The sequence below is a fragment of the Siphateles boraxobius genome, unplaced genomic scaffold (assembly GCF_051911475.1).
Source record: "Siphateles boraxobius isolate OS27281-9 unplaced genomic scaffold, OSU_SipBor_1 1, whole genome shotgun sequence".
NCBI lineage: Eukaryota > Metazoa > Chordata > Actinopteri > Cypriniformes > Leuciscidae > Siphateles > Siphateles boraxobius.
The window spans coordinates 7,014,111-7,130,000 of NW_027508699.1; the positions used below are offsets into that span (position 1 = coordinate 7,014,111).

Here is a 115,890-nt window from a genome sequence, read left to right on the forward strand (position 1 = left end):
TCATGTTGAAAAAGTTTGGTGTGAATCGTATCGGTTACCTAACGTAACCTCTGTTCTCTCTAGAAGAGGGAACGAGTATTGCGTAAGTTAGCTTACGCTACGGGAAAGATTTATCTTTTCGAGATATTGAAGCCAAAAAATTATTCTTAATTTTTGTATCCATTGTCAACGCAGTGCAGCAGCTAGCAGACCTGGAGCAGGCTGTCTAGCGTGCTCATAGGCTGCCCTGCGGGAACTGCAGTACCACTGAGCCCGACGTGACGTCACCAAGGTTATAATATTTTTGCATTTTTCATTAGTTTTTATTTTTATTTCATTTTGACTTTTTGTTTTCAAATTCAGTTTAGTTTTAATTAGTTTTTAAAGTGGGTTTGATAGTTTAGTTTAGTTTTTTGAAAATGCTTAGTTTTAGTTTAGTTTTTATTAGTTTTAGTGTTAGTTTTAGTCTTTTTTTGTAATTTGGGTTATTTGTCAGGGGCAAGATTCAAAAAGGTCTGAAAAAGTATTGTGTAATAATAACTCAACAAATACATCATACAATTTCAGAAATATGTATTCAACAATAACACCAGTAGCTACATAAAATGTACATATGGGCAAATATGTAAACAGTCTACACAAGAATCTGCAGTAAGTGCAAAATGTGTAAGTGACCAGGACAAAACCTAAATAGCCAACTGACTAAAGTAGACACACATGAACAGCATGTATTCAACACATTTTTGAGCCAAACAAGACATCAGAGTGTCAGGAGCTCAATCTCTTTACCTCTACAAAATCCACACGCCGTACCAAAAATCTACACATCTTCTATATAAAATTCACACCCTATACAAATCTCACAGCTGTACAATTTTCACACCCTATACTAAATTTACCCTCTACAATACTCATCTGGATTGAAGCAGCAAACATTCAGTGTAAGAGTAAAAAAAAAAAAAACATTATTTAATATTTGAATCACAGCTTATATCGTGTTTTGACATCGACAACCCAACTGCATTTTACCTCAAACTTTCTAAAGAAGCCGCAATCGCTTCTCGGGTCGACATTAACACACTGACAAAATTGTATTCAAAATTTGAAAAAAAAATTATACCACTTTTTAATGTGTGATTGTGTAAAGGTGTTCACGAGATACCAACCGTTCACGAACTTGCTTTCAACGAACACTCGTTTTCATGGAGACGCGGTGTGCACGGAGGGGAGTGGAGCTATGGAGTTGGAGGGGCTGTGTGTGTGTGTGTGAGTGTGTGTGTGTGTGTGTTGGTGTGTGTGTGTGTGTGTGTGTGCGCGAGCATGTGAGAGAGACGCGTGAGTGACAGAGAGAGCGGGGAAAGGAAATGCAGCTGAACGAATTCGCTGCGGTTTTTTAAAAATTAATAACGAAACCAATATTTGCGGCCGGTGCGGCGGCCCAAGACATTGACAAAGACGAAAACTAAGGACATTTACTCTATAATTTTATTTTATTTTAGTTAGTTTCAGTCTTGGGTAAGTTACTCAAAAAAAGTAATCCACTACAAATTACTAATTACTACTTTAAAATTGTAATTTGATTACATTACTGATTACTGCATGTAAAAAGTAATCAGATAACTAATTACTTTACTTTCAAGTTACTTTGAAAACCTATTAAAACTACAAGAATAGACTATAAAGTGAAACTCAGTTCTTTCCGTAATTTAATATTGCACAATACAGACATCCCAAGTCTCCTGGAAGGTGATGCTGAGACCACGGGAAGAGGCGCTCTGTCAGATCGCAGAGGTTCCTGGATCTGACGCCGCCCTGATGGTTCACGTCTGATCGGACTAGAACATGGTGGTCCTGTATGAGCGGGAGAGAGCGCTTCAGTGCGTTCTCGACCGCTATCATTTCCAGACAGTTTATGTGAAGGAGCTTCTCCTGGTCTGACCACAGCCCAAAGACCGGTCTGCCCTCGAGGAGCGCACCCCAACCTGGGTTGGACGCATCTGTCAAGATGACCTTTCGGTACGAAACCGCTCCCATCATCACACCCCACTGATACCAGTCGGCTGTTAACCAGGGCTGCAGAGCCGTAATACAGGTCTGATTCAGTCGCAGCCAGCAGAGATACACGAGCATTGAGCCAGCGTTGGAGTGGGCGCATGCGCAGTAAGCCCAGCTTTCTCTGGAATGTCTTCAGAGGGATGATGCTACCCTTCTGGAAAGACGTGGCTAGGTGTCGAACACGGCACGCGCGCTGTGTCGATAAACGATTCGTCATGGCCACTGAGTCCAGTTCTATTCCTAGAAAGGAAATTGACTGACTGGGCAGTAATGAGCTCTTGGTGAAGTTGACCGTGAGACCCAAGCTCTCCATGTGACTGAGGATCACAGTTCTGTGAGGAGCAGTTCACTTCATGCTCATCTCTGCACAGACTCAGCCTCCGGGCCATATTGGAACATTGACGGCTTCACTTGTCTACAATGGAAGAGAGTGAAGGTGCATTGTCTATCTTGTTTTTTTTAATTTTTTTTTTTTTTTTTTACAGTCTATTGATTTGACTAATTCGAGATATCTCGGATTTAATTTCTTAGTGCAGTTATAATTGCAGATATCTCTAATTATCAATCTGACAAGTCAAATCATATAATGACTCGTTGAAATACAATTGTAACTATCTAAAATATATTTATAGTCAAACTATAGTTTTATATGCCAATTCCTCCTGCCATACACAGCCTCACTATGCAGCCTTAGGTACTGTAGTAGCCTATTGAATTCTTATGGTCAACTTTTGAGTATTGATGAACTATGAAATTTTAGTGCCATATTTAAGTTAAAGAACATTGTATTGTCATGAATACTTTACTATCAAAATAATATCTCTGGTCAGAAACCAGGGCACTTGGTGTAACTGGAAGTAAGGCCTCCAAAAATTTTTGTTTTTAGATACATTTGATTTAATTCATGATAACCAATCAATTAGATCCCAGATAAGGTGACATTGATACAATGTTGAGTTTTGATCCAAACCATTATTTTTGTTTGAGATTGATATTTCAATGTTTAAAGTAGCCTATGTTGGATCCGCATGGAAGCTGACAGCACATTTGCTGCCAGAATATATCATGTGAAAGTGCGTTTTTATCTGAATATAGATTACAAATACTCTTTTTGCAACTGTGAAAGAGAGTCTATTGTGCATTTAATTTTTGAATGTTCATGTTCATCTTTCTTTCGGCATGAGATGTGTACAATTTCTAAGTGTTTCATTTTATGTATTGTTGTTTCACTTTGTATTCTTTGCAAAATTTGGAAAAACAGAAGAAGTGAAATGTCAAGAGAACTTGCTGAATTTTGTAATTTTGAAAGTTCAATTAAAAAACAAAAGTAAAAAGTGGTTCAGGGATGATGTCAAAACCCAGAAGATTTTTTTAAATTGAGTTAACAATAGTTGAATACAGAGTCATAAAAAACACAAATCTTTTAAATGATGTATATATCAAAAATCAAACATATCGAATACATCAAGTATTTTTCAACAGCTAAGCTGTTTTAACAGCTTACTATTGTCCTGTATTGAGATAAGAGAATAGTATGTAGCAATATACTTTAGCAATGTACTTTGCTTTATGTCTATATGATATTTCCCAAATAAAATAAGAATTTTAACCGGTAGACTTCACCAGTGGTTTCCTCAATATATGGGGTTTTATAATTGGGTTTTTCAATTTATTCAGTAAAATAAGGTTGTGGAAAACATAGGCTACCTAACTTCACACACTCACACCCCAAACGTTCTAATCTAGTTACTAATTAAAAACATACATTTTTAAATAAATAACAGCTTAAAAATATGTGTTTTCTATATGGGTGTATTCAATATTTAAATTATATGCTATAAATAATTATGATATACAGTAAGTAAATAATAATTATTTAAATATATTAATATTTATTAGGGCCGTTTTTACATAATAGGGGGTTTTGGTTCTCATTTTGTGACTCATATAAAAGCCAGAAAAAAGGAGGGAAAACATGAACAGACACCTTCGTACAAATCTTCAGAATATCTGAATAAAACTGCAAAGTTTGGCCTCTGTAGTTTAGGCCTAAGAATTTGCTAAATGGAAATTTATTTTCCTCTCATTTTGAAAATAAAATAAACAAATAAATAAATATATAGATAAAGTGCAATAAAATAAACACTTACATTTGTATTTTGGATGTTTACTTTCCATTAGTCTCAAAGAGCACATGTGAAGAACTGCCGTACCTGAAAAACAAAATTATTTAAGGGTTACATTTAATTATTTTGTTGTTTCTTCCTTTAAATCTGTATGACGCTAAACATAAAAACTGAACTAAGAGAGAGAGAGAGAGAGAGAGAGAGAGAGAGAGAGCATCCGGGGATTACCACTGACTCCGCCTACATTCCGCTGATCCTCAGCAGCGCTGTAAATATGGCGGAGGTAAGAAGGAAATTATTTTAATTATTTGCCAAAAATAAATAACCGTTTATTAGCAGTTAACCGAATAAATATTTTTGTTAATGGATCTAAAAATTACAGTAATTCTTATATATTTCGTATTAGGTTGTGCGGTAATTTAGGTCGAAAGACGCGTTGAATTCTTTGAAATTTTATTTCTGCAAAGTTAATAGCAGTTAGCTCGCCTTCAGTTAGCCAGATACTCTATTATCACCTTACTTTAACGGATTACCGTACATTAATTATATCTGATATATTTACATAAACACGGACGATTGTGTTGATTATTTTTGCTAAATTCTGAAGTTATGGATATTTCAATGCCCAGATTTATAATTAAAAGAGTGTTCCCTAATCAAGGCTAGACAAAGTATTAGCTAACAGTTAGACATCAGACTTAACTTCCAAAGGCATACACACAGAGCATCTCTGATTCCTTTGGTTTTATCATGGATGTTTTAACCCTGGCCTACTGTAAGGTTTAATATAACAGAAGGCATTTTTGTTAGTGTACAAACTAAATAAAAATAATATAGATCCCTGAAAAAACTGCTGTAGTGCATCTTTTTATTCTGAATTATGTCTGCTTGGATGCCTGCCATACATAGTCACCCACACAGATATCTATCATTGATCATGGATCATTACAATTAGCAGATTTCACTGGTCATTTTGATAATTTAATGTTTTGCTTTATGGGAGTTTTACAGTTGATTTAAACACAGTCTGCATAAAAAAAGTTGTATTTTAAACTGTTATTTTAGTCCAGTGGTTCACAACTGACTTTACATGAGGACCCATATTTTATATCAGAAATCCAACAGCCACCCAACACAGTAACAACACTGTCCTCATAATCAAACCTGATATCTGTTAGTTATAAAAAAAGAAATTGTTCATCCAAATGTTACAGCATATATTTTTTCCCACTTCTTTTTAACTTTTTTGTTCTATTTTTGATTGAATTTGTAGCCCTCCTTGGGGAGTTCAAGCCCAGGTAAGACTGTTACTATTATTCTTATCATGGAGGGACATAGTCACGATTTGATGCCATGAGTTTTGGTTGGTTCTGACAATGTTGATTTTGACGTGTCAACAGAGATGCTGTTGCCTGATTATGATGATGATCAAACTCCTGAAGATGAGGAGCTGCCAGAGGGAGACACTAACTTTGGCAATGAGATTGAAGAACTCGCAAAGGTTTAATCTTATAATGATTCTCAACACGTTTCAGCTGTTTTCAGCAAGTAAAAAACAAAAAACAAACAGCATGTCACAAGGGGTTAGTTTAACTCAAAGGTTTTTAATATGTTTATGTAGATGCAGATAGCAGAGAATAAACTGGGTGTATGTGTGCGCCTGTGCGTGTGTGTTAGGTAGGTTTACTATTTGGACTGCTTCGTTCAGTATGCGAGTACAGAATGATGCGTCTACTGTGCAATGCCAGTGAGTTGTCCTGACACTTCTGGTATGGTGTGCGACCAGCTTCAATCTCCCTCTGAAATTAGTAAAATAATAATAGCAAGTTAAAAAGAAGGGTATAATACAAACTTTTTTATTAAATAAAAGTTCTGCATTAACAGTAGCAGCTGTTTTTCCACATGTGTTCTTAACTCTTCTCACATACAAGGGCCTATTAAGTCCCGGGAGTCACCCACATATTGATACGGAACAATATGAAGATATTTTTAATGAAATCTGAGTGATTTCTGTCCCTCCAATGACAGCTACGCAACTACCACTTTGACGTCACTTTAAAAAAAGTTCATAAAGAGATAGTAAAACGAATCAATATGAATTGAGTGTTTTAGTCCAAATTTTCTGAAGAGACACGATCGCTTCATATGATGAACAGATTTAGTTTAGGATATTACACATTTTATTCATATATAAACTGAACAAACATATTCAGTTAACTGATATAAACATATTCATATATATTTGAAACGTCTCACTCAATCATTCTTTGTTTAGGTCTATATTACAGCCGTTTTAGGCGTGCGCTTTATTTGAAATGCAGCATGCGATGTTGTTTCATAACTTTCAAACAGTAGAGCCTGTTCCTTTATATTTATAACAGCCAAAGGTCTGTGTATTTTTGCTTTATACATTTTAGGCTTATTCTCAAATTCAGATTGTTTTAGGGGGCGGGATTATTAGGCAATTTTAATCGGACAATTTGACCGGAGAGATTTAATTTTGTCGGACATTTCATTTTTTTCCCCCGCCAATGTCCGGTAATTACCGGACAACGAGCTTTTATACCATTGATGGGATAAACAAAATCGACAGAGTATGCTATATACAAGAACTGCCTGGAAGAAGTAAAGTGCACGGGTAATACCATGAACATTCAAAGCCACTTGCACCAAGTAATAAATTATAAGAATAAATTCTATTATATTTAAAATTTTCTTAAGGATAAAAAAATCTATCTTTGGTAATGCTATAAACTATTTGGAGAGTCCTTACACATTACTATAATATTAAAGGTTACAATTAACAACATAGTCCAAACTATTAAATTTAGTTGCTATTTATTTTTAGATATAATCTCAAATAAAAAAATGTACTGTAAATTGCACAATGCAGGTTTTGCATTAACTTCTATATCTAATTATAAAGTTAATTTTCTACTTCAATTCATTTTTTGAAATATAATCATTTACACAGTGGCTGTCATAACTTGTTTTCATGACAAATGTATTTACACATACATTAAATAATCAAGACATTACTAACAGGTTAAGTAAATATAATGAATATGCTAATATAGTGCATATACGAAACGCTTCTCTCTAGAGTTCATTTCTTCAGAGTCTAGCAAACTAACCTGATGTCGACACTAAATGCCTTAGGTAAATGTAATGATACGTGATATATTATTCTCAAGCTGTTTTATTGATATCTTTCTGCAGTTGAAAGATGTAAACAGATCAGCGCCTCTTCTTCTTCTGTGCTTTTTACTGGTAGCAAACAGCGTTGCATTGCCTCGCTCGCCCCCTTCTGGATCGGATTGCCTGTGACTGAATACATGTACCGTTACACCCCTAATGAATATACATTATCCCTTATTTGTAACCCTTAATAGACTTCTTTAAACGTGTTTGTTCATCTTGGCTCAAAGCCTCTTGCTTCTTCGCGGAAACTTTGCGTACTAAAAGTAAGATAATACAAGTTAACATCAAAACAATATTTTGTGTCCATTTATTTCCCAGACTTAGTTTTGGTATTGAGGCAAAAGTTAAATTGCCTTGCATTCGCTATACAACAATTGGTGGTGGTCACGAATATGACTTGGCAGATTTGAGGTTTTTGCTCTTTTTGCAGTGACTTTCTTTTTTCATGTTTTGCAGACAGTGTGAACATCCTCGATTAAGTTTCCCTCAGGCAAAATATGACCACACTTCAGATTTGGTCCTCAAAGAAGACTGAAAAGACTGTTAAAAAACAAGGTTGCATGCTGGACAGGATTTACCATGAGTTTTCAAAATCGCATAATCAAACACCGTTTTAATGATAATTAAATTTAAAACGATAATGCTAGAGGGATGGGACGATTACCGGTTTTACTATAAACCACAATAAAATGTACTGACGGTTAGTATTATTGTTGAAAATTTAACTATCATTAAAACCGTGTTTGATTATCGCGATTTTAATAACATAAATCCTGTCCAGCCAGCAACAGTTTGACACAGGCGCGCAATGTTGGTTTTTATTTTTATTAGAGAAGGAATGACGGAAGGCAGTGACCGTGCTCGGGAGATTTTTCAGCCTTTTAAGAGGACCAAATCTGAGGTGTGGTCATATTTTGGCTTTTACAAAAGTCCTGAGGGACACTTAATCGAGGATGGTTACCTTGTCTGCAGAACATGCACAAAGAAAGTCGCTGCGATAGAGGTAAACACTTCAAATCTGCCGAGCCGTCCTGTGTGACCATCACACACTGTTGTATTGCGAACAAGTTAACTTTAACCTAACTTTAAGCTAACTTTAAAGCTTCCGCGAGGAAAAGTTCGCAGCAAGACGAACGATCAAGTTCAAACAAGACTATTAAGAGTGACATTTAAGAGATAATAATGTATATTCATTGTACACTTATTACACTGAATTTTTTTTTTTTTTACCACGTAATTACGGGGACATATTAAATTGAGATTAATGTTTTAAATCTTACCCGTTAAATACATTTTGTACAGCGGACAAAACTAATCCAGACAAGATGATCGCAACAATATTATCAATCTCTAAACAATAAACCAACTCTGATTTCATTTTCAAAACAATCAAAAATGGTGACGCAAGACGGCAAGCTGTATTTGAATGAAATGAGACCACGCGTCCGTTATGATACATGGATGTGTGCTGGGTTATAATGCGTTGCTATTGACGACGGTCATTATAAGGAAGAAAATGCCACAGAATAGAATCTTGACTTAAAAAGTGCATAGAGCCGCTGGTTTTATTGGTTGTTTGTTGATTTTCAAATATAAAACTTGTTGAAATGTTTTCAGTGTGAGCATCAGTTCTTTTTGAACACTTTCATCTCGTTTTAACAAAACCGTGATAATATTGATAATCACGATAATTTTGGTCACTATTTGCATACCGTCCCATCCCTATAATGCTATAACTGTCAGGACATTTTATCGTGGTTTATCAAACCGGAAATTGTTGCATCCTAAAAGGTGCTCTAAGCGATGTTGGGTTGTCATCTTGTTGACGTTCAAAGTACTGTCAAAACGGCAACAAAATGGAGGCTAGCTAGACTCTCCCTCCTCCTCATCCGCGCTTTAACCCCCCAAATCTTTCTTGTTGGTTATTGGCTGGAACAGTTTGTAATGTTTCGTGTTGCTGGTTGGCCCTAGTTTGTTTTTGTTGCCATTTGTGGAGCCTGGGGTGTCTGAAGAGACTGCGTTTTTTTTACGGTGTGGTCAGGGGACAGGCAGCTAGCGGATAGTGAGGAGATGTTTGCTGTATGTGACAAAAAATGTTTTGGCCTAAAAAACGTGTGACATCACTTAGAGCACCTTTAATTAAAAGCTATACAAAAAAACAGATCCATATGACTTGACAGCCCCAGCCAGACCCCAAAGCACTACCTCCACTCACATACACAATGTCCCATACACGGACATTGTGATCTCGTTATAATTTTGAGTTTAAATGTTACAAACTGAATTGAATCAACATTGAATTGAGCGGAATAACGATAGTATTGTTTTTCTGTAGAGCTGATTATAGCTGAACTCTGAAGCTTGCATCATTGATCGTTATTTTCCTGTTAATTTCTGAAACTGATTTGAAACTGTATTGCATAAAGTGCTATATAAATAAAGGTGATCATTTGGGATCATTCTGTAAACTTGATTTCTGTGAACTGCAGGAGGGAGAAATGCCCATTCAGGAGCTCCTGAGCCTTTATGGTTATGCAGGCAGTGGATCACCTGAGGAAGAGGATGAGGAATATGAGGAAGAGGATGTGGATGGAGATGAGGAGGAGGAGGATGATGATGAAGGAGAGGATATGGATAATGATGAAAGCAGCAGAAGCACTGGAGAACTGAAGAAGAGCAAGGTCTGTCCCATAAGAAACCTATGCCCAATTATTCATATCACTTAAATGTGAGTATTAAGTAATATTATAATATTGTTGTTGAGCTCAGGATGCATACACAGCAAAAACTACCAGAACTTAAAATTGGTTCCCACATGGATTTCTAACTGGGTTCTCACAGCCCTGGAAAACACAAAGTCTGAAAATGTCATAGAAGTTAAAAACTTAAATGGTGAAATTTGGGCTGAAATTACCATTTGTCTGATCTCTAAGGGCCTGTTCACACGCCTGTTCACACACCTGGTTACTTCATGTACTTTTACTGATTGGATTGCCATCTGATTTGTTAAAACGGTTCCTTTTACACTTAGCCACATTAACGTTTCTGCAAAATAAATATAAATCTGATCTTCAATCCCTGCACTATATGCAAATTTAACAGAGTTAACCTCGACGAAAGCAACAGACATGCGTTGCATTTTATTTATCATCAGCTAGTTACAAGATAAAAGGCCACAATAGGATAGAGAGCGGCATCAGCACTGGTACAATAATTTAGTCTCACTACTTTTAATGTAGATCACTGTGTGTTAAGCTTCAGGATGGGACGGCAAACTTTCAGTTTCATTTGCGGCAATGTGTGTGTCGGCTTGCTGAAGAGATGCTCAGGTACTCAACCTGTGGCGAATGCCATGTGTGTTGCAGTAGCCTGTTATATCTGGCTACCAGGAGCCGGTAGCCTATAACACGCTCACGTGTTTATTATTACTATTTTGGAAGGAGTAAAATTTTCTTATGTGGCTTTAACAACCAGATGCATTTAAACTTGTACAGTTTCGTTTGGAATGCGTCTCAAACCACCTCATGAAGTGGTTTAAAGGGTTAGTTCACCCAAAAATGAAAATGATGTCATTAATGACTCACCCTCATGTCGCTCCAAGCCCGTAAGACCTCCGTTCATCTTCAGAACACAGTTTAAGATATTTTAGATTTAGTCCGAGAGCTTTCTGTCCCTCCATTGAAAATTTATGAACGGTATACTGTCCTTGTCCAGAAAGGAAATAAAGACATCATCAAAGTAGTCCATGTGACATCAGTGGGTTAGTTAGAATGTTTTGAAGCATCGGAAATACATTTTGGTCCAAAAATAACAAAAACTACGACTTTATTCAGCATTTTATTGTCTTCCGGTTCTGTTGGGGATCCGCGTTCACGAGTCCGCAGTGACGCTGATGACGTAAGTAGCTGCTGACGTGTATCTGGTGCGTCCGTGTATTCGGGTTCAAATAAATATGACTGGGCAAAAAAATGCAAGTCTTCCTCTGTGTGGAAATCCTTAGACATGTTTGTGAAGATTGTTTTGTTTCACCGTGCGTCTCCCTCAGACTGTAAACGAAGCTCGGGCGCACCAGACACACGTCAGCAGCGTCTTACGTCAGCAGCGTCACTGAACGCGGATACCCGACAGAACCGGAAGACAATACAATGCTGAATAAAGTCGTAGTTTTTGTTATTTTTGGACCAAAATGTATTTCCGATGCTTCAAAACATTCTAACTAACCCACTGATGTCACATGGACTACTTTGATGATGTCTTTATTTCCTTTCTGGACAAGGACAGTATACCGTTCATACATTTTCAATGGAGGGACAGAAAGCTCTCAGACTAAATCTAAAATATCTTAAACTGTGTTCTGAAGATGAACGGAATTCTTACGGGCTTGGAGTGACATGAGGGTGAGTCATTAATGACATCATTTTCATTTTTGGGTGAACTAACCCTTTAAGTGATCAGATTTAAATCCGTCTGTTACACCTGACATTTACACCTGGTGTTTTCACGATTGGATAGCTATCAAATCAGAGAAAAGGCATGAACAAGTGGAAACAGGCCTTAAAAATGGACGTAGTCAACCTTTATTTATTAAGCACATTTAAAAGAACAGAAGTTGACCTTAAATGCAAACTTATATTTTAACATATTGAAAGACTAATAAAAACCACTATTGATGGTCCTGATTTCACATGGTAAGAAAGACAATTGAAGAGTTTAGGGCCAAGCACAGACAATTCTTAGGCAGTGGGAAATACTCAGCAGTAACTGAGCACAAGACCTGAGCACTCTGATGATAGATTAAGGGTGAAGAAGGTCAAGAAAATGTTTGGGGCTTGTAAACAAAAAAAAAAATCATTTTAAAATCAACTGTAAACTTCACAGTTTATCTTTTGTAGAGACACCATTACTGGGGTTAATGTGGTAACTCTTTCTTGACCTGGTTAAAAGCTTGGCTGCAGCATTTTGGACTAGCTACAGGCAGGGGTTAAAGTGGGCCGGAATGGAAATTATTAAATAAATAGATTCATTAATCTCAACGAATCTCGCTGGTCCCGAGATGGACCGACTGGGCGACTCCCTTCCTCCCCACTGAAATGCACTCACGGTGGTTCAGCGCGGTAAAGTTAGTTTAATGTTCGATATTTCGCTGGACATTGTTTTCCCTTGCCACTGTTCTATAGGGTCGGCAGTCTTACAAAGATATCAATAGCAGGATTAGTTTTAACATTATGTAACCATTATCGACATTAAATATTCATTCAAAATCACCGTGCATTAATGCTGCATATTTATACCTGAGAATGCTTTGATGCGTTTCCACAACGCATGCCTAAGGGAACGTCTGCCAATTCCATTAACTGCGTTAAAAGTAGCCTATAATTTGCATTATTTAAAATTACTTTTCAAATTCCAAAGCTTTTAGAAGGTTCCTAATGACAACGCTGATCTGGTAGCCTTGAGTAAATTAACTTATCTAAGAAAATGATTCATAAAACTCATCAGTTGAGCCTATGTTTACTTTCTTCACTGACACAGACGAAAATGAAAAGACTATCAGTCAAAGTTCAGCTTTAGGAGGGGAAGAAATACGGCAGGATAAGGAGACTGAGAGAAAAAGAAAGATTAAGATGAGAGAGCAGGTATTGACAAATAATCTAATGCACACTGACATGGTTTTAAAGCTATTTATTATCCATTTTTTTGGCATTCAGAAGTCTTAAATTGCACATATGTAGGTCAGAGAAATCAAATTTTTCTCGGGGGACCATGCCCCCAAACCCCCCTAACTACCACACATTTAAATGCACGTGGCTGTGGGGGCTGTGGGATAATGTGGGCTGATGTGGCTACAATGCCAGGGCTCAATATTTGGCCCAGTGTTCAGCAATTTTAACATAGTATCATCATCAAATCATTGTTGATGGACCAAAATAAAACCATTAAAATATCAAGTAAATACGTATTGTGATATGTGGTGCCACAGTGACACTCTTGTCCCAAAAAGTATTGCTATACAACGATACTCAATATGTTGTCCCACGGTGAGTCATTTTTCCCTGTTGCACCTACACAAAATTTGAGGGTTCCCCCACCTACCAAATCCCACTTTAACCACTGGCTACAGGCATTAAAACGCATCGTGAAAATTAACACAAATCTGCTGCAGTGCATTTGTCACCATCTTATGTATATACTGCTGTGATCACTACCAGATTTTAAAACATGGAACTCGTATTGCCCTATTTGAGCCGGATATTTAAAAAACTGTCTTCAAAGGTATCGGTATCAAACATGATAAAGTGTTATAAAGCAAACTGTTCTGTTGATTTTTCTCATATCACATATGTGAAAAAACGGGCAGTGTATGCATATTGTGGTCCATTCATTACTCTATTGATCTATAATTAGAATTAGGTATGTTAATTAGTTAAATGGTTACGTTAATTGAGTGCTGATTAATCGATTTCAGCACAAGTGATTTTCAGGTTTGCTTGTTAAAAAGCAGTTCAGTGTTGGGGTGTTTCTTCATAAATAAAGCAAAGATTCACTGCAAACACTGTGGTAGTGCATGTACATACAATATAAAAAATTATAATGCTAACTAAAAAGTTGTAATAATCATTCTAATTCCATGAGAATAGGAAAGTCCACACCACAACTTTAACAATGATGCCACAGAGGAAGGATATCTTTAGAATTACTTTTAAAATGATTTTTTCCAGCTGATGAACGATAAAAACATTGACAGCTAATTAGAATCTACCTTGAGCTCAAGCATTTAAAGTTATTATATAAACTGTTGTGCAGAATTGAAAATAAACAGAACATTATTGTGAGTTGGTGTGGACACTAATATATTTATCATTATAGTTATTTTGATTGATATCGGTCTTGGTGTGAACAATTATCCTATTTATTTTTCTGTTTTCTCTTTATTTACAATAAAGCAGAGTGTAGTATCTAAACTGATCAAGAAAAAACAGTACTGATGTAACAGTATCGGTATCAGCAGCTACTCAAGGCTACGGTATCGGTATCTAACATGAAAAAGTGTTATAAAGCCATTTAACCATCACTGGACATTTCTAAAGTAAGGACATTCAATAGACAAGATTTTTTTTAATATCTGTCAAAATTATGGAGAGCATTTAGAATAATTTGGCAAGAAATTTTCAGTTAATTTATCTTTTACTATGTTTTAATGATTTTTTTCAGGAGGATGGAGCAAATGTATCCACAAGAATGGCGAATGAGAGTCACTCCGCTGAGAGTCGAGCTTGTGCAGTAAAAGCCTGTCACACAGCTGAACTCATACGATCACAGAACCGTGGCTACTTTCAGAGTAAGAGACATATAAGCTCCTCATTTGATTTGATGTTTATCAACATAATCTTTGAATTATACTTAAGTACTGTTTTTACGTAACATTTTTAGATAATGAAGTTGATGAAGAGTCAGAGGAGGATGATGACTATATTCCATCTGAAGACTGGAAGAAAGTAAACACTTTCATTATCATATTTTTAAAAAAAAAAAATTATTTACCATGAAATGTTTGACAAATGTGTATTTCTTAACAGGAAATCATGGTTGGTTCCATGTATCAGGCAGAAACACCATCTGGACTGTGCAAATACAAAGACTGTGAGAAAGGTAGATTTGACATATGCTGATCTATTAAAATAAAAAAGGGGGTTGGCAGGATTATACATTACTGCACCACAACAAAAGAAACACAACACAACACATTGTATTTCTCACGCTGAAAAACTATTTGTAATATATTTAATATGCCGCAGCGCCCAAAACTCTGGCCGCACCGCTCTCACTGTGGAACAGGCATGAATTCAAGCGCGTCTCCTCAGGTGTTGTTCGTCTGGTGTTGTTAGCCAATCAGAAAATAACACTATTGTATCTGGGTAACATTTAACGCAACAACCAATGACACCCCGTTGTCTGGGGTGTTTTTTTGTCTGCCTGACTATGTTACGGAAGCTATCTTATCCTCCGTTTATCTTCATGAATCAGGTAATGATTATTTGTCTTGCCTCAAGTTATAATGCAAATCGATTTGTAAAATTTGCAGATTTATTTATGGTAGCTTGATATTATAATATTGACGATATATGTTTATTATCTACCACTCAAACATTGCATTGAAGTATCATATAGATTCAGTAAAACGGTAACCAATAGACTAGGCTACTATAATGACAATGGCTTGTAAACGTGATCATCGCGATCATTTGTCGTTAGAAAAAAAATAAAACCCATGAAATTATATTCATATGACATGCTGAAATATATGCCACTCTACCTGGGATGAAGACATTTCACACGCAACGCAAGCAGAACACCTGCATGTGACCTCCTCCTACAGTGTTCAGAGCTATCATGGTTGTCAACAAATGCACGATGACAGAGTTTACGACAGTAGTAGAGGACAATACTGTTTCCCAACTGTAGGGGGACCCCGAGAGCAAAAGTTACCTGGTGTTACTTTAAATTGGGTTACAAAAATAGTTGGGACCAAATATTGAATGAATCCTGTGGGAAACACTGACAACAATGTGGAGGCAAAGAAGAGTGCATTCAGATAATTTAAAGCACAGATAGTTGTGGATTATCCCACTTATACTATGGTCATTTGCCAGCATTGACAAGTTAAAGCTAATTAACGTAATAGTTAAGTAATATGCTAACAGTTAGTAATATGCGACTATAGGCGGGTCCACAATGCGCGTACACTTTGTCCCGTAGATGGTCTGCTTGCACTTTAACCTTGCGCACGAGCAGATCCGTTCCCTCGCTAGAGAAGCGTTCAGTTTTTCCGCTTGCATATTCTGCCATGTAAATAGCGAATCCGCCATGGCGCGAGCACAACTGTCTTTTGAAGGGAATGGGAGATGAGACTCTGATTGGTCTATTGCACGTTACGCCCAAAACACACCCATTACTCTTTAAGAGAATAGGGACAACCTTTTTAGACCATGCACCGGGCGCGCTGACCATTTTTCCCTTCATTAAACTAGCAAATGCGGATTCGGACACGACCTAAGTGCACTTGCACTGTGCGCTTTAGATCATGCATTTAGATCCTTAAAATAAGGCCCCTAGTGTGCAGCGCGATCTCCAGTCACTGTGTGTGAGTGATGTATTTGTGTGTGCTTAAATAAAAGCAGCGCATTAATATAGAACGTGATTAAACTGTTTTAATGCACACCTTCAAGCCAATCAGAATCAAGTATTCAGACAGACCATGGTATACAAATGTTCACTGATGAAATGAAAACTGAACCAATCATAGTATGATGTCATTTTTTAACTCATTCTTTTTATTACAAGACAATTGGAAATGGTTAGCATTTTTGGAGACATCAATATGTTACGCATTCTTGTGAATGATATGCTTTGAATCCACAGTGTATGAAAATGACGACCAGCTGCTGTGGAATCCTGAAATCCTTCCTGAAAACACTGTGGTTGAGTTTCTCTCTGAAGCCTGTCGACGGACGGGAGAGGAGACAGGTGTAGATGCTATTCCAGAAGGATCCCACATCAAAGACAATGAGCAGGTACTAAGGACCGCCTCTGTAATTTAATTATAATAATGATAATATTGTAATTATTTAATTTGTACTCAAATGCTGAGAACTGTGACGTTATACACAATACAAATAGTGTTTTCTCCCCTCAGGCATTATATGAGCTGGTGAAATGTAATTTTGATACAGATGAAGCTTTACGAAGATTAAGATTTAACGTTAAAGCAGCCAGAGGTGAGCCTTACAAAGCTGTTACATGCCATTATCGTCTTTCATCTAATGTTTGAGGCAGTACAAATCGTTATGCATTTCAACAGACTAGATTTGTGCTTTCCTTTCACACTGACAGTGTTTCTGCTGCTTAACCGCTGTGGCTCTAGAAAATAATTTCTGGTAGGGATGCACCGAAATGAAAATTCTGGGCCGAAACCGAAAATTCTGGATTCACTTGGCCAAAAACTGAAAATTACCTTTTTAAAAATAATTATTAATTTCTCATTTTAAAATACTTTTTTGTGTAATTGTATTATTATGAGACTTTTAATTAAAAAAAAGAAAAATAATTAAATTCAGTAATTTTACTAAATCTGAATATAAAAAATACAAGCCAATGAAATAAAATAACCACACTTTTATTTAAAGTAACACCAAAATTGGACAGAAAATATATTGAAATTACCTTTTTAAAAATAATTATGAATTTCTTACTTTAAATTAGTTTTTTGTATTATTGTATTGTTATTAGACTTTTAATAAAAACAAAATAATTCAATAATTTAACTTAATCTGAATTTTAAAAATACAAGCCAATGAAATAAAATAACCACACTTTTATTTAAAGTAACACACCAAAATTAGAAAGAAAATATATTAAAATAATACTAGATATCAATAGGTTAATATCAGACTGTATTCATACAGTTCGATGCAACAGAATCAGATTTAACTAGGTATGCCCCCACTAGTAGTCGTTAATTTAAGCCTTTTTTTGACTAAACGCACATTTAAATTATTTTAATTACTTAAATAATGCGCGGGGGGGGGGGGGGGATGGGAATATATGCCTTTTCCGAGTTCAAGCGCTGTCATAAAGCCTGTGTTTTGATTAGTGGTATAAACTTGATTTACGTGGATATCACTGTAAAACAAAAATCACTGTTGAAAGATCACTGTATAGTGTCTGATAGAATTAAGGTGTACGAGGACTGTGCAGTTATAAGGACTGTCATGCAAAAAATTCAATATGTATAAACTGTAATTTCTTTTAATTGTTGGTAACATTTGTTCAGTGTTATTTTAATTGATTAATTCTGTAATGACTGACTTCTAAAAAACTGATCAGAATTTTAAAATGCACACAAATTGAATATAAGTATAAAGTATGTATTTTCTTTTAAAGAAACTGAATATGTTCCATACAAAAAAATCATTCACAATTAAAGTTTTAATCCATTGACAGCCTTAATCTTACATGTATTGCTTTTGTTTAATCTTTCTTACAGAGGAACTATCTGTTTGGTCAGAGGAAGAATGCAGGAATTTTGAACAAGGATTAAAAGCTTACGGAAAAGACTTTCATTTTATCCAGGCCAACAAGGTAGTGCTCATTTTATGGCATCATAATAACAAGTTTATTCCAATCGGCAAATCACTTCATTTGCACTTGAGGAATGTCAATCCATATTGGCCACCTTCACATTCCCGTTTTGTCATTTCAATGCTTATAAATGTTAAAAAAACAACAACAACAAAAATACCTGTGGGGCTCTTAAATGAGTCTAGCCGTCATCTCTGCTAAATAAGTATATGGGCCACTAGATATGGTAATTCAAACCTTTTGTTTAGCAAACCTTATCCATTTTCAGGTCAGAACTCGGTCTGTCGGAGATTGTGTGGCTTTTTATTACATGTGGAAAAAGTCGGAGCGGTATGATTTCTTTGCGCAACAAACTAGGCTTGGCAAAAGGAAATACAACCTTCATCCAGGAGTAACGTAAGTATCTCTAACATTTTTCCAGTCTTGGTGCAATAACAAAATAAGTTAGATCATTGTTAATGAACATTTTAGTAGGCTGGATTTATGCAATAGGACTGCACAATAATGGTTAAACTGATATGTTTATTTTTCTCAAATTATAATATTTAATTATAAAAACCTGCTCGCCGTCAGGTTTTGCGAGATAGCCGACAAATGCCCAAAATCATAGCAAATCGGTGCTTATTCACGTGAGTGACAATCACACAGTGTGAATGATCAAAGACGCAATCAGAGAAAATCGCCGATTCAAAATCCTGCTGTTTGAATTATATCAATATTTTAATAGATATATTTATCTATTAACAAAGCACAAGCATTTGCTTGGCCAGTAGCACATTGCAAAATTATTTATTCACCCCCAACGCAGAACATACAATCCTTGCTCCCTGCGTCTCCCCAACCATTTCCTCCTGCATGTTTTTCCTTTTATACTTTTCGCTGCAAATCAGCACCCAGACAATTTGGATCGCAATCTTCTTGCAGGCTATCATTTTTAATAACAATTCCAGTTGCGGGTTAACCCTCTGTGGTCGACAAACGCGCCGGCGCATTTTGCTCGATTTTTTTCACATAGCAGGAAAATAGACTTAAAATACTCTGTCATTTTTGGTCATACACACTTAAGAAATATAAAAAAATAAACTGTTGAATGTCTATTTTTTTATGTGCCCACTTACAATCGAAATAAAACATTGTGCTTTTGTAAAATAAAGAAAATAAACAGGGTGTGCTTTCTGTCTCTCCATCTCCGTTAACCTTTTTTCTGGAGCACGTCTCTAAACTTTTCAGCAAAAAAGACTTTTCTTTGAGACTTTTCTTCTCAAAACTCAGCGAATACTATTCACCCAAGCATGAGCAATATATCTTTATGATCATTTAAGTTTGTACTATTAAAATATCTAATTAAAAACTAAAATAAATATTCTCTGTTTATGTAATCTATAAAAAAAGAGAGAGGCGTCAGCCGATCTCATGATCGTTCTCTCAGCTCATTATTCTGCTAATGTGACACGCCCACGGACAGCGCGCGCTATTCAGACGCAAGTGATCTGAAGCGACACATGCAAACGTGTCAACGCCCCTCATAAAAGCGAAAACACAACAAATTTAATCATCAGATTAATGTACTTTTTCGTCTTGCGAGGCTGTGACTGTGAGGAGTAATCCTGGGACATTTACCTCAGAACATGTGCTGGTTTATTTTCATTTTGAGGAGCGACCGATCTAGCCGAGAATTGTTAGTAGCCTAAGTTTTTTATTCTTGTGCTTTGCTCTAATGTCTGTAAATGCAAAAACACTGTTTACATTTGAATCATGTTTCTGTGTGAATGAATTAACGGCACAGATGGGCGCTGTTGTTTATGTTTAGCCTACTATGTTACAGATGAAATATGAAAGACAACATTTCATAGTTTTGGATAGATTATAAAGTTTTTATTCTAAAATATCAAATAAGCTTTTGTCATCCAGTTTCTGCTCCTATTTTAAATATATAGTAGGCTATGTTCTGTCAAAAATAAACTCATCAACTTTGCAACATACTGTTCCAATGTAAGCTATATAAAAACTAATGAATCCTTAACTTTAAAATATGTATAATAATACTGTAGGATAATACTGAGGAATACTGTAGTAAGTTTTTTTCATTCTCAAGTGAATCGCGTTTCTGTGTGTGAATGAATGAACGGCAGAGATGCGCTGTTTACCACAACTCGCAAAAAGACAGTTTAAATTTGAATCGCATTTCTGTGTGTGAATGAATGATCCGCTTTTAGCAAACTATATTGCTATACTGAGATGAGTAAAAATCGACTGAAATAAAATGTATTTGTATAAGCAACGTATTAAACTGCAAATTAACATTTATATTTCTTATATAAACGAAAGACCTATGTTACAGACATATGTAAGACAACATTTCGTTGACTAGTTTTGGATAGATTATACATTTTTCCTCTAAAATATTTGCCACCTCAAATAAGCTTTTGTTTGCCAATTTTTGCTCATATGTTAAATAGCCTATAGTATGTATTTTATTAGTGTCAAATTTGGGGAGAGGATACATATTTCAAAACTGAAAATACAGTATGAGAATTAACTGCACAATTACTAGACATGGAAAAATATAAAAAAAAATGAGATGTGAACCAATTTGGTAGAATATATATATATATATATATATATATATTTATATATATATATATATATATATATACACACACACGTATATATTGCTCTTGCATTCTTTCTTGTGGCTCAGTGACACACCTGAATGAATGGCTCATTAAGTATGCGGGCCCCATTGTCTCCTCAGGTGTGAATCACTAAATATGCATGATGGTGATGAAATCATTGACGCCCCTTGCGCATATTGCCCTTTCAAACAAAAAGTGTCTTACAAAATTTAAATCAATGTATTGTTTTATGTGAATGATTAGGCAGGATGATTTTCACATCATTTTGAAGAAAAAACTCTAGGCAACGACATCCATTAGTCAAAAGTCTTGTGGACACATATTTAGTATGTTTTGTGGCCTTATTTCAGAAACTTTTTTTATTTTTTTTAATATCCATGCATAAACAATATTCCCTCAATAATACAAACATGTACATACATGTTGCTCACATATTATGGTAGCCCTGTTTGTGTTGAATAGAGTGTAATTACACCTTTGCCATTAATATGTTTATAAGCAACTGAAAAAAGCACAAATGTCAGGGCATGTCAGAACATCTCAAGGACCCCAAAAACCCCTTAAACCCCAGAGGGTTAATCCTTACGCACCGGTGATCTTGCGTTATTTCCTTATTACTTCTCGTGTGCGTTTGGTTGTGAAACGTAGTTTGTGGACCAGACAGAAGTTGTCGGTGATTCTTTCTTTTGTAAAGTCATGCAATGTGAAACCTCCTGTTGCTGATCCATCGTGCAGTGTGCACACAGCAGCAACTGAATGCTACCCCAGATAGTCGTGCAGTGTGGAAAGAACAGTGACCTGACTACTTTGAAAATCGTGGAGTGTGAACTCTGCATTAGTAAACATGTTCTCAATTCTCACAAAGATGCGTTCTGTGTCCTTCCATGTTCGTTCTTTCAAGGTCGCCTGTCAAAACCGAGAACACAGGTCCGTTCTTTGCGTTTTGGAATTCCGAAACAGCCAATGTCTTTGTATCATGTTGACAAAGTTTGGTGTGTATCGCATGAATCCTCTAGGAGCAGTATTTAAAAATTCAGAACCTGCAATTTTTAAAAAAATTACACATTAAATTCAAAATAGCTGACTTCCTGTTGGTTGGAGCTAATGACTGTAATTTAGATTTGTATTTTGTCCAGCTTGATGAGAAGAGTACAGAGTACAAGTACAGAGTTTGGTGACCTACAGCCAATGTAGGTCAGGGTTAAGGGTTAGTAAGACTATCACCACCACTTTAGTCAAAAGAGGGGGCTACAGATCCCAATGAGAATTCAGTGTTCAGTTCAATGAGAACTACGTACATATACGTGCAAGTATGTATATATATATAGATTCAAGTTTTGACTGAATTCAAGGGGGGCACGACGTGAGTGCAAAAGATCATGAAAATTCAAGCATGCCAAGCACCCGAAAAAGACATAAATAGACATAAACAGCATAATAATGTTTAATGTGTTGACATGGAAACAGAATATTTCAAAACCCTAAAATATTTTACATTTGTATCTTACTATATTTATTATTCTTCAATGCAAAATTTAATACTTTAAAACATGTATACAATGCCATGAAACAGAATATTTCATGTGTTATTCTTAAATGCACAAGGGATTCAGATAGATCTTGTATGCAGTGCAATGCAACAGCACATATTTTATGTTATCGCTTTAATGCACAACTAAATAAAACAAATCTTGTATACAATTTAATGCAACAGCACGTATTTCATGTTATATTTCAATGCACAACGGTTTAGGTTAGATTGTGTATGCAATGCAATGCAACACACGTTACCTCCAATGCATAAAATAATTAAAAATTAAAGGGATTCGGTTAGATATTGTATGCATTTTTTTTGTGTTGTTCTTAAATGCACAATGGAATATTAAGTTAAATCTGGTATGCAATGCACGAGTGCATATATGTTATTCTTCACTGCAAAACGCATTAAGTTACATCGTGTTTGCAATGCAACAAGCACATATTTTGTTTCACTTCAATGCACAACTGAATAAAATAAATCTCGTATACAATGCAATGCAACAGCACATATTTCATGTTATACTTCAATGCAAAACAGTTTAAGTTAGATCGTGTTTGCAATGCAATGAAATGCATCAGGACATATGTTATTTGTATCCCTTGAATGCACAACGCAAGGAGTTTGTTCTTGGAATGCAATTGTATTGTCTTTATGCAGGGCAATGAAACAGAATATCTTCTTTGTTATTCTTCATTGCAAAATCGAATACGTTAGTTCGTGCATAAAATGCAATGAAACGGCATATTACATGTGTTGTTCTTAACTGCACAAGGGAATAATAAGTTAAATTGGTATGAAATGCACGAGTGCATACATGTTATTCTTCACTGCAAAAAGTATTAAGTTACATCGTGTTTGCAATGCATATACATTATTGTAGAATACTTCTGATGGTTCATCAGCCATGCAGTAGTGCATGTTTGGCCTATTGAACAAAGTTCATTGTTTTGGATATGCTACATGGTTAGTCATTGGCTTGTTTACCCTAGATAGCATATTTTAAAGATGAGAAATGTAAATTCCAAAAGACCTAAGACTTCATAATTGTAAGCAACCTTTATCCAGACGTTGTGCTGTCGATCTCATTTTATTCATTTGGAATTAGTTCTGATGGACTCCACGTGCTTGAGGTACTCCTCACAACTGGACAAATGGACGAGGAAAGGAAGTAATATTTTGGATCATTCATTTTGATGCATTCAGTTTAGACAGCTTATTTGCGTCTCGGTACAGACTTCAAAACTTACCCCAGCGCTAGGAACGAGTGGATGGTATATCTACTGATGTCCTGGATTGCGTCTGAGGATTATATGCTTGTTTGGAACATTTCATTGTGGATTGTTTTCTGAACGAGGCACAATGTCATGCAGGGTTTACATAGGCTGTGTTCAGAATGCAGGTAAATGTGGCCCAAATCAGTATTTTTTGCTCAAATGCGACTCAAGTCTGATTTTGTCATGACAGTGTGAACAGTACAAACCACATGGAATTTGATCTTTTTAATACTGATATGGGCCACTTCCATATGTGGTCAGATGTTTTGCACTCCAAATAAATTCGTAATTCCTTACTTTAATAAGCTCCGACCTCCATGTTTACTTATGACAGCGTGCTCTGTGACGTCTTTTATTGTTATTTTGCTCGTGCGGGTCAGTCCAGGACTATGATCTGTTCACACTGGAATCTGATATTGACCACATTTAAAACAACAATGTGAACATATAAAAAAATCTGATCTGAGCAATAAATCGGAATTGAGCACTAAGCCTCACAATGTGAACTTAGCCTAAACTTGTTGAAAGATGAAGCAGCAAACCATTCGATAGCAGTCACATCACAAAAAACGTGAGTCATTTCTTAATGATTTGTCTATAAATAAGCATTTATGAATAATGTTTTCAAAACACTTACTCAACTCAATGACAATAGCGAATGGCATTGATAGTATAGCATTGAGGGTCAAAATGAAAGTTGCAAATAATAATTCATTGAGAATATGTAACTTTTTTGTGTACAAAACCCAAAGGAGTCATGTTGGCAAAGGAAAGGATCCTACTCCTGTAGATACTGTGCACCTAGTGCTCACCCATGGGTTTTCTATTTCTGATCTTGAAGTCTCCTGGGAGGTTTTTAATCCCATTTCCCTACAATCCCTTAAATAAATAATTCCCACCCTTAAACCCTCTTTCTGCTCTCATGATGTGACGCACCCTCAGTATTCTAAATCGTTAATAGAGTCTGTTGGCCCAGGTCTTTCCTGAGCAAATGTTTACTAAACTGGTTCTGTTCATGCCTGCCTAAAATTGGCCAGTTACTCCTTTACTCAAGAAGCCTTCTCTAGGCACATCTGTTTTAATTAATTTCCGACCTATTTCTGTCATTATCTCTAAGATATTTGAAAAAAGTGAAGTTGTGTCAACTTCAGTCATTTTTAAACAACAATCATATCTTTGAAGTTTTTAGTCAAGTTTTACGTCTTTTCACAGCAGTGAATTTGTGAGTTTTCAATGATACTTTAATGGTTACTATTGCTGGTGATTCTGTGGTTCTAGTTATTTTAAATTTGACTGTTGATTGCATGTTTCTTTAATCTAGATTAGAATCCTATGTGGGGCGATAAGGTTTCGTTCTTAACTGGTTTAAATCTTATTTATCAGACAGATATTTTTCTGTCAGGATAGGCAATTTGATCACCTCTGCTGCTCTCCTTAACTCTGGACTCCCCCCAGGGCTCTGTTTTTGCACCATCGCTCCTCTCTTTACATGCTTCCCTTGGGTTCAATTCTATTGATCTTTCTACTTCTATGCGGATGACACTCAGGTTTATCTGCTTAAAAAAAAACGACTCCTCGTTCTCGGCAATACAACCTTTGTTAGCGTGTCTGGATGAGGTAAAGCTTTGGTTAGCTAGTCATTTTCTATCTTTAAATGAATCCAAGGCCGAGTTATAGTTTTTGGCTGATCCGACAAATCTGAGGTCAATAACATCGACCTGTAAAATCTTTCTGTTTTTAATTCCCAGGGTGCAAACTACGGGGGGGCTCGGCTCCCCTTAATAAGACATGGGCTCCCCTGAAACCGTGATTCGTGAAATTTTGGGGGGTCTCAAAAAATATTGACTGTTTTATTTTGACGTGCAATTTCAGTTTTGTGTAATGTAATCCATCGTGGATTATTATGTGTAAAATAGCAAAAATATCATTCATTCATGCATGACGGCGATTTAAACCTAATTTACTTCAATAAAGATAACTATACATGCTATTCTTGTCATGAGCATCAAGTTGTGGTGGCGCTGCGGTGCAAATTCCAATCATGTTTAGTATATTAACTCAAAGATTCGTCGAAAAAATATAAACGTTGGAGGCCATTGATCTATGGACTAAGTCCTTGAAATCCATTCTGTGTTAAAGGCATGTTATTCCCAATTATGTGTTGTGGCTGGGTTGTTATAGGTCTACGTGACTCTAGATATCTTAGGCCTAATTGAACGGAGGAATTAAGGTATTCTTCTGTTGCCTGACGAGTAATTTAACCCTTGTTCAAGTGAACTCAAAGACAGCCTATGTAGCTATAGACTATTTATAGACTTTTTGTAGGTGGCTGTTTGCTGTTTGACTTATCAATTTGTGTCAATAAAGTATAATAGGGTGAATCCTGTATATAGTGCTTGCACAGTGCATACACTTGTAGCTGTTATGTATCTTTGGAAGTCTTTGAAATGAATGGGTTTCATAGCGCAGCACCGCACATTCTGCGTCCTGTCTGAAAGGCGCTTCAGTCCTCGGCACGCGCAAGTGCACAAACCCCCCAAAACAAGTGGGCTCCCCCAACGGACACGGTATAGTTCGAACACTGTTCCCAATGAGTAAAGAACTTTGTTTTTTTCTTGGATAGTCGGCTAACATTAAACACAATTTCTCTGTTGTTGCCTCTAGTTTTTTCAGCTTCGCCTACGATCTAAAATTAAACGCTTTGTGTCTGGAAAAAAACAGTTATCCTCTCCCATTCTGTGAGCTCTACATTGTTTACCAGTTCAATTTAGGATTGATTTAGAAATTCTCCTATTTGTGTATAAATACTCACATAATATAGCTCATATTTATCTATCTGTCTGAACTACAGTCCTTCGAGAAGTTTTAAGATCTGGTGATCAAAACTAACTAACAGTCCCTTGCTCGAGGCTGAAATGCTGAGGGGATTGAGCTTTTTCGGTGGTGGGTACAGATTATGGAATAGCTTGCTAGTACAGTAGCTCCTTCCTTGTCAGTTTGTAAATCTCTTTTGAAAACTCATGCTAATGTTGTTCTTTGTAATGTTTTCTATTTTTTTATTTGCATCTGTGGTTGTCATGCTCCAGTTCTATTATGGGATGAAATTAGACTCATAATTATTAACAAATGTATTCACAATTATCCATGAACTTGATAAATGTTGGGGATATGTTTTACTATCCACAACCGAAAGCCTTAAGCCCCTTTTCACACAGAGATTCCGGAAAATACACGGATAAAGTGACCTGAGATTTGACCCGGGTTCGTTTGACTTTGATTCATTCACACTGCCAGTGATTTTCCGGAATCGGATGTTATCCTTGTTCATCTTGCGCGTGTTCGCCTGTTGGGGAAGTCGCACTGACAGAAACAGTGACATTCCAGTTTAAGTTTCAAGGGAGTAAAGCCTGTTTATGCCATTTAGTAAATTAAATTGTGTCAAATCAATTTTGTTGTAAAGAAATTTTCATTTAAAAGCAGTGCTCATTCATCAGTGTATAATGTTACCATAGAGATGCGCGCATCAACCGTCGCCGAGCCCGCTGTTGAAGGTAACGATCATCCATTTATAATCACGCATAATAACACAGAATAATTGTAATTTGACCATAGGGTTCGGATACTTAAATCAGCTCTATGTGTGCGTGACATGAGCGCGCACAGCGCGTGTCTTCTCAAGGTCGTGCTTACCAGGTTGTTCATTAGAGCCGAAATGTGCCCAGAATACATGTAGGCTTTTAAAGTATTCCGAGCATTTTTAATTACTCGCACTCGCTTCTCGCCTCCTCTGCCATTGTATGCTACCGCGACAAAGCACACACGCGACAAATGACGTCAGAAAAGCGTCAGTATAACCGGTTATGGTCTATTACTGAACCGATACCGAATCGTCCTCGTCTGCATCGCGATGCATCGTAGAAACGATTAATTTCGACACCCCTAGCGTTCACACAGAAGGTGTTCTGGCAATTTCTCTGCAATTTCTCGGGATCAACGCGCTGTGTGAAAGGGGCTTCAGAGACATAGGCTTTTCCCCTGCAAAATTAGAGACATTTTTATGAATACAAATGTTTTTTTTTTTGTATTAGTGTGTCATAATTTACGCATGCAACAAAGAATATGTGCATTTGTGGATTCATAGACGTCTTTTCTGAGTCGATCTCATTTTATTCATTTGGATTTTTTTTCATTTGGAAAAAATCTTTCTTTTTGTGGTTTTCAAGCATTTCACAACTCACACAAAAAACTACCAATGAATACGCCTCGTGTTAATTATTAATGTGTGCACTACTACCCATCTATTTCCCAAATGCGCATTACTACTAGCCTGAGAACCACATGTTCATTTTCTCGTATTTGAGGCGTGGTTTACGAATGCCCAGAGCCGTTTATTGGGTGCTACGAATGTCTATCAAATGCGCCTGTACGTAGCTCATAGCCAATCGTTTCAATTATACCAGATGACGTATGTAGAGCGACAGAAATTAGACGAGGAAGAAGACGATGGGTCAAAGATTTATGTGTACACGATGGCGTGTATCTAACGGCCGTTTCACACCGCATGCGTGAGCGGCGCGTATTTTTTCCGGCGTGCATGTTAATCAATGAGTGCATTCACACCGGGAGCAGGAGTGGCGCATGAGCACAGCAGTGAAGCGGGGGTTTCGGCGCTGAGTCTATTTTAGCTGCACTGCTCGAGCTAAATTAAAGTGAAAGCACACTTTTGATGGACAAAAATAAATATGATTTCACACAAAAAGTGCCCAAAATGCACAGAATAAGCATGTCTAGTGAGTTTTAACAATAACTTGAATAGGCAAATAAAAGAAAATGAAGACTCAAAAATATTTATAGAAGATTTAGGCTACCCGGTAAAAACTTGTTTTTAATTATTCAGTTGGGGTGTAAACTAGCCAGAAAATATTATATATATATATAAACGTTCTTTTAGTTTATGTAATACACAGACAGCTACATAGGCTAGCACAACCCAAATCAAACCCGAGTGTGTGTTTTTTTGTGTGTGTTTTGTTTTTTATCCGCGGAGTTTGCAGTCTTGTAAACATCGAAAGTATGACTGAAACTAATAGATTGGAGCCATTTTCTGGGTTGTTTTGTTGTTTAACATTTATATGTGAATGTTGTACACCTCCCCAAAACAAACTTTCAAGACTATCAATGTTATAAATGACCAACTTCTAAAAACAAATGTATAGTTGTCTTTGTAAAGAATTATTGTTCGCTTATATATGTAGCTTTGGAGCCGTTGCCTTGACACTGTACAAACGCTTCCAGTGTGAATACTCTCGCGCGTCTGCAGCTGCAGTGACAATATAGTCACGCTGACGCGCTGCTCAAGTGCCGCTCACGCTTGCGGTGTGAAACGACTGTAAGGCTGCATTGAAAGGTAACTTCCCGTCTGCTGCCATGTTGGATCCATAGGTATAAACAAACTGCTTCGGTGTTTCGCATAGACGTCGTCATCGTCTTGCTGCTCCCTCCCCGTTCTGTGATTGGTTCCCTAGATGAGGCGAAAATCTGGACCATGGAATCCAGACTGCCTAGCAGCGTGAATAAAATCGTGCTGCGGCAAGGCAGCATTGGGAAACCCAGGCTACATTACTACATTTAAACTAATACAGGTCCTTCTCAAAAAATTAGCATATTGTGATAAAGTTCATTATATTCCATAATGTAATGAAAAAAATTAAACTTTCATATATTTTAGATTCATTGCACACCAACGGTCACATCACAGGATCAGGTCTTTTATTGTTTTAATACTGATGATTTTGGCATACAGCTCATGAAAACCCAAAATTCCTATCTCAAAAAATTAGCATATTTCATCCGACCAATAAAAGAAGTGTTTTTAATACAAAAAAAGTCAACCTTCAAATAATTATGTTCAGTTATGCACTCAACACTTGATCGGGAATCCTTTTGCTGAAATGACTGCTTCAATGCGGCGTGGCATGGAGGCAATCAGCCTGTGGCACTGCTGAGGTGTTATGGAGGCCCAGGATGCTTCGATAGCGGCCTTAAGCTCATCCAGAGTGCTGGGTCTTGCGTCTCTCAACTTTCTCTTCACAATATCCCACAGATTCTCTATGGGGTTCAGGTCAGGAGAGTTGGCAGGCCAATTGGTCACAGTAATACCATGGTCAGTAAACCATTTACCAGTGGTTTTGGCACTGTGAGCAGGTGCCAGGTCGTGCTGAAAAATGAAATCTTCATCTCCATAAAACATTTCAGCAGATGGAAGCATGAAGTGCTCCAAAATCTCCTGATAGCTAGCTGCATTGACCCTGCCCTTGATAAAACACAGTGGACCAACACCAGCAGCTGACATGGCACCCCAGACCATCACTGACTATGGGTACTTGACACTGGACTTCAGGCATTTTGGCATTTCCTTCTCCCCAGTCTTCCTCCAGACTCTGGCACCTTGATTTCCGAATGACATGCAAAATTTGCTTTCATCTGAAAAAAGTACTTTGGACCACTGAGCAACAGTCCAGTGCTGCTTCTCTGTAGCCCAGGTCAGGCGCTTCTGCTGCTGTTTCTGGTTCAAAAGTGGCTTGACCTGGGGACTGCGGCACCTGTAGCCCATTTCCTGCACACGCCTGTGCACGGTGGCTCTGGATGTTTCTACTCCAGACTCAGTCCACTGCTTCCGCAGGTCCCCCAAGGTCTGGAATCGGTCCTTCTCCACAATCTTCCTCAGGGTCCGGTCACCTCTTCTCGTTGTGCAGCGTTTTTTGCCACACTTTTTCCTTCCCACAGACTTCCCACTGAGGTGCCTTGATACAGCACTCTGGGAACAGCCTATTTGTTCAGAAATTTCTTTCTGTGTCTTACCCTCTTGGAAAATAATGAACTTTGTTCATTGAACTTGTGTCTGCAAAATCCAGAATTACATGAATGTGCATTATTTTGTACAAATAGAAAATTAGTTGTGAATAAAAAACTTTGATTTTATATTAATGTATCCTAGGTCAGAATTTGTGCATGCGTTTGTAGATCCGGTGACACGTGTGCATTCATTGACTCGTTTCTGTGACGCTTAATGCAGGTTTAGAAAGTGATATTGAAGCACCAAATTCAATACACACCTTATTAATTAAACATAGCTTACCTTGTATACATAAGCAGAAAAATATGAACCCCAAACACGCAAAGTTTCACATTGAATGTTTCCACGTTATAAAGAAAACGCTTAATGCAATGCATTAAGACAGTAGGCTAACATTAAAATGCCAAATTTGGCAAGCCTATACTTTATTAATAAAGCTTAAATTGTACAGGCAAGCAAATTAAATCAGGATATGAACACAACAGGAGAGGTTAAGCATTTTTCTCCCATAGAAAATGGTAAAAACCCTTATAAAACATGAAATATAGCGCGTTCCATTTTCAATAAGGTGTATACCGAGTTTTAATATCACCGTCTTACTGCATTAACTGCATCAACTGCGAAGATTTCACGTTAAGCTTTTTCTTTATAATAGGCTCAATGAGTGGAAAAGCCTCCCATAGAAAAAGCACATCTTATGCAAATTATGATACACTGATACAAAAGAAATTGTACAAATTGCTGCACATTCATTTAATTCTGAATTTTGCACACGCAAGTTGGAAGGCTTTTGGTTGTGGATACTAAAACATATCTGCAAAATTGATCAAGTTCATGGATAATTGTGCATGCATTTGTTAATCATTATGAGACTAATTTCATCCCATACACGTTGGTTAGTCTTGGGTCTGATTTAAACGTGCTTTATTAATAAAGAATATATTCACTTATAAGTGAACCTCAAGGAACATATTTAAATAATAAAAAAGTCAAAAATTGTCATGACTCCTTTAATGTGTTGCCATGACAACAGTATTTAAAACATCAAAAATATCTTCATTTTAAACCTGTACCTTACTGAAATAATTATAAAAAGAAATTCCCTTAGGAGAAGTATTTCACAGCATGCCATTATCAAACAATCTAAATTTGGGTTTCCCAAATGGGGGTAAAGTGATCTATCTTATCAAATTGTGATTATGAAAACAAATGCTGCGATTTAACCCTATAAAGCCATACATACTGTATGAAATAATATAGAATAAAATAAAAATAAAAAATTGTTTGTTGATACATCAGCCTTTTATGGCTAATATAGTATGACTTTGGAGCTCACAGTTTGTTTCATGACAATATGTCAGTCATCGTGTGGTAACGAAAATATAACTAGGCCTAGACTACTTGTTCTGAGCAGGTGTTGTCAGTGAACAGGCTGTTAAACTGTTGGCTAAGTTACAGACACTCATGAAAAACTGATGTTAATTATAAATATTCTGTTAAATATTCTCTAACAGCATCAAGTTGTCATTGTTTGTGTCAAACAAGTTTTGAATTTGTTGTAACATTAAAACAGGAGATCATGACTTACTCTGGGCTCAAAGTGATGTCTGGAGCTCCAGTGGCTTCCTCTGTGGGTGAACGAAACTTTTGGGCGCTGCGGCATATTAAATATATTATAAATTGTTTTTCTGCGAGAGAAATACAATGTGTGGCGGGAGTGCGTGACAAAAAAACGAAATGAGTGACTGTCACACTCAATGCGTGACACTTGAGCCCTGCACACACACAGCAGTGCTTATTGAACACACACACACACACACACGGAGCAGAGGGCAGCCATTTTCTGCTGCGGCACCCCAGGAGTGATTGATCGATCGGTACTGAGACTCAAACCTGCGACCTTCGGGTTACAAGTCCGACTCTCTAACCATTAGGCCACAACTGCCCCAAAGACATAAATATTTCTGTTGTAACTTGTAGTTTTGGTTGTTTTTTGTAAAGAGTGAACACTCTTGAAAGTAAGAGTCAATTTTGTGTCTGCTGTTTCTAAAAATAAGATGTGTTTGTGTTTTTTTGGGGTAGGGATTACATGGACAGACTTCTAGATGAAACCGAAAGCACTGCCTCCAGTCGAGCAGCCACGCCTCTTCCTGCCACCTCCAGCAGCAGCACCAGCCAATCAGAGCGAGAGGAGACTAGCGGCCACAACGGTACAGTACATGGTGTCCGTTTTTTACACAGTAAATTGAAATGCTTTGGTGCCTCTTTCAGGATATTTTGTAGAAATTGGGTTGGATTAAAGTTGTATGTGGTGTGTTTGAATCGTTTGTTACAACTATGCATTAAAGCCTGTCTCTGGTTCTCGATTCAGGACTCATCAGTCACAGCTCCAGTGCAGTCGCCACACAGATGTTGTTAAGTAGTGTGAATGAGCTGAAGAGTGATTCTGTTCAGTCAAACGGAGAATCTAAACACAGTCTACTCACAGATCATCTGGACTCCAATGGCTGTAACCTTACAGACACTCATAACTCAGACAGAAATGGCTCAGTGAATCACCAACATGACTGCCAGAGCCTAGACAGACCAACAAAAAAGTGCCGGACAGAATCAGAGTCACTGGCCCAGGTTGAGACGGACCCTTCCAGGGTAAAAGAAGACTGAACAAGACCAAAGGTCAGGCCAAAATCTTAAAACTGGGGAGATGGGACAGGGCTGTGACACCTCTCACCCTGCCCACCCTAAACCCAAAGCTGAGCTGCTCCAAAAACACCACCCTCCAAACCCAACCACAGCTGATTAATGATCCTTTTTCAAGAAACCATTTTACAGAGAAATGTATATTCTATATGTAATGGAATTTTTCTGATATTTTTTTATCAAAAAGATATTTATATTTTTTATTGAGACATTTTGACAATGGGTAAATATGCTGTACAAGCCATTATACGTAATACATGAGAATGAATGCTGGTGGGCGTTGTCTCTTGTGTTTAGGACGGGGCCAGTATGTCTCTAGGCAAATCAAGTTGTGTTTTGGTTTACATTATATACTAATGTTTCACTGCTCAGCTGGTTTGTGTAGCGGAGGCATACTGTGAGCTCCCCACAGATGTAGTAAAAATAAATAAGCCAATGGAATCACTCCTTCTAAGCTTTGTGTTTGTAAAGTGTCCAGAAAATTGGTTTGTTTGTTGTATTTTCTATAAACTGAGTGAATCTGTTTACTTTTCATTGTTTTTTTTTTGTTGGTGTTTTTTAATAGCGTAAAGGAAATGAAGCCCATTTTTGGGAGCATTATTTAGTCTTATACCTAAAGGTATCTAATGTTTTAGTCATTCTCATTCATTTCTCATAGATTACTGAAATACATTGAGGAATGTGTAATCATGACACAATGATTGATTTAAAACTACAACTGCCATAAATAAAGACGAAGACAGGTAAAACTTTTTTTTTTAAAATACTCCCGCGATTTAGAAATACTTAAATGTAATAAGAATATTCAAAAATGTTATAGCTCTAAAATGGGCTTCGTTTTCTTTGAGCAAAATATAATTTATTTATTTTGAAAATTGAAAATGATTAGAGGGCATGTTATTGACAGTACCCGTGGGCATTTCTCATTTTTTATGATGGTAAATGAGGCTCTTGTCATGTGTGTAGATTCGAATAGATTTCTTGCAAATGTTGTTTTGATATTCGCACTGCAAATCCATCTTAAGATTTTACTTTTTGTGTATTTTGTACATGATATTCAGAAGCTGTTTGTGAGAACTCAAATTCTTGCAAATAATGAAACTGGATGATTATACGGTTTGTAGTCAACGAACTATAACAGAATTATCAATAACAGTAAATTTAAGTAACACGTTTCAGCCAACAGTTTTAAAAGCAGTCAGAATTAATAGTTATATAATTCAAATCAATGCAAATATTTACTCCAAATGTATGAAATAGCCCAGGGGAATTTATGGAATATCTTTGACCAAAAACAATGTTTTTTTTTTTTTTGTTTTTTTTAAACTGTTTACTTTGTGGGTCAGTTGGATTTAACAAGTTGTACTTCTCTAGAGCCATGTTTATTGCAACATGGAAACTGGATCTTATGGCCACAGTTATGTTCATAACCACATTTTAATAATAATATTTGAGTATTTTGTTGACAGGAATTCACTGTAATACAGCTCCAGTACTCCTTTATAAACATGCACTCAGCTTCTAGAAAAAAGTTTGCTTTTACAACTCGTTCTGTGGAAGATGTTCATTTACACTTAAGAAATCATGGTGCTATATTTCCTCTGGTCATCTTCATTGGCTTATTTATTCTCATTTGTGTTGTTTGTCACCATTTGAAGAGTTCTCTTAGCTTCATGTATGTGACTGTAGCATTAATCTTATTTTAAATGGTCTAGACTCTAGAGTGCGATGTATGCACTCATTCTGATCGGAACTTATGCATTAAATACATCTTAAAAAGCAATGATTTTGGAATCCACACTGGTTCTTTACTGATGGTATTCTTGGAGTAGTGCAGAGAGGTGTTTATTTAAATCGATGAACAGACTTGAGTTGATCCACTGCCATATATCTAATATATGTTAATGTGAATTTACTGAGCAATGGAAATACTACATCAGAATGCAATGACGATTCCAATAGGGTCGCAGAAGTTTTCCTGTGTCTTCTGTTTTTTATTAGTACTTCTATGCAAAACCCTTATTTCAGTTTGGCTCTATTTAAATAAGAACAGAACAAACAAAAGAAAACGGATTTTGTTATTTCATCTTATTCGAATTTATAGAAGAGCTCAAATTAAAGGAATAGTTCACTTCTGTCAACATTTACTCACCCTCAAGTTCTTTCAAATCTTTGAGTTTCTTTTGCTGAACAATATATTTTGAAGAATGTCAGTAACCAAACAGTGATGGGCCCCATTGACTTCCATAGTAGGAAAAAAAAAAACTATGGAAGTCAATGGGGTCCATCAACTGTTTGGTTACCGACATTCTTCAAAATATCTTCTTTTGTGTTCAGCAGACGAAAGAAATTCACACGGGTTTGAAGCAACTTGAGGGTGAGTAAATGATGACAGAATTTTCCTTTACTAATCCTTTGAGGTTGAAATAATATCTGTTATAAACTCACCAGTCTGATGTCAGAGTGGTAATAATATTCAAAAAGGTCGACCAACAAACCTTTTTGTTATAAAAGTCTGGATGAAACCAGTCGCACTGAGACATTTCAAACATTAGTGTATGTCAAGTCACCTTTATTTATATGGCACTTTTTACAATACAGATTGTTTCAAAGTAGCTTTACAGAGATAACAGGAAAATAATGCAAAAATATAGAAAAAGAAAATAGCGTCACAGCCCAGCTTAAGTAAATTCAATGATTTTTCATTTTTGTTTAAAAAAAAGTTATTAATTTAGTTAATTTATATATATAGCCGCTCTGGAGAAAACAGTGATGCATTGTCCAGCTCAGTTCAGTTCTCATATAATGGTGTCAATCCAGGCAGATCAATATTATTGTTGAATATTAAATGAAATGTTAAATTTAATGTCCTCAACTAAGCAAGCCAAAAGCCAACGGCAACAAGTGTGGAAAAAGGCGATTCCTTTTCGATATGTGGTACATTCAGGTTTTTTTGTTGCATGTAGGCAAAGTTCATGGTGTTTTTATAACCTTATTATAACCTTTAAATCCAAGTTCAATATAAGCTCTATCGACAGCTTTTGCGGCATAATGTTAATTACCACACAAATTAAAAAATTTGATTCATCACTCAGTTGAAAATACAAATACTCCAATACAGAAAAGTTTTTAATTTTTTTATTTTTCAAAATTGATCAGTTCAATTTGAACTAAGATAGAGACATTCAAAATTCACAGAGACAAAAGGAGATGTTGATCTCATATCATAGCAAAGAAAATATTTTGTCATCCATGTAAAAACTTAAATAAAACTATTTTTTTTACACTTTTTTAACATTCGTCTTGCCAAATATCATTAAACCATTAAAAAATTATTAAAGAAATTATAGAAATACTGTGTATAATTTACATAATGCAAACAATCCATCTTGTTTTTTTTAGGGTTTAAAAAAAAATCAACATTATTAAATGTAAAAAAATAATAAAAAAATTCAGTAAGTCAGTTACCATGCCAACAGAAACTGGTTAATGAAAAGTACCAAAGTTGCTGAAAAGATTGCTGGTCACAGTTGCAGTCAAGGCGCTGTGAAATGAGACTGGGACTGGGTTCTTGACTCCCATGAGTATTATCAACATTCTCCTATTGTTCCATCAACTTGTTTCTATTTAAAAGACAACATTTTAAATGTCATCTCAAATACACTTATCCTTATTCAATAGTATTGAACAAAATGAAACCATGACATGGAAATTATGAGATGAATTTGAACATATCCTTGTTTTGATTCACACACAAATACACATTTTTCCTGCACTTACTTTTTTGTTCCTTAGTGAACGTGATGTGCGAGTACACAAGACTGCCAGCAATGCTATTGGAGGGAAAAGGTAAGAGACATTTTTTTTTATGTATGAGTTATACAGATTTACATTTTGAATACTAAATTTTGTTTTTATTCACATTTTAATATCTTAATTATTTCTTCTAAATTCATGTTTTCTGAGAAAATCCAGAATTTGTCAATGATCACCTTGATCATTCAAGGAAAATGACATCACATTTTCTTCACTGTCATTTTACAATAGACCTTTTTACCTGATGTTTAGGCCGATAAAGTTAACCCAAGTAAAGATGTAATCTCCACCAAACACCATCCCGATGTATGTCACTAAGATATTCTGTTGGGTTGGTTAAAGGAAACACAGAATAACTCTTAACTGATCATATTTAGAGTACACTTCTCAATCGCCAAGATTCAGTGAATAACCAACCTTGATACAGCCAACAATTGTAGTCGTCAAAGCGGAGTTATAATGTGTGCATAACATAATTGAGTACATGAGTATAAACCTGCCAAAACAACCAATGATATTAAAATCACAAAAAAGAAAATAGAATATCAGTTTTGACATCTCAAAAAATAACAAACAGCTTAAAGGTGAACTATGTAGTTTCTGCAACACGTAGTGGAATTACAAAAGTACAGCATATTTTGTAAACGCCCCTTTCGCACGTCACGCCTCCCCAACTCAAACACTCCAAACACAACTCTTACGGGTGCTTGTGAAGGCATGTCTCAACCATAGACTGTAAAAAACAATGGATGTAGCGTCCGTGACATCACCCGTAGGTTTCTGAAGAGCATTTTTGAAGCCCAAAGTGGGCGGAGCCGGCCGTCTACATCTTGGCAGCGTGTCACAGCGCATCCCTCCCAGATAGACAAAAATGGGCAAAGAGGCGGGATTAGCCGAAGTGATGTGAAGCTAACAGACAGCAGGAAAAACGGCTAGAAGTGACAGTAGCCGCAATCCACCTGTCACACCCTTAATTATGCAGAACTTTAAGGCTTTATATAATTTAAACGGATGAGTTATAAAAAAAATGCATCTCCCTCACAGTTGTCATGAAGGACAAAATTAGCTATTTAGACCAAAACCACTTTTTGTACCAGGCTGTAAACATATTTTTTCTGCTGTAAAGTTGGGCATTTTAACATGGGATTGACTCTCTTTTGGAACCTGTCTCTAGTGGCCAGTCGATGAATTGCAGTTTAAGTCACATCCGTGTTGGATTCAAGAGAGAGACCGGAAGGTTTCCGCTTGGTCTCAACAGGTAAATATAGACTACTTTCAATAAAAAGCTTTTAGCTGTGTTGCTATGTGTCATGAGTAAGCAGTGGAGTAGGATAACACTGTAGAGCGACTGTGACTTGTAAGTAAAGAAAAAGATTAGAAATATCCGACTTACCCCATGACACAAGACAACACAAACTGAATCACAAAGAAAACGTCGGTCCAACCATCATACTCCAAAGTCTGAAAATTCACAAGAGATCATATTTATTCTTTTTATTGTTTTTTTTATGTACATTTTTGTAAAAAAGTCAAGCAGAATTTAGATCTATTTTGCCAATTGTCCTTCATTTATCAAAACATTTAGTGTAATAAATAAATATGTTTATTTATTAAAATTCTTACTTTCTGAATGTCTCCAGTTAAGTATGCTAAAATCATAATGGGAATAATCATGAATAAAGCATTGTAATACAGCAGCCCATATTTTCCAAGTTCCTGAAATGCAAGGAAGGGGAAATCATTTGATAAAATAAGAGATAAATTAACCAACATTTTTAACTAGTCTTTATTTTAGACTAAAAATGGGTTAAAAGAATGGGGTCAGGAATCTGCTGCAGGTGCAGATGCCAAATATCATATTTACACATTGACAAGCATTCTAAAGTAACCATGTATTCTGTCCAAATAAAATATCTGTGATATTTGATAAAAATGAAAACATACATTTTGTAGACCGACTATTTGCCTGGGCTCGTGAAAGCATGAAATTGTGTTCCCCATATCCTACTATAGACACCACAAGCCTAAACACTACTCCCGGTTTCACAGACAAGGTTCAAGCCTAGTCCTAGACTAAAATGCATGTTTGAGTTGTTTTAACGGAAAGCAACTGGCACGAACATATCTTAAAATATGTCAGTGTCGTGGCTTTTTCTCTAGATGCACACCAGTTATGTTTTTTTCTAAGGCACATATATAAAAACTACTCAAATGTCCAAACTAAACTGGACTAATTCTGGCTTAATCAAAGTCTATGAAACCAGGCCCAAGTGTTTAATTCAGGATTATTAGGCCCTTTTTTTCCCAGTCATCTCCATGGCGAAACATGTCCTAATTTAACCGAATTCACCCTAACTAAGTAATAAATAAAGATGACAGAATGTACAGTTTCCATATACACATATTAAACACTTGTGTATCATAGTCTGAATACGTTTATACAAAAGGCATACTCTTTCTAAACCAGAAAAACTGACAGAGATATTGGAGTTGAAGCCTTGTTCACAAAACTGTTCACGCTGAAAAAGAATTGGCACATTCACGGCCATGCGAAACAGAGATCATGGGACTTTTGTTGCACACACTCTTGCACTTGTGTGGACATGTCAAGCATAAACTAGGCTTAAGGGTTAAATTACCTTGGAGTCCAGTTTTTGTTTCATATAAGCCCCATTTGCAGCAGTCAGAATGTTGTTAAGTGTAATGAACACATATCCATGGAGGTCAAAAGCTAAATCTGTGCTGTGAAAGTCAAATAAAGGCAAATTAATCGAAGTGACAAGCCATTTCTCAGATTTCAAAAGAACCGGCACTGTTCATAAATACTCCTAAAACACCGCAGAGTTGCGATTACATTCATAAACAGGTGAAAAGAAACTGGTTTTCTGTGAGGTCAAGGAATTAAATCTCAAATGCAATATTTTTATCAAGTTTGCATTTGAAGCTACCTTGCAGCAATAAAAGCTCCTAGTATCATGGTGAATACGGTTGCCTTTATGGACCATGAAAACGGCTTTCTAAAAATAGAAGAACAACAAACAATAAATGCAAGTGTAAATCTCAGATCTCGTACAACTTGAACTGGGTCAACTGCAAACTGATACAAAAGCAAAATCATACTGTGGAGACATACTTCAGGAGGTAACCCTCAAACAGCATTGTGAATAAAATGGAGAATCTCCTGAGCACAGTAAACATTGGAAGACTGCAAAAGAGATAACACAGCATGTTATATTATTGTACATTCAGTATATAATAATAACAACAACAACAGCTGTGCATGAAAGTTTACAAGAGTTTTGATGCTTTGTTTTCTTTTCTTCAGAATACCACACACTTACTTAAGTTGTTTTGTTCCAAACAGGCCTGTTAACTGATTTCCCACATACAGAAAGGGAAGTGGAAATACCTACACAGTAAATATTGTGAGAATTGAACTTACAGTGAGTATGTATACGTGAAAACTGAAGTATAGTTTGGCCTTGAGTGTGCTGAGACCTACCTTATGAGGTACATGCCTATCAAAATCTGGGAAATCAACCACATTTAATGATTTTGCTGCTCGCAGCACAACAACAGTTGCAAACATCTGCAAACAACATAATTAACTTTCATCAGCTACTGGAATCTAAGTGCTAAATGTATGTAATATATATGTTTAATAAACAAAATGCTTGTCACAGTCATTAAAACACCAAATACTGCAAGTAAGCCTACATGTGAGAATGAATTTAACAGATTATGAAAGCTAAGTGCTGAACATGTACATTCCACCTTATTTCTGAGAGCTATCGTTCTATTTAGGTGAATATTGAGCAAGTCAATGTAGTGGCATGTCACTAAACTAAAGTGCGGTTAATCTCAGAAAACCTGACAAGAAAATGTCTTATTACACAGTTGCTTGGAACATCCTGTGGTCAATCGCAGGATCAAGCAGTCAAATATTTGAGTACAATAAACAATCTACAGTCTCTCTCTATATTCAAACAAAGATGAGAAGAGGTAATTTGCACCATTTTTGTCTTGAAACAGCTACTGACTGTGACCTTTGACTTTAGTACTACTGTCATGATAAACATCTAGGCTAATTTTTGCTACATTTGCTCTAGTTAAAAGAAGAAAATGAGAAGATCGCTCAGAAGACCAACAAAACAGGAGGCTAAATTTACACACAAGTAGGCTTGGTACTTCTGGAAACTTATGCTTGGTACTTTCTACACATTACTTGATTGGATTGCAGATGAATAATGCATAATGAATAATCTAATATTATATTGTTTCAATGGACTAGTTATCTTAGCAGAAGCTTCAAAAGATCAGAAATGTACACAAAAGATCAGAAATGTAACAGCATGAGCAATACAATAACATTCTTACCTGGCCAATTCCCACTACTAAAGAGGAAGGAAATCTGAGTGGGAAAACACAGAATAACAGTGCACAAAATAATAAACATCTTATGAAAAGCATTTAGAGCGCTCATTTGCTCGAAACGATGAATGTCTAAATGTCCACACTGTCTATGCAAATAATTTTTCTGTTTAAAAGACTAAACATCATAATACGGGAGATTAGATTACTTTAGAGTAAAACAGTAATTTATTAACGTGTTTGCATATGTGCTAACAGCAGCTATGACCAAGCAATATGTCATATCATAGCAAAGGTGAGTAAGAGTACAAATCTTGCGTAAATCCATCACTATACTTTCTCGTTCGTATCTGGTAATAAAACACACCTATAGAATATAAATGTGCTGAAAGAAAACATGAATGATTCATTAACTTACCTGTAATTAGTAAGAACACTCTTGTTAATGACAACAATGACAAAAGAAGAGATTCCGTAGCAAACTGCAGCAAATAACTTCAAAAATAACGCAGATTTGCCACTGCCTTCTTTTAGCGAGACATCATCTTTTGCGTTATTCTGCGTATATCTCGCAGAGTGAACTTTTCGTATTTCCGCCATGTCTATGCTGTTTATTATCGGGAGAAAAAGTCGAACTACTTTTCTGCACAATAAAGTGTTCCCTTCACTCGTTCACTGACGTTTTAAAGGGACAGTGTTCCACGGACCATTTTTACATTTCCGGGTGTGGAACTCGGAAGCAGGGCCGTTGGGGAATCGGGTCCCTGGTACTGTTAATGCACCTGTGCATTTCTGGGGTTCTCAGAAGAGAATATCCTCATAGTTTGGTAAACTTCTATAGCAGTGAACAGGAAACTACTCAAAATGTCTTTTTTATTATTCCCATTTGCTCCAATAGCAAAAGAAAATATATAGCATTATAAAATGTGTATATATTTGATACGTTGACATGACATTTGATCATGTTGACAACTGTGGAAATGCGTCATCACAGTCTGTGAAAAGCTCTAAGATGACCCTGCTCAAAGCAAATTATAGCAGTGGAAAATTGCAAAGTATTAGGGCTTTTTCACGTCCATTCTACAGTGTTTTTTTTTATCCTAAGTACATCACCTTGTTGTAAGTTGTATTGCTGGCAGCAATATTGGCCATTTCTATACATAAAATTCTGTTGCAAATGTCACTGCATTTCACAGCTACTGCATTATTGCAAAACATTACTAGCAGTAGCCAGCAGGTGGAGCTAAAGCACCTCAAAGATGTATTGTACTTTAAGTCTTGCCTACGAAAAGATAAGGTTTAGTTATATAGCAGCCTATTTGTTGGCTTTTCAGCAAAAAATCAAAACAATGAGTCTGACACATGTAGAAACATGTAGAAGTACAAAAATATAAAACCTAAATTTGACAGTGTTTTACTATTTAATTTGACATTTTCTCACTGTATAATAAAGTTTTTTGCAGTGTTGGTCGTCAGTAGTTTTAAGTGATCCCCTGGTGGTCTTAAGGTCATTTTGTCATTGTGTTAAACTGAAAACAAGATTAAAAACTGCACACTGTTTCAGACCATTCAAAAATCTGGTGTACCCCATTTGTCTGCAGGATAAGGGCCCAATGTGGATTTATGACCTGTAAGAGGCAAAGTCCTAGATTCTGCTGCCTGTTTGAGGGAATGTGGCCCCAGACCCGAATTTTCACCTCAGTATCACTGCTCTTACAACAGCTCACGCTCGTCGGGATGTGTGATCCTGTCATGGGGGATGGGTGTGATTACTGTATACTTGTGCTTAGTGTTGCTGGAGGGTTTTGTTGGCACCCACCTTAAAGATCATTTGAATTTTGATGCCACCAAATGGATTTAGCTCATTCCTATAGATGTTTTAGAGCATGGATAGGCAACTATGGCCCTCGAGATCCACTTCCCTGCAGAGTTTAGATCAAACTCACCTGCCTGTAGCTTTAATAATAATATTGAAGACCTTGGTTAGCTTGTTCAGATGTGTTTTATTAGGTTTTGAGCTACGCTCTGCAGGAAAGTGGCTATCAAACAGTTTTGGTTATGACTGACTTCCATTTTATGGACAAAAAACACAAACATTACTCAAAAATATCTTCTTTTATGTTCCACAGAATTTGGAACGATATGATCATGGTGAGAAAAAAATATATGCTAAGTATACTTGCAGCCAGACTAATTCAGTATACTTCAAGTGTGTTAATGATTATTTAACCTGAAGTGTGCTATTTTGGAACAACAAATTTTGTACTAAGTATATTTTAGTTGTAATTAAATTGTAGTAAAGCATAACTTTAATGGTAGCCTATTTAGTGTACTTTTGAGTGCTAAATTGTAACAACTTCAAGAAGTATACTTTAAGTATATTCCTGTTTAGGGAATAATTAGATGTTTGATTAGTGATATTAAAGTGAAGTGTACTTTATTTGGGTTACAAGTACATTACAAATTCATGTCTTCGAAACATACAAGCAATATACCATAAGTGTATTATATTTGTGTAAAAAGTACTGTACTGTATACGTTCAATGCATTGTTACAATGATCATTTCCAGCACACAGTTAAAATAAAAAGTAAAGTGCAAATAAATACACTTTTAAAAAATAAACAGAATTTTTTCCTTCAAGTATATTTTTCCAAAATATATTTTTCAGAAAATATACTAAAGTACAATTAAATTTAAAGTGTGTTAAATATTGTATTGTGAAAACAGGGTAAAAGCAAGAGAGAGATTTTCATTTCCAATCAAGGTGAAAACATAGACTGGTGGCCCACTTTAGTTGGTGAGGCATTGATGTTGGAAAAGTGGAATTTTAATGAAAGCCTGTCATCTTTAAAATGTCCTTTTTCATCCACCAACTTGCTGATCCTCACCTCTTCTCATGACCTTAATATTCCCCAAAAACAGCCGAAGAGCCAAACCCAACTTCAAATCTGGTTAACAGCATCTATCAATCTTTAACTGGTAGAAAAATTATCACTGTCTTTACGCTCACCTGAATTATTTACACAGACGCTTAACGCATGTTATTGATTCTGCATTTAAGAGTCTAAACCTTGACCTCAACACAAAGCTCATTTCAAGAGGTCAAGCTGGCCTTTGTTAGTAGCTTTACTTGTATGAACTATCTCATTTTGTTTTTTCCAAGCAATGCAACCGATGAGATGTTTACCTAATTATTGTCCCTGTTCCTCTCTCCAAAGAGCCTGTGAGCTCTGTCATTTTCTGTAAGTAAGAGAAGTCTTTGCCCACTTGTGCCTCTGACATAGTTCCCTCATTTTTTTGGATGCTAGATCAGTCGCAGACACAGAAACTGTAGGAGGCGGGAGGGAGAAAGTGAGGGAGGGGGAGAGAGGGGGGCTTGAGCAAAACAACAGATCGCTGCCCTTCATCCCTTTGTGTCGACAGTAATAATCCATTTGAACAAGCCCATGCTCACCGCATCAATCATGTAAACAAACCTCAAACACACCAACTCTCTTCTGTTTCTCTATTATACTGTGATTTTTTGTTTTCCCTTATACTTTTTGACTTCAAAATTCAGAGAAAGCTATTTTGTTTATTTCCTGGGAAGAAAAAAAAATTGTTAATTATTTTTGCTTTTAGAATAAAAAAAAAGCATAAATGAACCATAGTTCATTTTACTCCTAGTTTACTTTGAAGTGTGACTTTTATTATAGGGCTTGTCTGTTGGCTTTTCCACTGTGTTGTTTACTGGTTGAGGACATTGGGAGTGGTGCTCAGTGTAATGAGGTCACACCCAGTATGCCCGTCCCACCCACCGTGCCATGACTGACACATGCTCTACTGCCCTGTTTACCACAGCAGAGCGACAGAGGAGCTGTCCTTGGTGCTGAGAGCGCGGAACGGTGTGAGCGGGTGCATGCGAGGGGGGGGAGAGGAGGAGGGTGGAGGCGTGTTCTTTGTGTTGTGAAGCCCGAGTTAATCTGCGGTGGCATCCAGTCAGAGACGAGCCCTACATCCGAGAACCAGCACTGCCGTGAGAGCTGCATCCTTCAAGAACAAAAACAAGGTTTCACTTAAGAAGGTCTTCACCTGAGTGTGCATGGTTCATCTTGGAAGACTCCAGGAGATTTTCGTTTTGTTTTGCGCTGTTGTTGGACTTTTTAAAAGTGCACATGGATGGGAGTTAGGAAGGATGCTTTTCCTTGTGATGTTGTTGCGCTCTTGCAGGTCTAGCATGTACAGATGAAGAGGAGAGCATCTTCCAGACTGGAGTTACGCACTGCACATTCCCAGCGGGCTGAAGGTTCCTCAGCTACAAGGAGCTGCAGAATTCATTCTTACTGCCTTCTGATTTTATGCCCGTGAATTCTACTTTGCGGACTGGAGCGTGACTTTGCAATGGCTTGAATCTTTTCCTGTTGGACTGGAGTTGTAATCTCAGGATATCAGTCAGGTTTTGTCCCAGGTACTTTTGGGAGTCTAATGGATCTACCTGAACTGGTTGACACTGTAGCCAGCAGGGACCTAGTTCCTCTGTAAGTACATAACTCTCATCTGAGCTCTTGGAACTTTACAATCATCCTTATATATAACCTTACATACAACCGTATGTTTTTAGATCTAACTTGCTGGATAGACCTTGTCTTGATGGGGTATTATAGCTACATTCTACAGACTGGCCTTAACATTTTACATTGAAGATGTCGTATCCATCTCTCTAGCTATTACCTAAATACATCTTTTGTGCTCACCTTTGGAGAATAGAGTCAACTCTCCTCAGAGGGTCGAATGCTGAACATATTGTCAAGTGAATGAATGAGGAAGGATAAGATGAGATGTTGGAAGACCATGATAGAGAATCTAGGAAGGAGACAATTTGAAGGGAAGAGATCCAAATTACTGGGTTTCTGAGAGGCCATAAACAGTATGCTTCAACCTGAATTGTGTTAAAGAAATATTGTTTGCAGTTTGCAAACTCAAACTTGCTACTTACTAACTCAAGCAAGGTCAGGTGACATTAAATGCAACAGCGAATATGAAATAGTCTATGATCAACACAAGTTGCTCTAAGGTCGAAGATACCATGTTCCAGAGGATGCTGGACAATGGTGGTGTGTCTCTGAGCTGGTAGTGCATTACCCATCTGGCTGCTTTAACCCCCCTTCCCCTCTCCAACCCCCTCCTCAGACACACACACACACACACACACACACACACACACACACACACACACACACACACACACACACACACACACACACACACACACACACACACACACACACACACACACACACACACACACACACACACACACACACACACACACACACACACTGCCCCTCACATGTAAACAAGCATGCCCAGATTCATGGATCACTCTGAAAATACTGACCTACATAATACCAAATGCTGTCTCCTCCTTCTCCTAGACTTCTGCAGATGTACAGTGCAAAAGACTTCACACCCACACACTCTGCATTACTGTATCAGTATGATTTTACGTGCGCACCCCCCCCCCAACACACACACACATATACGCTTACTTAAGGGTTACTCCAGCTCAAAAAACTGTACAGTACACACTGCAATAAATGCAGCACAAATGGCCCACTAACCAGTGTCCTGCTACCGGATACTTCATATTCCAGACTGAGAAGTGTATTGCTCTGTTTTCGTGTTAACCAGCTGTATACAATACTACAGCTTACTAATAAACAATTTCTTTGTAGATGTAGATGTGCTCCTGAGGCTTAGAGCAAGGCTCTCTGCATTTGCTGATGAAGGGAGAATCTCATTGACCCAGAATCCTTATTTATTCACACAATAACCCATTAAAATAGAATGAATGCCGTATGAATTCAACAGTTCTAAGCATATCATTATCATTGCATTATCATGACTCTAATAGGATAGAAAACAGAACTTTACCATCTATCTATCAATCTATCTATCTATCTATCTATCTATCTATCTATCTATCTATCTATCTATCTATCTATCTATCTATCTATCTATCTATCTATCTATCTATCTATCTATCTATCTATCATCTAAAGCATTATGATAATACACATAATGATAATTACAAATCAATAATTCAAATGATCACAATTGTAACTTTAATGTCACTGTTTTTATTTGCAGAATGCCCCATTGGAATGCCTGATTAGCTCTAAAGAGGAGGATTCACTAATGTTTTTGCAGTATGTTGAAGACTGTGGACTAAAGGCATATAACAGATTGGTCACACAGAGCATCGACCACGTGTGGAATGAGAAAAACAAGATTAACTTTCAGGAGAAAAACGACAAGAAGCGAAAGCAGGAAGAAGCCATTAAAAGGTAAGTGGTTCGAGATACGTCAGCAATACATGCATACGAAATCTTAAAAGATTGCTCATATAGCAAATACACTTACTGTTTTTCCTCAGTTGCTTATACATTTCTCAGATCACAGCATCATCTAGTCACTTTTGCACATTATAAAAGCAATTTCTCATTATTTTTAACAAATTACTATTTGTTAAAAATAAGTACATCGATGTACTTCAGTACGTCGATGCAATGGATTTCATACAATTGTTTCCTTCATTATCAATAGTCTTGATACAATACAATAGTGGGATGTTGTTGATGGCAGAAAAAAGACCATCTCCTCTTCAACATGTGGAGGTTGATTAATTTTCTCATTTTGACATATTTGGGGCTTGAACTTCATAACGATTTTCAGCCTTGGCAGAGACTTATGTCCAAGACACGCACCCACAAAATGGATAATGTTGCTCTACATTACTGGTCCACTCAATACAGTTGTATCAGTTTCACACTAGTCATTAAATAAAGTCTAGGTTTTCCTCTTAATGTCATTTTAGTCATACAAAAATGATTGTAGTCATGACCAAAGGCGTCAGATGCATTTTGACACTTCAAATCCATGGCCTTGATAACATCAACGCATGCTGTAATTGTGTCAGTGGGCAATTTACTGTTGAGTGCTGCCCTAGACCTGTTGGCATAGATTGCATCGATCACATTTGGCACTGTCTTCTAAGTGAAATAAAAGCTGAATGCTGTCAGAGACCTCTTTCACGCATTAACTACCTAAAAAGCTTTAATTACAGCTCTGACATGGCATTAGTTTGTGCTTATGGGGAATGCTGGCTATCATAATACACATTTTACTGCAAAGAATAATTTGCATGGTAAAACATGCACAGCAGACATGTTTGTCTTCAGCTGTGCTCATCTTTTAATGATTTATGCTTGAGTTTGGTTTGGACTTTTTTTTTCATTACAAACCAGAAAAATAATCAAAAGCAATTTAGGGATGAAGCAATTTGTGGTGAATTTATAGTTGTCATCCAAACACTTTGGGCCCTATTTTAAGGATCTAAGCACATGGTCTAGAGCGCACGGCACAAGTGCACTTAGGGCGTGTCCGAATCAACTTTTGCTAGAGGGAACTGATCTGCTCGTGAAAGAGGTTAAAGCGCACAAGCAGACCATCTACAGGACAAAGTATAAGCGCATTGTGGACCCACCTAAAGGCACACGTTACTAACGTGTCCTTTAAATAACAAAAGAAATACTGCGCCATTGACTTTAGACCAGGTTTCAGTTGGTCAATGGTGCAATCTATTTCAGTTGCCTCAAAATAGCAACGTGCCAACAATGCGCCTGAACACACTTCGTTTTTAGACCAGCACACCCATGGGCGCACAAATGGGTGCAAATGCATTTGCTATTTTAACAACGTGGCACAGGACGTGAAAATGATAACTGGGTCGGGCTGAAACTAGCAAAAAACATTTGCATTGTGCCTGGTGCCACATTGCACCGGGTGTATGATAGGGCCCTTTGGATCAGCAAATGAGACAACCCATCTAGAATATAGTCATGATCAAATACAGAGCCAGAAATGTACCCAACAGATTTGAGGTGTCCCACACTACCCAATGTATGATTATTCACTTTTTAGGTCATCTCAACATCTCTTGACAAACCTTCATTTTGCTAACTCTGTCTGTTGATGTCTGGTCCCAGTCAAAAATCTCCTAAATTAGGTACATTTGATTGGCCACCAGATGCAGTGTTTAATTAAATTGAGTCTTCAGTGAGGCCCTAATTTATGTAAGACACTTCACCTTTGCGGCTGCTTGAAACTGAAGAACTTTCACCAAAATGTGACCACAAGTCACACTTTTGGGCTATAAAGGGTATAGAAGAGTCATTACCTCCTGATATTGGTCAACTCCTGGTCTGCTTATCAGCTGTTGCTGATATAAAATATTCATAGCTGCTGGAGGATGAGGGCTAGAAAAAAGAATAGCTGGATATTTCATGAGGTATATAAGTGGGTCAATGAGACGACCCATTTTTACAGGAACTGATGGGAAGAGAGAGGAAGGAAAAGAGGGAGAGAGAAAAATCTGTTAGAAAGAGATTAAGTGTGAAGAGCGTGTTTGCTGGAAATGCGTTCTGCCTAGTGACAGCTGGAGCAGCCGCCGACCAATCAGATTGCTTCATTGCTCTGAGTGAGGTGGGTCCTAGTTCATTCTCTGCCATTCTGTTGGCGCTTCACTGTCTCTGGGAGCACATGGAAACTTTGTCTCACGTGCTAATTTGCATACAACAACTATGCTGTAAACACTGAAAAGCATGGACAGAAATGAATGTCAATGATGTTGTTTAAATTGTACTATGCAGGATTGAATGTAATGTATTATTCTATGTTTAGTATTTTAATATATGGAATTGCTTTTCTTTTTTCTATAATTTGAAAAGGCTGGAAAGTATGCTGTCCAGCAGCAACAGTGCACTGGCTTTAATGGCATTACTCTTTTACTGGCCAAGAGCAATGCGATAAATAATACAGTGCCACACATGCACACACACTAGGACTAATTCTCAAGCAGGATTCTGTCTTTTTTTTGTTATTTGATTTTCAAGAACTGTTTTCCTTTTTTCAGTCTGTTTAATTTGCCATGTTTAAAGGTAATGTTATTTCTGTCACTAAACAGAATTGGCAAAATAGTAGGTGTGTTCGACTTGAAGCGGCGCTGCGCAGACCGATCGGTCTATGACATATCAAAGTACCGCGAGTACACACCTAAAGTACACACCTAATGGCTATGGGGTCACTTAATATGCAATAATATTACTGATCTGACTGTACTAACACTGTTGTATGAGAACTGAACTGAGCTGGATGATGACATCCTTTTTTGCAGAACTGCTTTATAAATTAAATGAACTATTTTAATAATTAATATCTTTACAACAGAACTTAATCAACACTGAACTGACTTCAGCTGAACAACAGCTAGAATGCATCATTTTCCTGTTTATCACTGCTTTTAAACAATCTGTATTGTATAAAGCAATAACGGTGACTTGACTTGATATTTTCAAACGTGTTTTTCTATATACGGCCTCCATTGGTTGGATAAACAAATAGCCCCAAACTCAGACTCATCCCATTGGTGGTGTTGCGTGGCAATGTTTTGAAAAGTGCAACAGAGACCCAGTTTCTGTCAGGACCACTACCGTCAAATACGATTGACAATTAGCATACAGTTAGGATTGGCGTTATGGTTCTCTTCTGGCCTAGAACTCTTGCATGGATAAGAGCAGGGAGCGCAGCAATAACCCCCCTTAGGGTAAACAGAACAGAACCAACATGAATGTATTGCAGATATGATTAATTAATTTTAATGTACAACATAATCAGAGAATTGTAGTGTGATTCAGGGGGAATTAGAATGCCAAATCCTCACTGACAAGAGGAGGAGCTGGGGATGGAGAAGGGTAATTAGCTCCTGAGAAACGCGATAGCTGCTGATAATACTGAAGGAGCTTATATATGGATGCTGTGATAGGCGTCGTATTCCTATAGTTAGACGTGGATCAACTGAGAGTCAGCTGATGCGAGCTTGACTAACGTGACCTGCCAGAACTGATGCTATGCTTGATTTTTACACTGTTTGATGATGTTTGATCTTCCTTTTGATGTCAGAGATAAGAGTCAAAATGGGACTGGATGGAAACTTCAAAACACGTTTTGTCAATTTAAGTTCTAATGCAAAAAAACAAAACAAAACAAAAACAAACTGCAGCATGATTACAATTCTTCCTTCAGAATCTGAGAAAAAGATGGTGTAAAACTGCACTGAACACTTTGCTAAGAAGTATGGCATCAGCTATTTTTAACAGTAGGAAACTTGTCTTTGCCAAGCAGGAGCAATTACATGCAGTGCAGACAGCTGCTCCAACATCACTGTTCCTCTTCCTAATGAGAGCTTAATACCTGATCCGTCACGTGTGCGTGTGTGTGTGTGTGTGTGTGTGTGTGTGTGTGTGTGTGTGAGGGGACTGGTTGCACAGAGCAGCAGTAGCAGATTTTGTGTTTGGTTTTCGTAGGTACCCTGTTGCTAGGCAAAGTTAAGCCCCTGACCAATGAACCCTTCTCTCGAGACTCCTGCTGTTCAGCAGCTGTATGTACGGAAGTTACCAAGTTACACAAACACATGTTCATGCTCAGGTAATAGATGTACGGGCTTGAAATCAAACTAATTACTAGTAAAGTCATTCTCATTTGTTGGACAGAAATCTTTAGGGAATACAGCGAGCGAGAGAGAGCGAGAGAGAGAGTGAACTTAATGGAGACTTTTGATTTAGTACACCAGAAGAACCGAAGGATTTCAGGGCTACAAACCCAGTGCAGTAGAAACCGAGATATAGTAGGGAGGTAATAGGAAGCATGAGTTTAAAAGTTAAAATAGAGATCAAGGAAGATCAAAGATATATTTTCAAATGCAGTCCATAGAGCAATGGACATCAAATCCTATTTAAGCTTATATTCCTTGACAAAGTTAGTTGTTTTTTTTAACAACTTACTTTTTTACAATTGGTCTAGCTCCATGAAAGTGCAATAAAAATTCCCACTTAAAAAATCTATTCCTGCTATGTCGAAGGCCTTTTACTGTCTCATTACAAGTCGGAAGGGGTGCTAAACAGAAATCAATAGCTCTAAATAAGCCATTCATTCAGATGAGTAACTTCATCACAGATCTCATCAGAGTGTTGCTAATTGCATGCATAGACACATCAGCACAGAATGATTTACTAAGCAGCACTGTGTGGTTTAGGGCAGGGGTTTTCAGGGCCCCCCAAGGGGGCGCTAGGTGGTCCACTAAAATTTTCATTTAAAATGTTTCTTTTCAGGTTTATACATAGACGTACTCTAAAAAGGCAATTAATTAGTATTTTCATTTGTGAACATTTACAGCTGTATATATTTATATGGAGGGAGTCATCATTTTGGGGGGTACTTGACATTGAGATGCTGAAAAACTCTTGATTTAGAGAACTGTAGTGCAGTTGACTGTAATGTTTATGGGCGTTCTTTATCAGTTATCCTCAAAATAATTAAATAATCCAAAATATTATAGAAACAACAATGTTTTCTTTAATTCCTTGTATTTCTCTGTGTCATCTTGTGGATTACATACATTTGTTTAGTGTACAAACTGAATTTAAAATTCCATACTTCAGTATAGAAACTATAAAACAGAGTTTTCATACTCTTATTGTGAAATACAATCTAAAAATGTAAATATACTGACCGAACATCAATTAAATAGTGGCTTAATACTTTCACATATGGTAACACTTTACAATAAGGTTCATTACTTAACATTAGTTAACTACATTAGTTAACTTGAACTATTAATGAACTGCACTTCTATAGCATTTATTAATCTTAGTTAATATTAAATTCAACATTTACTTATACATTATTAAATCAAAGGTTGTATTTGTTAACATTAGTTAATGCACTGTGAACTAACATGAAGAAACAACGAACAGCTGGATTTTTATTAACTAACATTAACAAAGTTTAATAAATACTGTAACAAATACATTGCTCATTGTTAGTTCATGTTACATTAACTAATATTAACTAATACACCTTATTGTAAAGTGTTACCATATATCATACAATGCTGCTCTTGACTTCCGAATCCATTCATCAACTGTTTTATTCCTATATGTGTGGTCTCTTCTCAGGGGGGAAGAGGTGGTCGCCGAGGGTAAGCACCTGCGAATGGGCTCAATGAGCATGCCAGCCCCTGCGGAACACGTGTCCCCTCACCAGCACCAGCACCAGCCCCCCTGTAATCCGGGCTTCGCCGTTCGCTCCCAGTCCCTGCACTCCGTGGGAGGGGTGGAAGAGGAGGGCAGCCCCACATCCCGTAAGCAGCCCCCACCCAAGCCCCGGCGGGACCCCAACACTAAACTCAGCATCTCCTCTGAAGCTGTGGACTTCAGTCCCACCGGGTGTAAAGGCGATGATTCGGAGAGGTGTGACGGTAAGATGCCATGGTGTTTAATCCAAGCTTCACATTTCCTGTTGAGATCCACTGATTCTGTAGTTAATTATACACTTGCTGATGTTGAAAAATTGCTTCAATTGAATCTTGGCTAAAAGCAAACACACCTGAGTCAACTATGTGGACAGTACCATAATTTTGAATAGTCAAATAATGAAGCCTTTGCTGGACTAAGCTGTGCAAACAAAACTGTTGGTTCATAGTCCTCCAGGTGCAGGACAACATTTTTACACATTGAGCAAAGGTGTATACAGTTGACCCTAAAATTGTCTCCCAGTATTTCCTTTCAGTCACAGTAGGTGGGTTTGTTCTTGGTGAACTGTAAAGTACCTGCTAAATTACCATTTAGCCTACTATTTCCTGACCTCTCTCCACTCTTTTATCAATAAAGATGGCAAATAGGTCAAAAAAAGTAAAATAAAATATTTTTAAAAATATATATAAAATAAATATATAAATAAACACTTTATTTATTAATACAACAAATTGCAATGTTGCCTGGCAAACATAAAGGGCCCTATTTTAAGGATCTAAGCGCATTGGTCTAAAGCGCAAGGCGCAAGTGCACTTAGGGCGTGACCGAATCCACTATTAATCATTAGTTAAGCATTAGTAAACAGTTAATTCAAATACTGCACCATTGACTTTAGACCAGGTTTCAGCTGGTCAATGGCTCAGTCTATTTCAGTTGCCTCAAAATAGCATTCAAAAACAATGCGCCACAACACACCTCTCTATCAGACCAGCATGCCCATGGGTGCACAAATAGGTGCAAATGCATTTGCTATTTAAACAACGTGGTGAAGGACGTGAAAATGATAACTGCGTCACGCCTGGCGTTGCGTTGCGTTGGATGTATGATAGGGCCGAAACTGTTAAACAGCAGCATAATTAACTTAACTAAATTGTTTATTCTGTTCAGTTGGACATCTAATTCTTTCTTGAGCAGTGCTGTTGCTGCCATTTCATAAAAGCAATTAGCCATTTACGTCCATTGTTCTTGTGTCCAGCTGAAGTGCAGAGTATACCCATTCCACCCTTTCATGATTAACATATAGCAAAGTGATTGTAAATATGAGAGCAGTGTTGTGAATGAGCTATGAATTGTGGGGTTAATACAAGTGAGTTCTTTACTGTTCTCAACAACACCCACTCTTGTCATGTTATGTCAACACTGTCCCAGGGGAGATCCTCATGCAGATCTCAACAAGCCCATCAGTTTATTTCTATGTAGTGATTGCTCTCTTTTTGTTTTTAAGTAGTAAACAAGCATAGTGTGTTTTTGTGTTCATTTTAAGTTGTTGTTGAAAAGAACAAGAGATGCATCCCTTTCCATAGATGCATGTCATGCAGTATATGCAAAATAGAATTCTAGGCAAGTCAAGTCATCCTCATTTATATAGCGCTTTTAACAATGTAGATTTTTCAAAGCAGCTTTACAGAGATAAACATATAATTTAAGGTAACAGAGATTGGTTTAGTTTTATAGTGGTTCTTGAAAAATGTCAAGTTATTCTAAAATTCCAATTCTAAAAATGTTAGAATTGTCAAAAATGTCAATTCTAATGTTAATTATGTTTACGCTCATAGATACAAAAGCAGATCAGACTCTTTGATTTAATATTTGGTTACAGAACCTACGTCAAAGAACCAAAGCTGCAGGCTGCAAAAGTATTAAGTCGATTTATGTTTCTGCAGTACTGACGTATGCTGTGAGTTGCTTTTCGTCAGAATTTGAAGGGATCACAGTGTGCACGCAGATCTTCCTCAATGCCACGGCAACCAGCCCAGAGAAACAGAGACCCCCTGCTGCTCAACCAATCCAGATATCAGACATCAGCATCCACCAATCGTCAGCGAGGTGACAGGAAGTTAGAGCGCGGCAACAGCCAATGAGGAATGGGCAGGCAGCCAGCTCAACAGCGCTTTAGCCAATGCGCACCAAAGAGCGGGGGATGTCCCTCATTCAGAGGACAGTTGCGTTTTGAAGTGGGGGGTGGGGGGTGTGTGGGGGAGGGACCAGCGCAGAATTCATTCAGGAGTAGAGATTGACCTAGATTTAGTTCCCCTGGAGGAGAGGGGGCGAGGGTAAACACATCCACTCGTAGGTAGGGAAGAGGCAGAGAGAGCAGGAGGAAGGGCACATTCAGAGGCGTTGAAATGGATCTCAAGATCCACCAGACTTCACTTTCACTGAATTAATACACATATAGTCTTTTTTTTTCTCCAGGCATGCGCAAAGGGATTCACTGACTCCCAGAGAGAACATGAAAAATGACTTTAATCTGGTGCAATTGCACTCTTCCCTCTTTACACACCCACAAACCGTTTATGAGAAAATGTTCTCTGGATATGATGAAAGATGATCTTTTCTCAGTACTGAAAATCAAGGCATTTTGTCATTTTTATTCTCAGAGTGGAGTTGGAACAGTTGAGTTTGTGTACAAGATTATCATCTATACTTGTGTGTGTCACTTTTGAGGGAGTGCCCAGATTGTGTTTGCCGATGTGTGTATTTAAAAAACAGATTTTTTTATTGTATGTCATATAAAATATATTAATGTGTGCGTGTATGGAATTGGTGATAAAGTTTGTGACTGAATTGGTGCAGCAGGACCATCTGGCATCTGAATAATTGAAAGTAAATATATCATCCTATGTACAGATGACTTGAACTCTCTGCTACTATGCTAATCCATATATTTCTTTATGTTTTTTTCTGCTTACTCAGGATCACAAGGCTGCAGTGAGGACTGCAGGAAAGTTCCCCCACCAAAACCTAAAAGGAACCCCAACACGCAACTGAGCACTTCCTTTGATGAGTCTTACATCCGCAATCATGGTTCAAAAAGTTCTCCCTCTATCTTCTCAAGGGATAGCCAAGCCCCTTCTCCTCCTCAACCGCAGGGCCAACAGGCCTCAGACTTTGATGAACCCATCTACATTGAGATGTCTGGGAACGTGGGCCAAGAACCAACCCCTCGTGCTGAGGAAGATGAGCCGGGTGAGGCTGTCTATGAAGAGATGAAGTACCCTACCCTTGAAGAGTTTGACTCCCGTTGGGATCTTTTGAGCTGTCGATCGCAGTGTGCCACACCCTGCCCACCTGAGCTTGACATCCATGCCCCCCTGAGCCGTTGTACCACCCCTCGAGGCACGCCCCTCCTTTGTGACATCCCCGCCCCATTCCCCAACTTGTTGGCCCACAGGCCACCTTTACTGGTTTTCCCTCCTGCCCCTGCTCAGTGCTCGCCCAACACAGATGAGTCCCCACTCACGCCTCTCGATGTAACAAAGCTTCCAATGTTAGAGAACGGCTCTTATGGCAAGTCATCAATTTCTCTGGAACCTTCTGGCTCTGCCTCTACATCGCACCTAAGACGTGCCGAGAGGGAGCTAACAGCCACTCCTACATTAACAGTATCTGGGCGATCGTCGGCACCGCCGTTGCCCTGTGCCCTCTATAAAAGTTCCTCCTCTTCACACGGTTATCAGCGCAGCCACTCAGCCTGCCCCTCACCTGTCAGTATGGGCCGCTGCCTTACGCCCCTCAGCCTCATGCGCTCACCGCCTTTTGACGGCCCGTTTCCCACAGCAGGCCTTCCTCGCAGCGCCTCGGCCACACCTCACGGAAAGGCATCCCCGCCACAGGATTCAAGCTCAGGGGGGCGGCATCACGGATCTATGCAGAACGTCTCAGTGGCACGCTCACGGACGCCTACTAGCCCACTGGATGAGCTCACCAACCTCTTCACCACTGGCAGGAACATGCTGAAAAAGAATACCAGCGGCAGAAAGAGCAAGGAGCCGGGAGAAAGTAAGTGCGATTGTCTATTTCTCAGATTAATATATGTAGTCACTAATTTAGTAATTGTTCACTAGTATCGAAACCTTCAAACATTCGCTCAAGTGTATTAGTTACACAAAAAGACACATCATGCAAAAACATTCAGTGTTCAACATTCATGCAAAACACAATTTAATAATTACTTATTGTTAGTAGAATGTTTAAAATGGACTACCAAAATAAAGTGTTACTGCTTTGTTATGTGAAGACTGTTATTTTGGATTTTGTTCACCTGTGGATGATTTTGGGAAAATTGCAGGGACTGAGAGAGCTAGTGTGGGGATTTGAGTGAGTTGTAGGCCTATTTTATTATTTTACTCATGAAAGTCGTCCAAAGTCCATTAAATCCTGCGGGTCTATTATATTCACAATATATTTGTGAAGTTTCTAAGACACTCTGTGTTGGACCTAACACCTTGCTATAATTATAGTTATTCAAAGAATGACATCCATTCTGCCCTTGTGTTTTGGCATGCTTCTCTCTGCACAAAAGTTGAATCAGATTTTTACAGACTGACATAGATCATACAATTTAATCCAGAGAGATTAAGAGGCTAAAGCAGTGTTCATTCCCAAGACCTGCTGCTGATGCATTAAACCAGTAGCATGTTATTTTTAATATTTAAACAGTTCTTAACAACTGCTCTAAGAAAGCGCACCCCCCCCCCCCCCCCAAAAAAAAGAGAAAAATTAAGAATATGCACTATTTTTCTTTTACTTTAACTTTTTCTAGTTTTTATAAAGGTACATACATGTTTATTTGCATGTGGTGCCAGTTAAGGTAGTGTTTGTTATTAACTGTGAATATCTTCCATTAGAAGTGAATCTAGAGTTATCTAATTATGTGGGATCATATTGCAAGTAAATGGCTTACTTATATTTTCATAAGTTCAGAAGGCTAAAAAACAACAATTATAAAACAGACTCTAAAAGAACACCTCCTATCCATGGTAAAATCAATTTAATGCACAGTCTTTTGTGGCTTATTGCTTTATTTAGCATGTTTTTGCATCATCAATGCACTGATTGTAGCTTCAGAGCAGAATATTGAAAAAAATGTGATTGCAATCTCTCCATACATGTCAACTATCATTACTTAAAGGGTCATTCCACCGGTGGAGAAATGAATATGTATTGAAAGTGGGTCATATATGTAGTAGAATAGTATCATAAATTTCTAATTTGGGACCTTCTTGGCCGATAAAAGGCAGAAAATGACTTTTTAGTGCTTGTGGATTGTAGACAACAATCCCCATGGTGCATTGCAATGCTCAGCTCCGCAGACCACTCCCACTACAGTAGCTAGCTTAACTGCAAGATATTTGTGCAATGAACCTGCCACGTTAGTGTGTTAACAAAATGAAAATAAACTTACTTTACAGAAAGACGACCATTTGACCCTGTAGGCTTTGGCTAACGTTGCCAGTTGACCTTAGGTATTCTAAACTAGGTCTCCAGGACACCGCTATCCATATGGGGTGCAAAACTCGGGTGAGCAACAACACACACGTCCGTGTCATCCTCCGATTCCGTAGCACCGCTGGAATTCTCGGCAGCAGACAGACTCTTGTTCTGTGTCCATTGGCGCACAGTGAGAGCACAGGCAGCACCAATCTGCCCCAGCTCGAGCCATTGCGGGCTCCTCGTCCTCGTCTCGTCGGCTGTGGTGGCAGCAGCTTCAGCCGCCTCCGGTTCCTCCATAGCCCTCAGCTGCTCGTCGCTATACTGTGGCTCATAAAGGTAGCCACGAACATCCGTTTCTACTATAGCTTCGTCAAAATCCAGATCCTCCATAATGCATCCGTCTGCGTATTCAGTACCTTCGTCCATATTTTCAAAAGTTTTTGCCGGTGAAATCAAACGCACTGGCACTGATCTGATAGGTCTGTTAGCGCATTAGGTCCAACCCCCTATGGGCAGGTTTGAAAGGGTGGGAACTAGTGCTTGTAGTCTTCACAGAAATCCCCCCCTTTTACACTTCCTCCTACAATGACGTAAAATGACGATTTTTGCGTCATTGTAGGAGGAAGTGAAAAAGGTAAATAGAGGATTTCTCTCGTCTCAGGGGAAAATGAAAGAGTTTTGCAAGACCATTCAATAGTATGACTGGATTTCTAACAATGGAAATCTTAATGCAAATGGGTGGAGTGACCCTTTAATAAAAGTTACAAGATGTGAACTGTCATTTGTTAGTCATTGTATCTCACCTCCGGCAATACCTCTCAAATAAGGTCAGATTGTCAAAAAGGTCTTGATATCACTTCATCCCATTGAAGAAATGGTCCACTGCACTTCAAATGCAGAGGCACATTACTGCTCATCTAAAAGAGGACTAAAGGGTGGGGGGGTCTCCCTGCAGAGTCTCCCTCAAAGGATTTAAAGACCAATCCCAATGCAGGTCACGGCAGCCCCATTGCAGTGAATGTGTGAAGCTCTCAGCACTCTGTGGAATGAACGTGCAAAGCCAGTGAGAAGAGCTATACCTGCACAGGCATGTACTGTGCTAAAGAAAAAAAATGTAGCTTTTAACTTAAAGGAATGGTTCACCCCAAAATGAAAATTCTGTCATCATTTACTCACCCTCATGTCGTTCCAAAACCATAAGACCTTCGTTCATCTTCGGGACACAAATTAAGATATTTTTGATGAAATCCCACACACTATCAATACTTTCAAACGAGTATCAACATTTTATAAGCACCGTTTCGGTCTCATGACCTTCATCACGCATATACAACTTTCAAGGCCCAGAAAGGTAGTAAAGAATAGTTAAAATAGTTCATGTGACTCCAGTGCTTCAACCTTAATGTTATGAAACGACGAGAATACGTTCTGTGCACAAAAAACAAACAAAAATAACAACTTTGTTGAAGATTTTCTTCTCCTCTTTTTTAGTCTCCTACACTGTTGACATAGTAAACACACTGCAGCGCTTCCGGGTCCTACGTCAGAACGCAGGCTATGTATTGGCCAGCTCCTGCGTCAGCATCACATGCATGCGTCATGGAGCTCACGTGAACAGCAATGGCCAACTGGCATCAGCGTTTTGACGTAGAACCTGGAAGCGTTGCACTGTGGTTACTGACAAGAGAAGAAATCATCCAATAAAGTCATTATATATGTTTTTTTTTTTTTTTTTTGCGCACAAAAGGTTTTCTCGTTGCTTCATAACATTAAGGTTGAACCACTGGAGTCACATCGACTATTTTAACAATGTCTTTACTACCTTTCTTTGCCTTGAAAGTGGTCGGTGCGTTGCTGTCTATAGAGAAGTTAGAAAGCTCTCGGATTTCATCAGAAATATCTTCATTTGTGTGCTGAAGATGAACGATGGTTTAGTTGACACAATAAGGTCCACCATCTGATCTGGATATGGCCTGGATCCGGCGGATTACAGTAAACCTCGGAATAAACAGAAAGACTAAAATTAGCGTAGATGCCAATCTTTTTATGATGTATAGCGAGTACAGCTGATGTGTTATAGAAAGTGTTCCCGGTTCCGGCTGACTTAATTTATGGTAACACTTCAGAATACTGTTCCTTCATTAATGAATAACTACACAGGAACAAATGAGTAACACACTATTAACATTCAACTACTATTAACTAACAAAAAACTCTGATTAACAAATTGGTAAGTAATAGCGTTGTTGAATGTAGTAGTTCACTATTAGCTAATCAGTAAATAATTTATTTTTTTCATACCTCCCCGAAAACTACTACAGGTTCATAATTAACATGAATAATTCATAATTTATAATACAAGGTAACGGCAACCCACACTAGTAATGACTGTTATGTAGTTATGTAGTGTTACTACATCCTTCTAAAGGAACTACTAATAATTTGGATCAGCATTCTAAAGTGAAAAACATGATAACTACCTAATTTTGACTGAAGTCATTGTAAGCTTTTGAGTAGTTTTGAGAAAATAAACTTGAGTCATTACTAGTGTGTTCCCATGATCTCCACTTTAGAATACTGATCCAAATAATTAGTAGTTCCTTTAGAAGGATGTAGTAACACTTGATTCATTACTAATGTGTTACCATTACCTTATATTATACATTATGCATTATTAATATTAATTATTAACCTATTGTAGTTCTTAATAGTCTTCAGTGAGGTATGAAAAATACTGATTAAACTAAACTGAGTGACTGAGCACTATTAATTGGTTAATCAGAGTTTCTTGTTAGTTAATAGAAGTTACTAGAATGTTAATAGTACGTTACTCATTTGTTCCTGTGTAGTTATTCATTAATGAAGGAACGGTATTGTAAAGTGTTACCATTTTATTTGAGTTTGCTGGTGTTGCCTGGGGCCAGTTGCATAGCCATTAAGTTAAGTTAAGAACTAGTATGGCCACCTAGCAGTTAGCGGTTATCAGCCTTACGTTTCATTATCAAATTAGACTAATCAACATTTTTATGTAACTGACTTAAAACATTTATGAAACAGTCTTAAAGTAAAAAAAATGGATGACCAACTTGTAAGACTAGTCTTAGTGGTTTATGCAACCGGCCCCTGGCTGCCATGTGGCTTTTAGGTTTTTACCTGGTACTCATGAATTGTGTATCTGTTGTTGTCGGGATGGTTGATTTTGCCCATTTACATATGCCCTATTTGGGTCTTGCACCTGTGCTGCACCTGTATGTTGTATCATGCAAAGACTGTGTTGGCACAGTTTATGGCTGTGCTGATGCAAGAGTATCATCTGTCCTTCACTGTGGAAAAGATTGCGTGACCTATTTATGAACCCACTCATCGATTGTGTTGTAAGCTAAGAACACGCCTATCGCACATTTAAACAATAATACCTGGCATTACACAGAAGGCAGAGAAAGGTCGAATAGAAAGGTGTGTGTGTATACTGTACATAACAAAAAGGTATAGTAGAGTCATTAAAGGTATAGTTCATTTCCTTGTCATTTTGTCTACAGAACACAAAAGGACATTTTATTTTTTATTTTGTAGACGATTGAGACACTTTTTTCAAGAAGAAAAAAATGCATGCATGATTAGAATGACATGAGGGTGAGGAAATTATGCTGTTCAGGAAACATGTTAAGTTCAAATGCTTGTTTCTCCAAAAAACAATGCTGCAGCCAGTTATTCTTCTTTGAAATGTCCACTACACAATAGTATTTCAACACCCTGGGTTGCCAGCTGGCGGAAAACACTGTGTATTTGAAGCCATGGAACCCAGCAAATAACATGGGTCAGAGATTGCAGTTGCGTGTCGTCAATCTGGCAACCCGCATGAGCATTGAGTCTGAGGAGGAGGGGGCGAGGGAAACAACTCTTTCTAATATTTTTTTTGATTTGGATTGCTGTATTTATTTGGACTTTCAATAGCTGTCAATATTGCATAATGCACCTTTAAGGTTCGGTTTAGTAGAACAAGTTGACATGTACTTGCAAAGTTACGGTTGTCTGTTAATGTCTTTTGGGAGACCATAAAAATAAAGTGTTAGCAGATATTAAGCAGACAGTCTACTCGAAATGAGAGTTAACTGACATGTAGTTGCAAAGTTACATATAGTTAGTAGAATGTCTAAACGAGACTATCGAAATAAAGAGTTGCCAAATTATTTTTTTTGGAATGCACCAGTGTAAAGAGTTCAGCTTGAAATGTAGTCACTGAAATACCTGTAATGTTTTATCTCTTCTAGGTGAAACCAAGGGAAAGGGTCACAGTTCTGAGTCCAAACGGGAGCACAAGGAGAGGAGCCATCACAGCAAAGAATCCAAGCGAGATAAAGACCGCAGCGGCAATGGCAAGTCCTCACATCGACGGGACAGCAAAGACAAAGAGCAAAATGGCTTCGAAGCCTTATCTCGACATGACAGCAAGGACTGCAGCTACAACAACGCTGAACCATTACCCAGAAGGGACAGCAAGGACACTGGATGTAACGGCCCAGAGCAGCCTCACCGACACGAGAGCAAAGACAGAGGCAGTAGCGCTGAGGTACTGCCTCAACGGGACAGCAAAGATCACCGCAGTAGTGCAGAACCCATCACCAGACGGGACAGTAAAGACAGGACCGATCACCGCAGTAGTGCAGAACCCATCACCAGACGGGACAGTAAAGACAGGACCGAGCACCGCAATAGTGCAGAACCCATCACCAGACGGGACAGTAAAGACAGGACCGATCACCGCAGTAGTGCAGAACCCATCACCAGAAGGGACAGTAAAGACCGAGGTTGTATTGTTCCAGAACTCTTGTCCAGACAAGACAGTAAAGAACTGCTAAGAAATGGTCATGACACCAGATGTGACAGTCGAGAGAAAGTTTGCTATGGGATAGACCTTTCTCACAGACATGAAAATAAGGAACAGGGAAGAACAGGCATGGAAAGTCGACGGAATAGTAAAGAGTGTGGCAGGCATGGCACAGAATCTGGTCAGGACAAGGAGAAGAGCTCAGAGAGCAGGCAGGGGAGCAAGGAAAGAATCAGCAATGGCAGTGATGTCATGAGCAGGCGGGACTGCAAAGATAGGGGAGTACACACAACTGAGACTTTACCCTGGTGTGAGGCGAAAGATAGAAGCAACTATAACACAGAATCACCAAAAGCACAGGACAAGGACACAAGGTCTGGATCTTCAGCCATGGTGTCATCCAATCGATCCGGGCGTTCCTCCATGAGTCTGAATATGATGTTAGGGAACTCAAACTCTGGTAAGAATAGCATTTGTTTGACAGCTGGTCAGTTGATGTTGCTGATGGGCCAAATTCTGAATCCAGCTGTTATCTCAGCCTGATTAGCTAAAAGAGTGCTGAAACCTCTCTAAAATCAGCCAACAGATCAATCCCATCAGGCTGGGAAACCAGCTTTGGCTAGTTTAAGAAGTTTTTTCAGCAGTTTAAAAAGGTTTATCAACTGGTTGATGAGCTTCACTATAAATGTGCTAGCAATAACCAGCATAAATCAGCCTGGGCTGCGTTTCCAAAAAGCATCGTTAGCCAACTAAGGTCGCAAGTTTCGTCGTTATCAGCATAGTTTAACGAATCAGTGTTTCCCGAAAACATAGTTCTAATGAACATTCACAAACAGCATTGCAAAGTTGTGTGGTTGGAATGACAGCTCTAGACCTGTGGTTAAAAGCATAGTTTCTTGTTCGCAAAAAATCTTATCTTGAGCAAAATAAGCAAGACATCCAGTACAACCTCTGTCTTTTATTTAGAATACATACAAATGTCATTTACGTCTATTAGTTTGTCAAAAGTTTTAATGCACTGTTTTTGAAGAGTGCGCATGTGCGAATTAGTTCTACTTCTTTCTAGTATGTAAGAACGAGCCTAGGATTGAATCTAGAAATAAAGCAAAATAACTGAGAAAAATGAGAAATAGTCGTCAGATGCCATGTCAGTAATTTATAGCAAAACATCTAGCATTAATTTGAAACTCAAATAGATTCATTAAAAGAAGTTATGACTTCACCACCTGCGTGACATCAATACAGTTTCAGGAAACAGTTGGGACTAGCTAGTTGATTTCTTCAACGATGCATCGTACTATGGTAGTAAAGCAGCGAGTTACTTCGTTGTACGGGAAACACACTGATCTATTCTGGAACAGCACAGAAATTCATGCTGGTCAAAGCTAATCTTTTCAGCCGGAAAGACAATGTCATAGCTGATGTTTCATGCTCATCAGTTCATCTTTCCTTGCAGACCTGAAGACAGTTTCAAAGGCAGGATGGTCTTCTTCCACAGCAGTAGCACAATCTCCAATAAGCACACCTCAGAAACAGCCTTCAGATGTCCAACAGGTACTATCTTTATCACTGAACTTGTATTTGTGCAGCTGTAAAATAACAGACCTGACAACCTGTCTTATCCTTGTGTCCAACAGATGCCCCCTATGCCATGGTTGTATGGTGACAGCACCATGCTGGAGATGATCGAGAGGAAACAACGCCTCTGCCGGGAGATACGGTCTCGTCAACGGCTTCCTGACCGTAGCCCATGCAAAAAAGAAAGTCTGCCTACCATGCCCAGTTGGAAGAAATCAAATGGGGCGAAGAAGTATAGCCCACCTCCCTACCCAACTCAGACCACTGTCTTCTGGGATACGGCCATTTGACTTGGTCTTGTGAGCACTTTAGGGTCATGCTCTGCCCTTTATTTTCAGGCAGGGTTGAAGCCAATAAGAGTGTGCTCCCACCTGACGATGGGTGGGTGGGGTTCATATAGCAATATTTCAGAGGTTGTAGCTTATGAGGTTTTCGTATCATTGTTAATATCTAATATTTTTATACTCAGTGTAATTCCTTAATGACCTAGCATCAATAGATATTTTCTAAATAAAATGGAACATCTTTGCAAAGATTATGTAGAGTTAGTCCAATGCAATTGTTGTTTTTCCACCTTTAATTTATTTCCATTTTAATTTATTTATTTATTTTTTAACATCGCAATACAGAGTCAGTACCTTTTCATCAGTAGCTTTCTATTTCAAGACCTCTGGAAAGGACCTTTCTGTGGTATTTTAAACAAACTGAATGAACTCTATTTTACACTGGATGTTATGGAGATTGGATTAGGGCTAGCTTACTTCTCGCTGCCTTTCCACACATTATTAGATCATTTATTTGAATGTCTAATATTAAGAAATAAAAAGATCATGCATTTTTCAAAAGTCCTTCGAGAAGGATTTCATTGTTTTTAAACAAAATCTCATTGTTCTGCCTTTAGTTTCTATAGTGGTTGATTTCAGAGAGTATGACTTACTCTGATTAAAGTCAGGTCATTGCACATAGAAAAAGGGTAACATTTATTTTCTGTGTAAAACAGAGAATGTCTCTTTTAAGGGATGTTGTAACTGCTCTGTGTGTACATGGCGTGTGAAGAGCTGTAAAAACAAGGGGTGACCCTCACCTCTTTGGGTCTGTGGCAATAGCTGGCGGGTGCCAGTGAGAATCCTCCAAAGGAGGGTCACCCAGAGATTAATGACAATCTGGAATATCAAAGTTGTATTTTTTTGCATCTCAGCATTTATTGAAGAATTGTGTACATGGATAATTGTAAAATGAGAAGTTTTTTTGCGCAATGGTCTTGTATAGAATGACTGTGCCATTATTTATCATACGTTAATGGAGTAGATTGATTGGAAATTTCAGACAGACACAATATCTGTATTAGCAACACAAACCAATGACTGATAGCTCTCAGCTATTGTGTGTAGTACACATGACCACATGGTCTGGCAACTGGAATTATGCATAAACAAAGAGGCTGTACACAAGAGAGCTGCAATTCCACAATCATTTACCTGGATACACACAATTCTCCCTATACCTCAACCTCTCAGATCAGTTCAAGTGGTCATTCATTTGCACAAACAATGCAACAAACAAATGCAGCATTGCATTGCCAAAGTACTTGGATCTTGTAGTAAAATCCCCTCCCAATCACCTTCTCTCATTCCTCCATTTGACCTCCATGTTGGAAACTGATGCCTGTACATAATGTGTTGCCTTGGAGACCGGTACTCACTGTAACTGGGTCACATTGGGTGAGAGGTCGCGAAGACTGTAGACTATCCGAGGTAAAGGTATCGTGTCCCGTTTGCTAGTTTACAGGCGTTTTGGATTTGGGGGAGAAATAAAACTATTAAACAGCTGAAATTGCATTTGAGATCCAAAGCTGATCCAAGATTCGAGGTTAAGGGGAGCAAATAACCGAGGTAGTACTTGGTCTGCAGTCTCAAAAAAACATGGAGGTTCTGAGATAGTGTAGCCTGTTTGTTTGTATGTGTGCTATGCTATGCTGAATGCAGATCAACAATAAAGATGATTGTTTGAAATTCACTCTCTTGTGGCCAGAGGGTGCCGTTTGGAAATGTAACAATGTACAATCTCTTTGTATGTAAAATGTGCACTGTGACGGGTAGAAAGCCTATGTCCTTTGTCTTATGGCACTGAGTGTTCTCTTATCTGTACAGAAATGTTTGAAAAAGTATGCTGATTGTCACAAGAGACTTTTCAAGATGAAAAAAAATAAATATAAACCTCAAACTTCTGTGATGTGCTGAGTCTCTTTTTTCTTGCGTTAGCAAATCTTGATAAAACATTATGCCAATTACAGTAATATCAAAGAACATTCTTTTTGAACATACTTTTTTGCTCAGTAAGATACAGTCACTATTCAGTATTTGTGTACAGTGCAAAACTGACTTTTATTTTTACCCCTACTGCTGCCTTATGCTGTCACATTAGCTACAATTAAAATTCCTATTGGAACGATTGGATTGAGCAATGGTAAATGTGACCTTTACACACCACAGCTCGGAATCGTTTTTAGTGAAGGCCTTGGACAAAATCAGACAAAATCTTTTCCTGCTGCTCCAGACTGCCTGGTCACAGGTGAAACAATTGTGGTCCTGATAGTGATAGCAAAGATGGAAGTCTTGAATCTCTTTCTGATAATTCTTGAATAGATCAATGAAAATGCTTTCTTTAGATATTGCAGACTTCTTATTAGTGTGCCACACAAAAATACTTATATATACACACGAATTAGCTAGTGGTTGTACATATTGGAAATCAATGATATACCATGAAAGTCCTGACATTATGTGCATATGCACATGTTCTAAAGTTTTTGCAGTTCACATTTTGCTCAGGAGCTAAACGGTAGAGAGCTTTGTCTTGAATTGACATTGAGCTTACATTCCATCAGAGAGGTAAACAAATTAATTTTGGTCAAAATGTGGGAAGGAGAAGTGAGACTGAAAAATTTCATCAGAGCCTATCTCTATAGACTAAGATACTTTTCACTGTATACTTTTAAATTTTGCTGGAATTAGATGAAAAAGCTGTTTCCAAATTTACATGAATTGCATAAAAATTACTGGTGCATTATGGAGGAGCCTATCCAGATGGACACACTGGTGTTAATCTGGTGTTGGCTCTGCAATACCACAGCTGGAGTTGGTGCGTTGAACACTGCACAAACCTTGAGAGTCAGAAGCAGCTGGCATATTTAAAAACAGTATAATTCCAATAGGAGACTGACATGAGCTTGTCTGGCCTGAGCAAACAAATATATTATACCACATAAAAAAAATACCTTCATTTTTAGGCATATTAACATATGATAATATACATTCTAAGGCAGTGTTTACTTAAGATTTGGCACCCTTTTGATGTATTAATGTGAATTTGAATCAAGTTGGCCACTATGCCCACTGAATGTTGAATTTGGATTGGAATGACAGGAGGAGTTGTGATTCAGCATAACAATGGGTAACACTTTACAATAAGGTCTCTTTTGTTAACATTAGTTGACGAACATAAACTTACAACAAGCAATACATTTTTTTTCAGTATTTATTAATGTTAGTTAATACAATTACTGTTGTTCATTGTTTATGTTAGTTCACAGTGCATTGACTAATGTTAACAAATACAACATTTGATTTTAATAATGTAATAAATGTTGAAATTTACATTAACAAAGAGTAATAAATGCTGTATAAGTATTGTTCATTCTTATTTCAAGTAACTAAAGGAGTTTTGTAAACTCAAGTAACTATTCAAAATTAAAATTGACATCAGTACTGGATGAACATTAATATCATACCATAATCTGACAACAGAGGATAGGTTTTTTGTTTATTACATGCACATCACTGCAGAATATCATTCTAATCTTTGCAACATTTTGTTGCCATAGCCAACTTATTCCATCTTGCTTATAAGTATTTATTTATTTAATTAGAAGAGTTTGTATAAGAGAATTTGGATTTGGGACTGGGCAACTCTATAGGCTACTCTCTTCTGGCACAGAAACCATTGTGCCGGTGTTACAAACAATTGGCCACAGATTCACAATTCCAAAAAGCCGGCACCGTAAAAAAGTCTGAACCAGTATTGAAGCCCAAATTAAGTAAGACACAGTATGTCACTGTAAACCTTCCCAATGCATGATGTTGGTATCATTGTAAAGATGAAATATTTGTGGTCTGATTACCGGTTATTACAGTACACTAAAGTACACTAAAGTGGCATATAAAGTTCACCAATGTAACAAGTTTTGAACTCATCCTTTGATAACATATATGCTGACAATGATGCTTATTATGAGTTTAGCTATTTGACAGCTATACTCAACAAAAGGAACTTTTTCTTTTTTTTTAAAGAGGAATTTAATTATTTGTATGTCCAGAGTTCAGATAGGTTTTTTTTTACTTTTTTTTTTATTATTGTGACATTATTCATATTGCAATCATACAATTAACATGTCAGAGTAGACACAGTATATTTTTTTTTTTTCCCTTTATCCCTTCTTTCCCTTCCCCTCCTTTACACCCCAGTGAATTGAAGGTGAATTAAAAAAAGGTTTAAAAAAAAAAATATATATATATTAACAGAAGGAAATGTATACGTATGCATTCACACATACATACCCACGCACATATACACATATACATGTACATACATACGTACTCAGACGTATATCATATATACACCCATTTATTCATATATACCCATGCATACACATGCGTACATATGTACATCTCCATATACATGTTTACATACAGACATACAAATTTCCATATAACTGCATCATATATCCATATAGGTGCATCATATATCACAGAAATTACATCCATGCCTCATCTAATTACACAGGTCCAACTCCATGCTTGGTATTTATTTTTCAATGCATTTGGTTAGCATATGCGAACCATCTCATCTTAAATAACTTCATTTTGCCTCTCATCTTATGCATTATCATTTCATTTTCATACAGGTTTTCTACAGCCTCAATCCATTTATCCAACCTGGGTGGATCAATTTTTTTCCAACCTCGAGTTATTTGTTTAATAGCAGTAATTCTCAACACCCAGAAGATATAATAATTTTCTTTGTTTAACCCTTCCGGCTGTATAACCAGCATGACATGTAATTGTTCAAAATTAGTATTGTGACCACAGATTTGCTTAATTGATTCTAGCACATTAACCCAATATGGCTGGATTTTTGAACATGTGTAGAGGACATGAGCCAGGTCAACATTACATTCACCACACTCTCTCCAACAGTATTGTGTTTGATTTGTATATTTACAAATTTTCAGTGGTGTTCTAAAAAATCTAACCAATACTTTCCACGCATATTCCTGCCAATAAGGTGACTTAACATAGCAGAAAACATTTTTACATGCCTGACTCCACTCCTCTTCAGTCACTGTTATTCCAATGTCTTTCTCCCAAGAGTTCAAAATATTATTAATTTGATTATCATTATTATTATTTAAAATATTATAAATTTTGTTTTGAAGCTCGACTTTTCATAGACTTTCAAGATATGCTCCAAGATAGGACTGAGGTCTTGGTAAGACTGTATATTTGTTATTATATAGCTCCTTACTTGGAGGTATCTAAAAAAATGATTACTTGAAAGGTTATAGTCCTTAGATAGATTTTCAAATGTATCAACTGCATGATCTTTGAACATTTTATGAAATCCTGTAAGTCCCTTAGTTTCCCATATCCTGAAAGTCTCATCCATACGGTTTGGAGTGAAGTCTGGGTCTTGACTGAATTCCCTCAGGCAAACCATATCAGTTGATTTTATTTTCATAATTTTACATAATCTTTTCCAACTCTTCCATGTATGGTAAATAGAGTAATTCAAATGTTTTATCCTTTCTGCAGTTTGCCCTGAGAAGATTAGAGAGGTGGGTGAGTCTACCAATTTGTTCTCAATAGATTTCCATTAAGGATTCATTTTATTATTCATCAAAACTAAAATGCTTTTGACTTGAGCTGCATGATAATAAAGGCTCAAATTTGGTAGACCCAACCCACCTTGTTCCCAACTTTGTTGTAAAAATTTAAGTTTTACCCTTGGTTTCTTTTCATCCCATATAAACCTTCCTAGCATTCTTTCCCACTCCTTAAAGCATGAGCTTGTTAGATACAGAGGAAGGTTCTGAAAAAGAAAAAGAAAGCGTGGCAATACATTCATTTTTATAATTCCTATTTTTTCAAATATTGTTAGTGGCAGGATTTTCCAATGCGTAAAATCCGGCCTTAAGGAGTTTTCCAAAACTTTACAGTTACATGCATACAATTTATCAATTTCTCTGGAAATTGTAATACCTAAATATTTTATTTTATTCTGATCCCATTTCAACTTAAACTTTTTCTTAAATTCTGTTTGGAGATTGCATCCTATTTCCATGGCTTCAGTTTTAGCTGAGTTTAATTTATAACCTGAAATAGCCCCGTATTTCCCAATTTCCTCCAGAAGCGCCGGTAATGATTTATATATATCGGTTAAGAATATTATGACATCGTCCGCGTATAACGCCAGTTTATGTTCTTCATCTTGTATCTTAATGCCCTTTATACTCATACTTGTCCTTATGCCGTCTGCCAATGGCTCAATGCACAAGGCAAAAATCTGTGGAGAGAGCGGATCGCCCTGTTTTACCCCTCGTTTTATCTGAAAGGGTTTTGATAGCGAACCAATGGCTTTCACTCTGGCAGCAGAATCATTATACATTCCCATCATTAAATTAATGAATTTCTTGTGAAAGCCAAATTTATTCAAAACTACAAACAGAAAAGGCCAAGATACTCGGTCGAATGTATTTCCGCATACAATGTAAGTGCTATCATTTGTTGTTTTGTTTTTCTAGTAAAATCAATAACATTAAGGGTTCGGCGTACATTATCACTAAGAAATCTATTTTTGACAAATCCTGTTTGGTCCTGATTTATAATAGATGGTAGAATTTCCGAGAGCCTATTTGCCATAATAGATGTAAATATTTTCTGATCAACATTCAGAAGTGAAATAGGCCTATACGATGAGCATTGTTTTGGGTCCTTCCCTTCTTTAGCTATGACTGTTATAATTGCATTTTTCCAAGTATCTGGCCATTTTCCTGTTTGTAACACCTCATTAAACACTCTATTTAGAACTGGTACAATTAGGTATTTATAATCTTTGTAGAATTCATAGGTGTAACCATCTTCTCCAGGGCATTTCCCCAATTTTCCCTTTTCGATAATTTTTATTATTTCCGTTTGGTTTATGTTTTTTACTAAGCTTTCGTTCTGGGTTTCAGTCACAGACACTAGACTTAATTCATCTAAATGACGTACAATTGTCTGCGTGTCAAAATTATTTACTTCTGAATTATAAAGGTTTTCATAATAGTTCCTGAAACAAGATAAGATTTCTTGTCCCCCTCTCCTTGGCGTTGCATTATCCATAATTGTATTGATTACCGCTTTTTCTTTGTTCTTTGTTCTTTTTTATTTTGGAGGCTAAAATTCGTTGAGCTTTGGAGCTATTGTCATAAAATAATTGTTTAGCAAAAGTGAAATCTTTTACCAAGTCCTCCGAATTAATACTCTCTAATTCTTTTTTGGATCATTCAGTTCTTTTTCTATTATTTTATCCCTCACTTTTAATTCTTGCAACTTTTGTATTTTGTTCTCTATTAACGTTTGTTTATTCTCTCTCAATTTTTTCCTCCAAGATGAGTATGCTATTATCTCTCCCCTTAAGGTTGCTTTAGCTGTTTCCCATAGTAATACAGGATTTATTTCACTGTTATCATTTATATCAAGGAATGTTTTAATAACCTCTGTCATTTTTTCTTTAAACATTTGATCCATGAGTAATGAATTATTAAATCTCCAAACACTTGTTTTTAATGCCCTATTCAAATTTAGTTCAATGACTACTGAGGAATGGTCTGCCAATAGAAAAGGAACAATCTCACAAATAATCACCTTAAAGAGGTCATGCTTTAACATAAACAAATAATCCAGTCTTGAGGATACTTTATGTGCATCAGAATAAAAGGTGAAGGTTCTGTCCTTTGGGTGGAGATAACGCCAAACATCCAGCAGTCCCAATTCTAACTTTGCTTCCCTTAATAATTTAGCTATTGGTTCTGATTTGTGTTTTATTCTACTTTTAGTATCTATCTTTTGGTTCATCACTAAGTTAAAGTCCCCTCCCATTATAATTAATCCTTTAGCCTCCGACACTAACAGATGGAGGATTCTTTTCATGAGGGCAACTCCCTCTGCTGGTGGGTTATATACGTTAAACAATGTTACTGGTTGTAGGAACCAAAGGAACTTGATATTCAAATCAGTTTATTTGTTGTAAAATGTGTGCATGATCAAGACAATGTGCCTGTGTTAACTTGTGTTTCATGCTCACAAGCTGATCATCTTCTCTGATTACTTTGTATGGTATCTTTACTTGTAAGGTAAATGGTATGATTTAAAGTAAGATTAAGTCAAGTCAAGTCACTTTTATATAGCACTTTATACAATACAGATTGTTTCAAAGCAGCTTCACAGTAATGAACAGGAAAATAACGTGTTAATGTTGCAAAATTAATAATTATGAGAAGTTCATTTTGGTAACACTTTAGAATACCGTTCCTTCACTAATGAATAACTACACAGGAACAAATGAGTTACAGAAGTGGAAAAAAACTTGATAGAAAGCACGTCAAGGGGCCAGTTCTCCTGTGGCCGGTTGAACTAAAATAAAGGCATTGATAAATCATGAGGTAGAACATTAAGAAAGATCAGGGATTTACATTCTTTCTCGTGGTGAACTCAGAAAAAATGAAAGAGCTGCAAATATTCATTCTCCATTGTGCATACTTGGCAGGGTCCTAAAAGGTTTATTAGGAATGGAAAGCAGAGAATTATTCTACCGCCAGAGACTGCACGTGGTAGATCCTTTTCCTATTTAGCATCTAAACTCTTGAACAGTCTTCCTAAATTGTCCGGGAAGCAGACACAGAGTGAGGATTCAAAAAGAATCCTCCAAAAGAATGTCAGTTTAAATCTACAAACTCATCAGACTAAAAACACTTCTCTTTAACCTGGCATACACATAGAACATAATACATTTCTATTATTCAAATCAGTTAAATGATTGTTAGGCTGCATAAACTAGGTCAGCCAAAACCAGGAACACTTCCTATAACACCTGATGTACTCGTTACACCAAAAGAAGAATGGCATCTCCACTAATGTTAGTCTCTTTGTTTATCCCCAGTTTTACTGTAGTCAGCCGGATCCAGGCCGTATCCAGATCAGATGGTGGACCTGCGCCTGAACCCATCCACAACGCATCCCTGAAGTGTCAGCAGAGATTGTGTCAACTAGACTCTCCCCTGTGAAGGCCTCATCAACACGCCATTTGTTGATCCTCATCCCCTTACCGGTGTGATGACTCCGATCTACAACCAGATGGAATTGGATAAATATTGTGAAAGTTCTGATCCAATCTGACCTCTGACCTGTAATGCTGCCTGAATCATAATCATACACTATTTGTACGTTGGCCAGAGGAGGACTGGCCCCCGACTGAGCCTGGGTTCTCACAAGGTTTTTTTTCCCCATTCTGTCACTGATGAAGTTTTGGTTCCTTTCCACCGTCCCCTTTGTTGGCTTTTGGCTTGCTTAGTTGGGGACATTTAATTGAATATTCAACAATAATATTAATAATAATTATATATTTATTTTGTATAGCGCCTTTAAAAGTAGCTTTCTCAAAGCGCTTTACAGACAGACATAACAGCAGAGTAAGACAATGTAAATACAAAAAATATTGATCTGCCTGCATTGACACCATTATATAAGAACTGAACTGAGCTGGATGATGACATTACGGTTTTCACCAGAGCAGCTATATATATATATATATAAGTGAACTAAATTAATAACTAAAATAAAAAAGAAACATCACTGATATTCTTCTCAATATCAATATTACTTAAGCTGGATGTGACGCTATTTTCTTCTGGAAACAAACTTTATTGCATTATTTTCCTGTTATCACTGTAAAGCTGCTTTGAAACAATCTGTATTGTAAAAAGGGCTATATAAATAAATGTGACGACTTGAATTATTGTGTGAAGGTTAATCATTCCAATAGCAATTCCAGTGGCACAAGCACAGAATAAAGGTGTCTGTGCCTTCTAATGTAATTTATCTTATACATCAACTTACATGGCAGAAACACAATGCACATAGGCATGGTGAAGGGTCAAAAGGTCATGGTCAAACTGAGCATCAGAAAGGGGAAGAAATGTGATTTAAGTGACTTTGAATGTGGCATGGTTGGTGGTGCCAGATGGGCTTGTCTGAGAAACTGCTGATCTACTGGGATTTTCACACACAACCACCAGTAGGGTTTACAGAGAATGGTCCGAAAAAGAGTAAATATCCAGTGAGAGGCAGTTCTGTGGGTGATAATGCCTTGATGATGCCAGAGGCTACAATTCACACAGGCTCACCAAAATTGGACACCAGAAGATTGGCAAAACGTTGCCTGGTCTGATGAGTCTTTATTTCTTCATTCAGATGGTCGGGTCAGAAATTGATCATCGTTTAAATACCACAGCCGACCTGAGTATTGTTGCTGATCATCTCCATTATGACCACAGTTTTCCGATCTTTTGATGGCTACATCCATGTCACAAAGCTGAAATAATCTCAAACTGGTTTCTTGAACATGATGAGTTCACTAAACTCAAATGACCTCCACAGTCTCCAGATCTCAATCCAATAGAGCAGCTTTGGGATGTGAAGGAACATGAGATTTGAATCATGGATGTGCGGCTGACAAATCTGCAGCAACTGCATGCTTTCATGACGATATGGACAAAATATCTGAGGAATGTGCCACTGAAAAACAGGAGATCTACTGGGGAAACAGGTGGGAAATATCCTGCCATGAGGGAAGAGAGACTAACAGAGAGTTCAGATGAACAATTAGGGAAAGCAATGTGGACATCTAGTGGCTAACAGTACTCAGTGAGACAACAGATGTGATTGATAATAACTATATGCAAATAACAACAGTTTTAATTTTGGCAATATCATTTAAGAAATATCGAATATAAAAAGAGTGTTTGGTAATGACTGGTTACTATGAATTGCAATTAGCTAGTTGTGTTTAATAGCACTTTTCATACATGGAATGCAACTCAAAGTGCTTCACAAGCATACAATCAAATAACACAATCACACAATGTAAATATAAAAAAAAAAACTATAAAGGTTCAGCATGTAATATAAAGTAAATTGGCAATATAGTTTGACCTCAATATCAATATAAAATAAATAAGTAAAATAGAACATAGTACTGACTTACACACTTTGTTATTACAACACCATATTATTATATTGATAAGCAAATTTAAAAAGATACATCTTAACCTGCTTTTTAAAAATATGAATGCTAGTAGCCTCTTTTACTTAATCTGGTAGACAATTCCACATGTTTGGAGCATAGTGGCCAAAAGCAGTGTTTTATAAACTAATAAAATAACCTTAAAATCAATTCTTTGATGAACTGGTAATTCCAATGCAATTCAATTAAGCACATTTTATATACAATATCATAATGACATTGTCACCGATGTTAAGGCCAAGGGTTATTTACCACACTCCGGAGGAGCAGACACCAGAGGCAGACAACCAAGGTAAATTTAAAAGGTAAGTTTTTATTAAAATTAAAAAGGGATAAAAGCAGGGGCAGTGACGTTCGTGGCTGTGGCTTTGGTGCGATACGGGGAGGGGAGTGCTGGTAGGTACTCTTCCGTTCTTCAAGTAAGTATATCCCTCTCCTGGTGGCTCATGGGACGGGTAATGGCTCTTCTCGTCGCCAGACTCGTTGAATAAGCTCGTGGGACAGACAGTGACTTCTCGTCGTCAGACTTGTTGAATAAGCTCGTGGGACAGACAGTGACTTCTCTCGTCAGCAGACTCGTTGAATAAGCTCGTGGGACAGACAGTGACTTCTCTCGTCAGCAGACTCGTTGAATAAGCTCGTGGAACAGGCAGTGGCTCCTCTCGTCGTATGACTCGTTGCATAAGCTCGTGGGACAGACAGTGACAGATCAATTCGAAAGAATCTTCAAAGTTATGGGTCAATTTTATCCATCAGAAACTCAGAGAGAACACAGTTGTTTGATCTCACCGCACTCGTGCATAAATCACTCTTGTAAATCTCCAAATGTGTTTAGTTCACTCTTTCAGACACTGCAAACTCACTCTATCTTCACAGCGATTAATCAACTCGTTTCTCTTTTCTTCATAGGATGGATGAACCAAAGAATAGTGGACTCAGAAGATGAACATAGATTCAACGATCTTCCCAGCCGCTACTGTTACTGTCAACAGGATAACACACACTGCCCACAAACACAGGTTAGTCGTACACTGGTGATGAATCTTCACATATGTCTTTCTCCAAAAGGTGAATCATAAAAGGGGTGCACTTAAAGGTGGGGTATGTGATTTGCAAAACGGCCGGCAGATTTTGAAAATACACAACTCATAAGGTCCTACCTACTTCTCCTCCAACGCTGGCTCTGACTCCACCCATTCGAAAAACATGGACGCGCAATCAAGCACGAGCGAAAACTCAGATGCCCATACATAGATACAATCCCTCACATTAGCTTCCTCCCCAAACAGGTTGTTTAGCTAGCTAGTTCTACATATGGCTGGGCTATTACGTTAGAACAGCTACAATTCTTGTGCGCATATCGTCAGTAAAGACAGTTCCCTGATTAGTAGTAAATACTACAAGATAATCGGCTTCTCACCTGTCAAGCAGAAACAATGCCACAGCCGCATCTTTTGGTAGTCCTTCCTGGTCCTTCAGTTGCCGCCAACGCTGAAAAGCATCGCCTAGAATGACCCTTGTTTTAGACCTTTCTCTTTCGGCCGTTTTGTTCGCAATTGCTCTCTCGAAAATAGATTTCCTTTTCTGTGATGGTGTCTTGTCTGACATTTTCCAACCGGAAGCAACTATACCTTCTCCTTCTCTCTCTCTCTGTACCGGAGCGACTTACACTTACCGTGACTGGGTCACGAGCTTTGAGTATGCGCACGAACGGGACACGCGCGAGAGGGGGGTGGGGGGAGGGGTGCATGGTAAGACCGTTTGAGTGATGCATTCTCTGTCCAATGATTCTAGACGGTCTTGAAAATGATTGGCTGGAGTTTTTCGAGTCCTGCCCGTTCCACAGATGATTAAATTGCTTAATTTTCATTTCAGTGCTTCTAATTTACAGCCAGCAAGTGCGTCAGGAATAGGATTTCAAGTGATTTTGAAAAAATGGTCAAAAAAGAAAATCACATACCCCACCTTTAACTTTTCCTCGCTGAATCGCGTGAATCCTGCAGCGGGTTTCCACTCTCTTTCCTTCCAGTCACTCTCCTTCTTCCTCTGTGAAGTTTTCTCACTTACTTCATTGCGTTGCTGTTCGTGGTTTCTTTAAAAAGACTCACTTAATGAGCACGTCTCGGGGGACTCACCATAGAACACCGATCAGGTCTTAAACCTCTGCTTTCTGCACTTGTCACCGCTCACTGCCGCTGCTACAATCCACTCGAACACTCCTATAGAGCTTTCCTACTGCCAGAGCATTTTTTCCTCCTTCACTGTGCTTCAAGCCCCTCTCTTTATACTCCTTTCTCCCAGACACATGCTTCAATGAAGCGCTACTCACTGGCTTCAGCTGGCGCTTGTTATGGTCGGCGGTTATGGTCGGCCCTAGAAACGAGTCAACAATTTTTTGGTTCTCTGGGTTGTTCACCCGGTGACACCCTCCCCCACCGGATCTGTTCTAGTCCCGAGAACGGGTTCCAGACTCCCATTCTCCGTACCTGGTAGGAGGTACTCCTCGGGTCTCCCGTTGGGAGTGTCGAGTTGGGATAACGGGTTCTTCCTCCCTTGGTTCAGGAGTAGGGGCTCTAGGGACCACAGCCCAACCCACCCAGGGTGGTGCAGGGGCCACAGGCTCTGGCGGCACCTCAGTCTCTTGCTGCGGATAGTTGGGGCAAGGGCGAAGCAAGTTTCGGTGCAGGATTCTCACGGGGCCAGTCTTCCCCTCTGGCCGAATGGTATAGATGGGCTGGTCCGGCCTCTGTCGCTGCTCTATCACATACTGCACGGTTTCCCACCGGTCACTAAGCTTCCCCTTCCCCTGGCGCCGGTTATATCGCACCAGGACACCGTTCTCCGGGTAACAGGGGGGCCTCTCGGGCGGTACGGTCATACATACGTTTGTTCTTCTTGGCGGCCACGTCAAGGTGCTTGGACACCTTCTCATACGCATAGTGGAGTTGGCTATGGTGTCGTTGTACCCATTCGGTGGTAGTAGCGGGGGCCTCAGCCGCTGTTGCCCCGAGTAGCAGATCTGTGGGCAGACGCACATGCCTCCCAAACATCAGGTAAGCAGGGGCATAACCCGTAGTGCTATGGACGCTGTTATTGTAGGCCTGCACCAGGGCCGGGAGGCTGTCCGTCCAGTACCCCTGGTGGTCCGCATCCAGAGTCCCCAGTAAACTCAGAAGCGTGTGATTGAAACGCTCACACCCCCCATTTCCCTGTGGATGGTATGGGGTGGTGTGGGTCTTCCTGCATCCGTACAGTTGGCATAGTTCTTGAATGACACGGGACTCGAAGTTCGGCCCTTTGTCCGAGTGGAGTGTTTCAGGACATCCAAAGGGCTGGAAGACGTGCCTCCACAGAGCGTTGGCAGTAGTGGTGGCGGTCTGATCTAAGGTCGGTATGGCCCAGGCATACTTGGTGAACAAGTCAGTGATTACCAGGATGTTCTGGTAGCGGTCCGTTGGGCAACTTAAGGTCAAGAAGTCCATATCCACCATATGCAACGGGGCTCTGGGCCTCACCGGAACCATGAGGGTTCCAACTTCTCAACTTCCTCCCTTGCCAGACCGACCTCGACCACCTTTGCGCTCACTTGGCAGAAGCGGACCTCCTGCTCCTTCACCACCTGATGGGAACTCACTGGCGTAATACGGGTCAACTGTTGGTGACGATAGAGTTGGACAGGGTAAGTGTTCGTGTTTCTCACTTTCACTGCAATCCGGCCCCGACGGGCCACTGTTAACCCCCGGGCCACCTCGACGGCCTGACACTCCCAGTGAGGCTCGACAAGGACACACGCTTCAGGACCATAGGCCCGCTCAGGGAGACGGACCCAGACCACAACCTCACTCCGGGCAGGAATGGAGACAGCGTATCGACATTCCACTCGACCCGCATCATCCCGATCTTGCTGGGAGCTGGCGACCTGTACTCGTCGACAGTCGGTGATGACACGTTCCCACTCTCGCTTCTCGACTACAGAAGTGGAACGAATAGGACCAGTCTGAAACAGCTCTTCCCAACAGTCCATGGTTACATTCATCCCCAACAAGGCTCGATGTTCCCCCAGACTGGAGTCCCGCACAATCACTACCCCCTTCCGTGGGATCGTGGTGCCATGGATCTCGAAATCGGTCACCTGATATCCGATGTAGGGGATGTTCAGGCCATTCGCTCCTCGCAAGGTGAGCCAGGGGACTTCAGCCTCCGGTAAATGATGGGCATCGAACAGATCTCTGGACAGGCTCTTGGCAAACATGGTAACCTGGGACCCTGTATCTAGCAGGCACTGAACAGTAACTCCATTGACTTTGATCCCCACGAGGGGGCAACGTCCCATCAGGCCATCTCGTGGGGCTGAGCTTACAAAGGGGTCCATCCGGGGGGTCCCGACCACTTGACCCACAGTGGCCGGTCGTCCTAAAAACCCCCCTGCGAGTTACGTCGGGAGCCGCATTGGCGGCTATAGTGTCCGGGCTCTCCGCAGTTGTTACAGATCGGGCGCCCTTGCCCATCCCCCTGGAACTGAATGGTCGGCCGGTACGTCTTCCCGGATACCTCCCTCCGTCAGAATACGACCGGTCTCGGGGCAAAGGCGGGGGCTCTGGCCGTCCACAGCGGAACTCCCCCAGAACGGAACTCCCCCAGTCTGGTTGAGATCCTGTTCCAGGGCTAAGGCCTCTTCACGTAGATCTTCGTAAGTCAGGGCAGCGTCCCGTTGAAGCTGCAATCTCAGACTCTGTCGCACTGGACCTTCTCGTAACCCCAACATGAACTGGTCTCGTAATAATGTCTCTTCTTCTCCTAGACCATGATGCTCCCGACTCTTCAACCTGGAGTACTGTTCTCGTAGTCGCAGAGCGAATGCTCGCAGAGTCTGTCCAGGTCCCTGCTTACAGTTAAAAAACTGAGCCCGCAACACTGCCACGGGAGTGGAATCACCATACTGCCTGGATAAGAACTCAAAGATTGCTTGTGTAGTGGCTCGGACGGCTTCAGGTGCTGCTCAGACGGCTTCAGGTGCTGCTCGAACTTCTCTCTTCGCCTCCCCCTCGAGCGAATTCAGTACAAATTGTATCCTCTGGGCTTCTCGGAGCCATTGCAGTCCGGTCAGGTACTCCACTTGCGCTCTCCAGTCTGTCAAGCTCAACTCTGAGCCAGGCCCACCGTACTTCTGAGCCCACGGGACTCCCATAAACACAGATGCCATCGGCTGCCGGGCAGCTGGCAAATCCTCGTCCGCCATCCTGGGTCCTCTGGCCGCTCAACTCCGAGTGGTAACCCTGCCGACTGCGCCAAAAGTTGTGTCACCGATGTTAAGGCCAAGGGTTATTTACAACACTCCGGAGGAGCAGACACCAGAGGCAGACAACCAAGGTAAGTTTAAAAGGTAAGTTATTAAAATTAAAAAGGGATAAAAGCAGGGGCAGGGACGTTCGTGGCTGTGGCTTTGGTGCGATACGGGAAGGGGAGTGCTGGTAGGTACTCTTCCGTTCTTCAAGTAAGTATATCCCTCTCCTGGTGGCTCATGGGACGGGTAATGGCTCTTCTCGTCGTCAGACTCGTTGAATAAGCTCGTGGGACAGACAGTGACTTCTCTCGTCGTCAGACTCGTTGAATAAGCTCGTGGGACAGACAGTGACTTCTCTCGTCAGCAGACTCGTTGAATAAGCTCGTGGAACAGGCAGTGGCTCCTCTCGTCATCAAACTCGTTGCATAAGCTCGTGGGACAGACAGTGACTTCTCTCGTCGTCAGACTCGTTGAATAAGCTTGTGGGACAGACAGTGACTTCTCTCGTTAGCAGACTCGTTGAATAAGCTCGTGGAACAGGCAGTGACTTCTCTCGTCATCAGACTCGTGGAATAAGCTCGTAGGACAGACAGTGACTTCTCTCGTCAGCAGACTCGTTGAATAAGCTCGTGGAACAGGCAGTGGCTCCTCTCGTCGTCAGACTCGTTGCAGAAGCTCGTGGGACAGACAGTAACTTCTCTCGTCGTCAGACTCGTTGGATGAGCTCGTGGGACAGACAGTGACTTCTCCCGTCAGCAGACTCGTTGAATAAGCTCGTGGAACAGGCAATGGCTCCTCTCGTCGTCAGACTAGTTGCATAAGCTCGTGGGACAGACAGTGACTTCGAAGACAGAAACGGGGTACTTTACTAGCCTTCGCTCTCGTTCTAGGTAGATTAGAACGGCGCCGTTGGGAGAAATAGGGAGGCTGGACCTTCTTTGGCGTGGAGTACAGTGCTCGTGAACGGTGGCAAAGAGGTGCGTTGAGCTGTTCTCCTCTGCACCATACACACAGTCCCAGAGACCTGGACACAGCTGAGGGGACAGATCAATTCGAAAGAATCTTCAAAGGTATGGGTCAATTTTATCCGTCAGAAACTCAGAGAGAACACAGTTGTTTGATCTCACCGCACTCGTGCATAAATCACTCTTGTAAATGTCCACACGTGTTTAGTTCACTCTTTCAGACACTGCAAACTCTCTCTTCACAGCGATTAATCAACTCTTTTCTCTTTTCTTCATAGGATGGATGAACCAAAGAATAGTGGACTCAGAAGATGAACATAGATTCAACGATCTTCCCAGCCGCTACTGTTACTGTCAACAGGATAACACACACTGCCCACAAACACAGGTTAGTCGTACACTGGTGATGGCAATCTTCACATATGTCTTTCTCCAAAAGGTGAATCATAAAAGGGGTGCACTTAACTTTTCCTCTGTGAATCACGTGAATCCTGCAGCGGGTTTCCACTCTCTTTCCTGCTAGTCACTCTCCTTCTTCCTCTGTGAAGTCTTCCTCTCACTTACTTCGTTGCGTTGCTGTTCGTGGTTTCTTTAAAAAGACTAACTTAATGAGCATGTCTCGGGGGACTCACCATAGAACACCGATCAGGTCTTAAACCTCTGCTTTCTGCACTTGTCACCGCTCACTGCCGCTGCTACAATCCACTCAAACACTCCTATACAGCTTTCCTACTGCCAGAGCATTTTTTCCACCCTTACTGTGCTTCAAGCCCCTCTCTTTATACTCCTTTTTCCCAGACACATGCTTCAATGAAGCGCTACTCACTGGCTTCAGCTGGCGCTTGTTATGGTCCGTGGCCATGACAGGTAAACCCAGAGCCGGCCCGGTGTTACACCGGCATTTCTTCCTCCTAGAAACGAGTCAACAATTTTTTGGTTCCTGGGTTGTTCACCCGCTGACAACATTATATTGTTTTTGGAAAATGGTTAAATGTACTGACCAGGTTTTATATATTAAACTAAAATATGCTTTAATGTAATTTCCATTAAAACTTGTATGTCATGATTTGAAATATATTTTCTAATTACACATTTGTAACGATGATGTTGCAATTTATTACATTTAAACATATATTAATTTCTGGTTTTACAGGAATTAGACAGGGTTTAGATTAAACCAGTTTTAGGTTTAATAAGGACATCTAGTAGCTTTTATAAACGTGCCTTAGAAAAAAAACATTACTGGTGTGTGCATCTTGAATATCTAGAAACAATGCCACTGACATATTTTAATACATGCCTGTGAAAGTTCCTTTCAGCTAAAACAGCTTAAACATGCATTTTGGTCTAGGACTAGACTTGTCTGTGAAACCGGGGGTAAATGTAATGTAAAATAACACACTAAAGTTAAACTTTCTTAAAAGTCTGCTGTGACTTTTTGCTCTGAGCCAAGAATTAGCCTCAGATCATATTCAAATATGCCCACAGAGTAGTGTGTTTTCAGTTGCACATTAGCATTCATTTTCAAAAGTACCTGAATGACCCAATTCTTCCTCAGCGATTCTGACGTATACACATCCAAGGTTCGCCCTTTCAGCGCTTGGGCCCTAATTCTTCATCAAATGTATTATCTATATATGTATGTTATTACAAATGAAGTTGATGAAGGCCAAAACAAAGGAAGAGGTGCAAACTGACCAAAAGGTTCAAATCTTTTGTTGTGTTCTTTCCCCGAGTTTCACACTTCAACGTACTTTACAGCAGTTCTAAATTTGTTTGTCTTTGCTGAGAAAAAAATGCAACTGAATTTTAAAATAATACATTTCGTCTTTCTGCAATGCATATTCAAGTGCAGTGAACAAATTACCATGTTTTTGGAGTTTGCTATATATAATGTCAGGGTTCTGCCCTGGCTGCTTTGTCTGTGTTGTCTTTGTTTCATGTCTCTATGTTTGTGTTGTGCTTGAACATATGGCTCTGTCTTTGTTTGTGTTGGCCATGTGCTCCTCTGTTCCTGCCTCCTTGTTTCCTTGTACCACGCCCTCTTGTCTAATTAAGTCCTTGTTTGTCTGAGTGTTGTCACCTCTTCCTCATGTTCTCTGCTCCCTTGTTGAGTCCTCGTTTGCCTGAGTGTGTTCACTTGTTTCTTGTCTGAATGTGCTCACCTGTTCCTCTTGTTCTCAGCTCCCTTTATATGTGTTCTCTTGCCCTCATGTTTGGCCAGTTTTTTGTGCTACCTGTTACTTATTGCTCATGGTTCCAGTTGTGGATAGTGCTTGGATATCTTGTCTTTGTTGTGTTCCCTGTTTGTTCCAGCCCTTCAAGCTGCCTGCTTCCTCTCTCTACCAAGTTGCAAGACCGGTAGCAGTGACCAAGTAGCAGTGACTGATCGTGTGAGTCCATTTACGAGTACTGTATTATCCTGCCTTGCTCAGTGTTGGGGAGTAACGGAATACATGTACCGGCGTTACCTATTCAGAATACAAATTATGAGTAACTGTATTCCGTTACAGTTACAATTTAAATAGTTAGTATTTAGAATACAGTTACATTGTCGAAATCAATGGATTACATGACGATACTTTTCTGTTTCATGAGTTTATTCACTCTCTAAATAAATTAAGACAACTCCATGCATTTCCCAGAAGCCCCAATATGAAAACGAAAAAAAAAGCAGTTTGCGTGATCAGTCACAATGGAGTCGGAAGAGAACAACAGAGCCAGGGCAAGAATGCGTTTCTATCTTGGAAATTCAAACAGCATTTCACATTAAAGAAAGAGAAAGGAGAACAAATATAACTGTTTATAAGTTATTAGTTTTCAATAGTTATTAAATATACGTTTTTTGTTTTTGCCAGGGGTAGTCGTCTGCTGTAGTTTTACTGGTCACCTTGCTATTTTATAGTTGTATCAGGTAGGCTACCAGCTACAGGGCTGTAACGATATGCGATATGAAACCGAAATCACGACACTCAGATCCATGAACCTGTGTCGCGTGTGAGAAGGCAGAATCGCGACACACCCCTTCCAACTCCCAGTTATCCTTCCCGTCCAGATCCAATGCTAACACATCTTTAAATTACTATTAGTATTATTTGAAGTTAACATTAGGCTATAAAATACGTAGACCTACACCACAAAACTAGTTGCGGAATAATTATTTAAAATTTAGCAATTGCGTTGGACGTGACATTTGCAGTCATAACTTGAAATATAATACGTAGACCTACACCACAAAACTAGTTGCGGAATAATTATTTAAAATTTAGCAATTGCGTTGGACGTGACATTTGCAGTCAAAACTTGAAATATAAATTCTCAGAAAATGCATTTAATACGAATATATCGAAACGTCTGTTTGTATATCCATACTCCCTTAATAAAGGAGTCCAGACATTAGAAAAAAATCGCTCTACACATGCGTTTTATATTTAATATGAGGGAAATAAACATGCGTGACACAAAAAACATTTAACTTTTAGGCCAAATATTTTTTAGTAGGCTACTTCTGTGAATTAGTCTACTGCGCAAAGCAAAAGTAATACCGACCGGATGAAGAAGGGCTGGCTCTCCACAGAACATAAACTATTTATTTTATTCTTCTTGTTAGCATTTATGAGGAAAAAACAATGTTACGGACGTGACCACTCTGAAAGCGGCACTAAGAGACTGCTTTAAAACTTTCACAGAGACATCAAACAGATGCACAAAGCCTTTCTTTAAAGTGAATTTCGATTTGTATTAATTGTATGTTAATTTTAATCAATGTTTCATCAAACAAGTGCCTGGAATAAATAAATAAGTTCTAAATATAGCAGACAATAGATATCACGGCACGGAGGCGCCGGTGCGTGAACTGGGGCTAGTCTCATCGATGAACCGAAACTTAGCGTATAAGGTAGGCTATAGCCTACTTGCCTCACAAACATGTCTACTTTTAAACAGAACAACTCAAAACGAAAGAAAACAGACTGCTCTCTGTTTATGTAATCCGTATGAAATGTGCATTTCTCTCCGGCGCGTTCAATAGGGTGCTGCGAAGATCGCGAGTCAGCATCGTCAACTTCATCTTTGCAGCCGACACTAACAAATTCAGTCATTAGGCTACTTTTGCCGGTTCTTTGTGGCAGCTTTTAGGTGCTTTATTGGCAGCGCCACCTTTACATGTTACATGAACGCATCACCACCTCATCACCCCACCGGTGACAGCAACATACATAGTCTTTGTTCTTCTATAGCAAATTATAATATATTGCACTTTCAGGGAGACATGGGCCTAACACATTCAGCCAGTTGGAACAGAAAAACGCACCAGAATAGGCCTGTTTAGCAAGCAGGATTTGATGGCCGCATTCCTACACTTATAAAATGCAATTCAATGTGGAAGTAATCCAAGTATTCAGAATACGTTACTCAGATTGAGTAACGTAACGGAATACGTTACAAATTACATTTTTGGGCATGTATTCTGTATTCTGTAACGCAATACGTTTTGAAAGTATCCTTCCCAACACTGCTCTTGCTACATCCATTGGCATTGTGCTGCACATCTACCTCAGAACACCAGTGCGTTCACCTTGGGCTGGTCTCAACTGCCTCCCTCTCAAGGCAGGCATACACTGTGCGAATTTCGTCCGATTTTGAGCCGAATTCTGACTCGTGCGACTCTTTTTCGGGTCGGGCCGATTTTCAGCTTTGTCGTGCGTCGTTTGTCGTGCAGTGTTCGTGCAGTATACAAGGGGAAACGAGAGGCGATTAACCTCTCCCGTTCGGCAATCGTGTGGTCGGATGCATTTCTGGCATGTCAGAAATTTTGGTCGCTCCTCGTGACTATATCGCACAGTCGAAGCAGAGCTACGAACCGATTGCCCTAAACTCAGTGTTTTATCCCTCACTGCGCCTGCGCGAAAACAGATTTTAACCATTTCAATCTGCAGAAAAAAAAACGAAAAGAGGGAACTCTTTAAGTTCTGTAGTTCAAACTAGCTACAAATTACTGTTTGCTTACCTCCAGTTTGTCCAGTTATTAGGCCTACCCACGTCTTCCAAGCTGCGATGTAGCACCGTGCCTCTTTTATTAATTTGTTAAACAATGTTTTTGAAATAAACCTGTTTTTAATTTTCATTGACTAATTATTGCACTGTTCAGACATATTATAGACTGTTAATATAATTATATGCCTATAATTCATTGTAGCCTAATCGATCTAAATGTTTAGACAATTTTCAAAGAGGATCCTCATTGAAAATTGTCTAAAACATTTAGGTCGATTATAATGAATTATAGGCATATCATTTTATTATTATTCCTCGAGGAGTAAGCTTCTATGTAATATTTTATCATCCTCACAGCGCATTGCGGCGATGTGCTGTGAAATTATTGTGTGGCAAATTAATTGTAGCCTAATAGCAGATCAATTTAATAATAAAATTAGCCTTCCCTAATACAATAATACTAATAATAATTTAATACATAAATTGGAAGTGCCAAATCATCTTGATATTGATAACTGATGCTTGTTTTGACAATATCTCTGGATACATGATATCGTCTACCTACCCAGCACGGGGGTTTATCGCACATATTTCACACGTATTATGTGAGCAGTCAAGTCGCAGCTCGACGTTCGGACCGTATAGTGTGAGCACATAAATCCTGAGCTTTGGCTTTATATCGCATGCGATCTACTAGTTCAGTGTGAGTAGCTACCTTGCTGAAATCGCACAGACATCGCACATTGTATGCCCGCCTTCAGCTTGCCTGACATCGTGCTTTGTTCTCTGCCTTCTGTTTGGACTGTTATCACTTCCTCACCCACAATCTCTCGTCTTGTCAACTGTCTTTCAGTAAAACCTGTTAACACTCATTCTGCACTTGAGTTCTCTCTCTTAGATCCGTAACATTTAACTACAGCATCATATAATACCAGAAACATTGATTTGCAACTGAAATTAATCTAATTAATTTAGATCATTAAATATTAATTGTATTTGTGGTCAAAGTGTGGAGTACTAAATAGACAACATTTGAAAGAAGGTAGAAGACTTCTGAAATTTTGTTGAAGGTAGCCTACTGAGTGCATCTTTTGAGATTTTTAAATAAACCACATTAGAATGAGCTATACGAATTTTCATTCAGTTTAATACATTTGTCTATCATTTAATTCAACTGATCTTAGTGTTTATTCAATTAATCATTTATGTTCATAGTTTTTCAACTGGTTTGATTGTTGCAAACGTCCCGGGTTACGTATGTAACCCTAGTTCCCCGAAGGGACGGACGCTGCGTGAAATCGCAGTGGGAACGCCCTCAGCGTGACGCGTCTGAAGCATGAATGAAATCAGTCAATGGAGAGAATGAGCGTACGGCGAGTGACGTCATCGACCAGGAAGCTATAAATATCCCCTGAGTACACAATACGCCAGCTTAAAAGTTACTGAAGCAGCGACCCAAGGGGATGCCGAGAGTATGGTAGGACACGCAGCGTCCGTCCCTTCGGGGAACTAGGGTTACATACGTAACCCGGGACGTTCCCCTGCAGGGACTACCGCTGCGTGAAATCGCAGTGGGAACGCAATACCCACATCCCCATACGACCAAATCCCCGTCGTGTGTCATTAGGAGACACAAACCGACGAGAGAACCTGAGCCCCGGGAGTGGAGCTAAGATCGAGGGAATAAAATCTAACGAAAGTGTGCGGTGAGGACCAGCCTGCCGCATCACAAACGTCCTGAAGAGAAGCTCCTGAAAGAAGAGCTGTAGAAGCAGCCATACTCCGGGTGGAATGAGCCCTTACAGCCAAAGGTGAAGGCTGATGGGCCGAACCATAAGCAAGTGGGATGGCCTCGACCACCCACTTGCTCATCCTTTTTCTAGATGCAGGACACCCTTTCTTAGGTGACCCAAACAGACGAACAGTTGTTCCGATCTCCTCCACAGGGCAGCTCTGTGGACGTAAGCATCAAAACCCAAACTGGGCACAGCAAATTCATTTTCTCCTGGTCTGACGTCAGAAAAGGCGGAGGACAGAAAACCTGCAGAACTATAGGTCTAACTGAAACAGTTGGAACCTTAGGAACATAACCTGGTCTCGGAAAGAGAAAGGCCTTAACCAACCAGGAGCAAATTCCAGGCACGAGGGAGCCACCGAAAGTGCTTGAATATCTCCAATTCTTTTTAGAGATGAGATAGCGAGAAGAAGGATAGTCTTTAGAGTAAGAAACTTTTCCGAAACTTCCTCGATGGGCTCGAAAGGAGCAAGGGAGAGACCTTCTAAGATGATGGCCAGATCCCAAGCTGGTACCCTCGTGCGAACTGCAGGCCTCAGCCTCAAGGTGACACGAAGGAAGCGAGACATAAGTGGGTGTTTCCCGAGGGAACCTCCACTTGAAGGGGTGTGGTAAGCAGCTAAGGCCGCCACATACACCTTCAGTGTGGAGTGGGATAACCCTGTGGAGAGACGGTCCTGCAGGAAACCCAGGACTGTACCAACCGGGCAGTTAACTGGGTCCTGCTGGCGCTCTCCACACCAAGAGGTGAAAAGTTTCCACCTCGCGGCATATAACTTCCTCGTGGAGGGAGCTCTGGATCGGAGGATGGTCTCAACGACCTCAGCCGAGAGACCAGGATCTATGAGCTGGGCCCCCTCAGAGGCCAAGCCCACAGCCTCCATAGCTCTAGACGGGGGTGAAGGATCGACCCACTCGCCTGAGAGAGCAGATCTCTCCTGATCGGTATCTCTAGGGGAGAGCCGTTGAGGAGAGACACTAGGTCCGCAAACCATACCCGGGCCGACCAGAACGGGGCTATTAGCAGGAGACTGAGCCCGTCCCGGCGAACCCTCTCCAGAACTCCTGGGAGCAGAGCGATCGGGGGAAAAGCGTACAAGCGTGACCTCGGCCACGGATGTACCATCGCATCCAACCCCAGCGGGGGTGGATGGCTGAGAGAGAACCACAGCGGGCAGTGTGATGTTTCTCGAGAAGCAAATAGGTCTACCTCGGCAAGTCCGAAATGTTTCCATAGGAGTTCCACCACCTCGGGGTGAAGACTCCATTCCCCGGGCCTCGGCCCCTGTCTTGACAGGATGTCTGCCCCCTGATTTAAATACCCCGGGAGAAAAAAGCTCTCAGAGAAAGAATTTTCCCCTGGGACCATAGAAGGATCTGACGTGCCAGTTTGTAAAGCGGGCGAGAACGCAAACCCCCCTGATGGTTGATATAAGAAACCACCGATGTGTTGTCTGTCTGGACAAGAACATGGTGGCCCCTTAGGTCTGGGAGGAAGTGTTTCAGAGCCTGAAACACCGCCAACATCTCTAGGCAGTTTAAGTGCCACAGACGATGATGGTCCTCCCACAGACCCTGAGCCGGGCGACCATCCATGATCGCCCCCCAACCCGTGAGAGAGGCATCTGTCTTTAATTAGCATAACGCGACAACAAGGAGCTCCTAACACAGGGCCTTGGGACAGAAACCAAGGATCTTTCCACGATATCAGGGCGTGATGACACCGTCGCAAACTCACGATCATCCGAAGCGGATTTCCCCTCGGGGAGAATCCCTTGGTCCTGAGCCACCACTGTAACAGTCTCATGTGCAAGAGGCCAAGAGGTATCACGTTGGACGCAGCTGCCATGAGACCTAGCAGTCTCTGGAACTGTTTTACAGTGGATGACTGGCCTAGCTTGACCTGATCTACTCCAGCGAGAATCAAAGCAATACGAGCAGGTGACAATCGTGCCTGCATCGTCGTTGAATCCCACACTACACCTAGAAAAGTGGTTCTCTGTAATGGAGAAAGAACACTCTTTTTGGCGTTGAGCCTCAGCCCCAGTCACTTGATATGAGCAAGAACGACATCTCGGTGCCGAACCGCCTGTTGTTCCGATTGAGCTAGAATCAAGCAATCGTCTATATAGTACAGAAAGCGGATGCCCTGTAACCTCAGCGGGGCTATAGCAGCATCCGTACACTTCGTGAATGTTCGGGGTGACAGTGCTAGGCCGAACGGAAGAACCCGATATTGGTACGCTTCGCCCCCGAAAGCGAACCTCAGGAACTTCCTGTGTTGAGGGAGGATAGATACATGGAAGTAAACGTCCTTTAGAACTATCATGACAAACCAGTCCTCGGATCTGATTTGAACATCCCCAGTGACAGACACAGCGCCCTGTAACGTACTGGCAGGGAACAGCTGGTCTGGGCACTCCACAACCCTCCTCGGAGGGGGCGAGCGTCCCTCGGGAAATCGCTCGCCGAGTCTCTCTACGCCCTGTGAAGGCAGGGTTAGTAGAGCAGACCCCTGAGGGCATCGGAAAAGACAGGGCACCGTGTTCTTGTGCAGTGAACTCAGGTCTTTCACTATAGGGACCACCCTCAGAACCCTGACGTTCAGCCCGTCAGGACTTTTTCGACGCGGCCTTTCTGGCGACAATGACTGTCCTCAGATCAGTCCTGCCCCGAGAAGGCCGCGCCGGAGAGCGCCCCGCCTCGTCCCTCCAGTTTCTCTGCAGGGGGGCACGAGACGTGACACTCCGCTTCTGCTGTGCTCTTTTGGAAGACGAACTCGACGAAAGACTTTGCTCTGGTTGAACATTCTGCGTGACAGACACAGTGCCCTGTAACGGCGCACCGGCAGGGAACGACTGGTCTGAACACACTAGAACCCTCCTTAGAGGCGGCGAGTGTCCCTCGGGAAAGCACTCGCCAGACCCTTCTACGCCCTGTTTCGGCAGGGTTAGTAGGACGGGCCCCTGAGGGCGCCGGGAGAGACAGGGCACCCTTAAAGGGTTAGTTCGCCCATTTAAGACATGAAGTTGTATGCAATCCTTACCAGCACTATAGTGTATACACACTGACCCACTCTGTTGTCACCCCCCAGGTCCGAGTTCTGACCGCTGGAAGTTTTTGAATGAAGTAATCCCGGCTACTTTCCGGGGCCACAAAACTGTGCGTTTTTACGTGAAAAAAAGATTTGCGTTTCAAAGCTTGATTAATTTAACACAAAAAAAAAACACGCCGGGCAAAATTCATACCTCAGTTTTAATGCGGCACTATTTTCCTTCCGTTTCTATCAATCCGCGCTGCTGTCAATGTCAACTGGGGAAAGTTTCTAAAAACACCCAAATATAGCCTATGCATGCGCCTATTCATTCTTTTTCTCACGTGAATAGGGTAAAATTATTAACCTTTAGATATCACCATGAACATTACTGAGTTGATTACTTACATCAAGACAAACAAAAAAATATTACAAGTTTTTTGAAATTGTTTGTTAACATGGAGAAACGGTGCATAATCTAATTACATATGTGCTAATTTGCATAAATACCCAAACAGACCTAAACATTGGGTATAGCAGGTGAAAATGTCTTGTTGACATATAACAGTAAAAGACTTAATGTTAAGGTCTGAATGGAACCAATTTAGGCTACCGATGAACATTAATACATAGAGGCAGGAAGAAGTACTTTAGAAACCAGCCTTTATTAATTATTATTGCAGAAATGGGGTTTGGGCATTGAGTGCATTGTGTACGTAATATGATTTTTTGATCCAGACACTTTTTATTTTACCTACCTTCTGCATTCTCCTTACCCTTGTCTCCTGTTCTTCCCTCAGACTCATCCCCCCAGAAACAGTCCCACGGACCCAGCCCCAAACCCCATCTCTGCAATAATAATTAATAAAGGCTGGTTTCTAAAGTACTTCTTCCCTGCCTCTGAGGTAGAGGATACAAAATCAGTTCAGTTTGCTTCTGTTGCAATTTGTTCAACCCTTTTTCATAAAATGACTGGACTACAATGTCAGTTTCCTCCATGCACAGCTGGTTCGGGAATAGTTGCAGGCACATCCTCGATTCATGACCCTCTACCTTCCTCCATACTCTCCTTTCGTCAATCCAATTGAGGAATTCTTTTCTACATGGAGGTGGAAGGGTGTATGATCACCATCTCCATGAGCATGCCACCCTTCTTCAAGCCATGGATGAAGCTTGCAATGATATAACTGAAGAGCAAAGTGATGCTAGAAGGTTTTTCCCACAGTGCCTGAACAATGAGGACCTTCACTGTGATGTTAAAGAAAATGTATGACCAAATGTTGAATGCTGAAATGTTTTTTTTTATTTTTTAATATGGCTTTTGACAGTTTGTTTGAACCTTGAGTGTAACATCCATTGTGATGTCTGTGTTTTACAGTTCTACAGTAAAGTAACATTAATTCAGCACCGAGGGTGAATTGAAACCTGTACCTTGTATTGTTTGTATCTGAATGACCTGATTGTTAAAAGTACTAAGTTGAAAGAAGATCTACAGTAACTGTTGTGTTTTGGTGATTTAAACCAAATGTTCCCATTACATATCACAATGATCTTGTGTTTTGAAACAATGATTATGTGGAATGAAAATATGTGCAACTAGAATAAAAGCTTGAGATCAGGTTTTGAAAGAATGACTCACTGTGTTACAAGTGTGATCAGTTTAAAGTTTTGGACTAAGAGTTTTGAAAATGTGCACCTTACATGTGAAAATAGCAGAGGTGGAAAGTAACGAATTACATTTACTCGCGTTACGTAATTGAGTAGTTTTTTTGTGTACTTCTACTTTGTAAAGTAGTTTTTAAAATCTGTACTTTTACTTTTACTTAAGTACGTTTTCTTTGAAGTATTGTACTTCGCTACATTTGAAATCATATCCGTTACTGAGTAAAAAATAATAATACAAGGGGGGGGATCACACACTCCGGAAACTACTGAATTGATTGAAGGGCGGGAGAACAAACCCGAACAAACGCGCAAAAAAGGTGACGCCCAGCTGAAGCTGAAAGCTAAGCGCCAAGCGAATTATGGCCAGTATGAAAAGTAGAAAAAAAGCGTGGTTGTCCTCGAGGATAGATATCCAATTTGCAAAAAATGTGGACGCAAAGTGGCTGCAAAAAGAGGATATAGGACACCATCCCTCCTGCAGATAAAGGTATGTCCCGATTTACGTGATGCAAAGGGAATCCCGGAATCCAGTCATGAAAATGGAATTCACTTAATGCAGATGTCACGCAAAACATACAAAATAATGGATGGATGAATACATGGAAAGTAGAACTGTGCAATAAACTTAATCGCGACATGGTCTGTGGATAATTAAGCTAAGCAGAAAAATACTGCAAGTAAATATATAAGTTAACCCTATTTGTTCTGCTGAGCTGCGTTTGTCTACAACATAGCTACTCAAGTACTCGTGACGTTCATGGTGTTTTCAGCGTCTCACAAACAATTTGAGGATATGAATACATGAACATTTCCAGAGCTGCTCTGAGAGAACGCCTAATGAGCATTTTCATAATTTTATTTGAGAAAATCCATTGTCAAATACACTATTACAGGTCTTCACAACCCGTCAAAATAAAAGTTCGGTTTTACTAGGAGAAATTATGACAGAAATATATTACTATTCTAGGCATACAGTAGAACGTAGCCTACTTCTCCAAATAATAATAATAATAACAATAATAATACATTTTATTTGAACATTATTTATAGGAATATTTTTTTTTGTCCATGGTTTAATTTAGTAAATCTTTTTTTTGCAGCGCTTCCCCAAAAAATAAAAGGACACAAGTTTAAATTTACATTTGATTAGCCTACCACCGTTTTTGATAATATATTTGGATTAAATCATAAAAAGTAGGGGTGTAACGATACACAAAACTGACGGTTCGGTTTTCCCACGGTTTTGATGTCTCGGTTCGGTTCGGTTTAGAAAGCTAAAAAAAAAAATTAAACAGTGGTTTAATGAGAAAATTGTGTCTTTGTCAGTTTTTGCATTAACTTTACTCTAATTTGTTATTGAAATATAATAATTTACACAGTGGCTGTCATTTTCATTAAAGATATTTTAAACGTACTTTAAATAATCAAGATATAATTAACAGGTTAAGTAAAATATAATATATAGGATAATATTGTGCATTTATTTAGTGCAAGAGTTCATTTCTCTAGGAACCAACAAGTTGTGGACACTTAATCACTAGCCTGCTGAGGTAAATATAATGCTAGTGACAAGCTATGCAGTTTTATTGATGTCTTTGCGCTGATGAAACACTGATTGAGCGATTACACGAGTTATGATGCCTTTCAGTAAGTATACTGTATTTTTCAACATATCTTCAGGTGTCCATTCATGTTTATTCTGTAACTGAGGAAGAGATGATCGCGTTTACTCGCGTTTACTCGCGTTTACTCCGCGCTACCGCTACTGTTACAATCCGTGGTGACAGATAGTTTTAAACTGTGGGTACAGATTGTCAATTTACATCCATGTGGACAGATTGGTAAACTGTGCCTAGTTTTGTAAAACTGTGCACACGGTAGTTTATTTTTCTTCTGTAATGAAGCTTGGCTGTCCATCTAGTGAAAAATGTTGGTACTGCGGGCAAATAAAATCTTACTGAAAGCTCATTTTTTGAGATATCAACCTAAAATTTGGAACACAACTTCTTCAGATTTTTGGCTTACATTTTCTGGCAGTTTTAGAGTAAAATATATTTTGTAATATATATATTTTATATAAAATATAAATAATGATATTTTTACATTGTTCATTTTCATAAACTCAAACTTGTATAACTTTTTTTCTGTTTCACTTTCATAACTTCATAATACTTCATTTCAACATTAATCTGGCAAATGTCTTCTTTAAAACAAGACCAACCATAGGTCTATATTCGAAAGCATTCTTGAATTACAACCATTTAAGTTTGAATAGTGATTTTCATGTCTATGCGATAAAAGGGGGAGTGACAGTTAAAGGGTTAAACAATATTAAACTATAATATCTATATCTATAATATCTAAAATATAATTTATATATAAAAACTCTCCTACAGTCACCATCAGTCGCGACAGTCGCGACTCGCACGTATTTTCATTTAAACGTCACTCACTGACGTTTTCCTAACCAGAAAAAAAACCGATTGCCCTGCTCTGCCTCTGATTGGCTAGTACTTATTGCCATCTGGGTCAGAGCCAATTATAAGCAGGATGTGGGTGGGGAAAAAACTCTGTGTATAGGGAAAGGGGAGAGACAGAGGGAACAGGCAAGACAAACTCCTATGTTTAAATAACATATAGAAAATATCTGCTTGACAACGAGCTGAGAACAAGCCCAAATAAGCAACTACACTTTAGAAACAAGCCCAAAAAAAAAACGCGACCCGCGACTACCAATATTTGTAAGCGACTTTACAGAAAAACAAGCCCGAAGTCGCTTATAATAAGCGGACTTGGCAACACTGATTCCAGGTCCAATCAATTAGCCGGGCTGGGCGGGGCCGGGGTAGCTTGCAGGGCGGGGCGTGTTCGGTACGCCATGAGAGTATCGCCATTCGAATCGTGGGTTCTGTATCGCGGTTCTTCGGTTTGGTTCGAATATCGTTACACCCCTAATAAAAAGAAACATTAATTTTCTGAATAAAATACATTTCATAGGACAATATTATTCTTAAACATTTTAATAAATTATTAATGTTAAAAATAAGTTGTTAATCTAATTCATTATTAATTATCAAATTTAATTGATTAGACATGTTTTATTGAAATTTTAATAAACAAACAAATTATTTCAAGTTTGTTATAATAAAAGCATTTGTTCAACCAAAAAAAAATCCTGTTTTCATTAATTTAACTGTCATTTTAACTGATGATAATAATAATAATACCCATAATTTAATAATACAGTTTATTTATTTAACAATTGATTAATACTGTAAACCGTGATATTTTCTGAGACGTTACCATACTGTGAAAATCTTATACCATTACAACCCTACACGGGAGGGTCCCCCACCCCACCCCCGCTGTTAAAAAAGTAACTCAGTAACTTTTACTCTGAGTCAATTTTAAATGAGCTACTTTTTACTTTTACTTGAGTAGATTTTTAGACCGGTACTTTTACTTGTACTTAAGTAAAATTTCATTGAAGTAGTAGTACTTTTACTTGAGTAGAATATTTTATTACTCTTTCCACCTCTGGAAAATAGTACCAAAGCAATAATAAAAAAACAACAACCGTATATTGTTGGTATCAACATTGAGTGCAACATTTTGAGTCAGTTTTGGGACTCTGAACTGACAGTTCTGAAATAAGTGTGAACAATTTTGAGTCCTTGTGTGTAAACTTTTGCCTGCCTGTGTTTAGCGTTTTGAAACATAAGTGCATCAATGCTAAAATGCTATCTCTTTTAACTACTTGAACTTGTTTAATGTTTTACAGAATGATTGATTTATTAGATACATTTGTTTGGACTATTGAGAATTTGGTTCAGAGAATGGGGTTTAGTGTTTTAGCAATTCAGAAAAACTGTAACTGACAAAAGCACAAAGAAAATACTTCTGAATGAGGCCTAGCACTGTCTTGCTTCCCAGGAAAGATGTGATCTTGATACCATTACATGTCTCAGTTCAATCTGAATATACGCTTCTATGTCAGTGATACCTTCACACACATGCAAGTCACCCATGCCGCTTACACTGATGCACCTCAATACCAGCACAGATGTTTGCTTTTGCACCTGTTGCTGGTGAAAGACTGGATGGTCCCTTTTGTCTTTGGGACTGAGAACTATGTCTGTTTTTTCCCAAAATAAGCTGAAACATGGACTTATCTGAACACAGCACACATTTCCACTGTCTTCTAGACCATCTGAGATGAGCTCAGGCCCAGAGAACTCGTCGGGATCTCCATAAAACTGATGTAAAGCTTTCTCCTTGCGTAACAGATTCAAGTGGCATTTCTTGATGCAGCAGCAGACTGTAGGCGCGTTTCCATTTCAGATTTGCGCAAAACTTTTGCAATTTTTTCTAAATGTCGGCAAAAAAACTATTGTGAAATTACAGCGTTTCCATTAACTGATGTAAAACGTAATTTTTTCCTCTCGCGATAAGTCATTCCAAAAATCATGGCAACGGATGTTGGTAGGTTTATGTATACTATGGCCACTGCACTAGCCATTATTATTAATTGAAGTTGTGTGTTATCTAATTATTAATTATAATTGGAATAGATGGAATAGATGATGGAATAGATGTTGATGCCGTTGAAATACTGCAGCAGAGCCACAACATCTCAGATCATTATCTAGTCTCAAGTAAATTACATTTAGCCAAGGCTGCAAAGCCGACTCCGTGTTATAAATATGTTAGACCTATCACTTCTGCCACGAAAGATTGCTTTATCAATAATCTTCCTGATCAGTTACATCATCTCAGCATCCCAGATAGCTTAGAAGAACTCGATATTGCAACAGAAACTTTTAACTCTCTCTTTTCCAGCACTTTAGATACAGTTGCTCCGCTGCGCTTAAAGAAGATTAAAGAAAATAGTCCAACGCCGTGGTACAACGAGCACACTCAGGCCCTTAAGAGAGCAGCCAGAAAAATGGAGCGCAACCAGAAGAAAACAAAACTAGAGGTATTTCGGATTGCATGTAAGGAGAGCTCGATTGCGTACAGAGAGGCTTCAAAAGCTGCTAGATCTGCTTATTTTTCAACCCTATTAGAAGAAAATAAAAAAAAGCTTATAAAAATAAAATAAAGAAAATAGAAAAAGTGGCTAAACTAACGAAAAAGAAAGCTTCAAGCCCAGAAGTTTCCAAGAAACACAGCAGTAATGACTTTCTTCACTTATAAGATAGATAATATCAGGGGCAAAATTATAACTATGCAACCATCTACTACAGTATTGCATCAGGGAGTGCATTTTAGTCTCCCTGAGGAAAAATTTGATTAAAAAAAAAAAAATTTGACTACTTATTGTTGCTATAGGAGAAGAAGAATTTTGCAAAATCGTTAACTCATCTAAATCGACAACTTGTTAGTCAGACCCTATACCGACTGAACTATTGAAAGAGATGCTTCCAGAGGTGATAGATCCTCTTCTCAATATCATTAATTCGTCTTTGTCACTAGGATACGTACCAAAACCCTTTAAGCTGGCTATGATTAAACCGCTTGTTAAAAAAACGCAACTTGATCCTACAGAATTAGTCAATTACAGGCCGATCTCGAATTTGCTTTTTGTGTCAAAGATATTAGAAAAGGCAGTATCCTCACAACTGTGTTGCTTTCTTGAAAGGAAATGCTATCTGCGAGGATTTTCAGTCCGGATTTAGACCGTACCATAGTACTGAGACTGCTCTCATCAAAGTCACAAATGATTTGCTCTTATCATCCGATCGTGGTTGTATCTCTCTATTAGTGTTACTTGATCTTAGTGCTGCATTTGACACCACTGACCACAACATTCTATTAAATAGACTAGAAAACTATGTTGGCATTAGTGGAATTGCACTAGCATGGTTTAAATCATACTTTTCTGACCGTTATCAGTTTGTAGCAGGGAATGAAGAGATGTCTTATCGGTCAAAAGTTCAGTATGGCGTACCATAAGGCTCAGTACTAGGACCGCTGTTGTTCACTCTGTACATGCTACCATTAGGAGATATCATTAGGGAACATGGAATTAGTTTTCACTGTTATGCTGATGATACTCAGCTCTATATTTCTTCAAAACCTAACGAAACTTAACAATTCACAAAATTAATGCAATGCATAGCTGATATAAAAAATTGGATGACTAGTAATTTCCTACTACTAAATTCTGAAAAAACAGAGATTCTAATTATTGGACAAAAAATTTCCACACGCAATAACCTAGAATACTGTTTAAGACTTGATGGCTGCTCTGTTAAGTCTTCGTCGTCGGTTAGGAACCTGGGTGTGCTCTTTGATACCAATCTCTCATTTGAAAGTCACATGTCTAGTATCTGTAAAAGCGCATTTTTCCATCTTAAAAATATATCTAAATTACGTCATATGCTCTCATTGACAAAAGCAGAAGAATTAGTTCATGAGTTCATGACCTCAAGGCTAGATTATTGTAATGCTCTACTGGGTGGTTGCCCTGCACGCTTAATAAACAAACTACAGCTGGTCCAAAACGCAGCCGCTAGAGTTCTTACCAGAACCAGGAAGTATGACCATATTAGCCCGGTTCTGTCAACACTGCATTGGCTCCCTATTAAACATTGTATACATTTTAAAATATTGCTGATTACAAAGCACTAAATGGTTTAGCTCTGCAGTACTTGAGCGAGCTCTTAACCCATTATAGTCCTTCACGTCTATTGCAATCTCAAAATTCTGGCCAGTTGATAATACCTAGAATATCAAAATCAACTGCTGGCGGTAGATCCTTTTCCTATTTGGCACCAAAACTTTGGAACAATCTTCCTAACATTGTCCGAATGTCCGGGAAGCAGACACAGTCTGTCAGTTCAAGTCTAGACTAAAAACACATCTCTTTGGCTTAGCATACACATAACACATTATAGACTTCTATAATTCAATGTTAGGCTGCATAGTTTAGATCAGCCGGAACCAGGAACACTTCCCCTAAATCCTGATGTACTTTTTACATAATAAGAAGGATGGCGTCTACGCTAATATTAGTCTCTCTCTTTATCCTGAGGTTTACCGCAAACCGCCGGATCCAGGCCATATCCAGATCTGATGAAGGACCATCACATGGACACGACGACAACGCATCCCTGAAGTGCCAGCTTCATCAACACTGTGAAGACCTCATGGACACCTCAACAAACTCATCTCCATACCGGCGTGATGACTCCGACCCCTAACCAGATGAACTGGATAAATATGGTGAAAGTTCTGTTCCAATCTGACTTCTGACCTATTATGCCACCTAAATCATAATTATACACTGTTCGTTTGTTGGCCAAAGGAGGACTGGCCCCCTGAATGAGCCTGGGTTCTCCCAAGGTTTTTTTCTCCATTCTGTCACCTGATGGAGTTTTGGTTCCTTGCCACTGTCGCCTTTTTCGCCTTTATTCGCCATTGGCTTTTGGCTTGCTTAGTTGGGGACATTTAACATTTAATTTTGAATTTAACAATACTATTACAACTTTAGTTTCCCCGTTATATCTGTAAAGCTGCTTTGGAACAATTTGTATTGTAAAAAGGGCTATATAAATAAAGGTGACTTGACTTGACTTGACTAATGGTAAGGAAAGACACTTGGAGCGGCTGGTGTTTCTGGGTTTCTCGCTCATATCTGCTTCAAGGTCTTGATTGTGGCATTTCTTTGCGGTTTAGAAACCAGTATTCTGGTAATTAGTTATTTTGTCTTTTATGAATTTAATAAAGAACTCTGTCTGTCCAATCATACCGCGTCATCTACGTCAGGTGACCTGTTTCCATTGCAGTTTTGCAAAATATTTATTTTTCGAATTGCCTGAAAAACCACCTCATGCGAGCATAAATGGTAAATGGACTGCATTTATATAGCGCGTTTACAGACCCAATGGCCACCAAAGCGCTTTACATATTGCCTCACATTCACCCATTCACTCACTCATTCATACACTGACGGCGGTGTCAGCCATGCAAGGCGCCATCCAGCTCGTCGGGAGCAGCTGGGCTTAGGTGTTCATGGACACCTCGACACTTGGTCAGGTGGAACCGGGGATCGAACTACCAACCTTTCGGTTTGTAGACAACCTACATGAAGCACTGAGCCACTGCCACCCAAAATAAAAACTTGCGCAATTTGAAGGGTAATCGATTTGTGTTAAGTGACAACGGTTTTCCAAAGTTCTCTTGAGCCCATGTGGCTGTATTTAACAGAGTAGCATGATGGTTTCTCATGCAGTGCCATATGAGTGCTTGAAGGCTGCACTACATCTTGTCTTGCCTTACACAGCCTGGGATTTCTCTGGATCCCCGGAATCTTTTCACAGCATTATGAATGGTAGATGGTGATAGACATAATTTGTTTGTAATCTTGCTTTGGGAAATTTGATTTTTTAAATTGTTTGACAATTCTCTCATGAAACTTGCCACAGAGTGGTAAGCCATGCAAGCAAAGACTGAGATGCTCCTTTTATACCCAACAAAGATATTCACTTATTGATGAATATAAATTAAAACATTAAAATATTGGAAATAGGTTTTAAGAAAGGTTTAAGAAAATTAACAAATCACAGATTCTTTATTTTATTGCACTTTACAAAATGTCCCAAACTTTCAGGAAATGGGGTTGTATTTTCATAATTTCAATTAAATATTGTCTCTACAATGTATGTCACTTAACGACTTCAGGTCACTGTTACAATATCTTAGGACATTCAAGAGACCTTTCCACTGACAGAAAAACACCAGGAGAAAGATGGCCAGAGTTCTGCATGAGGACTGCAGATGTGAGCAGAGCAGTAAACTGCAATGTTCGTTAAGTAAGTGTCATGTTTCAATGTGTTTAAGTTCTGTTTTGTGATCTGGTTTCCCCCTGTCTCTGTGATTTTGGTTTAGTCCTGTTATTAGTTCAGTTTTGTGATCTTGTTCACCCCTGTCTTTGTGATTTTTGGTTTAGTCCTGTTAGTGTTTCCCCGGTCTGTTTAATTAGTAATTCCCTTCACCTGTGTTCTGTTAATTATCCTATTAGTCCCTGTTCATTTAAGCCTTGTGTTTTCCCTCAGTGTTTGTTGGTCGTCGTCCTTGTATGGTTGTGTTTTCCCTGAAGTTCCTGGAGTTTGTTATTTCGTTCCTGTATGTTTATAGAAATTATTTTGTAAATAAATCAGCTATTTTTGGAAGTCCTCTTGTCCTCGTCTTCAGCTACCTGACACTAAAAGGCCTAAGACAGTTAAAGGGAGACAGGAAGGATAACTGACTGTCCTTGCAGTGCCAATCACATGAAACCATATGTCCCACCAGACATAGATCAACTGCAGTCCATGAGATCAACTGCAGTCCATACTATTTAAGTACATTCAAGTGGCCTTTTATTTAATTGTCTTCATATTCACCAAGTACAGTTTTTAAAGGCATACTTTAAAGATTTCATTACATAAGTACACATTCAAAACAATTAAGTGCACTTCTTTTTTTCACAATGGAAAGACTTTGTGTGAGACACTAATACTTTTTTCAAGGAAAATAACAGCTATATTCCATTCCATTGTCATACATTATTAATTAAAATACAATGCAAACTACCCTGTCATGGCTATATTTATAGCTAACCGTGACAGCTGTGAAAATAAGTATGTGGTTCCATTTCCTTAGGATGCTGCTTTAAAATCCTATGAAATAAAAACAGCAATATTCCCAATAATTTGGAACAGAGCCTGTGACTGTAGTGAGTCATTTAAAGGGATCTTTGTTCCCCATGTTATTCCATTTCTATTCGTCAAATGTCTTCAAAATTTGTTCAGTTTATGTCTCAGTTTTTGAATCTTATGTTCATACAAATATTTACAAGTTTTAAATTTTCTATAAAAGCAGCTGAATGTGAGAGGACATTTCTTTTTTTGCCGAGTATATTGTGATGCTCCTCAATAGACATTATACAGCTATAAGTAACTTTGCAACTACATGTCAACTTATTCTAACCCGAACCCAGTAGTCTATTAATACTCTAAATTAGACTCTAATGAGAGTTAGTTGACATGTAGGTCCAATGTTACTTATAGCCAACAGAATGTGTTAAAGGGACCATCAAAATGAAGTGAAACCATACATGGATTTCTCGGCGACGTCATCACTGCTTGCGCACGCAGCCAGGGGGCAAAACACCCGCGGTTTTCGTACCGGAGTAAAGGGTTTCTGATGGCAGATACAATTTGATAGACGTAGGCTACCCTGCCATGCATTTGCAGTTAGCCGTAAGGATGTAACCAAGGCCCTTATGGACATACACCCAGGCATCAGGCTTTAATGCCTTGCCTTTGACTAGGGAGCACATCTGACCTCAACACGCAAAAATCCGGTGCAGCATCAAAGTATTTGACGAGCTGCACATGACCACATTGCACGTAGTTGTATGCATCAAGGGATTTGTACGCTCTAATCATTTCTCTTGTATACACACTTGGTGTCTGAATTAGACAATTATATATATATAAATATATATACATATATCAGGCCATACAATTGCTGGCCACTTCTTGTCATCCACAATCCAAAGATCGTCAGGTATTGCGTAGGGATCCGGCAAGATCTCACCATTGCTGAGAGTAAGTTTTTTAATATAGGCCTAATCGCCACAGTCAGAGGTACTACTTCCCACATAATCCATCGTCAAATCTTTGATTTACAGTAAAGTAACGTTATATCTGTGCAGTCATGATATGTTGCAGGTCGTAAAGTAACGTAAACAAGGTTAACTTATATAAAAGCAAATTCGGGCTCTATAGAGGCTATTACATTACTAACTTAGTCTAACATGATAATTCATTCATGCATCACAGTATTTCTGGATTTTGATTCGAAAACATTTGGACGTTTTACATAATGTTATATTAATATGAAACACAAACAAACAGATCCAACTCTGAAATTGCAGTTTATTATTGAGTCAACAAGAAATTACAAACAATGCGAAATCTACGTTAATTACAATGTTCTTTTACAGAACTCGGCATAACAGATACCGTTTTTTTGCCCCCTGGATGCGCGCGCATCCGGTATTGTTTGTATACAAGAAACCCTTGTATATATATACATTAAACACAAGCAGCAAATGGTCACTTGAAAAGAATAATGTTTCGTTATAATTTATTTTTCCCAGATGTAGGAAATAAGAACCTGTTCAAAAAAAGTGTTCTTTGACCCGTTTCCTAGTAACATCCATTTGCCACGATAGCCATCAAGATTTTATGACCAAGAAACTTTGGTAGGGAGGTCACTCTAGCAACAGATCAATGTGATGAGGGCCAATAAGTGGTTTATTGGGGGTCTTGCTTCAGTTGGATGAACTCTGTTTAAACAGCAGGAAAACACAAATTAACAAAGATGGAAAACAAGATGTTCCTGTAATTGAAGTTACATCTGACCCAAAGATACCAGCTGGGACCAGATTAATTTGTTAATATTTAAATTGTAAAACCTTTCAGTGCGTAACTAATTTTGACTCTGTATGGGAGGAGGCACCAGTATAAAATACAGTCCAGATAAGCAAGGAACACACTAAGGGAGCACATTGCAACAGAGAGGCTTGAACCAAGTTTGAACAAGCCACATCTTCAAGACAGCAGAGATGGCCTCCTCCCAACTTCACCTCAGTGTCTCTCTGCTCTGTTTGGCCATGACAGCAGGCTTCATATCAGGCGGTCGATCTCACATGGTCTTGAACTCAGCGCTTCAGGCATCTCATGGCACTTCAGCTGATGAAGAGGTAAGCTTTGAAGGTCACACTCAAAACATCAATGCATTTGAATAGAAGTAATACACCATCGTGGAAGCACATATCGCTGTTTTAAGGCAAATAAAGTATTGCAACCTGAAAAAAATACTTAAATTCTTCAGATACCAGAGAGATACTCCCTTCCAGAGCTCCAGTGGTTGCTCAGTAACCCAGACCTAGCATCCATCCAGTCTGACAGCCCATCTCTGGGATTACTACAGAGTGGACTGGACCTAATGAGGAGAGACAATGGAGAAAAAGAGCGAAAGCCAGGCTGCAAGAACTACTTCTGGAAATCCAGAACAGCCTGCTAACCACAGGCAGGCCAACGGATCCAAACCTGAGGCTTCCGCCACTATCGACACGCTGCCGATCACATGCTCATTCTCTTTCCTGAATCCACACGTCGTATGACATTCACTGTCTTTGGCAGGAGTGAGTCTGAGTAATTGTAGCCATTATCTGTGAAGTGTTCCTTAATCTCAGTATTATCTTGCTCTGAAGCATTGACTGCTTGCAATAAACAGAATACAGCATAAAAAAATGCTGGCCTGTGATATTTTATTTGCTGCTGGGATTATATATATATTAGATGTTACAGAGACAATCTAAGTTCTCAAACAATATATATCTATATATACATATATATACACACACACACACACACACACACACCATAAAGAACAAACCACATCCAACAGGAGTAATTGCATATGCAAAAGGAAGCTGTCTGAAAGAGATGTCTGGGTATTAACCCAGATTGGAGAAGGAAAAAAAACATAAAATCACAGCTGCCCAACTCACTGCAGAATTAAATGTGCACCTTGAGTTCCAGTGTCAATATTCATGGTCGGGCTGCAAATGCCAAACCTTTGGTCCAATGTTGCCAGCAGTGAAATCTTAGGGTGTGGCCAATCTGAACAGGAGTCTACCTGTTTTGTAATTCTCAGGAGAATTCCAGTGTGGAGAAGCCCCAGATCACCAAGAGTGTTGCATGACCAAAGTGAATCACAGGGATGGATCAGTGATGGTTTGGGTTGTAATATCATGGCATTCCCTTGGCCCACTACTTGTGATAGAAGGGTGCGTCAATGCCAGTAGGTTGTGCCATGTATCAAAATAATGCACCAATACACACAGCAATACAGCGTGGTTTCCCATGGCACAGTCACCAGATCTGAATATTATTGAGCCACTTTGAGGGTGGAGTGAGTCAGGAAACATTTTCCTCAAGTAGTGAACCTGGCCAATGTTCTGCAAGGGGAAATTCTTTTTTTTTTCCACATTAGTTTATTTGCACAAATATAAAATATATACAACAAAAAACAAGAAAGTATAACCCATATGCTGTGTAGGGAGAGGCAAAATAAAGGGCTTATTTAAAGCCTCCACCTAAACAACAAAGAAGAAAAAAAAGAAACTAATTATCAAATTAAAGAGCTAAATTACAATAACAAATATATAAATGTATATGACTGCATCAAGTCAATTACAACATATAAAAGGGAAGGCTCACAATTCCTCTGGCCACTGTTAGGGACTGTCATTCCTTAGATGAACTGATTCTATATTGGCCACAAAAGGAGGCCCGACACCATAGTAATAAATTATTGTGGTCTAAAACCAGGTGTTTCAGTTTCATTGTCTAATGTGTGTGTCTCTGTACCTGTGTCTGTGACCTACAGATGCTGATGACTGGAGAATGTTAAAGTACAAAGCCCTTTGCATTTTATTTACAAACATGAGATCTATAAAAACGACAAATTTAAAACAAATATTAAACCAGTAAAATACAAAAGACAGAGGTAAAAGTTTGCATTTTTATGTTCTCCTCATCTTCTCATGAAGTTCTTCTCCAGAGCAGCAGGGGTCCTCTGAATGGAGTGAATGTTTCTTTTCACACGGTCCTCCAGAGACGACGTGGCAGCACTCTCTAGCTTCATGTCACTGTAAACAGATTACGGACACAAATTAATTAGTGAGCAAGACATTATTATCCAAATAATTTCTTAATGCTTAAAGTGCTTTGCCCATATGCGTATGCTGGAGCAGAATTAAGATATTCCTGATTCCCACTTCTGTGCCAATTAACATAAACCATCAACTTTTCCATGGCTATCCAGAAGTTTATAACCAGGCTACCTCATTCAGTCAAGTCCGTTTGCTACAAATAAAACCGCTGGGTGCAACAGAATTAAGAATTCTGTTTTCAGCAATAAAAAATACTGACTGTATGAAGCCAGCATGACGGTCCTGTTTGGCACTGTCTCTGGCTTTCTCCTGGTCCTCTTGTCGCTTGTATCTCTGCACATTATTTTCCCTTTCAATTTCTCTTTCACGGGCAAAATCCATCATTTCCCTTCTCTTCTTCTCCAACTCTTCAGCTGAGAGGCGTCTGAGAGAAGGGAACATTTAATTGCATTTTATGTAGCAAACAAAACAGAAAGTCTTCTACAGCTAAAGAAACAAATGACATGTGATCACGCCAGAGGTTTAAAATGATAAGACTCACGTTCAGAATTACTGACACAGATAAACAAAACATTCATTCTTAATCATTTAATCTACTACATGATACAGCAACTCAAGGAAGTGTCATACTTGCTGTAATTGGTATACTGTGGTCTTTGATGGCGGTCCCGGTGTCTCGGTGGGCTGGGGGCTTTGGTTTTAGGTCTTCGCTCTGACTCTCGTGAGGAAGGATTCCTGTCTGCTTTGTGAGAAAACGGGGATCGACTCCTGTCTCTTGAATGATGATCTGTGTGGTTAGACACTGAAGAGTGATGGGATCTATGTTCTGGTAACTGAAACAGGGAAGAAAGGAGTACATTTCAAAGTTGGAGTGAAACGGAAGTTGAAAGTGAAACGGCTTCTCCAACAAGAAAACAAGCGGGACTCGATTTAGTCCATCGGGAATTGATTAGATCAGTCACTCATTGTGGTTTGCTGTTGGTTGGTCCCTCGCGCCAGTAAACATGGCATCAGAGAAGATCGTTGCAAGAGGGAGGGGAAGTTATTTAAAGATTATGAGGGACACATGAATAAAAAAATAATATAAATATAAAATAAAATAAATAAATAATGATGTACATGGAACAGGGTTCCCACACCTTGGTTAACTTCAAAGACCTTTCAAGGACTTTCCAGGTCCAATATCCTCAAATTCAAGGACTTAATGTGTGGACAATGAAGAGCAAGGTTACATTGTGTTACAGATACACTGTTACAGTTTTCCTGTGTTAAACACAACTATGCAAAAAAGCTTTTTTTTGCATTTATTTTTGGCCATATGACAGAGATCTGATAATCTATTTGTCGTATTTCTGTTTTGAATAAAACTGAAGAATATTCGGTAAATCCTATACTGTATTCTAAAATTATCTGATTTTAACTTTTCCATGGATTTTATTGAAAAGAGCTTAGGCTCATGCAACCAGAAGTTTTAAGATATGATATGCTTTAAGTTTTTCTTGCCTTTCTTAACCCAAATATCTTCAGTCAATGACTATATATTGTGTTCAATAAAAAAAACATTTATGATAATCTGTTGCCCAAATATTATATTTAATGTAATGTTGAATTGCTTTGCGTGTTAAGATAATGTAAACACATTATAAAAAATATTTTTTTTTATTGAACACAATATACAGTTATTGACTGAACATATTTGGGTTAGTATGCATAGGCCACGAAGTGTTGGCAAAATAACACGTTAGCAGGACCGGAGGGAATAAAATGGAATTTTTTTCAGAGTCACAAACTTTCAAGGATTTCAAGGACCCGTGGGAACCCTGATGATCATTTATAATAAATACTGCAATATTCCATAACAAAAGAAAAAAAGAATGATCAATTTTGGTTGCAAGGTGACTAAGAAAAATTAATATTTGATAAATATTACCAGATCAATGTTAAGCAATGGTGTAGGAACTTCATAACTGAAACTCATTTCATCCAGATCCAATAACTACTGTAAATGTCTATTACTGAGGTCAGCATGACCTATTATGGCAATGCAGAATTCAAATTAATTTAATTAAATATTAAAATTGAACAAAAGTTTTGATAATAAAAATCCAAAAGAAACATGTCAGTGAGAAAGCCAGGGATAAAATCACTTACTTGAAGGCCATAGCCTGATTTATGATGCCCATTAGAGGTTGTCACATGATCTGATCGTTCCTCTTTTGACCTGGTTGGCCAAACAGACACACATATTGTTAAAAAAGCTTATTTAAATTAAGTATGCCGCCTCAAACAAAGAGAGATTCATGCCAGTAAATAAAACAATTTACAAGCTGATTAAAAATGTAATTTGTACCTATGCTTCCGGTCCTCCTCATCAGAGCTTGAACTCCTCTTTCTGTGCTTTTTCTCCTTCCTCCTCTCTTTCTCCTCTCTTTTCTCCTTTTTGTCCTTCTTCCGTTTCTTCTTTTTCTCCTTCTCAAGATTGTGACGCAACTATAGGGGTAGAAAACAAAAAAGTCACAGACCAGCATTGTCATGGTTGAAACTCCATTCAAAATTCAACAAAAAATGGCTTTTAAATTATAATTCATATATTGAATTTGAACTCAAGACAACAAAGAGAACACATTATTCCAGTTAGAATTTTACTTTAAATAGAAAAGTTAACTGAGACAAAAAATAAATAAATAAAATGAAAAATATTATATTTAATAAATTAACTTTTATCTTGTGGTCCAGAGTGAAATAACAGTTAATTTCCCAGAATTTCATTAACTGATGAATTTCTTGGATTGTAATTGGGTATATTTCTATTCTTGTCAATTAAACTTCCAGTGCAACTTCTTGCGAGTTGAGACCAGTTAATGTCAAATTCCAAATAATTAATTAAAAGGGAGTTAATTCTTCAATTCTGACCACTAAACATAATGCAAAATATACTACTCACCATCTTTTGGATTTCTTTCATTTTAACAGGATTTGTAAGAACACCTCTCTTCTTCTCCTCCTCCCGTTTGCTGAAAACAAGCATGGATTATATTTACTGTAAACATTTTATTTGACCAGCACTTAAAGAAATATTTCCAGACCCAGATAAATATAAGCTCAAGCTACACATAATTCTAACTCGTCCCTTGTTTTCTTTAACAGTTGTTTGACCTTGTTAACAGGAGTGTAATGGTACACGTATTTGTACAGAATATTTTCAGCACAGGTCTTTTGGTTTGACAGGCATATATATTAGGCTTGGGCGGTATCCAAATTTTGATACCGTCAAACCTCCTCCCTATTTTACCGGGGTATACGGTATTACCGTGACTAATTACAAATTATGACATAAGGCTCAGACAGCGTCACCAAACTGTTGGCTTGTGCCTACACCGTTCATAAACTGAATATCAGATCGGGCAAAAAAAATAAATAAATCAAGGCCAACCCATGCACGTTGTGTCTGATCCCGGCTAACGGCATTAAATGTAATATGAGCCGTAGCCCTATTTAGACTCGACTATTTCTTATACGTGGGCCGTTATAATATGGTGGCGCCAAATAATTTTTTAACCCAGGTGCTGAGGGGGTGGTAGATATAAATACTATTTATAAATGAGCAAAAATGGGACAATTAATAATATTTAATTATTTTAATTATGACAATTGTATTCATTTTATTAATTAATTTAAATTAAATTAACAAGCAACAAACAAGAAGTGCATTTGTAAATCCGGTGACACGCGTGCATTGATTTTTATTAATACAACTTTTCTGTCAGTGCTGCAAAGATTAAGTTGACGATCGCAATCTCCTAGTGAACGCGCTTATATAGAGAGAAATGTAAATCATGGATTACATAATCAGAAGGTATAGGCTAGCCTTTTTCTTTTCGTTTTGAATTGTTTAGTTTTAAGAAATTGACGATTGATATCTCCGTAGTGAACGCGCCCATAGAGAGAAATGCACATCATGGATTAATCAGAGAGTATGCTGCCTATATTTCTTTTCCTTTTGAATTGTTTCGTTTAAAGAAATTGACGAATCGCCATCTCCATAGTGAACTATAGAGAGAAATGCACATCATGGATTACATAATCAGAGAGGAGGCTAGCCTATTTCTTTTCGTTTGGAATAGTTTCGTTTAATTTGATGATCGCCATTTCCGTATTAACGCGCATAGAGAGAAATGCTCATCACGGATTAAATAATCAGCGAGTGGCCTATTTCTTTTCGTTTTGAATTGTTTCGTTTAATTAAATTTCAAGCTTTATTTAGATATCTGTCATGTCTGTGAGACATACACTGAGTTTCGGTTAATTTATGATGAGATTTCAATGCAAGTGACCGCGGCGCACCAGCGCACGATCATGTCATGATTATGTTGTCTGCTATTTTTGATTCTTATTTATTATTGGTTGATAAAAAAATTATTAAAATTAAGATACAATTTATACAAAACGAAATTCACTTTAAAGAAAGGCCTTTTACAAAATGAATCTTAATTAAGTGGTCAATGTCTGACTCCCGATGCATCCCATCTTACTCGTGCTGTTCAGTTTTCATTATCAAAGTAAAAAAAAAAAAACATTATAATATTTTAACAAATATAAACTAATGCGCTTATTTAATGAACTCGGGGCAAAATGCATCCTCGCAGCAGTGAGTGGGGGGTTGTTTCGGAGATGCGACATTAGGTTAGAGGTGTTTCCATCTCTCGCGGTCACCTTTTTTATTGCAACATTTACAAATTGCCTCGTCAGTATTTACCGCCTCTCCCTTCTCTCTCTCTCTCTCTCTCTCCTCCACACTGTCACTTGATGACAACTACATAAGCATTTTTAGGCATTGAATAAATTTTATTTTTATATTATATATAAGTGCCGGTAATGACGGTATTGAAACTGATACCGTTGCTATTTTAAGACCCCGCGGTATACGATATTACCGAAATACCGCCCAACCCTAATATATATATACAAAACAAAAACAGCATTGTTTTAACCACTGCACATGCATGTCCTGAAGATAGAGTGCAATAGAATAGGAGCAAAATAATTCTGACTATAACATACATTTTAACATAAAACTGCACTATCAAGTCAAGTCATCCTCATTTATATAGCGCTTTTAACAATGTAGATTGTTTCAAAGCAGCTTTACAGAGATAAACATATAATTTAAGGTAACAGAGATTGGTTTGGTATGAAGAGCGTATTGCAGCCGTCATTGACAGCTTTTTTATTTTCTTCTAAAAGACAAAGGCCATAGTTTGTTCATTATTAAACCACTCATTAAAGGGATAGTTCATCCAAAAAAAAAAAATCCCATAATTTACTCACCCTCGAGCCATCCTAGGTGTATATGACATTCTTCTTTCAGCCAAACACAATCAGAGTTATATAAAAAAAACATCCTGGCTCTTCACAGCTTTATAATGGGATAGAGCCTGAGTTTTTGAAGCTCCAAACAGCATATCCATCCATCCATCATAAAAGTAATCCATACGGCCAAGCTTTTTTATAAGAAAATACCATATTTATAACTATAATCACTAGCTTCCCGTAACAGCTGTATTATTTGCCCTATTTGTTTGAACCACGAGCTAATCTACTCTCAACAAAAGCCATATTCGGACGTGATTAGTCTGTAATAATAATGGCCAATTCGCACGGGATAAGATATCTCAGTAATACTAGCAGAAGTGGGAGGTGTAACTCGATTTACGCACCGCCGTCACCTTCCTCATGTCCTCATGTGCGCATTACGTTGCTTCCTGATATCATGTGCGCAACCACATATAACCTATAATTATATAAAACTGTTAAGTCTGGTCATACGATGCATTAATTAACTTCAGATTGGATTGTGTTGGTAATAGGCACTTACCTAACGCTAAAAGAAGTTTTGTGCCTCTGACAAGTGCTATCGACCTTCTTTCTGATCTGAATGGTTTGTGGAAAAAACTTGAGTTTTGCCACAGACTTGTCCCAGCGTCTAGAACGCAACCATGCTTTTTCAAGTGCCACAGGAAATGACGGAATATTTACGTACATATTTACAGCGGGTCTATTCGCAAGGGATTAGTATTACCTGAGGTAATTTTTCCAGACCTTTTTCCAGAAGGTAAAAGTCGCCGTAATCTTTACTGACATTAGCAACGTTTACATGGACACATTTTGGTTCAATCAGAATGAAATCAATACGATTTATGAATCCGAACACGGTGTTTACATCAACGATAAATAAAGTAATCGGGTTGATGTGCGCGTTTATGTCACAAGCTTCAAATCGGAATTGATTTTTTGACATGCGCACACTGCACGAATATACTGCCGCTGCTCACACAAAACTATTCTCCTCTATTGGTTCTTTATTTGTTTTAAACAGCAGACTTAATATTTATCCATCTCTGGTCATGATTTGGAGACAATGAGCATATGAACCGTTTTGCTCACACAGTATAAATCACACAGTATAAAACCCTGTGTCCAAAACCAGTTGTCTGTGGATTAGAGTATGAAACAAGGACTGTTGGGATGTTGTCCTGCTCCACTTCACATCTAAAACCGACTCATTTAGATGACATTTTATTCAACAGGAAGAACAGCTCGTTCCGTGCGTCATACGTCATTACGCTATTTAAACATCATTGCACATACACAGTCCTTTCAGTTTCGGGTTTTCAATCCGATCAAGTGTTTCTCTTGATCGGATTACAAAAGGAATAAACCAACCCTTTCAATCCGATCGAAATTCCAATCAGATCGAGCTCAATCAGATCGATTAAGGTGTTTACATGAATGTTTTTGAGCCGTCAATCCGATTAAAAGGGTTGCAGCTATTATCCGGAATGATAACTGAGATGGCACATTCGGACGGGACTAAAATCACTGAGAAGCTCTGGTAATTTTTACTTTACCCCACCTATCCATGTTAAACTAATTCCGTCCGAATAGGGCTTAAGCTTACATCAGACGTTGGGTCAGAGGTCACTCTTCTGCCGGAACTAGACTCGCGCACGGCCGTTATCGGACGCCAGTGAGTATAAATAAAAAGTTATAAACATGAATATTTTTCTTTCAAAAGCCCTGGAGCCGTATGGATTACTTTTATGATGGATGGATGCGCTATTTAGAACTTCAAAAACCCATGTACAACACACTCTAATTATAAAGCTGGGAAGAGCCAGGACATTTTTTTTATATAACTCTGACTTTGTTTGGCTGAAAGACAATCATATACACCCAGGATAGCTTGAGGGTGAGTAAATCTTGTGCTAATTTTAACTAACCCTTTA

General features: G+C 38.7%; 5 protein-coding genes and 1 long non-coding RNA gene across 6 annotated transcripts in view; 3 read left to right on the forward strand and 3 right to left on the reverse strand.

Moving 5' to 3' along the window:
* Window positions 1-4,382: 4,382 nt before the first annotated feature.
* On the forward strand, window positions 4,383-35,289 carry mier1b (mesoderm induction early response 1b, transcriptional regulator). The gene is made up of 13 exons (XM_077248660.1): window positions 4,383-4,443; window positions 5,434-5,458; window positions 5,561-5,661; window positions 9,851-10,042; window positions 14,574-14,700; window positions 14,793-14,857; window positions 14,939-15,011; window positions 16,782-16,933; window positions 17,056-17,137; window positions 18,406-18,500; window positions 18,769-18,896; window positions 32,889-33,016; window positions 33,178-35,289. The coding sequence occupies exons 1-13, from the start codon at window positions 4,435-4,437 to the stop codon at window positions 33,468-33,470; spliced, it is 1,470 nt and encodes a 489-aa protein (XP_077104775.1). The 5' UTR covers window positions 4,383-4,434; the 3' UTR covers window positions 33,471-35,289.
* A 772-nt stretch (window positions 35,290-36,061) lies between these two features.
* slc35d1b (solute carrier family 35 member D1b) lies at window positions 36,062-42,496 on the reverse strand. The gene is made up of 13 exons (XM_077248585.1): window positions 42,112-42,496; window positions 41,700-41,733; window positions 40,825-40,911; window positions 40,664-40,731; window positions 40,456-40,527; window positions 40,271-40,339; window positions 39,962-40,064; window positions 38,946-39,038; window positions 38,716-38,783; window positions 37,740-37,818; window positions 37,564-37,646; window positions 37,287-37,339; window positions 36,062-37,129 (listed from the first exon to the last, which is right to left on the reverse strand). The coding sequence occupies exons 1-13, from the start codon at window positions 42,291-42,293 to the stop codon at window positions 37,119-37,121; spliced, it is 1,002 nt and encodes a 333-aa protein (XP_077104700.1). The 5' UTR covers window positions 42,294-42,496; the 3' UTR covers window positions 36,062-37,118.
* Window positions 42,497-43,835: 1,339 nt separating this feature from the next.
* On the forward strand, window positions 43,836-67,906 carry nyap2b (neuronal tyrosine-phosphorylated phosphoinositide-3-kinase adaptor 2b). Its single transcript, XM_077246875.1, has 8 exons — window positions 43,836-43,844; window positions 47,825-48,021; window positions 53,749-54,050; window positions 56,803-57,888; window positions 63,594-63,881; window positions 63,936-64,610; window positions 65,607-65,704; window positions 65,788-67,906. The coding sequence occupies exons 1-8, from the start codon at window positions 43,836-43,838 to the stop codon at window positions 66,016-66,018; spliced, it is 2,886 nt and encodes a 961-aa protein (XP_077102990.1). The 3' UTR covers window positions 66,019-67,906.
* Window positions 58,901-60,577, reverse strand: LOC143757917 (uncharacterized). The gene is made up of 3 exons (XR_013211029.1): window positions 60,499-60,577; window positions 60,071-60,361; window positions 58,901-59,013 (listed from the first exon to the last, which is right to left on the reverse strand). It is a non-coding gene; the product is annotated as an uncharacterized LOC143757917 (long non-coding RNA).
* A 38,508-nt stretch (window positions 67,907-106,414) lies between the features above and the next one.
* On the forward strand, window positions 106,415-107,092 carry sst2 (somatostatin 2). The gene is made up of 2 exons (XM_077248614.1): window positions 106,415-106,624; window positions 106,756-107,092. The coding sequence occupies exons 1-2, from the start codon at window positions 106,487-106,489 to the stop codon at window positions 106,945-106,947; spliced, it is 330 nt and encodes a 109-aa protein (XP_077104729.1). The 5' UTR covers window positions 106,415-106,486; the 3' UTR covers window positions 106,948-107,092.
* An 811-nt stretch (window positions 107,093-107,903) lies between these two features.
* cwc25 (CWC25 spliceosome associated protein) overlaps window positions 107,904-115,890 on the reverse strand; it is a 9,176-nt gene continuing 1,189 nt past the window's right edge. The window contains exons 4-9 of the mRNA XM_077248599.1: window positions 111,549-111,618; window positions 110,955-111,094; window positions 110,756-110,825; window positions 109,235-109,437; window positions 108,864-109,028; window positions 107,904-108,580 (exon numbers count right to left, since the gene is read on the reverse strand). Of these exons, the coding sequence (XP_077104714.1) occupies window positions 108,466-108,580; window positions 108,864-109,028; window positions 109,235-109,437; window positions 110,756-110,825; window positions 110,955-111,094; window positions 111,549-111,618 (763 nt within the window). The 3' untranslated portion in view covers window positions 107,904-108,465. The remainder of the gene's footprint in view (window positions 108,581-108,863; window positions 109,029-109,234; window positions 109,438-110,755; window positions 110,826-110,954; window positions 111,095-111,548; window positions 111,619-115,890) is intronic.

What these genes read in the sequence shown, in the direction of transcription:
- mier1b (XM_077248660.1), top strand. An exon ending in AGATTGAAGAACTCGCAAAG is followed by an intron (nt 5,662 to 9,850) that starts GTTTAATCTTAT and finishes TGTGAACTGCAG; the next exon opens with GAGGGAGAAATGCCCATTCA. An exon ending in TAACGTTAAAGCAGCCAGAG is followed by an intron (nt 17,138 to 18,405) that starts GTGAGCCTTACA and finishes TCTTTCTTACAG; the next exon opens with AGGAACTATCTGTTTGGTCA.
- nyap2b (XM_077246875.1), top strand. An exon ending in TGATTCGGAGAGGTGTGACG is followed by an intron (nt 54,051 to 56,802) that starts GTAAGATGCCAT and finishes CTGCTTACTCAG; the next exon opens with GATCACAAGGCTGCAGTGAG. An exon ending in AGCCTTCAGATGTCCAACAG is followed by an intron (nt 65,705 to 65,787) that starts GTACTATCTTTA and finishes TGTGTCCAACAG; the next exon opens with ATGCCCCCTATGCCATGGTT.
- slc35d1b (XM_077248585.1), bottom strand. Translation starts at nt 42,293, where the DNA reads ATGGCGGAAATACGAAAAGTTCACTCTGCGAGATATACGCAGAATAAC. An exon ending in ATAGGCATGTACCTCATAAG is followed by an intron (nt 40,732 to 40,824) that starts GTAGGTCTCAGC and finishes TTTACTGTGTAG; the next exon opens with GTATTTCCACTTCCCTTTCT. An exon ending in TTTGGAACAAAACAACTTAA is followed by an intron (nt 40,528 to 40,663) that starts GTAAGTGTGTGG and finishes TCTCTTTTGCAG; the next exon opens with TCTTCCAATGTTTACTGTGC.
- sst2 (XM_077248614.1), top strand. Translation starts at nt 106,487, where the DNA reads ATGGCCTCCTCCCAACTTCACCTCAGTGTCTCTCTGCTCTGTTTGGCC. An exon ending in GCACTTCAGCTGATGAAGAG is followed by an intron (nt 106,625 to 106,755) that starts GTAAGCTTTGAA and finishes TAAATTCTTCAG; the next exon opens with ATACCAGAGAGATACTCCCT.